This window comes from Rhamphochromis sp. 'chilingali' (assembly GCF_963969265.1).
Source record: "Rhamphochromis sp. 'chilingali' genome assembly, chromosome: 5".
NCBI classification, from domain to species: Eukaryota; Metazoa; Chordata; class Actinopteri; order Cichliformes; family Cichlidae; genus Rhamphochromis; species Rhamphochromis sp. 'chilingali'.
The window spans coordinates 37,894,132-38,038,310 of NC_137932.1; the positions used below are offsets into that span (position 1 = coordinate 37,894,132).

Consider the following 144,179-nt stretch of genomic DNA (forward strand, 5'->3'; position numbering starts at 1 on the left):
TGAAGTGGTTACAGAGATCAACTGTAATAACGCCCGCTTACTCCACATGCTATCTTTTTTTGGCTCTGTGATACACGACCAGAATGAGGAGTGGCTATTGCACCATCACATACAGCACCAATCTAATGGCAAAATGTTGAAACATTGTTATGTTGACACAAGGATGGTGTCTTCACTGGCTATTCAGCTTTACCGCATGTAATGTTTAACTGGTTGTTGCTTTTATTTTCAGGCGTCTATCGCATTGCTTCGATTGTAACTGCTGAGAGTCAGACTGCTGTTGGTTAAGTTTTTTTTTTTTTTAAATCTAGGTTGGAGCAGTGTCAGACTGCTCCAACCTAGCAGTCTGACAGTCTGATAAGGGAGAGACATTAGAGGAGTGACATGCATTAAAGTTTCAACCAGCTGGGAATCAAATGGGAGTAAGTGTTCAATGTGTACCCATTTGGTATGTAGCCTAAACACTCACTTGGAGTAGCTCCTTATGCCCCTCCAGGTGAGCTAATAGAAGGAAAAGAACATTAGCCAGTTGTCTACCAGGCTGAAAGTTGCTCAAAAAAATTATTGGTACTTTTAATATTATCTAATAAGACTGAGATATAGAATTTAGTCATTTTTTTAAACCTCCTCAGACTTTGGTCAACAGCGGGTGCATCCCTTATCTATTCTGCCAGACCTGTTGGCTGGAAGCCAGCAATGACTTATTCTTTCTTTTACAGAAGAGAGAGTCTGTTGTGACCCCTGAAAGCAGAAGCCTCAAGTTATCATCAAACATGTAGAGCTGTGTTGGTGCGAATATTGTGGCCTCATGCTCATGTGTGTATGTAACTGATGCAGTTTTGCTTTTAGTCATCATTTACAAACCTTCTTTTCAAATAAGTCGTTTAAAATGCAGAACAGCAATGGCGTGTGCAGAGGGGCCTCTGGTAGTGCCAATACAGCTTCAATTTATTATTAATTAATTCCCAGAGGAGTTTCTACTGTCCAAGTTTTCTCCACTTTAGGCCTTTAATCTCGTGAAAAAGTATTTATCTCCTTCATAATCTCTTAGTTTTTTGCATATTTGTCACATTTCTTCTTAACTGGAGAAAATACAAAATGTTTTTAATCCTGGCCTGATTTCTGTCAGACCTGTTAAATTAAGAACTAACTTAAATAGAACCTGTCTGACAAAGTGAAGCAGGCTAAAAAAGGTCAAAAATCAACACATCATGCCATGAGGCATGCAGGGGTGGGGAAACTCTCAAGGGCCGGTGTCCTGCAGGTTTCAGATGTGTCCTTGATCCAACACAGCAGATTTAAATGGCTAAGTTACCTCCTCAACATGTCTTGAAGTTCTCCAGAGGCCTGGTAATGAACTAATCATTTGATTCAGGTGTGGTGACCCAGGGTGATATCTAAAACCTGCAGGACACCAGCCCTTGAGGCCTGGAGTTCACCACCTCTGATCTAAGGAAACCCCTGAGAAACAAAGTCACTGTCATCTATCAGTCTGGAAAGAATTGCAAAGACTTAGTTAAGGTCGGAGTTCATGATTCAACAATAAGAAACAGACTGGGCAAACATGACATCCACGGGAGAGTTCAAGGAGAAAACCACTGCTGACCGAAAAGAACACAAAGTTTCATCTCACATTTGCCAGAAAACATCTGGATCATCCCCGAGACTTTTGGGAAAATGTTGTGTGGTCTGACGAGACAAAAGTTGAACTTTTTGGAAGGTTAGAGTCCCGCTACATCTGACATAAAGCTAACACAGCATTTTCTAAAAAGAACATAAAACCACCATGGTGGTGGTGACTTAAATCAGACGGAAGCGCTTTGGCAAGACCTTAAAAGACTATGGAGGATTTTCATGGTTGGAAATCGTCCAATGTGCCTGAATTTAAACAATTCTGCAAAGACGAGTGGGCCAAAATTCCTCCACAGTGATGTGAATGGTTCATTGCCAATCACTTGATTGGAGTTCTTGCTGCTGAAGATGGCACAACCAGTTATTAAGTTTAGGGGAAATTACCTTAGGTAGGTTTGGATAACCTTTTTACCCTTAAATGAAATCGTCATTTAAAGACTGCACTTTGAATGTATTCAGGTTATCTTTGTCTAATATTAAAATCTTAAGTTTGACAAATATGGAAAAAATAAGAACTCGGGAAGGGAGAAAATACTTTTCATGCAACTGTGTCCATGTATCAGTTGTTGCTTTCAGATGACTGTGGCGGCCATTTATTTGGCCTGTGACAGCAAGCAGCGCTCCTGCGGTCACAAAGGTTTTCTCCAGCACAGCAACATTCACGCTGAGCTGCTGAGGCAGCAGGCCAGAGTTCGTCTGATGCCAGGTGGATGGACAGTAAGCGCAGATAAAACAGAGCTGAAGCTACCTAAATATAAGTATTATATAAACTATAATGCGTATTTATATTGGGGGAATGGGATTTTCGCGCATAGCTCTCCCACAGACTGTAATAAATAAATTTTTTGGGCAATGTTGTGTGTGCTTATAAATGACAAATTCTTCACATTGAGAATTATCAAAACTTTGCAGGTTTTTATTTCTAAATACAAACATAATAGGCTACATACAAATACAACATCAATGTCTATAAGCAACACCGGAGAGGAACAAGGTCAGAAAGCAACACCACTCCTGCCAAGTAAATTTGGACGTTACACTTCTCCACATGTATATAAATATACTTTTATTATAAAATTGCTCGCGCAGTTTCATTTCTTAGATCTTTTCGTGCCCCATTGATGAGACGTCGCCCTCACTAGCTCGATTGATTCAGAACCAGATTTAAAAATGGGCACTTTTGTTCTGCAGGCTCTTCTGGTGGACGAGATAAGAGAACGTGCGAAGGCCTTTGAACCAAAGAGCTTCAATGACAACTTCAACTGACCTTTTATATTCCGCTCTGCATTGAAAGCTACAATTTCCTTTTTGTTTTCCCCTGTCAACCCAGCAGCCCACTCCCATTTAATGTCTTTGAGCTATATGTGTGATGTTCCGCCTTAACACGCCAGTCTGATGTTCCAGATTTTTTTCTCTAACCTGTTGCTGCACCCTCCCACTCTGTGTCTTTGCTTGGCAACCCTTTACCAGGCCAGCTGCTGCTGCCCTTTCCTTTCTTCGTGTTGAATTCTAATCATTACTTTCAAAGGAAAGCGTCTCTAAAGCTCCTTTATCGAGTGTTTGTACCGGGAGGAGGGAAGCCGTGTCCAACACCCACTCTGACTGCTCCTTTTCTTCTTAACACTTGTGTTCTGCAAATCAGGAGCACTTTCCGTCTGTAACCTGCTTCTTCAAGTCTGGAAAAAAAGTAACGTATGGAAGAAGATGGTAAGGAGCACTTGTGCACTAAGTGCTCTCCTGGAAATGACTGGCTGAAGTCATAAAGGAGGTAAAGGTAAGCTGCTGCAGATGCCTTTTGTTTATAAGTGACTATTTATTATATATTCAGAGGTTTATTTAAGGGTCTACCATTTGATTGAGTCTGTTGATGGATAGTTGGCTGGATGGATATGCACATTTTTGTATTGTGAATTTAGATTTTATTCAATTAATCAACAAAATCATATCCTTAAAAATTTGAAATGGTCTAACTTCTTCTACAACTAAAATTCAACCCTGTAAAAGGAGGAAAAAAAGAGAAAACCAAACCCTTAAAGATACTAATGTAACTCCGAATCTATATCTGTAGTTATATAGCTATAGTGTAATGTAGTGTGTGAGTCTGCTCAGTATTATTATCTGAGGCTTTCTGATTTTGATGCGCAGTAAATAAACATGAGCGGGGGTTCACATCTGCTTGTGACAGATCCTTAGAAAAAACACAAACCTGTGACTGAACATGTTTTTTTTAATCTAGTGTCAGATTGCCTTGAATAACTATTTTAAAAAGCAATAAGTTTAAAAAAAAAATCTATTAGACTGAATTTGAAGATTTATTTTTGATGAACTTTTTTTCCTTTCATGCTGAACAAATGGCCTCATTAAAGCTAAAGATTCCTAAATGACAGAAGAGTTGTGAAACATCTTATTTCTGGAGTCAGTCGGTATCGATTTCTTTGTGGAAAGTTCATCTACTTAAGTAGCCTATGGTACTTCAGGATTGATTATTTACACCTTATTACTATGCTGTAATTTTTCACAACCACTCAGTTGTATACAATGTGAAACTTGCCACATTAATTTGACAGCTTTAGTTATTTCTCCGTGATTGTAGTGCAGAACCACCTTCAGCTGAAATAATTTGAAGTAATCATTTATGAGTCTCTCACATCGCTGTGGAGGAATTGTAAACCCATAATTCTTTACATTGTTGAGTCACTTCATTGAGGTTTGCCTTCATTTGTTTTCACTGTGTTCTCTTAAGATCCCTTGACAGCATTTCAGTTGGGTTGAGGTCTGGATATTGACCGGTGCATTGCAAAATCTTGATTCTTTTATTTTTTGTAGATTTGCTGCTGTGCTTGTGATCACCGTCCTCTGAACGATGCTGTTTCTGTGAGACAGAATTTGTCCCGTTTGTCACCCCTCCACCAGCATGTTTGACAGTTGGTGTGAGGTGTTTGTGTTGGTATGCTGTATTTGTTTGTCTCCAATTGTGGTGCCGTACATTATGGCTAAACATGTCTACTTTGGTCTCGTCTGTCCAAAAGACTGAAACTTTCAAAAAAGCTACGCTTGTTCAGTTTTTTCTAATTGTGCACTCTAACGCAGGGAAACTGTCAAACTCATTTTACACTGAGGCCCACATACAGCCCACTTTGATCTTAAGTGGGCCGGATGAGAGAAACTTTCACTTTCTGTTGGTGTAAAGACGTTTAACTACACATCTTATCCCTGACATGTTTAATATAAGATAAAGACGTGCATTTTCAACAGTACATCTCAGTTTTCCTACATGATTAAATTGTAAAATTACAAAAATATTTTTAGTACATCCCTACCCAGACTGTCCTATATTTATAAAACGTACATTTTTGATTTTCCAAAGCTATCCAGTGGACCAGATTGAAGTCATTGCAAGGCTGATTCTAGCCCCCAAGCACGATGTTTGACACCTCTGCTGTAACATTTAACATGCTAAATCAGGCCTGCGCATTGCGCAGTCTGACCTTTGGCACAAGACTGTAGATTATAATGTTCTGTCAACACACACCTGAATACTCCAGACCAACAACCTGCCAAAACATCTGCTTTTATAGAGGTGCTCACACTTACTGATGAGTTAATTAACTGGATTTGATTAAAAGCATCTTTCTGTGACTTACTTTCCAATTGCTATGCAAGCAATAAGGGGGTAATTAGTTAACATGACTGTATAAGTAAGTCTGACCACTTGCAACATTCAAATCATGTTCACATTGAAATATCCCTCTTCATCTGTCCATCCACCCATACATCCATCATATCTGTCTTCCTGCATAATCAATAATGTTTGAATGTATGAACTCCTTCTGCAGTTGAGTCTTTTCACCACTTCTTGAACTTTGTGGGGGAAAATAAATAAATAAACCAAAGTGATCAGTGTAAATGTTTTCAGTTATATTTCAGGATCTTTGTTTCATTTCTTGGTGACATTTCAAAAATGATCAGTGTATGGTGTCATTTCAGCCCTGCATTGATGCCATGAGGCTGATTCTGGTTAAACCCACCAATGCAACGCGGCGCCTTGACTCAACAGGTGAAGTCTTCCACGAAGGTGGCCATGAGCATTGTACCTCAGGATGCCCATCCCCTCCCATAAAGACCCCTGAGGGGAAGCATGATCCATACAGAGGAACCTCGGTTGAGACACCTTTGACCCCACAGGAGAAAAGCCAGTGCTGTGTCTCATCTTCACCCCGTGAAACATGCAATGGACTCGGCCCTCCAAGAGGTTCAGCCCAGATGTCACCACTCAAAACTCGAAACCTAACCTTATCGCAGCTAAGCGATGAGGACTGGCTGCTCCTTTGTGGCCATGTTGGCAACGCAGGAGATGAGTCGCCCTCAGCAGAAAGAGCAGGCACCAGTGTGGGACATCCAAACCACAATGACAGATGTAGATGTCCCGGTCCTGCTGCCTCTAGTTTTCAGCCACAGTCAAAACAGGACAGGGTCCAAGACTGCCTTCCCAGGGTAACAGCTAAGAGAAGCCTTTTATGTTCACCACATGTTCAGCCTTTCTCTCCCAGCAGCCACATTTCAACTACTTGCCAGGTTTTACCACAGCAAACAAACCAAAGTGAGCTTTTGAATCCTGCAACAAACCGTCTCAAAGATCATTTCATGCCTCAGTGCACTAACCAAGAAGGTGGAAAAGAACAGCCCTGCAATCATTATAAACTGAAAGACAGCAGCCAAGCAACAAATTTGTTCAACATTCCTCTAGACTCAGTCGAGTGTAAACAAAAACTCCAAAAGCAGCCTCATCCTGCTGCTGGTGCAGATGTCAACTGGAGAGACCTTTTCGGTAAAGAGCCGCTGTTAGTTCAGCAACAGCGAAAGCAAGAGTTCCACTGCCTGATCGCAGGCGATCAAACATCTGGAGATCCGTCCACCATCTTCAAGTGCCACCACCTCCCTCACGACTCCCTGACAAGCCAAATAAAAAGATCGTCTACACCAGTCGGCAACAAAAGTGTCACATCTTTCTCCATCAGTCAGTATAGTTCCCTAGAGATTCAAGATTTAATGGATGAGAAAACAAGACAGCGACAAAGTCAGGTGCATGTTTTGATTCGGCTGCTTTAAACGTTTAGTTTTCATACTTAAATTGGAACCATCAAAAGTAGGTTTAGCTAACCTGTGTGTTTCCATACCATGCCAATTCTAACTGAACCATACACTGTAACATGCTTTCAGATATATTACATGCTTGTTGTTGACAGTCTTATTTTATTTTGCAGACAGTCTCTCAGGGGTCTAAAGTCTCCCTTCCTAAACACACTCCTCCGCCTCCCGAAGCCTTACAAAGCAGTGGCATACTTAACGGGGATGCAGTCCGACCCCTGAGCAGCCATGGCACTTTGAGATCTAGTTTTTCAGATCTTCCTTCAGGCCAGCAGCCAATCCAGCTTCTTCACAGTGCCATCCTGGAGGACGCCTTTTCCAAAGTCATCCGAGAAGACTCCAGTAAGACCAACGGTGAGGAAGGTAGCACACCACCGAAGAAGACCAAGGATATCAGCTACAGGCTGGGTCAGAGGAGAGCTCTGTTTGGGAAGCGCAAACAACTGAGCGACTACGCCTTGGTCTGTGGGATGTTTGGCATTATTGTCATGGTCATCGAGACGGAGCTGTCAAGGGGATTTTACACCAAGGTACACTCAGAGCAGAAACACCAGTGTCTCCAAATAAATGTGTTTCAACAAACAAATGAAAGCGGCGTCAACATAGTGCCATTAAAAGTTTTGACTTTGAGGGCCCCCTAAACAGTTTTACTCACAGATGGTCTTCTTTTTATTAGTTTAATAGTTTTGTGTCATTGTCTCTACCATTTACAGGAATCCATGTATTCATATGTTCTAAAAGGCCTGATCAGCATTTCTACTGCTATTCTGCTGGGACTCATTGTGATGTACCATGCAAGGGAAATCCAGGTATGAAGAAACAAACCATGACTTTGCCAACATGAGCTGCGTTATCATTTGGATCAGATAATTCACGTGAAGTAAGGAAACTAGTCTTAAAACCCCCTGAATTGGAGCATTGGTTTAGCTCAAGGGGTTGAGCAGACAACCCACATACCTGAAATCTCCCCAGAGGCCATTTACTACGTGTCTTTATCCAAGCTCTTCTCTCCACTATCCTATAACGATAAAAGTTAAAATACCCCCAAAAATATATTTAAAATTGTCTCTTTGAGAAACACCAGAAGATAAAACATTCATTTTCATCTCGTCAGAATTATCCAAATTAAGAAAACAAAACAAAAAACTGTAATCCCAACAAAACGAGTTCATCACTCATTATTCTTTCATATTCACGGTCTAGAAATGTTGCTACTTTTCTTCAACAGCTCTTCATGGTGGACAACGGGGCTGACGATTGGAGGATAGCAATGACTTTTGAGCGACTTGTCTTCATCGTGTTGGAGCTCCTCATCTGTGCCATTCATCCAATCCCAGGGAAATACGTGTTCACCTGGACGACTCGACTGGCCTTCAGCTATGCAGCATCGGTGGCATACGCCGACGTAGACATCATCCTCTCTGTGCCGATGTTCCTTCGCCTCTACCTGATTGGCCGGGTCATGCTGCTGCACAGCAAGCTGTTCACAGACGCTTCCTCTCGCAGCATCGGTGCACTCAATAAGATCAACTTTGACACTCGTTTTGTCATGAAGACCCTAATGACCATCTGTCCTGGCACAGTGCTGCTAGTCTTCAGTGTGTCCTGTTGGATCATTGCTGCGTGGACAGTGCGTGTTTGTGAAAGGTATCTTAAAGGTTTTTGGTTTTTTTTTAAAATGTGTTACTTAAAAATCATCAAGAAGATTTTCAGCGTTAAACAAATGCTGGATAAAAATGAAAGAAACTTAAATCAAGGGTAGTCTCTCCAGCTTTAACATAAACTGCTTTTACAGACAGGTGTCATGTTTAAATAGGTATCACGATGCACAGGAAGTAACCAGCACTTTCCTTGGAGCAATGTGGCTCATCTCCATTACCTTCCTGTCCATCGGCTATGGGGACATGGTCCCTCACACCTACTGTGGAAAAGGGGTTTGCCTGTTAACTGGAATTATGGTGAGTTTTATACCAACACAGTGCACATGTAGAGAAGAGGCAGATATGCAAATCACTCACAGTGATTTTTTTCTGAATAACCCCAATTAAATATCTGTTTAAAAATCCTTTAAAATCCTGGCCTACGTGAATGATTGGTGTGGTTTTTATACTAGCTAACTACTAACTAATAACACAGTCATGCTAACACTTCTCTTCTTCTCATCAGGGAGCAGGTTGTACAGCCTTAGTCGTGGCCGTTGTCGCAAGAAAATCAGAACTCACCAGAGCTGAGAAACATGTCCACAACTTTATGATGGATACCCAAATCTACAAAAAGGTGTGTTCTTACACATGCAGTGATTGGACTTTATTTTTAATATTAAGACTACATGATCAGTCTTAAAAGTAACAGCACTTTCTCTTTTTTAACCATATACACTACTGCGCAAAAGTCTTGAGCCACCCTCAATTTCCTCCAATTAGATTTTTTTTAAAGTTGCTCCAACGAGGTGATTCCCAACAATCCCAACAAGGCGATTACTGAAAATTTGTCATGTCTTAGCATGGTATGAAGTGTGAACTTAAGTTTTTGGGATAACAAAAGAACAAGTGGTAGGCCTAAAAAACAAAACTAACAGATGAAATGTATCTCAAAGCAATGTCTTTAAGAAATAGGGCAAAAATCTAGGAAAGAGCTCAGGTGATATTCATCTAGCCTATCATCTAATCATCTACTTTTAAGTGAAGCCTCAGAAATGATCTCAGTAGAAAGGGGGTTAATTGCAGCTACCCGTAGAAGTCTTTCTTGAGGAAGAGAAATGAGGAGAAAAGACTGAAGTGTAACAAATTTAACAAGAACTGGACTAAAAATCAGTGGAAACAGATTTTATGGAGTGATTAACCCAAATTTGAAATTTTTGATTTAAAGTGTCATCGATATATTCAGCAGAGGTCAGTAGAGAGATACAACAGTGAGTGTCCACAGCCATCTGTTAAGCATAGTTGAGGCTCTGTCATGGCTTGTGGCTGCAATTCAGCCAGCAGTCTTGTTAAAACTGATTGAATTATGAAAGGCAGAAAAGTACCATCCGATTTTGATACTATCTGGAAAGCATGTGATTCATTTTTCAGCATGACAATGATCCCAAACACAATACAAATGCACTAAAAAAAAGTGAACAATAGAAGTGGAACAATATCATACTTTGGCCTCCTCAGAGCCTGGACCTCAACATTATTGAAACAGTGTGGGATCATCATGATAACAAAAAGCAGCCAACATCTAAAGGAGAGGTTTAAAAGTCTGTCAAGAGGCCTGGAGAAATATTTCTAAAAGATTCTCAAAGAAGATGTGAGAAAGTTTGCCTAAAGCCAGTTTAATCTCTGTTGTAGAATTAGCATTGTCATACTAAATGTTGACTTTTCAGGTCATTAGAAATGTACAAACTCTGTTTATTCTTTAAACACTGCATTTCCGTGCAGGTTTTCACAGAAAAACATAAAGAAATGAGGGATTGCTCAAGACTTTCCTATAGTACTCAGGCTCATTTTAGTTTCTGTTTGACTTAAGCTTCATTTATGTCTCTACATTTCTGTTTTGCCTTTCCATTGACATACTTCCACAGATCAAGAACACAGCAGCAAATGTGTTGAGAGAGACATGGCTCATTTACAAAAACACAAAGCTGGTCAAGAAGATTGACCATGCCAGAGTACGCCACCATCAGCGTAAATTCTTGCAAGCCATCCACCAGTAGGTATCGTTATGCCACCATCAGGGGTTTCAGTAAATGCTGTTACAGTTTAATTTGTGGCTCTGGATTATGTGAATTAGGATTTACTGCATGTTGCATTTATATTATTGTAGCACAAATGTGACTATAGTTTTGGTTTACAACTTTAGACTGCGACGAGTGAAAATGGAGCAAAGGAAATTAACTGACCAGGCCAATACAGTTGCTGATCTTGCAAAGGTTTGTGCAAACGTTTTTATTTGCCTCAGTTTTACTAATATATAATAGGAAATTTTACCCTCTGACTGATGCTGAGAGTAATTTGACACAAGGAATTGTAATTTTTATCCAGTATGAACCACATTTTGCCTCTTTTTCATTATCTTTTCTGCATTTTATGACTTTTATAATAATCTAAACAGTGAGAAACCCTGACTTGCTTATCTCCTGATACTTGAAAGTGACCTCAGCATGTTGGTGATGATTTCAGACTCAGAACATGATGTACGATCTGGTATCAGAGCTGCAGCATCGAAGTGGTGAGCTGGACAGTAGGATTGTGGCTCTGGAAAAGAAACTGGACTCCATCCTTCAATGTGTGCAGTCGCTGCCCGTTGTGCTTTCTCAAGCAATAGCAAAGTTACAAAAGGATTTCCTGGATGACTTGGCTTGCCGTGTACACTTCCTATCATCCTCCCTGAGCTCTGAGTGCTGCTCAGTGCCGGCCAAGCAGCTTTGTCCAGGATCCACTGCACCGGAGACACCATACAACTGAATGGCCGTTCCTCAGTGCTTTTCCTTTTAGTGTGCAACCGTTTACAATACTGGGATGGACTTTTTCAACAAGAACTCTGCTACGTGTTTATGGAGTCATACACATTCACTCCTGGGAGTTGCAGCTGCACCACCAGTGTAAGGGGAAGACCCTTTGTAAGGGGACTTTAGAGGAAAAGGAAAAACATTATTCCTTCATTTCCTCTCCCAAGAGTGGGGACTGTGCAGAAGACAGAGAGATGTTCATGAACGATTAAGAAGTGAAAAAAAGTTTTTTTTTAAAAAAATGCTCATTTTGTTTATTAAAATTAAATTCTAAGACACTCAAATAATCTAAAAGAAAAAAAGCCCTGCATTTCATGGGACACTGTGGTAGTCTCTCTGTGCTTCTCATACGTGATATAGTAAACAGCTTCTGAAGATTTTTAAGTGATTATTTTCAAAAAGTGGCTCAGCATGGGTTTATTTAATGAACTAAACATTTGTAAAATGGAAATCATTACAATGAAAACCGATCAAATACCATGAATAATATTTACTCTAAAACTAATCTAATGACCTGGTTCACAAAGTTTTCTAGAAGCATGTTTGTCACACTTAAATATTTCAGATCATCAAATTTAAACACAAATAGAGACAAAATGAAGTTCCTAAATCAAGGTTTTTATTATTCAGGGGAATAAGTGTGGTGTATCATAACTTTGAAAAGCTGAGTTCAATTTCTCCTGCCAAACCCAGGCCTGATTATTGCCACACCTGTTCTCAATCAGAAAATCACTTAAATAGGATCGCCATTAGTGGGAGTGGGTGGCCAACCAAATTTACCCCAAGAGCGCATCTGTTGGATTGAGTGACGACTCGTCCAAGAGTTGACAAAAGACCACAGAACAACATCCAGAGAACATCAGGCCTCGCTTACCTAAGTTATGGTCAGAGTTCATGACTCCACCATAAGAAAGAGACTGGGCAAACATGGCCTGCATGGCAAAGTTCCAAGAAGATACCTCTGCAGAGCAAAAGGAACTTTTGCCAGAAAATATCTCGATGATCCCCAAGACTTTTGGGAAAATACTCTGTGGACTGATGAGGCAAAAGTTAAAGATTTTGGAAGGTCTGTGTCCCATTACATCTGTCTAAAAGCAACACCGCATTTATGAAAAGGAATATCATAGCAACAGTAAAATATGGTTTTAGGCCTTTTTGCTGCCTCAGGGTCTGGAAGATTTGCTGTGATAAATGAAACCAAGAATTCTGCCATCTACTAAATCATCCTGAAGCAGAATGTCCAGCCATCTTTTTGTGACCTCAAGCCTAAGCGCACTTGGGTTCTGAAGCAGGACAATTATCCAAAATGCACCAGCAAGTCCACCTCTATATGGCTTTGGAGTGGCCTAGGCAAAGTCCTGACTTGAATCTGATTGAGATGCTGTGGCACGACCTTAAAAAGGCAGTTCCTGCTCCAGTATGGTTGAATTACAACAATTTCGCAAAGATTAGTGGGCCAAAATCCTTCTATAGCACTGTAAAAATCTCATTGCCAATTACTGCAAACACTTGATGCAGTTGTTGCTACTAAGGGTGGCCCAACCAGTTACTAGGTTTAGGGGACAATAACTTTTTCACACAGGCCCATGTAGATTTGGTTTCGCTCCCTAATAATAAACACCTTCTTTTAGAAACTGCATTTTGTGTTTACTCATGTTATCTTTGTCTAATATTTAAATGTTTCAAGATCTGAAACATGACAAAAAATATTAAATCAGGAAGGGGGGAAACACTTTTGACACCACTGTAGGTATATAGACTAAATTTGATTTAAAAAGGGTAGAAAAGTTTGTTGACATTATTTTAAAATATTATTTAAAAAAAAAAGATTTTTCCTCCCTGTAATCATACTGATCCATTCCATAGATTCTCAAACTGTGTCAATAGTGGTTGCTATAGCAGTGCAACATCCCACTGAAACCAGCAACTGGTGGCAGCGCAATGTTGCTGAAGAGGGAATGGGTGCAAATGCAGAACAGAAATGAGCTATAAGAGAAAGTTTAAAACACCTGTGACTACAGTACAATTCAAGAACTAGGGTAGTAAGTAGGGTAACATTCTGACCTCTTAAATGCAAGATTTTATCTGCTTCTTTTAGAGCAGTTGGCTTTTAACTGACTGTCGTTATCACAAAGTGCAAGTAAAACTTTCACCAAAAATTCAGCTTTGTATGCTGGTGTATATCTAACACTTTTCACATTTCTGGGTCTTGTGGCAACGCATCTTAGATTTTTAAAACATCTGTCAAAATAAAGAATCTTCAAAGTAGTCAATTTTCTTGTTTTTATCACATTCAAAGGAGGAACTGGTTCCAGTTGTGTTAACTTCTGCTTTCTGTTTTTTTTTCCATGTATAGTTTCAGTTGCTTTGCTCGTGTTATTTACTTGTTCTGCTGGTTGTATTGTGTTTTCCTTATGGCTTGCTTCACTTACCACCCTTTGTTTTTTAAAAAAAATCCCCCCTCCCCCCCTTTCCCCTAGCATAGTGGGCCCTTCTCTGTATGAAGTTTGACTGCGGCTGCGTAGGTTCTCACCAAGTACTCTGGTTTCCTCCCACAGTCCAAAAACGCGTGGGTTGGGCTTTATGATTCTAAATTGTCTGTATATATAAATGTAAGACTCTGTGTCAGACTGGCAGCCTGTCCAGGATGTACCCAGCCTCTGCCTTGTGATAGCCTCATCCCCCTACAACCCTGAACTCGTTAAGTAGAAGAAACTTGATGGACAGAAATAATTATGCCCGCTACTGACTGGAATTTATTTATATTTCACATGTATTGTAGTTTATTTTGCAACCTGCACATAGTGCTTTTTTTTTTTTAATAGAAATATCTAATATGTGGTAATAAAGATATTTGTCAGCACTGCATTTTTTTCCATCTCATTTATTTAAAGTGATTAAAAGAGATTTGGGTTAGACAATAAATCGTGCCTTAACGGGAACTAGGAAAAATAAATAATCTTGAAACATTAAAATAAATACTTTTAATTGACTATTAAAGATTGACGTCATGGCCATATACACAGATCAGTTGGTCAGAAGGTGACCTCAAACGCATTACTCCATACTGAACAAACATAAACCGCGCTTTAGGACGGAGTTTATTGCACAGTGGAGGCTATTTACGTGTCAAGTTCAAAGGCAAACAAACAGCATGCCCCAAGTGTGCGCAAAAGCACATATTCCTCCCACATACACTTGTCATTTTCCATGCTTTCAGGCGCTTTAACTGAGTTGGTCTCATTAACTTTCGGCTCCCGCCAAAATGAGGGGGAGGTATCTTAATTGCACATCATTAATTAAGCTGAATCATAGGAGTCTAACGGGTGGTCTGCTTATTAAAGTCCACCAAAAGGTTCAATGCATTTAGTTGATTAGTTTGAAGACTGGAAACTATTTCTAAACACAAATACGAAGCCGTGATAGTTCAGACACAATCAAAAAGCTCTATCAGTGAAGTTGTTTACCAGAAGCACCATCTGTCTCTCCGGGATACCGGTTTTACATGGCGCCGAATAATCTCGCGATAAATACTCGGAGGGCAGTTGTACTCACGAGATTGTCGTTTCGCGCGCTGATGATAAGATCCAGTCACATTCCAGATTGACAGCTCTGTTACCCAATGGACACGATGTGGTTAGAGGAAAGTAGCCAATGGTGAACCTGAAGTGCGAGAGCAGGCGGGATATCAAAGTCTTGAAGAATAACTCATTGATCAATCTCCACCAAGGCATAGAATTGGTCGTGCCATCCCTTCTAAGGAGTTAATTGGGGAAAACGTGCACGTTTTCCCTCAAAAGTAAATTTCTTGTTTTTGCTTGGACGGACAAACAGGTAAAGTGAATTTCAGCGTTTTTTAATTACTTTTTAAAAATTGTTCTCATTGATTTAGTCACCCAGTTGCTAGCAAACTGAGGTTAGCTAACTTGGCAAAGTCCTACCTCCTTTCTTTTTGGCTTATTGCACCAAGTTACTCAACCAGTCAAGTGTAAACGTCAAAATTAGTCAAATCTGATAATCTTCGGGACAGTATTAGAGCTATTGACTGTACTCTGGCTTCCTTTTGCTAATATAGTATTTAAAAGCTCTGCAAAATAAATTGTAACGTGGTTTGCTTTAAGCACTGATATGGGTGGGCGATGAACTTGTGAACTTTTAACTTGTTATCCTTCGGAACGTCCACATAATCTGCAAAAAATGTGTAAACCGAGTTAGCTTTGCAACTTCACTGCTTCTCTTTAAGAAAAACAAATAAGCTAACGTCGGGCTGTTTATTTTCCTGTGTGGCTGGATTGGTGTGGCGTGACGTGAATCTCATTTTCGTCAGCATCGTTTAAACGTATTAATTTGCGCAGGCAAAATGGTACCCCTTGGATGGGAACAAGTAGTTTGTTTTCGAGGTTTTGACTTATGTTTTGTTGACTGCGGCTGGTTTATTTCGAGCCAGCAGAGCGAACAGGATCTCAGCTGAGAGCGCTGAAGTAAACGCGCAACCCCCGCTTAGCTGGCCCCTTGCTGTTTTGTAACAACAAAGGACGACATATGCGGATAAAAAGCCACTGTAGTATTATAATAATCGGTTTAAAAGTACATGCGAGTTGGTATTTAGGTATGTTTCATTGTCAGGGAGCGAAGGCACATTGTTGGCTAGCGCTCCCTCGCGTCCGGATGTGCTTTTAAAAGAACTGGGAGTGGCCTACAGCTTAGTTTCCCGCACTGTATTTAAATCAGCCCGTTCCCTCCCTTTTCTCATATTCTGTTGAAGTGACAGTGCTGACAGCAGTACAATGCACTGAGTAGGGAGGGGAGACGGTCATATTTCTGCTGCTGGAGACCGTTTCGTCTTAACTTGTTGTGATCACTAAACAAAAACAGCCAATCCTAGGGATGGATTTTGCAGATGTAGTGTTTTGACAATCTTCCACGCAGAGCTTTTTACGATGCAAATTCTGAATCACTGCAACTTTCTCAGTTAGATGAGAATTTGATTATCATATAAACTCGTGAAAAAAAATATTCAGCAATGCGAAAGCAAACAAAAACGTAACATACAGTAAGAAAATCAATTAATATTTAGAAATAATTATGAAACAAATTTTTATATGACTTGCGTAATCTAAAGCACAAGTGATACTGCATATATATATATATATATATATATATATATATATATATGTATATATATATATATATATATATATATGTATATATGTATATATATATATATATGTATATATATATGTATATGTGTGTGTATATATATATATATATATATATATATATATATATATATATATATATATATATGTGTGCGCGTATTTATTTATTTTAGGGGGCAATGGTCCTGATAAGGAAATACTGAATGGTAATTTCCATATATGCACAGAACATGATAAGATAAGATAAAACTTTATTAATCCCTCGGGTGGGTTCCTCTGGGAAATTCGGTTTCCAAAAGCACAGCACCGACAGAGGTTACAGAATTTTATATATATATATACACACACATATATAAATACAGAGATAGTTATATTTAAAAGGGGAAATGGTGGGGTTATTGTTTAACTTTACAGCAATGTATTTAGCAAATGAATAAGGTCCTTACTATGTAGAAAATGCCAAATTTAACAGCACCATCTGCTCCACTGTTTGTATTCTGCTACATGTGCTGCAGACAGTTGTGATCAATGTAAATAGTCTCTGGGCGCTCTCTGCTGGATAAACGAAGTAGTTGCGTTGATTCCAAAAATGAGCCCAATCATATTTTTGGTTCCTTATCTTATAACATATTTCTTGATATAATATATCTGTTATATGCTGATATCAGTCTGGCTGTTGTCTGAATAAAGCTCAAGTTGATGATAATTGTCTGTCTTCTGATATGTTATACAAATGCACATATCAACAATTTGGTTTAGAGCAAACACATTCTTTATTAATGAATGCAGCTAGCAGAGAAAATGACTGTCATAATTTTTTTTTCTCCAGTGAATGGTGAAACCGAAAGTTTGGTTCACACCTTCAGATCTTTCTAGATAAAGCTCAAATATGTACCATGTAGTACTATTCACTATGAAATGCATTTAAATACAAATGATTAGCAGATATGTTTTGGTTTTTCATTTAAACTTCACTGCAGAAAAAACGAGCATGGCACTCCTCTCACATTTCTATTTGTACTATGACAGAGTGTGTACTACTGCTGGATTAAAAGATGAAATGAAATCTTTCAGGAAAGACTTGTTATTAGTGTGCTATTGAAAATAACTAGCTATAATGGGAGTGGTGTTTGATTGTTGACACAGGGCAGCTGCAATGTGGATTCAAGTCCGCACAATGGATGGGAAGGAAACCCATCGGGTGGATTCCCTGTCCAAACTCACCAAGGTGGACGAGCTGCGTCTCAAAATCATGGAGATCTTCAAGGTGGAGCCAGAGAGACAGAGACTCTTCTACCGGGGCAAGCAGGTGAGCCAGCATGGTTGGTGTTAATAAATGACTTTATTACATTTTAGTGCAGTAGCTGAAATGATCTCAGTGATGGTTGTAGCTCAATTGTCAGCCCTGCTTTAGCATTTAGTCACAGACAAAATGTAAAATGCTATAAATGATATCTACAATTTTTTTTTTTCCTGTTTATATCAGATGGAAGATGGCCATACTATATTTGATTACAATGTAGGCCTAAATGATATAGTGCAGCTGCTTGTTAGGCAGCAGTTGCCCCCTGTTGATGTCGTCAAGAGCAAGGACAAAGAGGCAGAGCTCTCAGACTCTGATTCTGGCTGCGGCTCAACCCAGAGCGAGTGTGACAAGAGTTCGACTCATGGCGAGACAGAAGGTCAGACGGCGGGAACCTCTGCACAGACAAACGCCCCAGAACTCATCGACCCTGGATTTGGACTTTACAAGGTATGCGCTAAAGACTGTGGTCACATTGAATGTGATGTGTATTACTTCCTGTTTAAGCCAGCTGTGGTAGGGTGGCGATACAATGTAGAACTGCTACCACTGTGATGTTGATGTTTCTGGCTACAATCTTAAAAAAAAAAGTGATAGGGATTAAGAAAAAACAAACTCAAAACACAATGCAAAGAGAAATTGGATAAGATAAATTGGGAATATGTAGCCCGAAAAAGTTGTGTAAGCAATGACTACTCCAGATGTTTGTTTAAAAAATATATATATATATATATATATATATATATATATATATATATATATATATATATATATATATATATATATATATATATATATATATATATATATATATATATATATAAATAAAATCTTTTTTTTTTTTTTTTATATGCATTCTGTGCATTTATGCAATATTATATTTTACTTTATCTTATCAGTAAGAGACTTCTGGATGCAGTTTAGGATTTGCTGTCTTCACTTTCCCTCTGATGTGATTGTGATGGTCTTCCAAATTGTCTACAAAAGTAGGCAGTTTGGATGACATGTGCATGGAGTGGATGGAATGAGTTCTGTTGTCCAAGCTTCAAAAAGGGCAGCGTGCAAAGGTTTCATTTTTACAAGACATCAAATGAGCCACTTTGTAGTGAACTTAAACTATTTTTGGGTGGGGAATAGTCAAAAGACATTTTATGAATTATTCTGAAAAAGTGACTGCAGTTTTAAAGTGTCAAAAGTTTGCTAACTCTTGGTGTGTGTGTGTGTGTGTGTGTGTGTGTGTGTGTGTAGATCAATGAGCTGGTGGATGCAAGAGACTTGAACATGGGAGCATGGTTTGAGGCCCAGATTGTAAACGTTACCAAGACTACAAAGACGCCCAAAGAAGAGGCTGCAGAGGCAGAGCCAGCTGAGGATATACTGTACCATGTCAAATATGAAGAGTAAGAATCATTTTTCGTACTAATGACTAATTTTTTTTTTTCTTTCCCCCCATCACATCACTGTATCAACGCAGTATTTGTCATGTAGCAGCACAGAGCAGAGTTTCTGTACTAATGGTCATCATTCAGCAGTTTGAGCTCTGATTTTGGTTTTAGTGGGTCAGGTGTTGTAATTCTACAAACCAACTTGTTGCAGCAGTGAAAATGTTAATTGAAAGATCTAAGAAGATGCAGCTAAATATCCTAACAAATACATTGACACGATGTAAGCTACTTTAAAAGCTCTTCTCAAACACACTGGAGATGAAAACTGATGGTCCTGTTTAAATTTGATACTGCGAGCAATGCAGTTGTTACATTGAAGAATGTTTTTTAAAAAAAATTTTTACGGACTCTGAACTGTAAGTTCTCATTTTGCTCAGTGAGACTGTACAATGAAACAGGTTTTCCCATTTGTTAAATAAGTACAATATATATAAAGGGAAGGCATTGCTCTGTTGATATGTGCCCTCATTGAAAGGTGCTCTTGTTTATTAGATGGCAAGCACATTAGTGTTGGAGGGAACATTCATGTGAATGGTGTATTGGTTCAAACCTGCTGCAATGACTACTGGTCCTTACTATTCAGACGTGTTTTTTATGTTTTGGCCATGCTGCAGCACTGCTTGTCTTTGAATTGCAAAATCATTCATCGTTTTTACTTTCACAGCTATGCAGAGAATGGTGTGATTCAGCTGCTGGCAAAGGACGTTCGGCCACGTGCTCGTACTGTGTACCAGTGGCACCAGCTGGAGCCAGGAATGGTTGTCATGCTTAACTACAACCCAGATGAGCCCAAGGAACGTGGCTACTGGTATGATGCTGAGATCCAGAGGAAGCGGGAGACGCGCACCCAGCGAGAGATCTATGCTAAGATTATCCTTGGGTAAGGCTATCGTTGCATACAAGTTGGAGTTGTTGTGCTTTGTAGCATCTGTTACGACTTGTCACATATAAGAACATTTCACTGGCTGTGGTAGATGATAAACATTTTCTTTAAGGTCTGTTGTAACAGTATCTCATAGTTTGGTTTTTGAATGCCGCAGCAGCAGGTGTGTAGAAGCTAATTTCCTGCTGTGGTATCAGTGGATGCCACTGAAACAATTTTTGACAGTTTAACCAACTGTGTGTATGGTCGTTTGGAGGATAAATGGCTTTCATTAACATTACGTCTGATTATTGTATCTGATATCAAACGGGTTTAGTTTTGTGTTGATGACGACCTAAAATATAACTAACCTTTTTGTACATGCATCGGAAGCTTCCTGTTATCCTCATGTTTGTCATTTCTTTTACCTTCTGTTTAAGCTTGGACAACATGGAAAGCAGGAGGAAGTTAGATTATGTTGTTTGACTATTCTAACAGGCTCCTTTATGTTTTTTGTTTAAAATGTAGTGATGCTGGTGACTCTCTTAATGACTGCCGCATCATGTTCGTCACTGAAATCTACAAAATTGAGGAGCCTGGCTCGTTGGGTGACGCCCCTGCTGGATCTGAGAGTCCACTAAAAAGTGGGTTTAAAAACTGCATTTAAAATTGCAAAGATGTGTAGCAGTAGTCATAATCTAGAAATCTGAACTTAACCTTTCACTAAGGAATGTTGCAGAATGAAATGCATAATCAAAATGAATGCAATCTTCAGGATCAAATGGACCTGAGTGCAAGCACTGTAAAGATGATCCCAAAAAGAACTGTCGCTGGTGTAACTGCCACATCTGCGGCATCAAGCAGGATCCTGACAAACAGCTGCTGTGCGATGAATGCGACATGGCCTATCACACCTACTGTTTGAATCCTCCACTCACCACCATCCCTGAGGATGAGGACTGGTAGGTAGATTCAGAAATCCAGCATTCATTTAAAATTGAACAGAGCCACAAAATCATCAAATGTTAGAATGGAAGACTTAAAAAATTATCATCAGTGTGTCAGGCTCGGGTTTACCTTTTACTTTACATTTCGCAGGTATTGCCCAGGTTGTCGTAATGATGTCAGTGAGGTTGTGCTGGCTGGAGAGAAGCTGAAGGAGAGCAAGAAGAAAGCTAAGATGGCTTCTGCTAGCTCCTCGAGCCAAAGGGACTGGGGCAAGGTGAGTGCTAACACAATATGAATCTTAAACTTATCAGCTTTTTTTTTTCCTCATTATGGGAATGACAATTACACATCATAAATGATTTGCCTTATCTCCTATTTTAGGGTATGGCCTGTGTCGGTCGAACCAAACAGTGCACCATTGTTCCATCCAATCACTACGGCCCAATCCCTGGCATTCCTGTCGGTTCCCTATGGAAGTTCAGAGTCCAGGTCTGTTTTGTTTTTTTTGTTTGTTTTCTTTTCCTTCCTCACTTCATGGCTTATCATCGTTTGTGATGACTTATTCCTGTACCTTGGAATAATAATGGTATAATAATAATAACTGTTTAATTTCCCACCCTTAGGTCAGTGAATCTGGTGTTCATAGGCCTCATGTAGCTGGAATTCATGGCAGGAGCAATGATGGTGCCTATTCTCTGGTCCTGGCAGGAGGCTATGAGGATGATGTGGTATGTTTTTGTATGTTCTATAAAGAAAAGCAAAGTAGTGAGAACATGTTACTGGGGGGGGGGGGGAGCTTGCTGTTTGTTGTTTTGATCAAAATGGTGTCAAATAATACTGCTTTTCAAGTGTTAGCAGTTATATTTGAAAACACTATTTATTTTATGCAATAGCCTGATGAGAAACTTTGTGAAGTTTAGTGTTTTTAATATCTTTGGTGCTTCTTAAACTATAGGATGATGGTAATGAGTTCACCTACACTGGCTCTGGTGGGCGAGATCTGTCTGGAAACAAGAGGACTGCGGAGCAATCATGCGATCAGACACTTACACACATGAACCGGTATGACAAGGCTATAAAAACTTACTGGTGTTAATTTTCAATTTGTCTGCTTAGATCTTCCTTTGCATATGTAAATCATCTGTTTTTGGGCCTCATCAGGGCGCTGGCTCTCAACTGCAACATCCCTGTGAATGACAAAAATGGAGCAGAAGCCAAAAACTGGAAGGCAGGCAAACCAGTTAGAGTAGTACGCAGCTGCAAGGGACGCAAGCACAGTAAATACTGCCCCGAGGAAGGGAACAGATACGATGGAATATATAAGGTATGAAGGAAAACTAGAATTTCTTTTTTGCCTTTGGTAAAAAAATCTGCAGTGATTTCACAATATTGCAACTATTTTAGTTTTACTTGAGATCTTTGTCTTACTTTAGGTGGTGAAGTACTGGCCAGACAAAGGAAAATCAGGCTTCTTGGTCTGGCGGTACCTGCTAAAGCGTGATGATGACGAACCAGCACCATGGACCAGAGAAGGCAAGGAACGTATCAAGAAACTGGGTCTCACCATGCAGGTAGAGATCATTAGATTATATTGTCCATACAATTTTTTTTTTTTTTTTTTTTTTTTTTTTTTTAAATTTCTTTACTTTTTGTTTGTTTCTTTTCAGCAATGGTGGATATTTTTTAGTCCTGGTGCTGGATAAAATAAACATTGTGTTCTTCTGTATTTTGTTGAGAAAATGAGCTTCTGCATTACTAAAAATATTAAGTTTAATGTAATACACTTAATGTAGCCTTGTAAATAAATGCATTACATCTTAGATGTTTTCAATTCATTAATTACCTGCTGACTGTTACATATTGTTGTAGTGTAAACTAAACTACTTTTATTGTTCCAGTATCCTGCAGGCTATCAGAAAGAGAAAGAGAACAAAAATGAAGTGGAAGAGGAGGCGACACCCAGCAAGGCTAAAAGGAAGAGAAAATCTCAGGGCAGCGGTATGTTGTTTGTCTATGTGGAAGTTGCTAATATCATAACTGTGCTTTGTTTTTGGAAAATGTAAAAAACATGATATTGCTCATGTATTTGACATTGTTTTTATGTAGCAGCTTAACTAAAATTGCATCCTAGAAGCTGCTTATTAATGGAAAATGTCTTTGTTTCTCTTAGAATCCTCAAAGACCCCACCAGCCAAAACTCCTAAGAAAGTCAAGGTAGAGATGTACAAGCTGTCCCAGGAGCAAAAGGCACTCATCAAAAATGACAAGCTAAACAAGAAGCTGTGGGATGAAGCCATGGAGTCACTGTCACTTGGACCGGTAAGAATATCTGTACATTTGTTCAAATTACCACAATGTTTTAATAGTGTTTTGTTGTCGTTGTTGTTTTTTTGTAAACATTTACTGAATTTACTATTTGGGAAAGTGCTTGTATGAATGGGTGAATGTGCTTTGATGCTCAAAGTAGAAAAGTGCTTTATAAAAACCATTCACTTTACCAATATTATTGGTTTGTGTGACAGTTGGCTGCTGGGTGGAACCTCTTAGTGCAACATTTTAAAACCACACTGTGCTTTTGCAAGTGTAATCACTTGCAAATTTCAAACTTATGTGCATAGTAAATGCAACTTGAAATAAGAAGCCTGTGTTCCTCCGTAAAACAAAAACCACTGAAACTGTCTATAAAACTGATCTAATTTTTATTTTTTCTGCAGAAATTCTTGAACAAAGTTGAAGAAGTTTTCCTCTGCATTTGCTGCCAAGAAGTGGTCTATCAGCCCGTCACCACAGAGTGCCAACACAATGTCTGCAGGGTAAGAAACTATGTCCCGAATCTAGAGTTGTTGCTCTAATAAATTTACCACTTGGTAATATTTATTCTGTAGTATGTTGTAGAGATCATGTTTAAATTTTGTGTGATAGTAGATACCAGTAACAGCTAAAACTGGTTTATTTTTGCTAGAAATTGGGTCAAGGTCATTTTTAAATGTGAAAATCAGTAAACACTTTATTCATCTCAATTTTCTATCACAGTAATACAAAATCTTCAAGCTTCACAACAATATACTAGGCCATTAGGAGACATGAGTAACTAGGTTGGTTAATCATTTGACCTTAACCTTTGTTAGTGTCCAAGGTCAAAGTTGACCTTGGAAAAAATTCCAAGAAATCATGTAGAGTAATATATCAACTGCTTTACTACACACTTTATTTTTGCAATTTGATGCCCAACGATATCCGTGACTCCATAACAGGCCGACATCATCACCTTGTAATGGGGGGGAAAAAAACAGACTGACTGAAGTATGTTAGCCCTTGCCTTTCAGGGGTGCTCTTGTTACTTTAGCTTTAAACCTTTACATATTAACTTTTGTATTCCTCATAGTTGTCACGTAGTAAGCTACTTAACAGAATAATGTTGTCAAATAAAGCAGAATGCAAAGCATTTATTAGTAATGGAGTTCACAAAGTTTTGTTGCACCTAGTTGTGATATTTTATGGATTCATTCACTAATGGTACCTCCTGTAGCACCATTGCAGGTTGAATTTCTTCAGCTGCTACAGGAGGTACATCCTCTGCTGCTTTCCTGATAAGGGAGCTGATTAGGTTGTGTGTTTAGGTCCTGAGAGATAATTGTTCCCAGAATAGGAAAGTGTCCACTGGCAGCGATGCATGATGATGGGCTGGATTCTTCCTGAAGTCCTGTTATTGCCACAGTTACTTTGAGCTCCTGGTTGTTTTCTCTGCACCAGGTCACTAGATTGTCAGACTCCTCTTCATCAGAGCCTGATTAGGGTGGTGTCGTCTTTGAACATTAGAAATTTGGCAGACTGGCTGGAGGTGTAGCTGTTTGCCGTATGGAGCGAGGTATTATAATGGGGTTTGCTGAGAATGTTGAAAGGCTCTATATGGATGTTTTTAATGAGTGATGTTGTGAAAACTTATTGTATTGCAGTGATAGCATTGATTGCTTTGGTGCTTAGAGTATCTTTTTGATCTACTAACACCTCTGATAAATGCATCACAAATTGTTATTTAACAAAACCTGCTATTGTTTAACAAGAACTTGTTCTACTTTTTTTCCTTCAGGAATGCCTTCAGCGGTCCTTCAAAGCAGAGGTGTACACCTGCCCGGCCTGCAGGCACGACCTGGGCAAGAACTACTCCATGTCGGTCAACAAATCCCTGCAAGACATTCTAAATCAGTTTTTCCCAGGGTACAGCAACGGGCGGTGATCATTGGTGCTACTTACTCAGCCCTCGAGGAAATGAGACGTAAACTGTAAGGGCCGTTTTCAGTAGAGGCAATAAAGAATCAGTTTCTTTTAATATATTCTATGATTATAAAACTGCAATATTTGTGGACTTCAATAATATCATCACCTTGGATCTGCAATGATGTGGTGTTAAAAGATAAATTTAAAAATCCCTTTAACTGGCTGTACCGTTACTCCATTAATACCTTCAACCTCGACTTTTTTTTTCTTTTTCTTTTTTAAATTCCAAGTGCTTCAGTCTATTTCATTAACTAATGCTAATGTTATCCATGATGTAAATTGTATCATTTTAAACTAAATATCTGTGTTTAGCTCTTTTAAAAGAGGATGTTAAGTGGTTAAGCCATTCTGTCCAACTTGTTTGAAGATTTTTTTTTTTTTTTTTTTTTTTTTGTAATTATTCAAGGATTTTATTATCATCCAGTCTGTTCTGCTTTGCTGTGAGGTTGGCCCTCATTTTGGTGCAATTTGTCTTAATTCTGATCACGCAGTTGAGATTTTAAAAAGTTTTTCCTGGCTTGATTACATTATTAAAATCTCACTGTTTCTCTTGGATATAGATGATATCCAACATTCAAGAGCAAACTGACCCAGATCAGTTTTGTGTTCCTGCACTTGAGTCTGAGGCCAAGTAGCCTAGTCATCAGATGTTGGATTTTCTAGCTATACTAGTTCCCTGAATGTTTTGATACAGGAATGTTTCTAGCTGTATATTAAGTTTGTAAAAGTTGTTATGAATTTGATAAAACATTCAGATGCCAAACGTGATAGATTACTAAAGAAATTTTATCCTCTGGCATAGATTTGGATATCCCTTGTTTTGAAAAGATTCACTTTATTAAAGTCCAAAGAAAAAGCAGTGCTTAACCAAGAGTTTAATGTAGAACTCCCATCTATCAAGCTCTCTAGATGTCCCTGACACGTAAATGTATTTGTCTAGAAAATTGTATTTTTCTTAAAGTTTAAAAGTGTACTTTTCATCTTTTTATAATCTTATTTCTGCCATCTATGTAGGGGGTGTTCAGTCAGCCTTTTGTGTCTCCAGTGGTCACCTGTGTTATCTGACCTCATTTAAGGAAAAAACCAAACAAAAACAAAACAGAAAATGCTTGATTTACATGTTAAGGAAATTCCACATGCTGATCCTGAAATTCAACTAAACTGAATTTTACTGCCTTTTGTCTTTTTTATAAATGCAGTTCAGTGAGTTTCAGCAGCAGTGTGTTATTTATCCACGTGCCAGCACTTCGGGTTTTGATGGAGATACAAATATTTGCATAGACTGGGAAATGTATATTTTCTGAAATTGTATAATTTTTTTTTTGTTTTTTAGTCTGTAGTTTTGATATGTAGTTTTAGAATTGCACATATTTTGTGCAGAATTTTTGTCAATGCATTTTCAGTGTTATTCAATAAAGTAAAAAATTTGACACGTGTTTTTGGGGGGAAATGTTTGGGGGGGGGGGGGGCACATATTACCCTTTTCACAGTTTTTAGTTAAAGTAGGAATTTAAATGAAAAACAATGTTCGAAATTGATATGTGACTTTACATTTAATTATAATGTCATGGTGGGAAGCTGTCCTAACACTAACATTTACAATTTAGATATGAAACTTGAAAAGTGATACAAGTGTAGTCAGGACGGCTGAACGTGTTTACCCCTGCTCTGAGGGTATTTTATTTTTCTCTTGGCCAACGGAGCATAGCAACCTTGAGCAAACCCGGCAGTGTGTACGTGCGTGACGTACACATTGGTTGCGTGAGAGCCACGGAAACCATGGAATAGCAAACGTCTGATTTAATTGGTTACTCTGCGTGTCGGTAACCGAGTAAACCAATCATACGTTTCCTAGTAACCGTCCATCACGTGTTTAAACCACTCAGAAGGCAATTGGTGAAAGTAGGCGCGTCCTCAACGACAAGCCCAGCAAGCTAATGCTAGAAGGAAAATCGATCCAGGGAATCTGTTCTAAACGAAACTAAAACGACTGAACGAAACAGGGACAGGGCTATAGTTTGCCGCAGGAGGTAATATTTCCTTACTTATATTTATTTTAGTAAATTGCAGAGACCATACTCTCGTCTATTCACGGAGTGTGTTCCGTCGTTGTTGTTTTGTTTTTTTCCTTTCTAAATGCAGATATGGAAGTAGCTAAGCAGAAGCTAGCCAGCGTTGGCTAGGAATACATTTGCGTCAGGACACGATGATATGTAGCTCCTTAAAATGAAATGGTTGATATGTGCCTATGTGCTGCTGTTGCATTAAGCGATTATACAGGCAGTGCAATTTACGGACCTTAAAGAGCTTCGGCTGGCTTTCTTTTGTTCACTATGTGGGTTAAAATGCTAATAGTTATTGGCAGTTGTGCAGGGCTATGGTCGCCTTTAGCAGTAGCTGCCAATAATAAGTTGATACTATGCAACCGAGCAGCGCCGTTTTACACTTACAAAGCCGAGAAAGACCCACCTGGGTAACTGATATATTTTATGAGTTTTACCCTCTCGAGGGGGCTGCTTGCTGCACAGTTGAATTAAGTTTTAGGCCTAAATGGAGTTAAAGGCCCCTGTTTGTTGTGATGAGCCAGCTGGGGGTCATGTGGCCTCCATTCACTTTAGTAGGTCAGTCTCAGTTAGAAAGAGGGTCCCGGCGTCTAAAGCAGTTAGTCATTGGAAAGATGTAATAAATCCCTTTCCAATCAGTCAGAATTAATTTTAAAGGTAAAACTAGTTTGAAATTGTTGCTCTGGGCTTTGAAGAAATGAATGCTTTGAAATGTGTTATGAAATGTCTCGGTCACTGAGTAGTTGTATTTACGAGGATTATATGTCAGTTTCAGCAAAGCAAACTTAGTAGCTCTTATCCTTTTTTTTTTTCGTTAATTTCAAACTTGGCTGCGCTTAAGGCTACAGCACATTTCTTCATATGCACTGTGGGCTTTTGTGCTTCATGCAAACGAAGCGCAATTTGCATTATCTCGTGTCAGAAAGTCGGAGTGGGAAGTACACTACTGCTGTTTTAACCTCGTGGGCGTAAGATCTGTTTGAAGTTGTGAATGAGGATAATGCAAGGCACATTTAGCAATGCAGCAGTGTGTATCTTTTAGTGCATGTGCAGCGCTGAAAATGGTTACTGTTCCTTGACCCACCAAACAAAGCTAAAACGCTTCTATAACTGTGATTGAACAGTGAACATGCTGTCTGTAGCGCAGATGGGGACAGTCACTGCAAAGTTGTGAAGTGAACTGCACACGTGTTGTTCACAGTGCCACAGTTGATCTTCCAGCAGATATTAACTTCCTATCAACAGGGTGTTTGTTGATAGCCTTATTAGGTAGTTGTTTGGAGAAAAAGAAAAATGTTTGATTTATGCACCTTTTAAGGAACATGGATGCATTGATCACTGATATTGTCTTATGTTAATATGTATAACATGATTAGATTAATGAATACGGAGTCACATAAGTGATGGATCAATTAGGATCAGGTTATTGTTATTCTAAATGCAAAAACTCAAATCCTTATTTGTATTTCTTTATTTTGATCCTAAAACGTCACACTTGCACAATTACTGGCTGGATACAATTTTCTGCCATGAGGCAGTGATGGTATTGCATAATGAAGGCTCAACCAACCAATGAAAATATTACTTAAAGGTTTAGTTAGTCCAACAAAAGTCACAATGTCCCGTCAGTTTATCCAAAGTCTCACCCGTTAATGTTGTCTAGCCCTGCGGCAGCGACTTGCAAATTGGAGAGGTGGTTGGGGGAGGTACTGTCCACCAATACAAACTGCTTAGGTACTTTAGGCTCTGTCTATTTATCCACTGCTGCTGATGAGAGGGCAGTGAATGATTTTTATCTTATTAAAACAAGTGAATCTAAGTGGACTGCTGGCAGCTTAATAGGTAAAGCTTTTAAATGATGTTTTAAAATGGTTATAACATTAAGTTAATTAGCTAAACTGAAGGCTGTAGGTTTTGTCTTACACAGAACAAAAAAAACAACAACCCTAAATCATGGTATTAAAACTTAGCTTGAAAATGTAAACAGTGGTAATTAAAAATGCTTCTGAATATTCAAAAACACTGATATAAAGTGAAAGTGCTGATGAGAGAAGATGGTTTAGAGTGAGTTTTTTGAATGAAATTTTAGTGCTTGCTACTTTCTGGTGTTTATGTTCACATTTGGATTTTAAAAAGTCTGTGGTAAGCCTTAAGAGAATGAGAGCCATTGAATTTGTTTGACACAAAATTTGACAAGATGCAGAAGTGACACTTCTAAAATGTAGGTTAGGAAGTGCCTTCAGTAATGTTATGATCAAGGACACCCCTATTTGGTGAAGGAAGTGGACCGGTCTGCTTTTTTTGTGTTAACAGCTGTGTAGATTGCACTAAGATTGATTTTAAAAATAAACAAGACCAAACAACTCAATCTTTTAATTTTCCATATTTTTTTCAGTATTTAATTTTTTGTTTTTATTTAAATGTACAAAAATAATCACACATTGTAGTCAGAAAGTTGGATTTTTCCTTTTTAGAAAAATATTTTTAAAACATAGATTCCTTTTCTTTCACTTGCAGTTTTGTCTAATTTTCCTTTGCAAAGTTCTCAGTAATTTGAATGTATTTGAGGCAGACTGTGTGTGCCCTGAACACCACTGATTTCCTCCTCAGGTTTACCTGCAATCTTTCCAAGAGCCAATGGCTACCGACATGCCCATGGAAGATGTGTTGGGTCCTCACCCCGCCCCAGCCTCTTCCACTCCTCCTGACCCAGTGTCTCCCCCTACTCTCAGCTCAAATGAAGCCCAAAACCAGATTCCCACTCTGGAGCCAGCAATAGCTGAAAACCTGAATAAAGTGGTAATCTCTGAACACAATGCTGCTCCACACCTCAATCCAGTTCAGCCTGCAGACCCAAATGTGGCCCCAGAACTTGTTCCAGGTGCGGAGGTGTCTCCCGTACCTTTGCCGGCCCCCCTGCCGCCAGCTGCTGCCAAGAACCCCAGCTGCAAGATCATGACTTTCAGGCCCACAATGGAGGAGTTCAAAGACTTTGCCAAATACATCGCCTACATGGAGAGTCAAGGAGCTCATCGCGCTGGCCTGGCAAAGGTGATTTCAGGACACAGGCACACACACATATATGTACCCACATATCCACTTCAGTCTTCTTACTAGATGTTTTTTGTTTTGTTTTAGTGAAGTATTGCTGTAACATTTTGAATCCTGTGCATCTCTTTTAGTTTCCTACCTGTTTTTGCATAGCCAAGGTTCAATCTAACATCATTACTAATGTTTAAAATGATCAAAGCATGTTAGAAAATGCTTGTAAGAACCATTTATAGTTTTAAGCTGATATCAGCAGAATCCACCATCTAAATTTCCAAAGGTTTAATCTGCATACTTTGAATTTGAATAGATTTTGAATCTGCTGACCTTGTAAAGGTTAAGCGTCTTTTTTTTTTTCTCCAGGTGATTCCCCCTGCGGGATGGAAGCCACGCAAGTCCTATGACACAATCGAGGACATGGTGATTCCAGCTCCCATCAGCCAAGTGGTGACGGGTCAGTCGGGTCTGTTCACCCAGTACAACATTCAGAAGAAATCTATGACTGTGGGTGAATACCGCAAGCTGGCCAATAGCAAGAAGTAAGTCGGTCCCAACCTCAGGGGCTTCATTCGTAAATGATTGCATACAAATGCAGTATCTGACGTGATGTTTTGCACGATAGTGTCCTTGTAAGCTTTGATGGTGCAATTATTGCTCTTACTCAGCATGGTTTAAAACATGAATGTTACTAAATATAGTGCAACTACGATGATGGAGAACATAAATAAACAATAAAAGTGCATTCTAATATTTCACACTAAATCAGGAATTGTGTTATTTGTACCTACAATTGGCATCAGGGTGCCAGAAAGAACAGACAGGTTTTCTGTTTTAAACTAATACTGTTTAACACCAGTGCACAGTATTTTAAAAAGCTGAAGGTTTTGTTTGTCCTGATAACCATGAGTTTGAAAATAATACTGTCTTAAAATAAGTGAAATGGGTCATGGTGGGTAGTGGTAGCTGTGGTGCTAGTGACGGTAAAAAGCCAGTTCAAACTATATTATGTTGCTGTGTTGTTGTTTTTTTAAATTTTATAAACATTTTCTTTATAAATTGTCGTGTAGATGCTATAACTATTAAGGCAGAAGAATACTGTAACAAATGAAAACCTTGGCACTGTAGCAGAACTACTACAAAAGCTCAAACTCTTATATACATTGGACTTAAATTATTTTATTACAGTCTATTTGCTGATTGTAAATGTTTGCACAGTGCTTGTTTGAGGGTTTAGTTGAAGGGCACAAAACTGCTTACAATACAACCTGTCCTGTTCTGTTTGCAGGTACTGCACGCCACGACACAAAGACTTTGATGACCTCGAGAGGAAGTATTGGAAGAACCTGACGTTTGTGTCACCTCTTTATGGTGCTGATGTGAGCGGCTCCATCTATGATGAGGTGGGTGAAGTTTGTCTGGATAATGACAATTTTTATTAAGTTTTTAAAATATTCTTGAATTTGTTTTTGTTTGTTTGTTTGTTTGTTTTTAAATAAAAATAAACCACTTCTGGCCTAATAGGTTTATAGTAGTTTATTTTCCATCAATGGGCAATTTTCAGGGTTGTTTTTTCACCATTAGTAGTATTATTATTATTATTATTAGAACTTAATTAAAATGCACCATGTAATTGTGATAGAAAGCTGCTTTAGGAGTTTACAACTTTTATATTTCAAGATTTTTGCTGCTGTTGTAACTTTCAAAATCGTGCTCAGTGAGTAATATGACTACAGCACCATCTGGTGGTCATTGATGGAGATTGATGGACTGATGAAAGTGTAGCGTGCAGGTTCCCTTGTACTTGATATTCATAATTGCATGCTCTCCAGAACATTGAAGAATGGAACATCGGCCATCTAAACACACTGCTGGATATGGTGGAGCAGGAATGTGGGATCGTCATTGAGGGTGTCAACACTCCATACTTGTATTTTGGCATGTGGAAGACAACCTTTGCTTGGCACACTGAAGACATGGACCTCTACAGCATCAATTACTTGCACTTCGGGCAGTCCAAGTCCTGGTGAGTCACTTTGTTTTCCTGACCTTCTATGAATGTGACACAAATTGCCACTTGAAGTTCCAAGTTTATATTCTAATTAAAATGGGTGTACATACATACATACATACATACATACATACATACATACATACATATAAATGGATAAGGTCCCAGATCAAAAAGATGAAGCCATTTGTTGAAGTGTCTTAAAGCTGTATTCTTTCTCATGGCTAGCACAGGACGGTGACTTTGGTTTTGAAAAAAGAAGTCATATTATAGTATTTTTAGGATCAATTCTCATTTAATCTTAAGCAGAAAAGAACATAAAAAGCACAATTATAATAATTTTTTATTATTTTTTTAAAGAAAAGTGGAAATTAAAACAAGCTGCCGTAATAAGTGACCCCATCAGCGGTTAACTGTTTGTACCATCTGTCATTCTTTTTTGTTTTTTTAATCTTTAATATTGCAGCAGTTTTATTGGCCATCGAAAACAATGGCTTGTGTGTCTGTTTCACTTAATGCAGGATGAGAGGGACACATTTGTCATGCAGAAGTTTGCATTTGAAGCTACTGCTGTTTCAGATGGCTTCACTGCCAGCCAGTTAGCCTTGGCTGTATGTCACTGAGTGCACTGTTTCAGTGTAACTGGGGAAACTTGCCTCCAAACCACAGCTCCTCTACCTCAGTTAAGCTGCTGCAGGCTGTGAATGTGCTAATAGTTCTGTAGCCAGGATCACACTGTGATGGAAGCAGGGACTGAGAACATTTGTGTATTTTTATCAGGAAATGGTTAAACATAAATTAATAATAATAAAAATACAGATAACTGGAAATGCTGGATAAAAATAGAACATTTAATCCACAAAACAAAATGTATGACAGTGATCAGAATCAGAAATACTTTATTTATCCCCAAGGGGCAATTAAGATTACTATTCAGCATCACCATAAAGTGATGCTTACTAAACAGTATTTAGAGTTCAAAGTGTGTGTATAATTTCTTACAGTTTGTGTGGGGACTACAGAATCACTTTACTTCTTCGTGAGTGTACCGCCACATTACAGAGTGATGCTTCTCTCACCCCATGAATGATCTTTAAGTGCAGAATGTGCTCAGCCAAAGTCTTGTCAAAGCCCATTTTTCCACCGGCTTTCTAAAAGGCGGTGAAACAGCGAGTTTCGTTTAAGGCTTGTCACGAAATGAACATTGTATAGCGACAGCTTGTTCTTATTTAAAGTGACAACAGTGACAGCATAGGCTGAAAGTTGGATTCTGCTACCTGAATGCCTGAATTGTTTGCAGTGAGCTTTGCGAAGGACAGAGTGAGAGGGTGCTTTGCAGATTTGCAGTCATTTGCACGCTAATTTTCACCTGATTATGTAAATGCAATGCTTGTCCTGGATAGCTCAAATGTGTCTATATTTACACATGGATGCCTTATAACTTGAAATTTGTGTCAAAGTCTTCACTACATCCTGTTTATTATAAGTGTGGACAGTAATGATTGGCAAAATTTTCAACTCGTTTCACTCCTTAATCATTCTTTAGAGACACAACTTGTCTGCCTTTATCTGACCTGATTTTGGGTCCAAACTGATGTCTATGTACTAAGTCTCCAAAGCAGAACATAGCAGTAAAAACTGATGCTGGGGAGTGATTAGAATATATAGCGTAGTTTAGTTTTTTAGCTGTCCTTCCTCCCTCTTCCTCTTTGGTTCTGGTATCAGGTTAGCTGTGTGTAAAGTTAATCACAACTGCTACTGCGCTCGTTGCAAACCATTAGCCACGACCCCTAACTGGTCCCGGCAGATGGCTGCCCCTCTCTGAGCCCGGTTCTGCTGGATGTTTCTTCCTGTAAAAATGAAGTTTTTCCTTCCCACTGTCGCCAATTACAGTGTTGGGTCTTTATGTTCCTTAAGGTGACTGCTGTTTTGATTTGTTGCTATATAAGTAAAACTGAAATTAATTAAACTATGTTTTCATTTAAACATTTTTTTTGCCAAATCATTCATCTCGATGAAATTGACTAATTATGTGGTTTGGACTCAAGCAAATACAAATTGAAACTGAAGCTTGACTGATTGGTAATGCCAAACAATAACAAAGTAGTGTTTCTTTCTGTTCAATGCCGGGTAAAAAATGTTATTTGTTACATTTTGTGTCAACAGCAGGCACAAAAGTTATTTCTCTTTATAATTGCTAGTTGTCACTTTATCTTATTCACATGATTTATTTTTCAATTTCTAGTCTGATGCGGTACTTTGAAGAATGGTAAATTAAAAACAAAGATATAAATTTTTGTCTCATTGTACCTTGACATTTGGGAGTTGCTTAAACTCTTTATAGAGCCTGTTGTACAGGAGAGGTAGTGCTGTGATTCAGATTTATACTTTTCTTGCCTGCTGTCTGTATTTCCTTCTGTCACATGGTTCCTGAGGGGAAAATGTTTTTCTTCTTACCTTTTCTGCTCCTTGATTGTCTTTTGTGTGTGTGTGTGTGTGTGTGTGTGTGTGTGTGTGTGTGTGTGTGTGTGTGTGTGTGTGTGTTTCCCTCCACCTTGTTTTCCATCCATATCACTGCAGGAGGGGAGCAGTGTCATCTCAGCTTTCAGAAATACAGTATTGCTTCTGTGTATGTGTGTGTTTGTGGGTTTTTATTGTTGTTTTAAAGATTTCCTTCTCTGTTTTCTTTCTCACCTGTCTTCCTTCTTTTCACAGTATGCTTCCCCGCCACCTTTTCCCCTCTCTTGCTTGCCTCCTGAAGTGGTATACCATGTGTCTATGTGTTATAGCTCCCCCTCTCTGTGATGTCACCTCATTAAAATCATCTGTCTTGTTTTCAGACCTCCGAGTGAGCATGAGTATATTTCACTACGACTCAGTGTCAAAGTGCGTGTGGTCTGACAGATGAAATTACATTCATCGAGCTGCAGTGTTCAGTCTGGTGTTACATGTTCTGGACCTCTGGCACTGCTGCATTGCTTATGGAGGTCTGTGTATGCAGTATTCCTTTGTTTGAATACACCTCCACGGTGTTTATTAAATTGCTAAGAAGGTGTGGTGTTTCTGTCTTTCTCTTGTATCCGTGTTTAAAGATTATTATAGAAACAATTGTTGGTTACATATTTAGGGCTGTTTCATAGATTTTTTTTTTTTTTTTTTTTTTTTTTTTTTTTTTAACACACCAAAGTCGTATAAATCCTTTTACAGCCACTTGAGGGCAGTGTTATTACTGTTGTCGTCTCCCTATCTGAATTTATTAAATTTCAGTAATGTTCTTTGTGTAGCCAGAGAGGTATGCAAATCATAGCCAATGTGAGACCAGTTTTGCTCACTATAACAGAAATGAACTGGTTTTAATGTACAAGACATATTTTAGCAGAAAGAAGTTTTTTGTTTTGTTTTGTTTTTAAAAAGACTGCTTCTTCCTTTTGTGGTCTTTTTAAAAACGCTTTCTGTAACTGTTCATTATGAATCCAGCATCTGGTTGGGGTCTATTCCACCTGTCATAGGCCAAAAAGGTTACAGTCTATTACAGAGCTAATACAGAGAGACAGGCAACCTTTCACACTCACATTCACACCTATAGCCAATTTGGAACTACCAGTTGACCTAACCTAAATGTCTTTGGACTGTGGAGGAAGCTGGAGTACCCAGAGAGAACATACATAGGCACGGGGAGAATATGCAAACTCCACAGAGTCGGATGGTGGATTCAAACCCAGGACCTTCGTGCTGTGACGGATTCTGTTTTATTTTTTATTTTTTTTAACCATTATCAAATTGGGTAATCGAGAATCTTGTAATTTAAAAAAAACAAAAAACAACATTATTTTAACATCAGTCTGACTAATTGATGCCCAACTAAACAGATGTACGAGTTTTATTTCCTCTCTCTTTTTCTTCTCCCAGACTTTTTATGCTTTTGTTGAATTCTCTTGTCTAATTCTCACCAAGCCCACCCACCCGCACTCTCCCCCCACTGAAACTGAATCATTTTCACTTTTATACTTGTGTGTGGTGGGGTAATTACAGGCTGTTAAACAGAGCACGGTCCTTTAAAACACACACTCTCTTTGTCTTTCACTTCCTCTCCTCTCATAGTGCAGCCGATTGTGAAATTAACTCCGTTTCCCCATGCAACTCTGCTCCCATCAAAGTCAGACCCTACCAAAACTACTAGTGCCAATCGCACACATTCTAGTGGATGTGTGGAAGATCTCACCCTTAGCTGCCAGTCACTTTCTTCCCATCTTTATCCCTCCATCATTCTCTTTTCTCTTTTCAGTGCTGAAACCCTGTCAATCATCCATCTACCCCAACACACAACAATAGATATGCTGTCAGTTAAAAGATTAGCCTCTGAGCATGCAACTAGAAGATAGGGAAAGGCTGACGAAAGAGAATTGAAAGGGATATTTTGAAGTGTAGCCCAGCTGCAACTTCCCAGGAAGGGTGGAGTTCATTATGAATCCATCAGTTTTCAACCTCCTCTGTAGTCCGATGGTTTTGAAGCATTGTCGTTTGACAGTTCCCAGAGGAGAGGAACGGGGAGCTGAAAATCTGCATAGAAGTTGAAATGCAGCTGCAGTTCGGATGTTGAGTGGGGTGTTCTCAGCGTTGACTTGATGTTTTTAGTAGCTGAAAGTTCCTTTTTAACGGTGCCATAGTTGTTTACAGATTTTTAAAGAAGTGTGTGTGCAACATGTCTGCAGTGGCGCACTAACACATGCATTGGCACTTCTCGTGCTGTCAAGGCTCCCCCCTCTATCTCTACCTGCCTGGAAAGGTGTCCCACCTTGGGTAAATAACACTCTTCCCCAGAGAGGTGTAAAAGTTCAAGCCTTCATTTGCCGTGCGTTGTTTTGTGCGTTTCTCACCGTGCCAGCAGAGTGACATACGTGTTGTTGCCATGGAAACCTCAGCCTTCGGACGGAGGGGAACAGGAGGACTCACGCTGATCGTTTGATTTGTTTAGTTTGTCTCTGGGATGGAGTTCTCTGAAAAATGTACATATTTGCACAGAAAGCTCTGATGTGATTTTACCTCACGCAGAAAAAAAAAAACAAAAAAACCCAAACAGCTTTTAGAGGTGGACTCCAAAACTTCGGTTTAGATGTAGTTGTTTTCTGTGTTCCTGAGTTGGAGGAAAAGATCGATATCAATTTAATCTTCAGCTGAGAGGTGTGGGGATGTATTTAGCCTAGCTGAACACAGATGCTGGAATTACTCGAAGCTCATTTTGTTTTCGTTTTGCTGTTCGTTTTACAGTTTGTTTGTTTCTTTTATTTCTCCTTTTTTTTTTTTTTTTTTTTTTGGAGCTGCAGCTAAACTGCGTTACAATGCTGCACTCAGTTGTATCCGTGTGTATACCGTGTGTATACCGTGCTCGCTATATGACCCAAAACCCGAGTGATATATCTGGTCATAACTCATAAGAATGCCTGCAGAGCTTTGTGACAACATTAGCCCATAACCCAATGTCAGGTTGGAGCTAAAATCTATGCATAGCTTTTAGTGTTTACAATAAAACACTGAAGGAGGCTGCAGCTCCAGCTACGGTCTAATCTTTTGTCTACAGGTGGCAGTGTGGCGCCATGTTTCATGGCGTCTCTGACTGGAATGGACTTTCTCTTTATGCTTCCTTTTATTAATTATTTTCATTCCTTCCTCTCTGTGAGTCTTATTCTCTTGTCCATTCTTGTCTCTCATTAGGTGCGATGGCCTCTCACCGTCTCTCTCTTTGTTACTTCTTTCTCAGTTTGTTTCAAACATCTCTCTTGTTGTTAAGGCTTCTGTAAGAAAGCAGAGATGTAGGCTTTTTTTTTTTCTCCTCCCCCCACCCATCTTCATTTCTCAAGGTCTATGGAGGGTTAAACAATACCGAGGATTTAATTGCTGTAATAAAGAGTATGTAATAACTTCACAAATGAGCAGATTATAGTTTAGCTCTGCTCCCTTCCTCCCACTCTGTTTTAGAAAGAAATTTGCTTTCTAAGTTTAGCATATGACAATTGGTGTAATGCCACGTACTTTGCAGTGCCTACCTCATGTATTATCAGCACGAACACTGCCAATAGTAATACCTCGCTCTAGCACAAACACCAAGGCCAAAGGGTTACTGTTACAAAAGGATGTAAAATATTGAGGTGATTTAAGAAAAACAAAGAAACAAAAAGAAGGGCTTTTGCCAAATGCACAGATATGTCAGTTACAAAAACAAGAATTTGTTTTAGGGAGGAATAGTGACGGTTATGTCATGGGCAGTTTCATCAAACCAGTAATTGCTGAGAGGTCAGAAATAACCTAGCACTCCCAAAACACTAATATCTCCTGGTCCTGCCCTTCACCGCTCATTTGATCTTTTCCACTAACCTCTCCTTCCCTCCCAGTCTCACTATAAATATTTTTAATGATAATTGTTTTCTTTCGCTGCTACAGTGTTTAGATATTGACATTTTTTGTTCAAAGTTTTCTTCTTAATTGCACCAAGTCAATCACTAGAGTAATGCACATATAACCATGAGCCTCCGTGGTGTGTTTCTGACAGCTCTGACTCTAAATCGTATTAAAACCGTAACAGGTTGTGTGTTTTGTTGTTTCCCTCTAGCATCTTACCCTGTGTGCTCATCTGTTTGCTTTTAATACTACGGTGAATCTCAAGTCAAATTGTCACATGGCCACATGCTTGCTGTTTGACATTTTAACACATGCATTGACTTTGTATACTATAGTATAAATACCTGTTAAATATGCTTTGTGTTCATCTTAAGCAATTGATGAATGAATTAAATCATCAATGAAAATAATGTTTCTGTGATATATTTAATGCTAAGAATGCAACCCAGCTTTATCCACACATCTGCTTTATGAGAAGACCTCCTGAAGTTGCAGATTCACCTCAGCAAAACTGCAGATTCCTTTTAAGCTGTTAGTACAAGCAAAGTGTTCACACTAGAGATGTAAAAATATTCTGTACATCTTGATTTCTTTTAAGATAATTGGAAGAAAGAGAAGGTGAAAATTAGGTTAAAAAAAGTTCAACACAAGTCAGAGGTGTCTGACTTTTTGTCATCTTTTCCTCTTGTCTCCACAGGTACAGTGTCCCTCCTGAGCATGGCAAAAGACTAGAGAGGCTGGCACAAGGTGAGGAGCTAATTTCAATTAAAATCCATTTAAGTTTGTTTATTCACCACTTCAGCACGCTTTCCTGCCTATCTCTTTCACTCACATGCGTTAAGTGACAGAGCAAGTGCTTCCGCCTGTAGAGCACACGCCATTAAAATCATACACGTGCTGCACACTTAACACATCCCCTGAATACACACAAGCACACATTCAAAGCACGCTTATTGCCCCCTCTTGCATCGTTTAATAGAAAACAAAGCGGGACTTTTGAGCTACATCTCACCTTCTCCTCTCCCAACCGCAGCATGGACGTCATTGTTTAGCACTCACAATAAACAACTTTCCCGCAGCTTTTCCTCTGACAAACACAGTGGTCCTTACCATCAACAGTGTGGCGCATATGCACTGAGTTAGTGAAAAACTTTGATAATGCCACTTTGCCACAATATATAAAATTATATATTTTTGTTTTTTGGTCACTTGGTTGTGCTAAAATGGAGCAGCAGATGAAAGAGCAGCTTGAAGCACTTAACGTGTGCAGTCACTCATGCTAAAAAGATGAGGATGGATGCTGAATTTTATAGTAGAAGCTGTCTGAAGTGACACCAGCAGCACCTGTTTGTTCTGCAGAAGTAATGACGGAAAACTTGAAAAACTCACACAATCAAGGCCAGTTGTTCTGGACTATGTTTTGATGAATGTTTATTATCCCGAGGAGGAAGTGTTGGCTGTAGATGATTCATGAACGGTCTTAACGCCTGTCAGAAATCTGTGGAAAAGTGAAAACGTCAAACATATTTCAACTAGGGTGAAAAAACAAAAAGTAGAACAATTTCTCAGCATTATATTCTTTGTTGACTTTTATAGTCAGCGCTTTGACATGAGGATTTCATCTGAAATCTAGAAATCTTGTCTAAGGTGGATAAGAGGCAGTGAAGTGATACCATTCTGCCATCTTTCTTTGACACAAGATGTTTCCTTTTGTTCCCCATTCTTTTCCAGTACCCATGTTCTCCTTTTACTCTTATTCTCTGTTTTGATCAGTGAGGATTAACCTTAGTATCGAATGTTTCTTAGAGTGAGGGAAAAGATATCGAGGTGAGAAGAGAGACTTGCTTTAAATAGACACACTCTCCCAGTTATATGCTAGTTATCACTCTTGGGTGGAATTTAACTATGTACCATTGATCTATGTGCAATACATGGAGTTTGTCTCTATGCACAAAGGAAACAAAAGCATTCAGACAGTATTTCACTTCCTGTGCTTATAAGGAAAAACTGTTATTGATGAACTAAACTCAAAAAGGTTCGGTCACATAATAGTGAGGGGCTGAAAGACAGCTCGAGGAAGCTGGTTTTGCATTTCCAGGTCTAAAACCTTTTCCTGTGGGCTACACACACACGAAGTTAAACAGGTTTCCTTATAAATATGCAGAATCTGTAGGGCAAGGAGTGAGATGCTTTGGGCTTTAGAGTCGTATTGACCAGTCACATTTGAGCAGCCTGTGGAAGGAAGTCCATGTGGAGGGATAAGAGGAGCACATTTGGCAGCTGTAATTTTGAAAGCATCAGCTGTCACGCTGCAGTAATTTAGCTTTTTTTTTTTTTTTTTTTTTAAATAAGTGTATCTATATTCATATTGTAATCAGTGACTGACACACAGGGAAATGGACAGTCTTGGCCCAGATGTCCTTTATCCATACATCTGCTGGTTACACTGGTAAAATGTTAAAAATGACATTAAATGCTACTTTTAAAACCACCCGCAGAGTAGCCTGGCTTTGGACATTAAAACTGAGATCCCATTAGCGCCAGCTTTTATAGCAGGGTGTTCAGTCATACATTGCAGCTTAGCTGGCTTATCCAGCACCTGCCTCATTTGTAAAATACAGCTGCCGAGGGTGAGAGGAGAGCTCACTCCTGGAAGTCAAAAACATATCAGTGTTTATGTTCTACTTGTTCAGCAGTTTGCTAAATTGCTCTGAGGCACTTTTTGGAGAGGATTTTAATTCTTATGTTTTTATTCTCATTTCTTATCATTTCACCAGTGGATTTTCTTGTGGTGTTGGCCTTTAATTAAGCCTCGCCAAAAATTCCTCTGTGGAGGAACTCCCTGGCTATCTGCACAGTGCTGTGCCAGCGTTGGATAGGGGTTTGGTTGTAGCCGTTACTGCGCTGGTATAAAGGGAAAACACTTAACCAATCTACTTAATGTGTTTATGGAGCGTTTGCATTAAAATTTCTCCACAAAAGAAAGCTGGAGAAATAACCAAACATGTTTGACTTTGTGTTAAAGTTCTTCTTATGTACTGCTGCTTAGGGCAATGCAAACTGGAGTGTCAGGCTTATGTCTATAATGATAGCTCATTATCACGAAAGTATCACACAGGCCACCTGCACTTATTTTGTGGTTTTGGCTGTAAAATTGTAAATTGAATCCCATCTTTTAGAAACTATGTGAATTTTCTCTCTAGCCCAAAATGGTTGAGGAGTTACATTAATGTAAAATCTAGCCAGAGCTGATTTTTCTGTCTGCGTTCAGACCGTAGTACCTGAATCTTCTTTTGCTACCATGATACAGATCCCTGTAAAGCTTTTGTTCTCCTCTCCCCAAAACCACTTGAATTTTTTTTCTCTAGCACAGTTTGTAACAGAGTTACGGTCATTTAAAGAGTGTTTGTCAAATGGGCCCACCACTGGGCTTCATTCATGCAAAAACTTGCTCTTGTGGTTTGAAAACGACATGAAAAAATCCACAGAAGAATCTAAGATTAAAAAACACCTTGTAATTATTCCAAATCCTAAGTACAAATCAAAGAGAGCCTCATTCTTAAACACCCTAGTTCTGTAATCTCTCAAGTAATACTTTTACAATTAAGTATTAAAAACTAAATAAAGGGGGAAACCCTGCAAACCCTACCAGTACTAAACACAACTGCAGCTTTGGCATCATTTTATTCAGTTGTTTCAGTTTCACAGCCCTGGTGTTCACATTGACTTACTGGCCCACCTAAATAGAATGGAGTCCTAATTACTGTTATTACTTCCGTCTGTGCCTTTTCTAAAACACCAGTCAAAAAGTCTGCTGTGAGATGGGCCCATTGTATTGACGGCTTTACTCACAGACCATGTTGAAGTCTTTGCTGATAATAAAAACGCTATAAATAAATATAGCATTATACTGCAAAATGGGCATTTTGTCTTACTTTTATCTGCCTGGTTTGGCAGTTTTAGGACAATACTTGGGAATTATGCATTTCAATGTATGCAGAATTGTTTAATGTTTTATTTAAATAACCTCAACATCTCTGATCTCAAGCAACATGCTTTCTAATTACATTGTATATGTTGATGCTCTTTCCTGTCTTCCTCTCTTCTTATCTAACCAGCTGGCAGTAGGAGGACACCACTGCCACCGTTATTTAACAGGCTCTCACTGACCTATCAAAGCCATCCTCCAGGCAGCCAACTGTTTATGGGGTCCTAAAAAGACAGTTATGAGTGTTGCAGGGATGCTAAATGGGACTGGGACAATGGTTACTTAAAACCTCCTCTCCAGACATTTGACAGGGTAACAGACGTCACTCCTATCACTCCTCATTTCTGCCACGGCGGGAGACTTTTCGGTTAAGGTGAAGAGGAGGGGAGGGTGTAGGGTTCGAAGCAGGAACTTAATTTTCAAACTCTAAAGGACAGAATGAAGCCTTTAAGTTAATATTACCCCATGGAGAGCTCAGAAAGCCAGCTGCATTTTAATGGGGATTAATACGCAGGCTCTGTCGGCACATTATTCACCTTTATCAGCTCCAACGGGCAGGCAGGCACTGGGAGAGTAGAGAGTCCCCCTCTCCCTCTTTTGCTTTGTAGGGTGGAACAGAGGCTGAAACAATGCAGTGAAAATGAAGGATGAAATGGGTGCTGATTATACTGTCAGTCACATTAAAGTTTAACTGGGTGGAGGCATGGATGGACCCCCCTTTGAGGCACTGGTGGGTACATGCAGTAAAGGGGGTGGAGAGTGAGCGATGGAGGAGAAATTCATTCTTTTGATTATGCAGAGTCTGTCTTTCTGTCTCCAAGAGCAGAAGTGAGCCTTTGTTTTAGAGAGTGAGTCGGGGCTTTGAGATCATAATATACCTCTGACATTTTGGGCTCTCAAAGCGGGCGGCGTTTTTAAGGAATTGAGTTTGTTTTATAATACAAGATGGGTATGATTGGTAAATTACTCCAGCTGGAAAAGTCCACATTGATACAATAGCAAATGCAGTTTCACATTTCCTTTAGTGCAGTTTGAATCCTCTCATAAAGTACACTGACTTGCAGTAACTTTTATTAGTGACGGAAACATCGGTAATTAATGCACAGCTCATTGTATTGTTTTCGGATTAATTACACTGCAGTAAACAGATGAGACCATGGTTTAAATAATCAGTAGCCTCTGACTGTCACTGTTGTTAGTGCTGCTGCTTCTGCAAATTAATAACATGTTTTAAATAACCCCACAGGTTTTCCTTGTTTCTGTTTGCATTGGTTGCACTGAACTGGATCACAATTTTACAGAGAGACAGCACCCAGCTTCACTTTTATGCTGTTGCATCCCTTTACACACAGTGACATCCATCAGATCTCCCCAGAAATCCAACCTGGAGGCCCACAATCAGTGAATCTTCATGCACTGTGGTAATGTGATTATTCCACACTTTGGGCAGTGAATTAATTTCTGCCCATGTCAAGGGGAAACCGGATTTCCTTTTCCAGGTTGTGGGATTAACAATAACAAGATAAATGGTTGCATTTCAACTGGAGATGGCTGTTTATTTGTCAGTGTCGAAATACACTTATGGGATTATATTACACATATGAAGGGATCATAGAAATCTATTCTCCAATCACTGTTGTATAGTAATCAGGCTAATGCAGTACATTCAAATGTGTTGATTTTCTCCTTTAATTACTCTGTAATCTGTTTTTTGTACTTTACACAAAGCAGTTTGTGCAAATTAATATATTCAATCTAAATTCCAGTAAAGGCTGACAAGCTTCTTGGTAATGGTTTATGCTAGATTGTGGTCGTAATACTACTGCAACATACTGTTAGTTTCTAATTCAGACAGAGTGTGATGAAAATATTGCATCACGATCGGAGAGTGATTCCATTCATGTCTCGGACACCCGCATGCTTCACAGCATAACCTAATTTTAGGCATGCTATTAGGGTGCTGTAGTGATTGAGAACAGAATAAGAGAAATAATTAGGTTTTTTTCCTCCTAAAAATCAGAGTAAGCAATGATGCTATCAGTGTACAGTAGCTTCATCTGTAAATTTTGTCACCCATTTCCATGCAGTAGTTGATGTATTCAGTTGCCGTGTCATTTTAAGTTTTCTTCTTCTCAAAGAAGTTCACTTGTGCCAGCTGACAGGCAGGGGACCACAGGGGCATCATGATGACATCTGGGGATTGTTGTCCCAGGAAATGATTATGATAATTAATGGCTTTCAGGAACAAGTGCTGCATTGGTGTCAGCTCTTAACCGATGTCCTTGAAATTACTGTTCATGCTCAACACTTCATTGCTAGACAGTTTCTCTCATAGTCACCGCATAATTGCTTCCGTTCGTAAAATCGGTGACTCGATGATTCAGGCTTATTAAGTGGATTTAAAAGAAGTTTCTGGTGAGAACAAAATCCATTTTTAACATGTACCTGATGGCTTATGAGTGCGGTTGACATATTGTCTTTAGTGTTGGTGTACTTCAGTAGGCTGATGTTTTGGCTCATCCACCACACCAGATACCTGACGATAAACAAAACAACCAGCTGATCTAAGCAGAGTTGAGTCTAAATGAATGAAACTACACATAATCAGTTTTTTTTTTTTTTTTCTGAGCATTTATTGTTTCCTATGTATGAAAGAAAAAAGTTGCCAATCACCAAATATTGGTATATGGGTTTCGGCTTTGCTTATTAATCTTCTTCTCTCACTAACTCTGAGTTTAAATCCAGTTATTCTCCTGTTGCTACAATATACAGATTAATCGTTTACATAAACATAAACTAGCAAGAGTAAAAAAACAAAACAAAACGTGGGCTGTTTTTGAGAGGCCTGCAGCACTTTCTCAAAGTCTTTAATCTGTCTTTTGTGGTGATTGAACAAAACTCTGTCATGGATACAGATTTTGCTGAATGTGGCTCATGAAAGAAACACAAAAAGATAACATAACATTGCTTTCAGAGGTTGATGATAACATGAACATATATATACATGTATGTATGTATGTATGTTTACATATATATGTGTGTGTGTGTGTGTGTGTGTGTACCCTACGATTGTTGTAGTAAGATGATGTTGTGGTTGTCAGTAAAATGCCCTATGCTCACTCTCACCCTCTGCAGGCTTCTTTCCCGGCAGCTCCCAAGGCTGCGATGCCTTCCTTCGCCACAAAATGACACTGATATCACCATCCATCCTGAAGAAGTATGGCATTCCCTTTGACAGGGTGAGTAGCCGCTGTTTCCCTACACACACAGTATAAGGTATCCATGAGGTAATAAAGTAATGTTAACAATTTCTGTGTTAACTGTCATACAAGCTTCTTTACCAGTGCTGGCTGAAGTAGCAATAGAGTCCCTCCCACCCACTTGCCTTAAACTGGCTGACACTGTTTCACCCTTTAACACCATATAGAAGAAAGCTGTTTGCCCTGACTCTAACGTCTATCTAAAGTAGGCAACCATTATAAAATGGAATAAATCTGTACCCCAATGCTTAAGCACACATGCATCTTCAGCCTCATAATGATCAGAGTGGAAATTGTGATGCAGATATTGACATTAAAACAATGAGGAGATTTGAAATATTTAGTATCAGAAGATGGGAAGTGGTGCATTTATTCCCCCAGTTCTCCAAGTGTGTCTTGCGTCAGCTGGAGAAGAAGTGGGCTTTTATTATTAACTTATACTGGCTCTGAAAAATTAGTTTGAGTCAAGATATTGTGTCTGTCGTAGCAAATTGTTGGGGATCATTTCACCTATCGGTTATTGTTCTGTTCAGCAGTTCAGTCTTCAAATTATGGCAGATTGAGGAAGGGGGAAAAAACGCTGACATGGAGCAGGCATCTGATGTTCTCCAGAGTCAGCATAAGGGTTCCCCTCTACCCCCATTTATCTCATTTCTCACCCCTTAGGACATCATTATCACAGTGAACGTTTGACTTGTTACACACCTACAGTGTCTTTCCTGATTTGAGTGTAAAAATAAAACTTGTGTTCTTGCAGTAGAAAAAAGGGACTTTTGATATCTGAACCACTGCCTTTAGTTGAAGAAGTTTATCTCCCACTTTCAGCCCCCTACTTCCGTTTCTCCTGTCACCTTATCTGGCTTGATGTGTCTCTTGATTGCCAAGATCCATGCTTTGTAAAGAAGTTGAGATCCGCAGTCAGATATATAGGGCTTGGGTTTTAGGGCAACACACACACACACACACACACACACACACACACACACACACACACACACACACACACACACACACACGTGGTTAAAATGTGAGGACAAGTAGAGCACATTTGCAGAATAACACTGAGCTCATGGGAAGGAATTCAGTACTCGGAGCAGCAGCCATGTTTAGTCGAATTAAGTTAGAAAAACAGGGACAAGATGTTTCTAAGGATTCAAACTCAATGTTTATCCCTCAAACCTTAAGTCAGCGGTAGCCTTTGTGCAACTGGTGGTAACAATAAAATATAGCTGTAAGAAATAACTGGTAAATAGATTAATGCCTTCCTTGTGCACAGAGACAACTGATAAATTCAGCCTTCAGACATTTAAAAAAATGTGTTTTCTTGTCTGTGTGAACAGATAACTCAGAATGAAGGGGAGTTCATGATCACCTTTCCTTATGGCTACCACGCCGGCTTCAACCATGGCTTCAACTGTGCAGAGTCCACAAACTTTGCCACGCTGCGCTGGGTGGACTACGGCAAGATGGCTACACTGGTAAGATGAGACTGATTGCAGAGAGGTTAAGTCACCGTAACAGAGAAATTTCAGTCTGCTGTGTTAACGTGTCAGCAGTGATGGGAAAAAGTGATTTGGGGGATTTTGAAAACGTTTGAAATGATCTCACAAAAACATCCAAAACAAAACACTGATCTGGCTAAAAGAAAAGCAGTGATGCTCATTAATGATCATGTTAACTTTGCAAACTGGGCACTCCATCTATATAACACGTCTATCCATTTAGAAAATAGGTTTTTATCTAAATTTTGTCAGCACTTGTTTGAGACGAGGTCTGAAGGCCAGTGTAGACACTCCACTTGAATAGTTTTGATCGGATGTGTGATTCAGAGGCAGCTTTGCAGCCTTCCTGCTCTGGGTGTTTGCTTCTTTGAAGGGATGAAGTAATAGATCATATCGAAATATAAAAGCAGCGTCTGGTTCTCTGCTGCACACCATCTGTTACCGACACTAACTGTACCCTTGCATCCTTGCACTGACGCAAACTGCCTCTTTGCCCGTGGGCTGTTGAGCATGAAATTGACAGGGCATGGGTTGGTTGTGGAAGGGAGCCCAACGACAATGTCCTCTGGAAGAAACTCCCCTCTTTTCTTTTCTCTATACATTCCATTTCATGTTCAGTCCTCTGTCTCTGTCTTTGTGTGTGTGCATGCCCCTTTTCCCTGGTTTCTCTCTACTTGGCTGCATGTCAGATTTATGAGGTGCCAGTTTGCAAAAGCACATCACCCTCCCTTCTCGCTCTTTCTCATTTTCGGCCTTCCTACTGTACCCATGTGGCCACTTGTAATTTAAGAACCAGTAGTCGAGGCTCCAGCAGTCTTCCCTTCACCAGTGCTCAAGGGAGCATCTCCACTGCGCTTGTCTCAGTTTGTTAAAGAAGAGTTTTCCATTCTGCACGACATTCTGCACAGCTCGGCACGTGGAGCTGGAGGAATGTGGAAAAATACAACAGCTCGACCAACGAGCAGGGCTCTTTCTTTCTAGCCAGATTTCTCTCTCACTCAGGCGTCTGTACTCTTTGGGTGTAATGGTTATAAAGATTGTCCCAGAACTTGTGCTGTGTAATTTACAGCTCAGTAGCAGACGCCTCATAGTGAATCATTTGGACCAAGCAGATGAGTCTTTGGCTAAAATGAACCAGAGACCAGGACCTGCTGAAGGCGTTTCTTTGCCTTTTTGCTCACTGCACAGATCTTGCGCTGAGCCTTGTTAATAAGTGGATCCTAAATGCCTGAAAAAGTTGAAAGGTTTTTCTATATTTGGGTTGTCCCTCTGTATATAGAGGCGTACATCCACAGGGCCATAATTATTCGAATTTCTTTTCCTTTTATTCCCCAAATATCCTAAAAAAATTCAGTTCTTATATTCTCTATATTCTGTATCTTGATATAGATAGTAGTTTTAGATGGCTTAACTATCCCACCTTCTTCCTGAGCAATAATAAAGTCTCATTTTCTCTTAATCTTTCTCTTAACTCCGCCATCTTTCTCTGTCTTTGGCTTAAGCAGTCATCCATTAACTCATCTCCCCTCCCCTCCCCGCCTTCCCCCTGCTGAGCCCTAGTCTGTCAGCATCAAACAGGACAGTGAACGATGGGGCTCGGTATCGAATCTGTCACTGTTTTCGGGCTGGTGGCACACGACAGAGACTGAGAGAGAATTTGGGCGTGCTTCATGTCTCAGTCCTTTTTAAAGACAAGCTCCTTAACTGCTGACCCATCTGTTTGGCTTCCTAAGTGAACACATCTGCGGTCAGAGCAGGTCTATTGTCAGCATTCCTTGCATGTTCTGTGTGGGGTTGTACTTCTATTGTTTAAGACGTGACAGTTCTAATTAACCTTCTTCTCCACCTCTGGCTGTGCGTTAGGTGTTGGCCATTTAATTTTCTTTCATTTTTTTTTGCATTTAATGGATTTAGTACCTCATTCAGAGCATATCAGAAAAGCATTGAAACTCAAACAATTTCATTTGAACCATAGATCTGAGTGTGGAAATGGCTAGCTTTCTTTGAAATGACAAGAATAATAACAGCAGAAATCAAAAAGAAAGGTGTTGCATGACTAGCTACAGTAGGATTTTTCTTTTTTTCCCTTCTTTTGCACATTTAAGGGAAGACGGCAAAATGTAGACTCCACTGACGAATTGAAGTCGGTGAAAAAGATTCTTCATATTGTTATACTTACATTTGCTGCAGCATTATTTTTCTGAATGTTAAAAGTTTGTCTTCTGGGGTTGTTGTATTCTTGGTGAAAGCCTCTCTCTGCTCGTTTGGTGCTCAGTCACACTTTGCTAATGTTCCTCCAGGCTTCCAGGGTGATTTTTTTTTTTTTTTTTTTTTTTTTTGATTTTTTTTATATCCCCCCTGTCTAGGAAATGAACAAAAATCATCCTCCCAGGTCCCGGGCTAAATCACATCACTTTTTCATCTAAAGATTCAACTACAGATGACTCGCTTCATCTTTTCTGTATTTGTTTGCAGGCTTGTCTGTTTTTTTTTTTTTTTTTTTTTTCTATGAGACCAGAGAATATGTTTTTATTAGTCGTATTCATCAACTTTGTCCATGATATAGTTCAACATTTAGCATTTTTTGTGCTACATTTATTAAAGAAAGGACTGTGTCAGTGTTAATGTAGCAAACACTGCCTGAAACAAAAGAAGAAAAGAAGTGTTCATTAAGATGCAGACTAGATTCTTGACACTGAGCAACAAAATCAGGCCAGTCATTAACAAAAACAATCAGAATTTGTCCACAGAGTTTCCAAAATCAGCAGTAAATTTAGCTCATATGTAAAACACAGACATGTTACTGAGATTTTCATTATAACATTAGGAAGCTGTGTCAGTGTGGGCAAGGTGAATTAAGATGCTATAACTACAATTACCCTAATGCTGCTCATGAGAAACAACAACAAAAATCTCTTTGCCATTTTGCATTGCTGTGCTAAAGTAATTTAAAATTAGTTTAATTTTTTTCACTCTGAACAGCTTAATGAACCTTCCTGCTGCTGAGATTTCTTTCTGCCCAGATGTTGAGGAAATTTGATTAATTTAACCATAGAAAGATCATCCATTTCTAAAACTCTATAGTCATATTTGACTTTATATTTTTGCTACTTTATATATAGCTAAAAAATGCACAGCAGCCCGAGCTTCGACACTCATGCTGAATGTATATTTGCTGCAATGGCAGTTAGTACAATGTAGAAGCAACTACATGCAGGAGGACATACAAATGATTTTTTTTTTTTTTTTTTTTTTTTTGTTTATTTTTTCTGACTTTAAGGACAGTTTTTACTCTGGAGGATAATAAACCCCTGACTTACGGCCACACAGATTAGTGAAGACCATTAAATATCGCTGAGAAATACAACAACTTGCAATGTAATCATAAACCTGGCTCGTGCCACTTTACAGTTGTTTTACCACAGTTCCTAATGAACGTTTGTACTGTTTTGTTTTAAATCTTCTCGTTTTGTTCAGCATGTTAAGCAGCTGATCTCATCTGGGGATGTATGTGAGGAGATAAAGAAGGAAAGGAGGGGAAAACTGTGGGAGTGGGAGAAAAATTGGAGCAGTTTAGTCTTTAAATGTGTTCAGCATTTTTATTTCTTGCTAACTGAAGCAAACAAACAAAAGAAAACACAAAACACCAAAGTAGTGGTTTAGCTTTGTGTTGCTATACTCTGTTTTCTCAGCAGGTGGGTGATCTGCAGCCCTGTTGTACAGCACATTCAGAATTTTGCATTGAAAATGTTTTTAAATACCTTTGAAATTATTCTCCATTCCTATTAGCATCTTGAAGGTTAGTTTTGTTTCATCAGAAGAATGAACAAAATAACTGGATGCTTACATTTTCATGCAATCTCATTTTGTTTTATACTATTGGATATACTGAGAAGTATCCCTACACTGAAGAACTTTGAAAAATAAAGGAAGACTGAAGCAAGTGCTGTGCATCCACAGTGAGTCCCCGGGCTTCAGGTTTTCTGTGGCTCCTATAATTAAGCTTCATTAGGAGCCCAAGTATACTTCAGGGCTCATTGACTCCCTGCCTCAGAGTGGGTTTTTGTTTTCTGAGATCTTGTGCATCTCCAATTGAGTTTCATCTAATTAAGTTTTTAGATGACAATAAAGTGTAACTCATCCTGGCCCTTGAGGATGGCAACGATGTCCATAACCTCTTAACACCTTCCTAAAAATAAAACAAGGCGCTGACTCTTTAGCAGTGAAGAATGCACATTTTGCTAGGTACAATCAGGGTAAGAGCAATATTTATCTCGGTGGCTGTTTTTTGATGGGGTTTTTTGTTAGTCACGTCCTGTTCCCAGTAAAAGTTTCATTGTGGTAAAAATCAGGTGTTCCCATGCTTGCACTTGCACCCCCTCTTTTTTGCCCTCCCATTCCCCATTCCATCACCAACACAGTATTTTAATGTCTGTCTGTCAAGTGGTGTCTAGATGAGATGTAGGCTGGAAATTGTTTTGCTGTGGAGGTGTGGGCTGTTGTGTTTCTAGTAATTGAGCACAAGGCTGTCAATACAGATCAGGAAATAAAAGGATTTGAAAGAAACACAGCAAGCGAGGCACAAAAAATATCTTCATATGTCTCCTTCCTCTTCTTTTTTTCCCTTTCATTACACCACCCTCCATTTGTTTCCTGTATTTCAAAACTTCATTTTGATGTCCATGCCATTTTTCACTCCTGCACCACTGCAGTTTTTTAATGCAACAGTTCCCCTCTCTAGTAAGCTCAATGATTCAATAGTTCTGATGACTCAATGGTTCTGTCTCGTGCCGTATTTTAGTCATTATCACGTTTTAAGGTATCTCAGGTCAGTGGTTTATGTACAACACCACAGTGGAACAGCTGGTTGTTTACTGTATATTTAAAGCCTGTTTGTCAGGTGTGGCCTTTGTCGCACAGGCCTAGAGACCTGCCGGCAACTGTCTGGCAACCACTGGTCGACAGGGAAAAGTGTGGATCCTGTAACTGGTGAGTGGCTGCTGGAGGTTGCTCGTAGTCCCTAAGGCATTGTCCTGTACTGAAAACCTCCTGACAACTACTTTGATTGCTATCATTGCGCTTACTAGATTGCATGGGAGATATGTCTGAAAACAAAGTTGTGAAAAGTGAGGAAATGCCATTGTTTGCAGACAAATTGGCATCTTTCATGGAAATTATGAGTGCTATTAACCAAAGTTTTTTGGTACAGCACCATCTTTGTGACCGATCCTCTACACAACCACTTGCTAACAGGTTGGGGTCTATACATTTTTCCATAGAAAATAAAGGTTGCTGGGAGATGGCCACCTGCAGATCTCTAGGCCTGTGTACCTGTGACCATTAAAAGCAAGTTAGGTCATTTTGTAGCTGTATTGGTAATCCTGATGGCCCTTTTTGATGCTCGTGTGTGTAAATTAACTTTGTTTGTGGTCACTGTGACATAAAATCTGCATGCCTTTTGAGTCAACAGTCAAATTGGATATAATGTACTTAAAAGGTTTGCCGACTTCTCCCCAAAAAAAGGTTTTAACAAACTTTTTTTTCCTCCAGAAGCTAAAACTTTACAACCATCTTTGCTCTTACAGATTAGATTCAATTCAGCATTGTTTGGGTGACTTCTCTCTCTCTTAGACTGTCTCTGGTTTTAGTAATTTACAGAGATGGAAGTAAGAGATTTTTATTATCTAGATAGACTAATCCCCTTTGTAAAGTTTGATTTGTTTACTCTGAATGGTTACCTCTGCTTTTGATCACTCCTCACTTACTCTTTTGAGTTTTCAGAAATCGGATGTGTAATATAATCTGTAGTCCTACGGCTGTGGGGTAGTGGGTTCTGAAAGACCTTAATAGAGATGCTTATCTAGAATTTCACCCCCCCCCTTTATCACACAGAAGTCCCATCTTTACAAAAGGTATTCTCTACTCTAATGTAGAGCCTTGTCTTTTCTCTCCAGTGTTCCTGCCGGAAGGACATGGTGAAGATCTCCATGGATGTGTTTGTGCGCTGCCTGCAACCCGTGCGCTATGACCTGTGGAAGCAGGGTAAAGACACAACAGTGCTGGACCACCTGAAGCCCACAGAGCTCACCAGCCCTGAGCTGGAGAGCTGGAGGGAGCATCGCGTCGCCCAACGGGCAAACCTCCTGCGAAGGTTTGTATTATGAAATTCTTCATGTGTTCAAAAGTAAATATGAGGGTTTTACTTAGCTGTCTAACTATGACAGGGCCATGCAGAAGATGAAGCAATTCCGTCGTCTGAAGCTCGAGGAGGTGAAAGTCCTGGCAGAGGAAGGCATTGAGCTGAATGCTGTCGAGTATCAGCGTCAGGTTGAGGAGCGTGAGGCTCAGCGTAGGAAGGAGAAGGAAGCACGTCTTGCCCGAGAGGCCATGATAACTTTGGAAGCCCTGGAGCGCGAGGAGCAGCAGGCTGCTGAGGCCGCCGCTAAAGTAGTAGAGACTCCAGCTGCAGAGGGTGAGGCAGATATGAAAGCATTTCTTTCAGTTCTATCCTCAGTGATAGAATCTTCCACTTTAAAAAGTCATTACTCAGTCCACACGGTAGTTTTAACCTCATTGCCTCATACAGACATTTTTAATGAGCCAGTAGCACTTCTGACTTTATCTCCTCATCTGTTATTTTCCAGGACAAGAACAAGAAACCAAACCACAGAACTTGACAGACGACATTGAGAAAAAGAAGCAGAGAAAGCCGAAGAAGATCTCCAGTGGCCAAAATGCCATCACTGGATTCGAGGAAGCGTTTAAGCAGTTTGCTACATCTGACGACAAGAATTCAAAGAGGGACACGGCTCGTCATCTAGACACTTTGTCCCCGAGACACAGCGACATCTTAGCAGACAACAAGATGGATGTGAGTGCCACCCAGGTGAGTCCGATCTTGACTGAAAGTCAATAGATTTGTCCTTTACTCTGTCAGACAGGTTAGCTCTTTAAGCGTTTGTAATCCCCACTTGGTGGCAGTTTAATACTTTATTTGCTGTGAGCTTACATCACAATAGAGTAGACTCTGAATTGGCTAATAAAACACAAGCTAATTAAATCTAAAAAAAATCCACAAATATTTGCTGTAATAATCCACAAATGTAGGAAAAAATGTTTTTGCAGCTGTAGTCATTACTTGTTTTTCCATTTCCTTTTTATCCATTCTGAAAAACAGCAGTTTATTAAATTAATATCAAGTTTGAACATGTTCAAATTACTTTTTATTTGGAGATAAATATTTTAAGGTTAAACACATTGAACAAAAATAAGACACACACTTTTTAAAATTAATTTATTTTAGGCAACCTATCCCAAGAGGAAAATACCTACAGAAATAAAAAAGAGTCGCCGCCACCCCCTCAGCAAGCCACCCACGCGCTCCCCTCTGTCCATTGTCAAACAAGATCCAGCTAGCGACAAAGGTATGTGGATATCCGTCCTTCACTTCAGTTATTTATTGTAAATATTCTGCTATTAAAGTCTCAAACACTTGTTCAGAAACTTCTCTCGCAAGCTGCTAGTAGATCTACAATTTTATCTTCCTGGATGTCAGTTGAAACCTGTGCTGTGCTGTACTTGCTGTTTTCATGTAGACATGAATAAATTGTGGAGGGAAAAACAGCAAATAATACAATAATATGTTTGATGTAAAGACCAGAGGGAGCCACAGAAGAAAAGAACAAAAACTGGATTTTCAGGAAACAGATTTGTTGTAGTTACTTCAGATTTGGCACAGGTGTCGTCTCTACGGCGTCGTGGTTTACACATTCTAGTGAAAGCTCCACAGTTTGATCCCGGGAGGAGGCACATATCCCCTGCGTCAGGAAAGGCATCCGGCATAAAAATCTGCCAAATCGAACACGCAGAGCTACCTGCTGTGGTGACCCACCGTGAATAAGGGAGCAGCCCAAAGTAGTTAGCACTTCAGCTTTGCGACAGATTTGTTTACTTGGACTCAGAGATGAACTAATTAGAATTTGAAGGGTGCCGCAAACCCACAAATTTAGACGGCATCATGAAATTTCACAAATATGTCAAGCATCACAAAGAGACATGGCATGATGTTTATATATATTTTTACCTAAATGGTAATTGGCCATCGTCACTATAATGGTGTAGTGTTCTACAAAAACACCTTTTTGGCCATAACACGGGAAGCAGGGAAGGAGAAATCGGAAATATTGTGATCATTTTCAGTGTTTGAATTGAAGTTGCTAGTCTTTGGAACCCATCTAATAAATTCCTAGTAGTCACTACATAAAAAGCATTATGAGTCTGGATAGACTGCACAGCCAAAGGTTCATCCAGCTCTTGTACATAAAAACGAATAAGATACTATTGTTGTTGTTTTGTTGTTTGTTTTTCTTATTGATTCGGGGGAAGAAAAACAAGCAGGTCTGAAGCTCCCCATGGAGATAATGAAATCAAGACTACTCTCTCTTCAGTGTTTTTCCTTTCATTTTCTGACTGACACTTATTGATCAGGGGATCATGACTTCCAATTACCTGCTTTCAAAGTCACTTTGAGTTGGCAGCAGGGGACCCGACTTAGGGTTTGTTCTTTAAAAGGGTGGGTGGGGTGACAAGGAGAAAAAGAAGACTTATGGTGAAGGGTGGAAGGGGAGGGGAAAAAAACACTTAAATGGGAAGCTTGTGAAAATATCTTCCTGCCTTCGGTCCAGGTCTGACAAAGTGTTTGGATCAGTAGCTTCAAGGCATCACTTTAAAATTGATTCCTGACTCTGGACAGCATATTATTGATGTCAGTGCTGTTTGTGTTCATCAGCCAATTATATCAGGAGTGGTGTTGTTATTGTGCAGGACCAGAATGTGCTGTTCCCGTCTCTTGGCGAGAGCTCCCTTATGAAAAACATTCTGGAGCTTCTCTCAAAATGCTTGACGTGCATTTTAGAGAAAAATAAAAATCATTAGCGGTAACAAATCTCTCAACACGACTGCAGTATGTGTTATCCTCCCCAGCTCCGTCTAACAAGCACACTCATGCATTTGAATTCTTTACCCACAGATATGGCCTCCCCCATGCCAATGGATAGCGACATGAAGAAGCAGGAGCACCTGTGGCAGAATCACTCACCTAACTTCCTGGCAGAGAAAGCCTTCAATGCTGCAGTAGCTGCGCTCAAACCACACTGTGCTGTCTGCTCACTCTTCTGTCCGTACACAAAGGTAGGTACACTCCAGGCACATAGGAGTGGTTCATATAACAATGGCAGGTCAGACCAATTAGAACAGACATAAATAGTGGGCAACAAACTAACATTTAACTTGTCTTTTTTCCTGATCTTTCCAACCACAGAAAGATGTCTCCACTGATAACGAAACCCTGGGCGCTTCATTTCCCCGTCATGGCAGCTTGACTCGTCCACTGGTCCCAGAGATGTGCTTCAGCGTCGGAGCAGGAAACACGGAGCCACCACCCACCAACTATCACATTGGGGAGGATGGAACCAGCCTCCTGATCTGCTGTTCATCTTGCCAAATGCAGGTTCATGCTAGTAAGTATAAAACTGAAAAGATTTTGGCTGTGTTGGTTTAACATTGGGACACGAGCTCATTTGTTGTACCCTCTGTGTGATAGAGAGCTTACTAGTACACCTGCGGACATCTGTACTAGTTGATGTTTTATTAGATGAGCAATAAAAATAAATCTGATGGCAACACACTGCCTCTGTGCTAGTAATGAAATTTAACACTGTTGTTGCAACAGAAAGCTTTCCAGCAAAGACAATTTTAATATGGCTTTTGATTAGAGCCAGTTAGCATTTGTATGCCCGCTGAGACATCGGGTATCTAATGGACACAAGAATTTGATCTTTTGACTTTATTTTCCACGTGCACATTCAATCAGTGGGTAAAACACAAATCTGAAACTGTATAATAGATGTTAATCGTTGTAAAGTAAGGATCTGTAAGTGTGGAGACTTCTTTTCCCCCCTCAATACTTTGTAGATTTCAAATTCTTTTTCCTCTCTGTGTTGTCAAAGAGCTGAATTTGATCCAGTTCATCAGCATTTAATTCATAATGCGGAGAATGTCTGTTTTATAAATTAATGCCAACACGGACCAGCAAGTTTTACACATAAACTTCAGTCTATCTAGTGCTCACAACATTTTCTCACACCTGAGACCCCTGAGAATAGTTTCAGGAAAATGGGCAGAGGCACAGAGGATGAGACTTCAATACAGCAGTGCAATAGACTGCTCAATTCCCTGTTGCCAGACTCAGTGAAGCTTTCTAGTGTAACTCTTCTCAGCTCTGGTTAAACTGGCTAAGAGGCTGACAAAGGTCATGCAAAGGTGTCTCTAAAAACCAACACACCATACACTTCCCCAGCTCATATTTACCCTGCCTTTCCACTATATAGCCTTTCCACTATATAGTTGACTTTTAACGGCATGTTGCTTCTGTCGAAGCGAAGCATGAAAAGATGTTAAGATTCTGTAAGACTGAGTCATCCCAGGAATCTCTCTGCGCGTGGCTCTTCTTTTTATTGCCAAATGTAAGGACGTCTATCTAGACTGAACATTTTTAGTAAAGTTTTATGCTGTAAACGATGCAGATGAACGCATTGACTCATCAAGTGTGTCGCTAATCAGCCCTTCCTGGAAATGTATGCATAAATGGATGTTTTGTGCCACATCACAACATCGACCCTCCTCTCCTCGGTTCTTATTATCCAGTTCATTAGTTATCCAGGGACGAGTTTGACTCAGTCTGGGGAAACGGCGCAGATGTTCGTAAGAGAGCACGAAGCAGAACGAAATCCTGTCAAAACACCTTTGCTCCTCATTGTGCTGGAGTAGACATCTGCCTAAGAATCATTCACACATGTACAGGTGTTACATAAACCTGCATGCCCTTTTCTTCAGAAGCTTAAGCTGGAGATGGTGATGGGCTGAAAGTGTGAACAGAATGCTTAAAAACATGTTTGGTGAGAAGTAATTTGCAGAAATGTGTACAAAATCTGTTTAAAGAAATAGAAAAAAGGCGGTAATGTTGCCATGTGCTGTCATCACTGAATATCGATGCATTGAAATGACATGAAATGATGAAATGGATGAGCACAGTCAGTAGCATCTCTTCTCTAACAGGTTGTTATGGCGTGAAGCCTGACTCTGTTGGTGATTCCTGGATGTGCTCTAGGTGTGCAGCGGGAGCCTGGACAGTGGTGAGTGGTGGCTGCAAATGAGCCAATCCCATCCCACCCCCACATAAAATAAAACCACTTCAGGAATAGCAGTTATTCTCCAGAACTGCAGGTTTAGTTGAAAATGTTTATTAGATCTGACTTGAATTAGAGCCTCTGAGGACACGTTGACCCTACATCTCTTCTTCTAATGATTGCTGCTAGGCAACATGACATCAATCACAAGTCCAAACCAAGCTTTGTTTAGAAAAGACTGATTTGGCTAAGGTGTGGGAGGAACGGTGTCAATGTGTTCTCCGTTTCTATACTTAATCCTCTTTTTCTCTGTTCTCGTATTATCTTTTCTTAAGGAGTGCTGTCTTTGTAACTTGAGAGGGGGAGCTTTGAAGACTACCACAGACAACCGGTTAGTGCCACGTGTTTGAGCTGATGGAAATTCACAAATTACAAAAATAACAAATAATGGTTCATCAAGCTTATACTCAGAGCAAAATAAAGATTTTCATATAAAAAAAATCTTACAGTGAATCTATATTTCCCTGTTTTGAATTTGTTCTCGCCAAACTATTCATTGCTTCACCAGGTGGGTTCATGTCATCTGTGCTATCGCCGTGGCTGAAGCTCGTTTCATTGATGCCATTGAGAGGGGGCCAGTGGACGTCAGCGCCGTCCCAGAAACCCGCAAGAATCTAGTAAGATCAGACGGTGACAAATAAGAGAGTTACATGTCTCTTTGTGTTGTTATGTAAAGTGAAACGGGCAGAGAGCTACTTTGAAATACATCCAAGATTTTTACCTAGTTTCTTTTTGGCGAAAGTTTATGCTTCTTAGTGTACATTGTGCACTGTAGCTGTTTTGCTTATACTGTTTAGGTGAATTTCAGGCTTTTTTTTTTGTTTGAATGGATAGATATTTTTTTTCCTCCTCCTCCTTCTTTTTTGGAAGCCAGGGATGATATAGGGTAAAAACAGATGTGCTGAGGGGCATGGCTGAATAATCAGCTGTCATTTCTCGCTGTGCCAAACGAACTGCATCGATCTCGTGGGTAGCTCCCCTTCTCCATTCACCCAATCCTACTTCACAGTAAGTAGCAGTGCTTGCTGGTGCATTATCACAAATCTGCAAATAATGTCACCTCTTTCCCTCCCCGTCTCTCTGAATAATCTATCAAAGGACAAGCTGGGTGACATTTGCATCTGAGTGCTGTCTAAGTACGTTTCCTCAGTCTCTTCTTAAAAGACTGTGAGCAGAGAAGCTCTGCGGTCTAATGATTTGGATGACTGCGCTGATCAAATGTGAATACGCATGCTAGGAACCAGTTTATATTGCACTGTGATCAGCAATCAGTGTTTTCCCTCCCATCTTTGAACACTGAGTTTCCAGTGATGGAGAGATTTAAAACTCATTACTTTTGTCTTCGTTATTTTGGAATTTCTCAGGTAACACTGTTCAATTCCTCAGCTGATGCATCTTTTGCATATTGTGTGTAGAGGAACTGCGATTTTTGCTCTTGTGAGAAAACCGTTTCAAGCTTAGAGCTGCAAGTCACTTAAATAAAATGTATAAGTGTCTTTAATGACCTGCAAAACTTTAAAACAGGCATCGGCAACCAGGCTGGGATTTTTTTCACACACAACTATCACAAAGGTTTGCAAAAATATGGCCTGAAAAAATTCTTTGCAATTCTTTGTGACAATGCCTTATTGATGCAAGGGGTTGGGGGAAGAATGGCAGCAGTTGCATTGGTCGCCACTCCTGTTGGCTAAGAATGGGAAACAGAGACTACACTTTGCAGTAGGTCACTGGACAGAAGATCTGAAAAATGTTGCGTTCAGAAGCGGAGACAGGGACTGCTACAGAGAGGCCAAGTACAGGTTCACTAAAGAGGTGGACATTGCTAAACATCAGCACTCTGAGAAGATGCAGCAGCAGATCTCAGAGAATGACTCGGCCTCTGTGTGGAAAGGTTTTAGGAATATCACAAACTACAAGCCTAAAACCCCCCACTCCACTGATGACTTGCTCTTAGCCAACACCCTTAACGACTTCGACTGCCGTTTTGACGAGCCATCAGGCAGCCTTCACACCTCCAACGGCCCCAACAATAGAGACACTTTGGACACTAATTCCCCCACCTCTCCCCCCTACATAGAGCCATCACCACCTTCAAACCGTTCACCTACAACACCCCCCTCCTCACCCCACACAAAAGAGGATTTCACACCACCTCCTCCCACCACAACTCTTCATATTCATGAAGCAGATGTGAGGAAGCAGTTTAAGAAACCTGAATGCTCGGAAAGCGCCCGGCCCAGACGGTGTGTCTCCTGCCACCCTCAGACACTGTGCAAACGAGCTGGCCCCAGTGTTTTCTGGCATTTTCAACTCCTCACTGCAGGCATGTCATGTGCCTGCCTGCTTCAAGTCCTCCACCATAATCCCTGTCCCCAAGAAACCTAGGATCACTGGACTAAATGACTACAGACCCGTGGCTCTGACATCTGTGGTCATGAAGTCTTTTGAGCGCCTAGTTCTCTCCCATCTCAGGACCCTCACGGCCCCCCTCCTGGACCCCCTGCAGTTTGCATATAGAGCCAACAGGTCTGTAGACGACGCCATCAACATGGCCCTACACTTCATCCTGCAGCATCTGGACTCCCCAGGAACCTACGCCAGGATCCTGTTTGTGGACTTCAGCTCTGCCTTCAACACCATCCTTCCAGACCATCTCCGAGACAAGCTTTCCCAGATGAATGTGCCTGATCCCATCTGCCGGTGGATCACTGACTTCCTGACGGACAGGAAGCAGCATGTGAGGCTGGGAAAGAATGTCTCGGACTCCCGGACCATCAGCACCGGCTCCCCTCAGGGCTGTGTTCTTTCTCCTCTGCTCTTCTCCCTGTACACCAACTGCTGCACCTCCACCCACCAGTCTGTCAAGCTAATCAAGTTTGCAGATGACACCACCGTTATTGGACTCATCTCGGAAGGGGACGAGTCTGCCTACAGGAGGGAGGTAGAACGTCTGGTGTCCTGGTGCAGCCACAACAACCTGGTGCTGAATGCCCAGAAGACAGTGGAGATTATTGTGGACTTCAGGAAGCACACAGCCCCACTCCCCCCCATCATCCTGACTGACACCCCCATCACCTCTGTGGACTCATTCCGCTTCCTGGGTACCACCATCACCCAGGACCTGAAGTGGGAGCCCACCATCACCTCCGTCATCAAGAAAGCCCAGCAGAGGATGTACTTCCTGAGGCAGCTGAAGAAATTCAACCTGCCAACACGGACGATGATGCAGTTCTACACTGCAATCATCGAGTCCATCCTCACCTCCTCCATCACCGTGTGGTACGCTGGAGCCACTATCAGGGACAAACAGAGACTGCAGCGTGTTGTGCGCTCTGCTGAGAAGGTGATTGGTTGCAGACTCCCATCTTTGCAGGACCTGTACACCTCCAGGACATTGCGGCGTGCAGCTCGGATCTCAGCTGACCCTTCTCACCCTGGACACAGTCTGTTTGACCTGCTCCCCTCAGGCAGGAGGCTCCGGTCCATTCGCACCAGAACCTCTCGCCATAAGAACAGTTTCTTCCCCTCTGCTGTTGGACACATGAACAATAACCATATGACTGTACCCGCCACTAACACATGACCCTACGCTGTGTCACTGCATCATTCCATGTTTGGCACTGATCACCACCTGCACTCATGTATATATCTTTCAACGTAGCACTCTTAATTCTTATTCTCATGTATATATCTCATGTATATCTCATGCACATATCTTTCCACGTAGCACTTTTAATTCCTATCCCTACTTTTATTTTTTTCCATGTCTATTTAAGTGCTATTTATGACACTATGTTTGCACTGAAGCACCGCAGCAATTTCCTAATGTTGTAAACCTGCTCAACATTTGGCAATAAACCCCTTTCTGATTCTGATTCTGATTCTGATCTGGTGAGTCTTGATTTGTGCTGCCAACATTCAGATGGCAGGGTCAGAATTTGGTGCAAAGATGAAAGCATGGGTCCGTCCTCCCTTGTATCAATGGATCAGGCTGGTGGTAGTGTTGTAATGTTCGTGTGGGCCCCTTAGTCCCAGCTGAGCAGTTTAAACCCCACAGTCTGCCTGAGTATTGCCCCTTTATCACCACAGTGTACCCATCTTCTGATGGCTGCTTCCAGCAGAATAAAATACTATGTGGCAAAGCTGAGATCATCTCAAACTGGTTTCTTGAACATGACGGTGACCACTGTACTCAAATGTCCTCCACAGTCACAGATCTCACTCTAGGTGAGCATTTTTTGAATGTGACAGCAGATTCACATCATGGATGTGCAGCTGACAGATCTGCAGCAACTGTGTGATGCTGTCATTTCAGCAGGGACCAAAATCTGCAAGGATTGTTTCCAGCACCTTGTTGTATAATTATAATTTGCAAGCACCAATTTGTTCTAAAACACTGTGTGCAAAGATAATTTTGCTATGACCACATCAGAAATAAATAAATACAGTTAACAATGAGTTCATATAATTTGATCCCAAAGTCAGCTCAAAGATGGTTTTTCTTTAAAATTAATCTTCTCAATATTAATCTGCAATGCACTTTACATATAAATAAATCAAGCAGCTAATGTTTCTTGAGCTGCTGAGTTTCATCCTGTCCTCTGCTCTGGTGCCTACCTGCCTGGGGAAAACCTCACCAGCTGGCAAAGTAGCTGCCTTGCACCAGTAAAAACTGAAGTTTGACTTTTTAAATTTACTTTTTTATTGATTGGCACCACATTACAGCTGCACATAAAGGAGGAGAAACAGGAAAAAAAAGATTTTTTCCCCCTTTAAACTAGGGATTTCTTCTCTGCTGTTTGAACGATGCACGCATAAGAGCAGTCAGCACTGAGAGTTGTAAGACTTTAATTAAAATAATGGTTGTGGGTTTGCAGGGATCATGTGTTATATTAAATTGTCACAGAAAAGGCAAAGAGTTTGCAGACTGCTGGGAATTTCAGACCAGAATTAAGAGATCTGGAAGGAGAGAAGAGCAATGAGGCTAAACAAGTTATGGAAGATGCCAAAAGGGATGGAGGGAGGAAAAAATGAATTGGCATAAATGAACTGAGTGTCAGAGTGACAGTTCAGTTTTAAGACACAATTGTCACCACTGTACAGACACTCAGCCCAAAAGCGTGATAACGGGAAGACTGAAAACAGCCATTCTCTTAATGAGTGAAAACCTGTAAGAACACCAAACAGAATCAAAGATCAGACAGAAGAGAGTTCATGGTTTCATTGCTGGTTTCTCCACCATCTTTATTTCATGAGAGGTCCTACAATTACTGCAATTTCATGGCGTGCCAGGTTGTTCTGGAGGACTGGAGTAGTTGTTGCAGATGAATTGTTTTAATTGTTTTAACCTTGTTGGAATTGTGAGGGTGAAATGTTAAGAGTTCACATTTAGTTTACTTTACTTCAGTTCAAACTTTTGGACAACTCTTTCCTTTGTCAGCATCAAAGGAGGCTTATATATAAATAAGCGGAGGAAGTTATAGGGGAATGGAGACGTAACAGAAGCTTTTTATTTGCTTTTGTTGCAGAAGTGTGTGTTCTGCCATGGAAAGGTTGCTAGTCAGAACCGCGGCGCCTGCATCCAGTGCACGTATGAGAACTGTGCAACGTCCTTCCACGTCACCTGTGCCCAAATCGCCGGAGTAGTCATGACACCTGCTGATTGGCCCTACGTGGTGTCTGTCACCTGCCATAAGCATAAAAAGGTCACTCCAAAGGTAAGTGCAAAACCAGGAAAATTGGTCAGTTATTAAAGCTGCAGATTTTAAAAAAGGTTTTGTAAAATTACGGTCAAAAGTCATATATTGAAATATTTTTCTGTTAATCATTCTTCAGGAATAGCTGTTTGATTTAAAAAGGAAAAAAAAAAACCAGTATATCTTTTTGTGTTTTTCTATAAACTGAATATAACGAGTGTTGGGCTTTGTTTTTTGCTTAAAAAATGTGTCGTGGAATTTTTTTTGTTTTGGGGGGTAAAAAGAAATCACACTGATGACGTGTAGAAGTCTCAAAAACGTTCAAAGCACACGTATCAAATATGATATTATTGGCTTTTGAGGGTTAATGAGTGTAAGGGCCACACTGACTAGCATGTTGCACCATGTGGCACAGTGGGTTTTAAATGCACTGTCTGTATTTCTAAAGCACTGTTGGCATTTTTATTTCTGAAAATTCTTTGTTCAAAGGGCAAAATATATATGGAGACGTTTGCTGCCCTTTATTGCATCGATATTTAATGCTAAAAAAAAATAGCATGTCTTATTTTTTGTGCTTGGTATTGAAATTGAAAAATGTTTAGAAAACAGTGTAATGATTGTGAAACTAACCCCAGGTGTGAGCGCTGTTTGGGTGTTGCACATCATTATACCCCGTTTCCGTTTCATAAATCTGACCCTAAGTGGTTTAAAGTGACACACGAGGAGAAAAAGTCATAAAGACTTTTTCTCCTCGTGTGTCACGAGGCATGGAGTGAACTTCCACAGTTACGCTGATGACACACAGCTGTACATCTCCGTGTCTCCTGATGACACCAGACCAATGGATGCCCTTTTTAACTGTATCTTGGATATAAGATCTTGGATGGCAGAAAACTTTTTACAGCTTAACCAGGACAAAACTGAAGTTTTAATTGTCACTTTTTGGAATAATGACAGAACACGCAGTGTGTTCCTGCTGAATGAAGCCACATATTTCCAATTAAACCCCCCCTTTTTTCTTTCTTTTCTTAAGCCTCGACCAACACCCAAAGGCCCACAAGAGCCAACCCTTGGGCAAAGGGTGATAGGTCGCAACGCCAACTCCTGGTATTACCACTGCACCGTCATTGGCATGGCCAGACAGACGTTCTACGAGGTCAACTTCGACGACGGCTCATACTGTGACAACTTGTACCCGGAAAACATAATGGTGAGTTCTCTCGGAGTCAAGGCAGACACCTACATGCGTGCAATCGACACGGGTTAAAAATAATCTCCTTTTTAAATAGCTGAAAGAAATATCCTAGCAACTGTTACATGCTTTTGTAACTTGAGAATCTGAACAAATGAAAACGTAATGACTGAATGTAAACTCGCATAACCTTTAATGAGTCAGTGCTGTAAGTTATGAACAAACATGACTTTTAATAATGTGAAATCTGCTGAGAAACTTGATCAAATTTAACTTTAAAATCAATTGTGTGTAACCTACCAGAACAAGCTGTTTGAATTGCAGAGAAATGAAAAAGTCAACCCACATTTAATAACAGCAACCAGATGAAAATGTTAGCCTCAGACTTTATTAACTAAATTCTTGTTTGTAAAATGTAACACGAAGATGTTTTGAGCACTTTTTTTTTTTTCTTTCGCTCATCCTTCCCGCTTCTTCAGAGTCATGACTGTCTGCGCAGTGGCCCTCCTAAAGTGGGAGAGCTTGTTGTGGTCGGCACACACGAAGGCAAAATCCTCAACGCTTCCTTTGTCAAACCACATATCCACAAACTCTACCAGGTAAGAGAAGCACAACACGAGCCCTCACATCTGCTAGAGTTTGGAGCGTGTGTGGCTGTAGTTTGCATCATTCATAGATAAACTTGTGATGTTGTTTCTTAATAACTGAGTGCACAAGAAAATAAGTCGGATTTCTGAGATGCTGCTGTTCAAACACCTGCAAATTTTTTTTATGGTTAGGGTACATGGCTTGGGGAAAGCATTATGTCAATGAGATGCCCTCACTAAGATATGAAAACGTGTGTGTGTGTGTGTGTGTGTGTGTGTGTGTGTGTGTGTGTAAATAAATGTATGTGTAAATGTATAAACCTTTCCAAGTCAAACCAGACCGTGAAAATCATCTCTAAATAAAGCTTTAAAGCTTGGCTGCAGCGCAAAAAAAATAGAAATCGACTGTTAGGTGAGGACTGTGAGCATGGGCATCATTTTCCATATTTTATCTGATGCTCTTCTGCAGCATGACTCAAAAGTGAGTGAACATGTGAACTTTGGGATGTTCTGTGTAATTGCTTTGCCCCACCCTCTGCTTTGGCTCTCGATTCTTGGAGATTCAGTGTGCAAGAAGCCAGGCGGCCCTTCTAGATTATGGTGGAGCGTTTTGACTCGGGCATTAAAAAATAAAAGTGGAGAGATCTCAAATTACTGCTACTTTAAGGGAAATTTATAGGGCAAAACTGCAGAGCGCTTACAAAGTGGAAAATGTGGGATCGAAGAGGATTGTTGGGACAAGAGCGAGCGCATCCTGAAATGTACTTGGACACAAACACATGGGAAAGTGAGGTTGTTTGATTCGAGCCATGATGCTGATTTTGGGAGTGCATCCATGAGAGCTCATCTGAGTGACTTGCAAATAAACAGTGTTTATGGGGAATGCATCCAGTCACTTCACTTTCGGAGTTTAAGGAACTCTTAAATGGCTGATCTAGGGTGGTTTATATTTACTGCAGATGTTTGCATCAGACACATGTTTACAGGGTTATAACATCTGTTAATACACCACCACAGACATCACATCATTTATCGCCACTTTTCCAAATCCCTCTTGACAGAATCATTCAGTTTTGTATCTTTCCACGCTCTTTTCACGTCTCCATGTTAACCCGCTGGCTGCAGCACCGAGAGCCCTCTCAGAGATGAGAGTACAGCTGTGATTAGCTAAAATCACGCCTCCACTTGATCACAGAGTCGGTGCCACAACCCTGACCTTGCTGTGCCTCCCCTTCGCGCCATATAAATATATATAATTTTTTAAAAATCTACATTTACATTTAAAGTGGTTAACTGAAGCTCTTATCCAGTCAGTGAGCAGCTTTAGGGGTCAGAGTCATGGTCAAGGACATTTTGACTGAAGCACATGGTTGTTGATGGAACCATTTGTTATGCCTGAGATCCAACCGGTGACTGTCTGGGTGCAAGTTTTGAATTTTCAGTGTGCTTTATCAGTGATTTGTCCTTTTTTTACCTCCTGGTTTAGCCTCTAATAATTTGTTATATTTTATTCATTTTTTTAAAAATCTGCCTGTGTGTCCTCTGCACTTATAGGTACAAATATTGAAAGGGTGGGTTGGTTAATCCATTGTGGGTGTTATCTGTCCAGGTTGAGTTTCAGGACCAGAGTCAGTTGATGGTCAAGCACTCGGAGATCTTTCAGCTGAACCAGGAATTACCCAAAAGGGTCAGAGCTCGACTGGTGAGTGTTTTACTCAAACTTTAAAATAAAACTAAATTAGCTGTAGATGAAACAACTAGTACTTGAAAAGTGATTTCTGTGTTCCCCGTCTAAGTCTGTACCGGTCTGTTCTCAGGCGTTACCTGGAACACAGGAAGAGGTTCCCTCAGTGGACGAAGCCCGAGCAGCCAAACGGCGCCGCCTGACCGCGACTTTGCCCCCTCCAGGCCCCGCCCCTGCCAATATCCCCATGGAAACAACCAACGCAACCCCTTGCCCTCAAACTAAAGCTCCAGTAACAAAGCCAGCACCAGAAAATCACAGTATTGGTACACAGCTAACCTCACAACCTCTGTCCCAGCCCCCAATGATCCAGCAGGATGCTCCTGCCCCAGCTAGCGGTATTCAAATGGACGCTGAGACCCCAATGGACATCGGCGTTGCCCTCACCGATCCTTTAACAGGGTCACCTCTCATATCGGATCCCCTCTTGAGTTCAGAGTCTGTCCCTTTTCAGTCCACCTTAAACTCTAATCCCCTGCTGTCTGCCCCGTCCCTGCCTTCCCTTCCGGCTCAGCACATGTCCGACAGCTACATGTCCGACAGCTACACGCCCAGCAGCGGCTACGTCTCCTATATGAAGACACTCCTCCATTCTCATTTTCCTCAGGAAGATGGCCCCGAACCCTTGTATTAAAACTCCACTATATTATTACTCAGCCGGTGGAGGCTGAGCCAATAGGAAGTAAGCTAATGGTGTTGGATTTTACTGAGTGCTGTATTAATGGACAACTTATATCCTCCACTGGCTCTGAGAGCTCAGAGTAGGAGCAGGAAAAGACACGGACATACGAGCACTCTTTTAATGCATGTTACTTTTCTATTTTTGAGTTAATGTGTCTGCAGTGGTGCTTTAGCCTGCTCTGAAGCAGCAGCTAAAGAGGACAAGGCTTTTTTTAACATTAACATGTTGTCTTTTCTTTTTTTGTTTTCTTATTAAATACAGATTTCCTTTTTGTTCTCAGTCAGCTGCTGTGCTTTATTTTCCTCCATAATGGGATAAGTCTCTGGGTGGCATCAACCTCCATACCTCGTTGCATTAAATCAATAACAGCACACTCCCATTTTCTTTCTACGGGAAGCTAATTATTACGAGGGCCTCTCAGCTTTGCGGCCCCCGATGGACTTTAAACTCTCACTTCTTTTTAAAAAAAAAATAATGAAAAAAAAATCAAATAACCAGCAACAAGATATCTATTTTTCAATCCAGCCACTCATGGCTTTGAAACTGTGTGGTGGAACAAAAGTATCACACTATCCATCTGCAGGATCTTTTCACGAGGGTGTTTTCTTGTTGGATCACAAGAGGTAAATGGAGAAATGGGGTTTAAAACACAAAACACACAAAAAAAGAAGTGTATTGTAGCGGGAACTCAGTATTTAAATGTCTTAGTCAAATATTGAAAGAATTATTTGTAATAGAACAAACATGTTGAATGCAAACACTAGTAGACTTGTCTGCAGGATGCATTAAAATTTTGTGAAGATGTGTCACAGTAGTTAACAGATGTGAACTTTATGTATTGACGTCATTTGGCGGCTCCTCTTTTTACACCAAAACGTTCTCAGGGTTCCTACATGTGGGAAATAAATGATGTTTCAACATCCAAGTCTTCACGTTAAGAGCATACCCGATACACCTGCTTATTGTTATCTTTGCATTTGCTCCCGTTAAAGGTTCGTCTACTATACAGAGTGAGATCTGTTTACTGTCACACTATCGCCTTTCGGCACACCAACTAGGCAGAAGAGTTCAGTCAGTTTTAAAGAAGGAAGGTTTGAAAAAAAAGCACGTTATGTAGGAACCCTAAAATCAGGAAATATTCTACCCTTCTTGGTTTAAACTGTGTATGTATATATACAAATTAATATGGTAAAATGTTATCTGTTTTTCTATTACTGTACTGTATCTTTTCTGTGTTCATTTGCCGAACTGCATTCACGAACTTGGCCGATCTCAAATATTAATACTTTTAATTTTGGCAGGTTTATGCCAGCATATTACATGCGTTTCTACTGATAACTACGTGTTTTCTTTTGTTTGTTTTTGTTACTGTTTGTGCAACAGAGGTGCTACATATATAAAACTACTGATGAACTGACCCCCCTCCCTCCCCACTGTCACCTTGTATATATCACAGGCCTTGTATTGTGAATCATATTTGTAAATGGCACGCTTTCCTTTTTCCCTTTTTCCTGTCACACGAAACAGATGTTTCTGTATCCAAATTAACTCCATGAAGAAAATTTGAATTCCTTGGGATTAAAGTTGGTTGTGAGTCACCAGCTCTTCGTGATTTGTGCATTTGTAGAGAATTTAAAAAGTATATTGTGGGTTAGACCAACTATTAAGATTAAACTGACGAGCTGCTAACACCTTCCAGTTATCAATTGTACTGTTTAAATACTGGGGGGTCAATGTATATGCAAATATATTCACTGGTCACTTTATTAGTTACACTTGTAAATGCAAATATATAATGAGCCAGTAAGTTCAAACTGAGCATCAGAATGTGGCAGAAATGTGATTTAAGTGATTTTGAACATGGCATCTTTGGAGTATTTCAGAAACTGCTGGGCTTTTACAGATGAGGGTCAGAAAAAGAGAAAATGTCCAGTGAACGGCTGATGTCTGGGTGAAAATGACTCGGACGACAGACTATTGGAAAAAACAGTTTGATGTAAACAACATGAAAGCATGGATCCATTCTATATGAGTATTGTTGCTGACCATGTCCGTCCCTTTATGACCACACTATACCCATCTTCTGATTTTGGCTTCTAGCAGGATAACAAAGCTCACAAAGTCATCTCAGGTTTCTTGACATGACAATGAGTTCAGTGTACTCAAATGGCCTCCACAGTCACCGGGACATTCGGGACGTGGTGAAACGGGAAGATTGACATCATAGATGTGCAGCTGGCAAGGAGCAACTGTATGATGCTGTCATGTATTTAAGTGCTAAATCTCTGAGGAATGTCTGCCTGTTAAGTCTGGCACAAAGAATGAAAGCGTTCTGAAGATGAGTCCAACCCAGGACTAGGAGGGTGTACCTAATAAAACGTCCAGTGAGTGCAGTTATTAGTCGTTTTATATAATATTGGCCCTCCATATACATGCAAATATATATTTCATTGAGTATATTTATATTAGGGCAAAGTCCAAATTGACAGTAGTGCAGAGTAATAAGAATACCTCTATTATAACTCTTGTATGAGAAACGAAAAGCCTGATGGCTGTGGGTGAGAATGATTTTTGGTATCTCTGTTTTACAAGTTTAACGTACAACAAAATGGCACTCAGATAGGGAACCAAGCATAACAAGCAAATACAATTAATTAAACATACAAGATCCAGAGACTTGAAGTAAACCAATAAAGACAAAAACAAGCGAGCTCAGTGCTTGGTAATGTCGTGTATTGTGAGAGATATATTTAATTTTCTGGAAACTCAAGTCTTGGACAGATTAGGATGTGAACAATTTAAATAATTTATGTTGCTTCACTTCACTTTCACCCCCAGTTATACAACAAGCTCCAATATTTGCAATGCTGACTACAATGGCCTAATACAAGCTAAGATATGAAGGTACTGGCTTCTTCGGATTAATCTGCATCACTGTACAGGTCCAGTAATATTTTTTTGCCATATTACACCAACTGTCAGCGTCTCCAACGTTTACCAATTCACTAGCTGGGACCACATCCTCATTTTAGGTTTGACAGCATTTCTAGTAGGTAGTGGCATATGGCTTGAACATGAATTGAGGCTCCGGTTTGAGGAAGGCCTCAGAGATGACTGACGGCGGCACCCGGGCCGTGAAGATCCCCAAAGGCTTCCCCTCCAGTAATAAGTGTACGTGTTGCAAAAATATAACTTGTTTGCTTGCAATGATAAGTGACCTGTGACCTCGATTGAGTATTCAGGGATTTCACTGAGTGGAGTGGATGCGTTGGCAAGGAATGGCTGAAGAGGAGATCAGAAGAAATTCCAGATGGCAAAAGACCTTGATAGAGGAATGAGGGGAACCTCAGTCAGGTAGTGACGTAGCTTGACTGTGAACAAAAGCTCTGGTGGTGAAGCATGCTGGGATTTTTGAGGCTCTAGACAATGGCACGATGGCTCAGAAAGGCTTAAGTGTGAGTTTGTCTCAAAGTAGAAGATGGAGAGGCGGCTGCCTGGCTCGGTAAGGTAACGATAACTACTGTGTAGATTTCAGAAACAAACAAAGGTTTCTTTGGAAGCAAACATGGCTGAACCTCATAGAAGATGATGCCATTTGGGATGGCGAGGAGATGTTGCCAGAACCTCATTTCAGCTTGGAAGAGCTGTACTGAAGGAGAGAGTTTAGTTGATGGTAGCGAGAGCATGTGAGAAGTGAAGGTATGCCTTGGGGAATTATGCACACGGCGGAGTTCAGATGTCCTAAAAGGAGGCACAGCTGTTATTTGTGTGAGAGAGCAAAAAACAGAGAAACCTGTAACTGGAAAATGTTGATGGTTTGTGGAGGCATGCTGGACATATTCCTAAAGAAAGAATATTTTCGGAGACTCTGCTTGAGCAGTTTGATTTGCTTCTGGTCCAGTTGTTGCTGGCACCGATGGTCTTGTTGCTCCCAGTGACAAAGATATGTGTGAATATCCTGGTTGGACATTGCTAAGTGCATTTGTTCTGGGTGAGCTGGGTCATATGTGTTCTGAACCAGCTGATTGTGTTAAACTGGCCGCATTAATGATTGACTCTGTTCCTGAACCAGTCCCTCCAAAGACTCTGTTTAGCTGCCCAGAGCCTGCTTTGTCTTAAATTAAGTCTTGTACCAATGTGCGGGCAACTTTGAGGGACTGTTACTCTGTCTTGGACTGCTAAAGACTATTGTGCCCCCATGCCTGCACCTGTAAAGACTGTTTCTTCTCCTGTAATAATCCCTGGCCTACTCCGTCTGTTCCAGCTCTCAGGATGATGTGGACCCACGTGGTCTTTCCCTGCACCTGTTCCAGTTAAGCAGGTGAGGGTGGCTAGGGTCCAGCTGCTCCCTGCCTCTGACCTAGCAATCTCTTTCTGTGTGGTTTAACATAGCATGTCAGACTATTTCTTGGCTAGGAAACCAGTTCAGAGATCTCGTCTTCACTAGTTCTGCTAAGAGCTGCAGTGTCATATTTGTTGGAGACATCTGGTGCAGTGGTATAATTTGTCCTATACAGCTTTCAGCAAAAAGTGAGTTTTGCAAAACTGTAAGAGCGTTGAGATCAAGGCGTATTTGTAAGCTCAACACTGTCCCCTCTTATGAGTTCGCTCTGGTGTTTCAGCAGTGGATTACTTTGTGCAAACTTTGACTGTAAAGAGAAGAAAAGCTGATGCAAGATGTGACAGAGCATCAGTAAATGTAAGAAACAGGATGAGAGGGAGAAATAAAAACAGTCTGGTAAAGAGTTCATTAATTGAAAAGGGTAATTTCTCAACGTCCAGTATCTCATGTAAGTAGAGAAATGAAACCCTTAAATGAACAAAGCTTTTTGCACAGATTTGCACAAATGTTATCTCGGAAGTTTGTAATTATTTAATGTAAATTAGAATTTTACAATTATTTATTCCAGCCTTCAGAGAGTCCTCATTTAACATGACTGGAAGCCAACTAAAGAAATACACAGTGTAGACTGTAAGACTACAGGCTGAGATAGTGCCAGATTTGGCATGGCATTGGCCTTACAGCTGTGATGCGTTCCCCCCTTACAACCTCAAGAAACCCAAGTTTTTCCTGTTGATTCAATCAGTAATGGTGAAAATTTATTAAAGCCATTGGGGTTGCCCCGGCTCTGTGGTCTGTGGTCTCCTTAATCCACGACCTTCTGCCACCTCCTCAGATGAGGAGATTTTAAAAGTTCCAATAATTGGCAGTGCAAACACCAGCGCTGTTTATTCCTCACTGCAGCGGCTTGCTGGCAGGAATCCTAGCTCCTCACATTAAGCACACAGCAGGGAAACATGTTTTTGCCGCTTCCTCGCTGGGTTATTTTTAGATGATATTTGTAATTAGCAGGAATAACCATCCAGACCAGCTGAATCTACCTCTGAATAAGAATTTTGCTATTTCCCCTTCCTTTCCTTTCTTTTCTTTTTTATAAAGAAGAATATATTACTCTGTCAGGGAGCCTGAGTCATGGATAAGGCGCACTAGCTTTGTGCTTTCTTGTATTTTGGTGTGGCTGTTCATGTCTCCTTGCAGGCAGTTTTCCACCAGAAGGATGCATGCGATGGTTTGCATGTAGCAGTGTTCAATATTGAGACTTTTTTCTGCTTTTTTGCAACATCAACACGTGAAGGTCAAAAGGTAAATCAGGTAATCCTGTTTAACACGACAAAAAATGGTGAGCAAGATGGAAAAAACAAAAACAAGCTAAGACTCGGAGTAGAGAGGCCTCTGCACAAAGTGTCCTTTAATGTCATGAGCGCAAGCAGCCACTTATCAGGGAGGCTGAATGAGGCGTACACATGCTCTCAAATCCACCTTGAGGTATTCAAAATTTGTGCTTTCTTTGTGAACAGACTAGCCTTAGAAGCACACTCAGCTTGTTATGGGTTAGGTGCTAAATCTTTCCATTCCTTTTACCTGCAGATCTTTAAATCTGTTTCCAAGAGACAGAACATTTTTTTTTCAATCGATTAATGAATGAGCAAAACGAAGTGGCAGGTGGTATCCTGAAAATTTAGTAAACTGCTTCTTGTCAGTGTGTAATTTCCAAATCCATCACAGCAGAAGTGAAGAGCGGGGCTCTTACTTGTTGATTGTGCAGACCTGAAAGTTTTTTTCTTCTCACATTGACGTCAGCATAGCTTTTGTTAAAGAAAATGACATCACGCCACAAGGATAAAAATACCCCTATGACACAACGGGATCAGCACAACCTGTTTTTAAAACACTGTTGGTGCACTAACAAGATTCCCTTTGACTCTTCAGTGTTAAAAGCTTCTGAATTTCAAAGAAGCCCAAATGGTGAGAGGATAGAAGTGGGGAGAGGGAGAAGGTCACCGAAAAACAAGAAATCTGTGTCTCATGGACAAATCGTTAATGTGGGCACAAGCTCTCTCCCTTTCTTGCACACACACACAGACAGACATGCAAACTTGCTTTACCCCTGCTCGCTGTGCGAATGCCAAGTCTGCATTGCCCTCGCTGGATCAGGGTGGCCATTAACATTCTGAAGTGCCTGCCGTGTCTTTGCAGAGGAACTGGGGATGTGCCAGCTTGGCAATTACTTTAACAACTCTAGAGTTTGATTTCTTTATTCAGTTGAACCCAGCCAGGGGTAAAACTGAGGAGAACAAAAAAAAGAGGAAGAGGACTCTAAAGGACAAAAGTTTATGCCGACCCATCTGTAGTTTAGCACAAAACTTTTGGTCTTTTAACGTCGTCTAATGCTGTAACTACAAGGGTCTCGGGGACAATATGTATTGTTGAGGTGGAAAAGCCACACGTCCCTGAAAAGCTGTTTTAGTGTCCTTGAGGATGACATCGAAACCTCTAACCTGCTCAGTGACTATCAGACAGCTGAATGGCTTACATGGAAATTAAAATCCGTGAATGCACTGGGATCTAATTGCAGGTGGAAGAGGAAATTATGTTGACAAGCTGTTGATATGACAGGCTCCATTATAGCCTTAAGCTTTTATTACATCTCTGCCTAGTAAATCACATCACTGAAGCAGTATTACCATAATGACTTAGTGGAGCTCAATCTGTCAGCTCTGCCCCTTGTTTAAGGGGATATGACTGAATTATTGCAGGTGAGGTATATTTATGCACTCCTCCAGTCGCCAGAGACTTTACAGTAACATAACTGTTACTAACCCTAACCCTGTCTTGTAAACATCAAAAACTACACATCCTTCCAAATAATCTGCCTGGCAAGAAAGCGCTGTTTTAAAACAATCGGCTGAATTTAAAGGGTTAATTTGCCTGCTGTTCATGTTTAAGCATCTCTAATGCTCCACTGTTATTGACACAGTAGGTTTGCCTGCTGTGCTTCATTTATCAACAAGGAATAGCAGAAAAGCATTAACGTGTTTCAGCCTTGTAGAGAGTGATCATCAAGGCGGCTGTGCTCATGAAAGGATGGAGCAAGATTTACTATTGCTTCAGATTACAGCTCACAACTTACAGCGTAATTACTCCAGAGATATGGTGTAATATTTTGCGCTAATGGCTTAGAAGTACAACACATACTGTTAGATATAGAGATGGGCCAGTGGCTATTTAGCAGAGAGCCCAACTGGTGAAACTGCATCCCCCGTGCTCCTCCCCATCCCACTGAAACCAGTGGAAAAGACCTCATAATGGTTTGTGAACACAGTGACAAGTAAAATAGGTCTTTGGTAGGGAGTTGGGGTGTTTAAAAGAGACAAAACCCAGCCAGATATTGAATCAGTGTTGTTACACCATGCTATCTTTCACACATTGTGCTGTAACTTTTTATGGTGACATTTAACAGGACTGAATGAGTTGGTGCAGGAATCTCTGATCACAGTGACATGCTTTTGTTCGGTTATTGTGCAAGGTATAACAGCTGCAGTTGTGTTTGAATAAAAAGGGTTTTTGTTGTTGTTGTTTTTTTTTTTAATAGTTGAAGCCGATTCTCTAATTGTGACCACAGGAGTTAAAAAGTGATCATTTTTGGAGGGTGCACGCCTTTGACTCTGGGATTGGAAACTACACTTAGGAGTTCACCAGAAGTCTGAGCTTCTAAGTGTAGTTCTTCAGGTCAAGTATGATTGGCCAAAGTTGAGGGGACTGTCTCCATATTTGGGTCAATTACTTAACCTGAAGCAAATTAACAATAACAGAGAGATGATTGCCTCCTTTTAATTTAACATGGCATGCACTAGGGCTGGGCGATATGGCCTAAAATTCATATCGCGATATAATTTGAAGCATGTGCGGTAACGATATATATCGCGATATATTCTTTTCTTCTGTATAACGTATTTTCCACACTATAAGGCACACTTAAAATCCTTTCATTTTCTCAAAAATCGAGAGTGTGCCTTATGTACGAATTCTGGTTGTGCTTACTGACCTCAAATCGATTTGGGCGTGCAGAAATCTGTTTAAAAAATGTTTTAGTACAACTTTGGTAAGCCGCACTGCTTGATGGATTGTCAGAGCATTGCGGCTGCTGTAGTGAGGAGCTTCGCGGAGTACTCTGGGTCCAAAACTGAATCCACTTCAGGTCCCAAAGTCAAACGAACACTAAGAGTTACAAACAGTCTAAATTTTTTCATCTTTAATTAAATCATCAGCATCTCTGCTAGATCTGTCAAACAGATGTATTGTTTTATAAAGATTTAACAGTATGAAAGATTACCAGTGTGTTAGAGCAGGTCCTCTGGTGTTCGTCCTGTAAGTGGTGCACAGGGTAGTCAGGATTATCCATGATGGATAACAGTGTGTTCAGTGACCTCTCCATTACAGCTTCAAGTTTGCAGGTGTTTACAGAGCCAGCCTTCCTTTATTCAGTCTGTCAGAGCATCACCAGCTCTGATGCTGCTTCCTCCAGCAGACCAGCAATGCAAACTAGACTCGCCGTAGCTGAGCAAGAGAAAATTTTTGTGCACATGTTAAAAGATCTTAGCTTTCTTCACTTTGTGCATACATGCCCTTGTTCTTCTGAAGTCAATCACCACGTCACTGGTCTTATTCACATACAAACCTTTTTACAAAAACATCCACTACATTCATTGCACTTCTCCTCCTGAACATCACCCACACTTTCAGCTACTGTACAAGTACTGTACAGAGTATTTCTGTTACTTTCTATTATTTATATTATCATATTTCTGTTAAATCAGCACCTAAGGAAAAAAACACTCTTTACCACCTTTTTTTTTTTTTTTTTTCTTTTTCTAGGAGAAATAGGGATCCATCACTTCACATTAAAATCATTGCCACTGCTCAGTGAAACTTTTCAGGCACCATGTAAATGACTCAACACCTAAAGTGCTTTACTTTGGTTTTTCCGTTAATTTATTTCTCATCTGTGCATATCTGTGTAGGTGCCATAATGTATAAAGTATACATTTCATTAAAATCCAAAGTGCCACAAATTTTTTTTTATTTGATAAATGATCGTGGGGGTCTCGTTTGTCTCTGCCCTCTACAACATAAACCAATATCAGTTTACTGTATAATGGCACTTCAAACGCACTTTTCAAAAGTGTTGAAGATTTATGTATCACAGTGCAGGACTCAGGGTTTAATAGGTTTGACTTGAGAGTAAGAGAAATGGAGACCACCAATAGAAACATGCCAGGGTTCAAATAGTGTTCACACAGGAAAGGGTTGCCCAACAATATCACTACTTCACTGCCTTTAACGGGTACATTAAAGTCAATGTTTTTAAAGTTGTGTAGTTTACTAAAATAAACAAAAAAAGAAGTGATGTCTGCAAAATATTTGTCTTTTTGTAACTGGTACACAGAGAAGGGACCATTGTCACGTTCTGGTGTGTGGTGAATGGAAAGAGAGGACTCAAATGCCAGACTGCTGAGAAAGTGCATGGGGTTTATTGACTGAACTGATCATAAATGACTGAATGACGGGAAAAACACACAAGAAGTTGTCGACGACTGACAGAAACTGACGGCTTAAGTAGACTAGATAATAAGGATTGGAAACAGGTGAGAACACAGCTGGAATTAATCCAACTAGTGGAACAGTGGAAGTAAAACTATACATAATGCATACGGACTAAAGGTTCAAAATAAAACAGGAACCATACAAGGGAAAATAAACAGTGACTGTATCTACTCTGGTCAAAAAAATCCACGCTTCGTACTGATGCCCACAATTCCCTTTTATTCCTCGCACAAACATGGAGGTCTAGAAGAAAGTAAAATAATATCAATAGTAGATATGACATCCTTCTCAGACACTTATTTCTTTTAACAAAGTGCACAAATATCTAGTGATGTGTTGGTCGTGAACGAAACGGCTCTTAGAGCCGACTCATTGAAGTGAACGACGCCAGCCGGCTCCTCATTGGGAGCCCGCACTTTTTTTTTCGCTTCACTCCGCACGTGAGCCTTGTACTTGCGCTGAGCAGAGGGGGGAGGGGCGGTAGTTACACTCGCAGTAGCACAGGAACAGAGCGGGAGTAAAAGAGAGAGAAAAGCGAGCCAGGGACAACAACAAGAAACAACATCACATTAGAAAGGTATAGTAATCATCCACAACTATTTTCAGTTGCAGACGATAAAGGATTCAGAAAGTTTATTCATGTAGAGAATCCTATTTATGCAATTCCAAGCAGGAAAACACTCTCCCAAAAAAACATCCCAGGCGTATATGACAGAGATTGTGCATCTTCTTTTTGTTTTGCATATTTTAATTTATATTTTATTGTGTTGTGGTTTGCAGTGTTTTGTGTTGTTTCACTTTAAATTGGTTTAAAAGGAGAAAGCTGAAAATTGAAATAATTTTTGTATTTTAAAATTTATTTATTACATTTTATGTGGAGTGAATAAACAAAAGTATATTTATGGTGGCCCCTAGAGACAAAGCATGTACAAACTCCAAAACACATTCTTTGTGTTTATTCTGCATTTACTTCATTATAATGCATAAATTTCAGTTACAAGCATAAATATAAGGTGGAAAAAAAAGTAAGTGCAACCAGGCTATTGATCAAGTAATTGCGATTAATTACCAAAGAATTGTGAGATTAATTCGTTAATTTTTTAATTTATTGACAGCACTAATATATATATTAGGGGTGCAACGATACACAAAATTCACGGTTCGATTTGATACTTTGGTGTCACGGTTCGATATTTTTTCGATACAAAAAAATGTTCATGCCTTTTTAATTTGTCATTTATTAAAATTATAAATACATATTTTAACTCAAAAGTACAGTTTTTAAATGTAATGTTGCTGAAACAACAAAATAAAAATAAAAAAACTGTTTTACTTTTGTCCATGACGTGCTTACCATCAGGGTCATACTTCACATGAAAACCAAGATAGTTCCAAACGCCAGATCTGAATGAGGGTGGGGGAGATTCAATTTCGGCTATCGTTGAGGCAGTTGCCATGTTGCAACAAGCTTAATTTCTTCTTGCGCTGCGCTCAGTGGATCTGCGCTCGACAGTGCAGCCTAGGCAGAATAGTCGAACGCAGATCCACTGAGCTCTCAACACAGACATCGTCAGAAGAAAAGTTGATAAAATAAATTACAAATTTTGTATTGTTCGATACATATGCGTACCGAACAGAAAGCACTGTATCGAAGTGTATCGGAGTATTGTTGCACCCCTAATATATATATATATACATTCATATATATATATATATTAGAGATGTGCAAAGCAGCTGGTATTTGTATCTGTATTTGTATTTGTTGAGGGGGGAAAGTATTTGTATTTGTATTTGTATTAAAGTAAAATTCAAAATAGGCATAAAAATCAATTTTTTTGCATTACACTTCTAATTAACATTATAGTGTAAGTATTATTTAGTTATATCCATTATAATAATTATGGATATGCAATATTAGTTGTTTTCGCATAAATCCAGCAATGAACATGTAACAAGGAACATCACTGAACAGAAAATAACAACAGCCATTGCCTCAAAGCACGCACAAACTCCAAAACTCGTAAAAACTCCAAAACACGTAAAAACTCAGAAGCACGTACAAGCCCCAAAGCACATACAAACTTCAAAACACGTAAAAACTACAAAACACATAAAAACTACAAAACACGTACAAAACACAACAGAAGTGCTCCAGAATGCTAGGCGCAGTGTTGAGCTTTTGTTACCTAGTGGCTACACAAGCAAGGAAGTACCAACGATTGGATTTGGTGTGTGGTAGTAACAGGTAAATGAACATTTTTTTAAAATTATTTGAATATATATGAGTGCTTGTGTATAAATACACAAACAATACACATATGCTTTCAATTGTGTAATTTAAGTGATCTAGGTAGCACTGTTTTGGAAGTTCAGTTAACGCTAGAAATGTGTTTTGGAATTTGTACGTGTCATGGTCCTGGGTCGGTGACCCAGTGTTTTTGGTTGTGTACTTTTACTTTTGATAGTTTTTGTATTATGACTATTGTTTTGGGTTTCCTAGGGTTTAGTTGTGTTCCCTCTGTTTGGTGTCTTCCCTGCTTGTGTATCCCCTTAGTGTAGTAGGTCTCTATGTATGTGTTTCCTGTTTTACTTTGAAGGTCTCTGTCTTATGTCAGTCTGTTCTAGTTACGTTTCCCCTGCCTCGTCAGCTGTGATGTTTTCCAGGTGTGTTCCCCTCCTGTTTCCCATCCCTTGATTCCTGGTGTGTGTATTTATAGTGTGTGTTACCTTGTCCTCGTTGCTGGTTCGTCTGCGTTTCTCCCCCCCGTCATCCTTTGTGGTTTTTCCCTATGTTCTCTTCGTCTCCCTGCATCTCGGTATCTTATCTCAGATTTCAGGTTTGTTTTCCTTAGTTGTTTAAGTTTTCTTAGTTTTAAGCTCACCCTCGCCATCTCTGTTTGTATTTACTTTGTTAAATAAACTCACTTGCACCAGAGCTGCCGCATTTTGGGTCCTAATATATTCTCACACGGCTTGCCCCGGCAACCCGTGACAGTATGTGCTTTGGAATTTGTACGCGCTTTTTGGAGTATATACGTGCTTTGTCTCTATGGGCCACTGCATGTACTTATATATAAACATATATAAATAAAACCACGTTTTTTTACATTAGTAATTCCTTTTGTGCATAGTTTTATATTATTGTTAATAATAAATTAAGTAAAGCAACAAAACAACCTGAAGAGCCGGTTGGGAGCCGAAAGAGCCGGCTCTTTTTAGTGAGCCGAGCCGAAAGAGCCGGTTCACTAAAAAGAGCCGGAATTCCCATCACTACAAGTGTCAACTACAGAGCCCCGCAAAGGACAGTGGAGAAAAAAAATAAAATAAGGATGAACTTTGGCAAGATGTCGGGAGATCTCGCCAAAGTTCATCTTCATTTTTTTTCCAGTGTGCCTTGCGGGGCTCCTTAGTTAACAAATTAACCAGCATCATTTATTTTTATTTAATGTACTTTATATTATCATTAATCTTTTTTTTTATTTTTTTTTTATGCGTCCGCCTTGTAAACCAGCAGTAGAAAAGTTGAAGAACCCTAAAACTTCTGGTTCCCGCAACTCACAGAAGAGGTGACTGCTCCACAGTCACTTTAACAGAAACATTCTTTGTAAGAAAAATGTATCAAGGGACTCATAGATTATCGTTTACACTGTACACAAACATGAATAGTAAATAAAGGAAAACAATTAGAAAACAATATAACGATCTCAGACGCTGGGTTCTGGTGTGGTCATGGCAACCCACGCAAACATTTCAGCATCAGCTACAGTGACAAAAGTCCAAACTGAGAGCACTGAGTCAACGACCCAGGTACTCTGAGAAGTATATTATTCCCGTTTTATCCTCGCTATACTGGCTGCCTGTTAACTTTAGAGTTAATTTAAAAATTCTTTTATTTGTTTTTAAAACATTAAATGGTCTCGCCCCACACTTTCTCTCTGAGATTCTAAATTATTTTATGCACTTCCATTACAAATTATCACATTATAGATTAGCTGGTCTATAATGTGACATCATAGAGGTGTATATCAGATATCTGTCGCCCAGAAAACAGAAGAACCACAAATAGAAATGACAGAGAATTAGCAGTGAAAGCAAGAACATCAAGAGGTGCCTCTTCCACTGTCATGTTAAGACCTCAAGATCGTGGGAGAACATTCAAAACCACACAGAGACGAAACCAGAGGAAGACACAGCAGAGGGATACCCAAGAAAGTACCTCAGATATGGATCATTGGATCAAGTTACATAAAGCGAGGAGAATGGGTAGCATGCCAGATGTTTGGAGAAAAGTTTGGACTTGATGCAAATGTTCACTGGTATGGAAAAGGAGGGATGCGCTGGAATGACGTCCTTCCTTGTTTTTATTCAGAGATTTCCACACAGAGTCCACCTGATATTTTGGTGATTCATGCCGGCAACGACTTGGGACTTGTATACCCCCTGGAACTTTCCTCTGCAATGAAAAAAGAACTGATTGAACTGCATGCAAAGTTCCCCTCCATGACTATCATATATTCCTGCATCAATGAACGCCAAGTGTGGAGGTACGGAAATCCAAAATACACCAATATGGAAAGGAAAACTTTAAACTCAGGTATGAGAAAGGCAGTTCATTCCTTTGGAGGCTTCATCGTTGAACATCCCTCCCTGAGATATTATGATGACACCATATTTGTACCGGATGGAATTCACTTCAGCAAGAAGGGAAATGAAGTGTTTCTGACCAACATCCACTATGCCATCAAGAAGATCCTTCAGAATCCGTCTCACAGAAAAAACTTGAGAAAACACAAATTTCAAATAAATGAAAGCAAAAAAACAAAAAAAGTGCCTAGAGTCAACCTTTGCTTACAGATTATGCACAAAGATTAGACACTTCCTGTCATTGTCACGTTCCCTCCATATAAAGCTTACATGATTTACTCATGAAAGTGGCCACTTTCTCATTACTTTCATACATTGTTTTAGTAAGTATCCAAAACATACAAGTTTCATTATATAATTTTTCAAGGGATCTTATATCCGTTTTCTTTTTTCTTTTTTTGTGTCCCGTTTGGATCTTTAGCCATCAGAATTGTTGTCTTAAGGCCAAGAAAGATGCCAAGCGGATTTATTTTACCAAGTGGATCATCATGGCCTTGCCATATTGGTCCATTTGATTGACCTTTATTATAATTATGAATTTATTTTATTTTCAGTTGCTACAAACGGGACAGACATGACTGGGGGATAGGACAGGGAGAAAGAATGAAAGAAAGAGAGGGAGAGAAAGAAAACCAAAGGGGAGAAGAGACGGTGAGAAGGGGGGGAAGAAAAAAAAAAAAAAACAAACAAAAAAACAAAACACCTGGGTCACCTGTATGGAGAAAAAAAAACAGAAGAGAAAGCAAACAACAAAGAGCAACATAATAAAAAAAACAGCACCATCACAATAAACTAGCTAGCAGTAGATATCAGTAGATACTAAATAATAAACGATATTGTGCAGCACACAAGATAGACAGCGCACAATGTGCTTTGAGGCAGCAGCCAAGAAAGCTGTAGTCCGCGTCTGTGAATACCCGTGTGTACACCTGTGTGCATACCTGTGTGGATCAGCATGCTTGCATTCCAAAGGTTTCTTCATGTAACGATCTGCTAGGGAGTGTGGGGAGCCACAGCCCCGTCCTCCAGGGTATGAAGCAGGTATGGAGGAGATCAAAACTCCAGACATCCAGAGGCCCCCAGAACACAAGAGACCAAGGAAGACCAACAGAGGGGCAGCCGCGCCACTGTCCCAGTAAGAGCTGAGGAGAGTCCCAGATGAGGGCTCACTCAGCAGCCGCGGAGCAGAAGCCAGGGGGAGTTGCAGTGACGCGCCCGTGAGCTCCGCCGGCAGCCAGCTGTGCCTGAGTGACCGAGCCCCAGGCCGAGAGGCCGGGGGCACCCCACCTCCGAAGTGGCCCGAGCGAGCCCCAGGCTCCAGGCCCCGATAAGCGGCCGCCAAGGAGTGAGCCGGTGTGTACCCGGACGCCCACCCTCAGACACAAAGAACCACCAACGCACCGACACCTGAGGGAGTCCGCCACTGGCAGGGGAAGTGGTGGTGGGTGGAGATAGGCCTCCAAACCTTGGAGGGCCTGAGATGTCCCCAGAGAGGTGGCGTCTGATACCCAACCTGACATATAGACACAGACATACAGGCACACACAGACACAAACATCCATTCCCACCCTCATGCTCTCATATGCACTTACTCCACACTCAACCAACGTGGAGACAGATATAAAGAGACGCTGTACACACGATCACACTCCCCAAGCGTACTCTACGAACCGGGTCTAGGTACCCTTGCCCCTGGAGGGGGGAACTGCACCCAGACCCAGGTGGTGTTACCCTTTTCCCTGCGGTGGGGAGAGGCAGACAGACCGCCCCGACTCCGCAGCAGCAGGGAGGCCCCACACTCCAGACCGCAGTCGGATGGCCAACTCCTCCTAGCAGCAGGCCGCAGAGAATGGGGGTGAGAGAAGACTCCAAACCTCCCTCCACCCGCTCATTGTAGTGTTGATGCATGTGTGTTCTAAGGTGCAATTAAAATCCAGGAGGGCATGGAGCTACCTGCCAGAGAGCAGCAGGTAAGCGCATAGTCCCTCCTGCTAGCCCTCAATGTCTACGTGTATTTAAAATTGAGAGGTGGGCAACGACGCCAGGGGTGAGGTGTACACCCTGATGGTAATTTGGACTCCGTGTATCGTGCCCACCCCCAAGATCCTATATGTATGTGTAATGAGAGTGTGAGTAATGTGAATGTCTAAGTTGTGGGATAAAATTGAGGCAGAGGCAGCCAGAAGGGGACAGGGGGGGGGGGGAGCCTCCTCTGCACCCTGGTGACATACCCCTACTCCATGGCCCTGCATGTGTGGGTGGTTGTGGTGGAGCCGGAAGAGGGAGGCAGCTGGAGATGGGGAGGGAAGGAAGGGAGGGGCAGGTGACCCCTCCCTGGGGCCAGCTCCCCCGCTGACCCCAGTAGGCACTCCCATACTCCGCGACCCGCCAGGGAAAGGGGGCCCAGGCCCATCCAGACCGGGGCCCAGCGCAGCAGCGCCCCCCGGCCCCACAGAGCCCGGGACAGTCCACCCAACCCCACCACAGAGAAAACTGCACCCGCCCCACCATCCACTCATCTTCCACACTACATGAGACAATAGACGCCCAGGCTGAGATCTTCCTCCACCTCTCCTGTATCTCCCCCTCCTGCAGAGAGTTCCTGAGGAGAGGAAAGCTCCTGCAAGGTGTGACAATCTCCCCCACCAGTTGAAGAGCCCCCCAGGTGGCTCGACGCACCGGCGGCACCCTGCGCCAGGGATGGGCCCCCATGCACCCACCCGCCCACAACCCCGGCAACACACAAACCAGGACCCAAGGCCCCGAGGCCCGGCCAGGGCCCCAGCCCAGAGACGGAGCGCCCCCAGAACCTCACGCCCATCCCGGACCCACCCAGGGGCAGACAGGCTACCAGGTCAGTAACCCACGTCCATCGGCACAGACCCTCCCCTAGCCCCGCTGCACGCAGCCACGAGGAAACAGTCACCCGAGAGCCAAAAGAGCCGCCAACCGGACATGACCGCTACCCCAGGTTGAGCCCCCCAAGGAAGATGCCTCCGGGAAACCCCCTGACGCCCTAAGCCTGTCCCTACCCCCACACCAATCACAACAGTGAAGGCGGGACCAAACTATGACCCCCCACCCCCACTAGGTGATGGAGCTGATCAAAGGAGCCCAGAGCAATTGATCTGATGTGGTGGCAGAGGCTGTGTCAAGACTAATGTAATCTAATAGATAATTTCTATATTGGTTAGAATTAAGATTGTTTTTATTTTTCCAGTTCATGAGGACAGTTTTCTTGGCTATGCATAGGGCAGTGAAAACCATATGGGCTATATTCTTTTCTGAAGTGACATTATCTAAGCTGCCCAACAAACACACTAAGGGGGAAGTTGGAATGTTACATTTCAGACACTTCGATAAGTCTTCACATATCTCGCGTCAAAACTTCTGAACTGGTGGACAGAACCAAAGAGCGTGAATGTAATTGTCTGGTGTATTGCCTTGACAGTTATTATCTTATACTTATATCCGTTTTCACTCTTATATGCTTTTCATACAAGTTTCACACAAGACAGATACAAACTTTATAAGATTTATATATATCTTTTCCATATGGGTGTGCAGGGGCGGATCTAGCAAAGTTTTGCCAGGGGGGCCAGGTAGGGCATTAACAGGGAAAGGGGGGCACAAAGAAATACTTATTCTCATTTCAAATGTCTACCTTTTAATAAATAATTATCTGAATCTTACAACCAAAATGGTCATCTGATGTACAAGGAATAGAAATCATACATCTATACCAACAAGACGGTGTACATCACTGTCACAACACCATTTGTTTTCATTCAAACGCTTTTCCTATAATACCTGGTGGGCCAGTCTCGACCCCTGACAGTGACATCTGCAAACACACGAAACAAGGTTGAAAGTCAGTATTTGGTATGACCATCTTTATTCTCCAACACATCCTCAACTCTCGTAGGAAAGCTTTCTTTAGGTAATCTTCAGGAAAAGGAACAATCAGAGCTCTTCTTTGGATGTTGGCTGCCTTTTGTTCCATTCTTTGCCCACACTGCTTTAATCATTTTGAGGTCGAGGCTCCGGGGAGGCCTATCCATGACTGATGGTGTTTATTTGTGTGTTTTTGTCCAATCTATGACAATCAGATGCTTTCCATGGTGCATCAGAGTTTTTAAGAACATACACATCATACTAAGATAAGTTTTTTTGATTAGTTGCTCTTTGGGAATCACCTTCTTGGTGCAAAAACACTAAACAATACTAATAATGCATAATAATAATAATAATAATAATAATACAAAAATACTGATGCCTTCAGACTGTGTTATTTTTGGTTTTCTCTTTCTTCTTTTCTTTTTATTAGACTCAACTAAAGAAATAGGAATAAATGATGTGTTTTTGAGAACAAAGGTCAGCATTAAGTAGCTTAACAAACAAGCTACAGAATTGCAAATTATGAGTCTGAACTCATGGAAACTAAATATAAAGAAATGCGGGTTAACTCAAAATGTTTGCACAGTGTTGTAAGAAAAATATTCCTCAAATGTGTGAACCAGGGGATAACATTTGACTTGAACCCAAGATGCCAAAAGATGCTGTGCTCATGTTCTTTAATTTTAATCAATAGGTGAAATTCTAGTACTAGTTAAATTGCGATGTTAGCATTAAAGGTTTCTTTTACTGTCTGCATACATGTAGTCTATGGATCCACTTTACTAACACAGAAGGCATAATAAATCAGTGGAGCCCCCAGGTTTGTCCATGTCCCCCTTTATTAGAGCCTTGACTTGTGAATTTGGGCCACAAAAGGAAAAGGGTGGCTCTGACTGCGACCCAGCCTAAAGAGAACCCTGCTTTATTATCCTATTTGAACTGGACCGAGGAGCATAATTCACCAAACAAAGTTATATTCTGAAAGCATTAAAACAAGCAGTTGATATAATAAACTAAGGAAAGTGCTTCCGCGGTCTGAAGCGTGTGACACAATTGTTTAGGTCTTCGGCTGCATCTCTGTCACACAAGTGTGCATTTTATTTCTTACTCTAGACACAATTAACTGAAAAGGAGAAGGAGGTTTGTTGGAGAGCAAGAGGGGGAAAAAAAAAACAATGTTCGTGAGTGCCTGGCCTTATTAATGAAGCGAATCTTCATCTAGTCACACACAACAAATAAATGGCCGCCCCTCGAAGCTCTTAATCGGCCCATTAGTCTTCGAGCGACCACAGCCTCGTCTTCCCTCCACCCTCGCTGGCTCGTTCCCTTTAGACCTGAGCAGATACATCCATCATCTCATATTTGCATGCCGACCACACGCGCTGACAGAGCTGAGTGCGCAGCTGGAGATGCTACATCATATTTACTCCCTTACTTGAGCAATAAACACTGTTCTCCACATCTCAGGCCTGCCTTCCTCCTCTCCTTCCACATCTGACCTGAAAACTCATTTGTTCAAGAATCCGTTACATCTCCTTCACTTCCACCTCTTGCGCTTGTACAACTTGAGACTTCTCGTATCTTCTCTTTTGCACTCCTTCACCCTAAATGCCAGTTTCTAGGGAACCTTTTGTTTCACCCGCTGCATCAGGTTGCGGTGACTTTTATTTGCAGACGCATGAATTCAATCGTGAGCTTCTCGGCAGAAGAGAATGACTAAATGAATGAAATGAAAGATGAATACGCCGCGTAATGACAGGGTTTGCTCTTCTAAGTCAGCCTAATTAATCACCAGACGGCATCCTGTGTGGCTTAAAGAGCTGCACAAACACAGAGTCAGACTCTCCGAGAGCTGACGTGCTTATCTGTATGTGACCTGCGCTTATTTTCCCTCCATTTCACAGCTGCCGTGCGCTGCACCCTCTGCTAATTCAAATGCTTAAAATCTCATTTCAGACACAATTAGCCTTTAGCCCATCCAAGTGCCGTCGCCTGTGGCGTTTTTTCCCCCTCCCTTTCATCCTTTGTGAACATTTTCTCTTTCATTGCCTGATAAAGATCATTATTGAGGTTACTGAAAAAGGAGTTTTGATCATTTACAGGAGAAAACATATTAAAGGGCCTTTAAGCAGGCCCATTAGGAGACTGTTAAAACCCTTGCTTGTTGCCATGCTGGGGTTATCAGTGCTACGGGGCGGCTTTAATTCATTCCTTTGCCAGAAGTTTTTTTTTTAATTACACTTGAAGGGGGAGATTTTCACTACAGCAGAGCCTGGCCCTGCTGCTGTTATTTACTTTTTGTGAAACTCTTAACTGCAGAGCCTGCTAAACGAAGCTCATCATTTTTACTTTGTGGGTAAGTCAAAACAGATTTTACTCTGGCTGCTCCGAAGCTGCCTCTAAATTGTTTTATTTTTGTCGCACATTTGGTAATTTTTTGTTTGGCTAAGTGCTTAAAATGCATGTGCCTCCTCAGATTTGTTTCAAAAGTTTGTTAGAAGAGACTCGTGCAGATAGGAGATGTACTGTGTTTTATACCTTTCAGCAGAGCACTTTGCAACGAGACTGCCATTTTGTTTCAGTGATAAGATGATTCCAACTTCAGCTGAGGCTAAAAGTGAGTTTCAAAAAAGACTCTTTACTGAGTTGCTTAATAGTCCATCAAATTCAATGCAATTATTTATTTAGCCCCAAGGTGCTTTATAATGTAAGTTAAAGGCTCTTCAATATTAGAAGGAAACCCCACCAGTCCGATGACATCCTATGAGCAAGTACTTGGTGACTGTGAGAAAGAAAAACTCCCATTTAACAGGAAGAAAGAAGTGTGAGTGGAAAGAGAAGGGACAGAAGGCACTCTGTAAGGGGAAATGACAATAACAACAATTTAATGATTAAATGAAATACCTGCATAGCAGTGTTGGGACTAACGCGTTATTAAGTGACGCGTTACAGTAACTACGTTATTATTGTGGTAACGAGCACAGTAACTAGTTATTATGCCAAAACCTGGAACGCGTTACTCGTTACTGGGATTTAGATAGGCTCGTTATTCGTTACTTCGTGTGGTGGCTATCGCTGAGCTTCCACAGATTCAGTAACATTAGCAAGTGGTGGAGGCCAGCAGGTGGATGAGAGAAAGGGGACGCAGGAGGAGGAGAGACCCGAAACGGCTGCCCGTCCGAGTCTCAGGTGGACTGAACTTCAGGTAAGAAGTTATGACCTGCAGTCTATCTGGGTCAGATATAAACCAAGTTTAGTTGGAGTTTATTTTCGTTGTGCTGACTTTTTCGTACTGCGTGCTAGCTAGCATGACGGGGTTTCTATACAGCTGGGTGGGTGCTATGATGTTAATGATGTTGAACTTTATTTTGTTCATACGGTTAATTATTAGAGTTGCCAACCATTCCCTAAAAAACGGAATCGTCTCATATTCAGAGAGATTATTACGCGTTTCGTATTGAGGTGAAAAGGAACAGTTTGTCCCGGACTTCAGCTACAATGAAAAAGACACAAAGCTGGAGTTATTCTTTGTCTTTGCTGCACAGCTGCCTCTTCTTCTCTCATTCTCTCCCCTCCCTCCCCTGTTGCTACTTTAATCATGAAACTGATCAATGATCAGCTGATCGGCTTTTCCCTCTTGTTTATTTATCGTCCACTTTGCGCCAGAAAGAGGAAACCACCGGATGTCGCGTTAAACAACAGCAGCACGTTTGATCAGCTGTTGTTAGAATTTATTTAATATTAATTTCTAGTATCAGCTGATGTTTGCTGGAGCCACAGCTGTAAAGCTGCTGGTCATGATATCGGTTTGTATATCTGGTGAGTGGGAAACCAGATGAAACCAGATGTCCTTACTGAATCATCAGAGCTGAACAGGTGATGGAGAAACAGGTTTACCTTTTAGGTGACATGAATGAGTTGAAGGGAAGTTATGAACTGTTTCTGAGAGATAAATAACACCAGGATCCTTTTCTATGTAGCTGACAGCTGGTAACTGTGTAGCAAAGTGTTGCCAGGGGGCCAGGTAGGGCATTAACAGGGAAAGGGGGGCACAAAGAAATACTTTCTTATTCTCATTTCAAATGTCTAGCTTTTAATAAATAATTATCTGAGTCTTACAACAAACGATTGATAGATTGATATATATATACCATCAAGACAGTGTACATCACTGTCACAACAGTGTTTGTTTTCAGGCTTTATCATATTTGCTATAATGGCGGGCCGGTCAAAGCTCTAGTCAAAATGCCCGGGCTGATTTTTTGTCCCAGTCCAGCCCTGTATGCAGCTCATCTGCAGTCTGGTGTTACCTACATCTTCCTATTCGGAAGGCAGAATTTCAGAGTTCTGAGTACAATCGAAAGCACCACGACTGAAGTTTTTGTGTTGGATGTAAAAAGCGCACATGACGCTGTGACATAGGCTAGAATCATGGCCGCGGTCAACGACGGTCCAGGCGTGGGATTTCTCTCGTGGAAATATACACATTATTTTTTCCTTTGGTAGGTGGCACAGTGCACTTGTGGCAAGTAAGCAAGAAGAAGACTGGCAGTCTTGCTGGGTATCCAGTTAGCAACACATTAACAAGAGAAGTCTGAATAAAACCAAAGTTACTTTTCCTAGTAACTAGTTACTTTGAAAGTAACGAGTAACTTGAAGTAACTGAGTTACTTTTGATGGAAGTAACTAGTAATGTAACTAAGTTACTAATTTAAAGTAACTTAACCAACACTGCTGCATAGTGAAAATGGTTGAAACTAGAAATAAAAGGCTCTGTGTATTACGGGAAGATCCCCTCCCCCCAACCAGCAGCTCTATGAATAAGATTAATTACACCTCTTTGTCGTCCTTTCAAACGTAACAACAACATTAATAGTATTTCTCGAAAGGAGCGCTGCAAGTCACCAGTATTTTATGCTAATCCAACCTTTTAAATTAGCATATAATTACACTAAAGCACATCTGTGGGTCACATTTCTTTTTACACAAGTTTGTAATTGAAAACGTGTGAAGAAAAGTGTAGATACCTCAAAATGCAAGCATTTGCTCAGTGCATGCTGATTTCTTTATGAATTACTGCAGAAAGCCACAGGGTTTGTCATACATTGCTAAGGGAGAAGTAAACTAAATAACTGTTGAAGGTTATAAAGAAAAATCCTAGAGGAAGAGTTAAAAGTCAATCAACTCAAGGTGTGAGGACTGAAAGTTGCTGCATTGTGTGTCCTACCTCCTCCACCCTTCTAATGACTGCCATTTCCCGTTGCAACTGGCAATGTCAGGTGTTGAGCACACCGGGAGAATCCCTGTACGCTGCAGGGAGGAGACAGGGAGGCGCGTGATTGCAACGCTGAGGGTAATTATACACCGAGAGCTCAGCTGCCTAGAAGCTGAGGCATCAGGAATCCACCATGAAAGACAAAGAGAAAGGAGAAGGTTGTGTAGGTGCACAAAAGTGAGAAAGGAGCTTTTGAAAAAGAAGAAGGAAACAGAAATAGCACTGCAGTGAGTTTGGTTGTTTCTGTTAGTGGTGACACATATCATGGAAAAATAATAGAGTTTTTACTATATTATACTCAGTTATACATTGAGGTCAGATTTTATCATTTTATCCTCACCGGTTTTAGTAGTCCTTCAACATAAAGAAAGGAGCTACAATATCGTCACATTTTGGTTTGTGAAAGAAACGAATTGATCAAAGGGTTAGTTCTGGCAGGACAATCGCATATAAGACATGCCATTTAAGCTTGTTTAGCCTACCTATAGTTACTTTGGGTCTTCAAGACTCTTTGCAATCCCTCTTCACCCAGTTGCTCTCTTTTTTGCCTCTGAGTTTCCATTTATGGATATTACAGAGTAGGGAGGTCCCAGTGTAGATTGTGCCAAGATCTTATGTCATGAGATCATGCCACAACTTCATGTACAGTACACAGACATTCCCTAACAACACTTCATATTTCTGCAATCAAATCCACAGACGGATAACTGTGTTGGTAAAGTGGGCACATGCCCAGTGAACTGGAGCCAATGGGAACCCTGTGTGACCTGGATGTTAAAGCTGTTAGTCTAGATACACAGGAGGACTGAAAATTTGAGATATGTTATAGTTGCGGTGCAGGAGTGTGAAGAGACTTCCTGACAGCTACTGACAATGAGATAATCTTATTTGCTAGTGCTTGTGAAAATAACTAGGGATAACATAGAAATAAACAAACATCCTGTCATGTTTGGGTAATCAATCGAAACAGTCTGGCACTTTGACTTTAACAATTTCAAATACTTTCCAGCAAAGAATGACACAGAAAAGTCAGTAATGTAGGTAGGATGTCTTTCACTGTTATTGGCTTGTATATACTTTCCTGTATGTGGGATATACATATAGAACTTGGCACAATAATAGAACACTTAAAAATGTAGCTCCTGATTGCTTGACCTGTCTCTCTTCCTTTTTAGCCTAATGTTTCTTCTTCTGTCTTCATCTGTTCACCTGCCTGCATTCCTGCCTCACTCATCATGCATTTTGTTTATTTTTCCCCTTTAGAGTAATCTGTTTTCTTTTCCACTATTGGACTATTTTTGTCTGACCAGAACTGGACTTTATCTGTCTAAGCCTGCAGCACCTTTTGTGATTCATCCCCTCACTAAATTTAATTAGAAATTTTACCTTGTTTTGCCTTAATTCCCTGTTTCAGTGTTTGCTTTTGAGGCTACACATCACGGTCGCCTTGTCTTCCTCATGAATTGCGCTGTTGCACTTGCCGTGGGTTAAATTCTTATTTTAATATCCTTGTTTCACAGCTGCTGGAATCTTTATTACACAAACATTCTCACACATCAGCTAACTCATGCTGTTGATGTCTAATGTGTCAAAGGTTCCCAAAGGAGACACCGTTCTGTGCAGGAGTGCAATGGTTTTCTAGAATGGAGACCTGCATGTGTGTTGCTGTTATAGCACGTCTCTCTGTGTGTTTTATGTCTGTGATTCTGTATATCTGAGCTTATTCGTGCAGGTGCATAAGCCTTCATTTGTGGACTGGTGGATTTACTATTGCGTCCACCCCTTTGGGAACGCATAGTGAATGTGTGAATGACTGCATGATTCTGTGCACATTTGCGAAAGAGGCTGCATTTTTCTCATAATGCAAGAAAGGAAGAATTTGAAGCTTTTAATTACACTCTTCCATCACTTGCTACATGTGCACCTTCATTGTAGGAATTTCACATGTGAAAAAACTGGATAAAATCAGGGAAATCTTAAATGTGGTTTGCATTTGTGCTTTTTGTCAACGCTTCTTGGGGCCAACTAGGAAATGAATGGAGGGTAAGTTAATGCAATATATACAGAGAAGCCAGTAAATATCACAGGGAGAAAAATTAGATGACTCCAAAGGGGAAACTAAAAGAAAATGCTGTCCAGCAGTGAATGAGTCTGGAATGCAGGGAGGTGAAGTATTAATTTGATTAATTAATAAGGGAAAATTTGCCTTCACACAGGCTGCCAAACCAGTGGAGGTCACCTGAGCATGAGCTTGTGCTCTGGGAAAAACATTTATATGATCACAATAAATAAATGGATCTGGCCAGCTTAAAAACGAATAGTTATGTCTATAACTTCTGTTCCCTGAAGGAGAGGAATGAGGTACAACACATAAGTACGGAATATCACGCCCTCGCGTGTCCTGGCTTAAGAAACCTTTATTCACACCTTTAAGGCAGATGACGTGTGATGACATGCACACAGCCCCGCCTGCACATATAGCCGCTGTCATCACAGTCATCCCTCAGTTCAATAGCCGCTCTTCACCGAGCCAAACTGCTCAGTGGGGTCGCCTTGTGTTGTAGGTCGTTACTCTCCTTCAGGGAACAGAAGTTATAGACATTACTATTTGTTCCCTTTGGGACATGGGACATATATACACACCCCGCAAAGCAACCACCCAACCGGAATCAGACCACCACATCCTTAGTGAACGGTAGACCCAGCAGAAAGGACAGTATGAGCCACCGAAGGGGCTGTAATGTCCAACCGATAAAACCGCACAAAAGTGTGCGGTGATGCCCAACTAGCTGCTGCACAAATATCAGCTACAGGCACCCCTTTAAAAAGAGCCCATGAGGTTGCTATCCTCCTAGTGGAATGAGCTCTCACCCCCCGAAGCCAAAGCGAGAAGTAATGCAGTCTTATATGAAAGAAATTTCATATCCACAGACTCAATGGGTTCAAACGGGGGGCTACAAAGGGCCTCCAGTACCAAAGACAAGTCCCAAGCAGGGACACTGGACTTAAGCACGGGTCTCAGCCCGCGAACCCCTTTCAGAAAACGTATGGTGAGGGGATGTGCACCTAGTGTCACCCCGTCAAAGCCAATATGACAAGCAGATATAGCTGCTAAATAAACCTTAATTGTCGAAAATGAAAGGCCCTTATCCAGCAGCTCCTGCAGGAATGTCAAAACATCCACAATAGAGCACTGAAATGGGAGAGTGTGGCGGTCCTGGCACCATTGCTCAAAGGCTCGCCATTTGCAACCGTACAAGCCTCTAGTAGATGAGGCCCTAGCGCTCTGATTTGTCGCTATCACACTAGGTGGCAAACCCTTAGCAATCAAGTTTAACCTCTGAGCAGGTAAGCATGAAGGCGCCACAGATCTGGGCGCGGATGAACCACTTCTCTTCCTCCCTGAGAGAGGGGGTCCCTGCGTAGAGGAAGCTACCAAGGACTCGCTGCTAGCAGCCTGATTATCTCTGCATACCACGACCTTGTGGGCCACCAAGGGGCCACTAAAATCAGAGTGAGGGAATGCCGACGCACTCTCTCTAGAACTGGAGATATCATTTCCACTGGGGGAAATGCATACAGGAGCACGTCTGGCCATTGGTGCGCTAGCGCGTCCATTCCCAAGGGTGCATCATGGTCGATTATGGAGAAGAACAGGGGGCAGTGAGTATTTACCCTTGAAGGAAAAAGATCTATTTGAGCCTTGCCAAATAGATCCCAAATCTGAGCCACTATTAAAGGATGTAACCTCCATTCTCTCACCAGAGGACCCCCCCTGGAGAGAAGGTCCAGCCCCAGGTTCAGGTGGCCCGGGACATGGGTGGCTCTTAGAGACAGAAAATGAACACTGCACCATAACAGCAGAGAGTGAGACAGCTTCAACAGGGGGAGAGAGCGTGTTCCTCCCTGCCTGTTTATGTAAGACACCACTGTTGAATTGTCCGTCCTGACTAAGACATGCTGGCCCTCCAGGACTGGACGGAAATGTCTGAGAGCTAAGAACACTGCTAACAGCTCTAAGTGGTTGATGTGCAGCTTGCGCTGGGCTGCGGTCCAGATCCCTCTCACTGATGCACCCTCGCACAGCGCTCCCCACCCTCTTAGGGAATTATCTGTGGACACCACCTTGCAAAACAACACTCTCCCAATCCGAGAGCCCTGATGCAGCAGCCTGGGCTCCCGCCAAGGATGGAGAGCTAGCATGCAAGACGTGGTTACCGCCAGCCTCCTCCGGAGGTGACGCGATGCACACAGGCGGTGAGAGAGAGTCCAGGATTGAAACGCTCTTATTTTTAACAGTCCAAGTGGCGCTATGGCGATCATAGATGCCATCATGCCCAACAAACGTAATATCGTCTGGAAATGCAATCTGCGTCCCAGCTGAAACTGAGCGAGGCAGTGATGAAACATGGCCACTCTGTCCTCCGACAAACGTGTGTGGCAGGAAAGCGAGCATATTTCCAAACCGAGGAAAGAAATCTGCTGACTCTGGATTAGCGAGCTCTTTTGAAAGTTCACAGAGAACCCCAGTGTCTGAATGTGTGACAGAACCAGTGACAGTTGTGTCTCCGCCTGCTCTCTGGAGCAAGCTATGAGAGCCTAGTCGTCTTAGTCTAGGTAGGCTAAGATGCCTCTCTCTCTGAGGGGCACTAGTGCTTTCTCGGCACATTTCGGAAAGGTGCGAGGAGCGAGTGACAGCCCGAAACGGCAGCACCAGGTATTCGTTGGCTACGCCCTCGAATGCAGAAACCTCAGAAACTGTCTGTTTTTCAGGTGTATAGCCACATGAAAATAAGCATCTGTTAGATCGATTGTTGCAAACCAATCTCCCGGGCTGACTGCACTCAAGAGCTCTCTGAGTTGTACCAACCTTTATTTCCTCCCTGAGTATCATGGCCGCCTTGGTGCCGATAGTCGTGTTTACGACTCTCTGGAAACGAGGTGGCTTGACCCGGAACTGCAACCGGTAACCCATGGCAATGGTTCGTAGCACCCACTGAGAGGGGGCGCAAGCGCGCCACTGAGGGAAGTGAGCAGCCAGCCGGCTGACCTGCAGCACCGTCTGCGGGGCGTTGACACCCCCCAGTGTGTCTGTAGGGGAATGCATCACCTGCCTGACCTGGCTCATTCTGCCTGCAGGATGAGCATTTGTGATTGTTTGAGAATAAACAACACTTTTTATTGATTGTAACATGGGAACATGTACATTCATACATTTTGTTGGAGGCACCTTTCCTGGGGCACAACAATGAAAAACAGCAGTAACACGTGATGTGGCCACCTGAACATTTAACACACCTGAACAGGGAGTTACAACCTGAGACATTTTGTGTGCAGGGGGTTTGTGCTTGGGAGACAGTGTTAGGAGAGTTCAGCGCCTTCTGGGGCTGACAACCTGAACAGAACTTAAGCAACTTGGGCGGCAACAGAGGGGTAAAAGCAGCGTTTCCCTGCTGCTGGACCCCTTCTCCACTCAAAACCACAGGAGGCTTCTTCCTCCTGGGCGTCGGGTCCCGCCGGGGGCCTGAGGGTGGGCCTTTGCTCCAGGCCGATTGGTGTGGAGCTTGGGCCGTAGGATGTGCTTTCGCTGGCAGCACACCCACTTCAGCAGTGGTCTCTTGCCAGTCAGCAGAGGAACGGCGAGGCCTGTGAGAGCTAGCTGCGGGCTTGGGTTTCGCCTGACGTCTGGGGATGATGCTTCTTCTTCAGATCAAATCTAGCCTGAATGGCTTCAAGTGAATGTCCGAATAACCCAGCCGCAGACACTGGTGCGTCCAGATATACAGCTCTGTCCCTATCCGGGACGTCAGAGAGGGTCACCCACAGGTGTCTCTGCGCCACTACTGTCGAAGCCATCCCTCTGCCCAGGGAGAGCGCTGCACAGCGAGACGCACGGAGGATGTAATCTGTGGCGACTCTGACCTCGTTAAAAGAGGTGTCAGCGGGATGTCATCAGGAACCAGCAATCCGAGCTCCGCCAGGCACATCGCCTGGTACGTCTGGAGCATGGTGACGGAGCTCATGGCGTGAGCAGTGCCGGCCTGAGCCCGATAAATCTTCTCCAGCTGCGAAGCTGAGACTCTGCAGTGCTTGGACGGCAGGGTTGCAGGGCTGCCGACACCATGGTCATGGGACGGGGCCAGATAAGCAGCCAGAGACGGCTCCATAGGGGGTGAGTTAGCTAAGCCAGCCTTCTCGGCGCCGTCTATTTCCATGTACTGTAAATAGCCGGGCACAGTGACGCGGGTAGACAGAGGTTTGTCCCATGATGAAGTCTGGGAACATGGGAAGGCAGTTTTTGGCCATTGTGGGCTCCGGTGGGAGGAAAAAACCCGCGAACCGTGACAGCTTCTGAGCTGGCAGAGAAGAGGGCCAGTCCACCTGCAGCTTCTCAGCGAAACAGGGAGAAAAGAGAGGTGTCATCGTGGCCGACCGGCACTGCAGCAGCGGCACATTGGGCTGACAATGAGCTCTCCTGCTCATGCTCCGACAAACCATGGATGTCCAGGCCGATGTCCAACACATCATTGTCTTCCTGGGGAGCGCTGGCGGGCTTCAACCCAGGCTGAAGCCCGACAGCGCTCCTGCATGGTTCCGGCTTGTCACTGGCTAACCCGTCAACATATTCCATGTGGTCAGCCCAGTTAATTAGGGAGGACATCGACCGGATCATCCTCGTCTTCGGACTCTGACGAAGCCGGGGCTCCAGACTCAGAAAGGAGAGGGTCATGCACTTTTTCCACAAATGTTACCCGTCTTTCCAGGGTCGAGCACCGGAGCTGGCGACAAAACGCATAGGCTTCGGGCTCCGTCAATGCTCTCCTAGCCTGGACGATCCCCAGGCAGACAGGGCAGGCATCGTGCTGGTCGCTGTCGTGCAAAGAGAGACCGCAACCCTGAGGACAGGGGCGAACAGAAGATTTCTGCTTTGCTCGTTTTGGTTTGGAGTCCATTCTAAAACGCAAAGCAAAACACTGCACAGGAAAACTTGAAATTAGCGCTCTGTGGGCAGCCTACGCACCAACTGCGCGGTGGAGGCTAACACCGGCAGGGGCAGTTAAGCTAAGTTCAAGTTGGCAGACAACGGAGCTAACTACCAGCAGCAGAGGTGTTCTCAGCAAGGTGAAGAGCGTAAGAACTGAGGGATGACTGTGATGACAGCGGCCGTGCGCGTGTCATCACACATCATCTGCCTTAAAGGCATGAATAAAGGTTTCTTCAGCCAGGACACGCCAGGGCGTGACATCCCATACTTATGTGTTGTACCAAAAGGGAACTTTAATGTTATAGTCCCTTACTAGGTTTATGCAATACCCTGAGAAAATACTTCCCCCCTTCCCTTTCCCCCCGATTCACTTGACACACTTAAATATTTCAAATCATCAAACAAATTTTAATATTAGATAAAAACAAGTAAATAAAAAAAAAATCCACATTTAAAAATGCTATCCAAACCTGAATCTGAATCTATGTGAAAAGTAACCAATTAACCATATTTGTTGGAAAGCTGTCCAATTTCATTAGCCACAGCCAGGCCTGATTACTAGCAAACCTGTTGAATCAATTAAACAGAACTTGTCTGACAAAGTAGGCTAATAGATCTCAAAATGCAACACGATCTAATGTGATCTAGGAAGAGCTGAGAAACAAAATCTATAACATCTGTCAGTTTGGAAAGGGTTATAAAGCTATTCCTAAAGCTTTGACACTCCTTGAACTATGTCAGAGCCATTATCCACAAATGGAGAAAACTCAGAACAGTGGTGAACCTTCACAGGAGTGGCCGGCCAAGTGAAGATCTCACTTGCCTCAGTTAAAGTCAGAGTTTATGATTCAACAATAAGAAAGAGACTGGGAAAAATACCATAAATGGGAGAGTTTGACCCTTTAAGACCTACCATAGAACCAAGTCCGCCAGAGCTTATATTATATTTTTTACATGTTGTGGAGCCATTTTTGGGAGCATTTCAAGTTGATATACATCAATACAACCATTATAGCCCAAATTTTAATAAACGAAAATAAATATTATAATGAAAATTTGCAAAAAAACAGCATATGCATTAAAATAAACTATTTCCAGCAGTGCAATATGAGTCCTAAGCATCCCAGAAACGACACAGAAAGTCATGAAGTCAAACACAACTTTTAAAAACACCAGTATAGGCTCACAAGGCCCTGATGGTAAAAAACTACATTTCCGCAAAACGACATCACTTCCAGTTTCGGGCAGGTCATGGCGCACATGACCTGCCACATGTGACACGCTGATGGACGTAGGAAGTGTTACAAACAGCTGATCGGATCGGCAAAGCATGTTTCTGGAATATTATGTTTTTGTTGCTGCAAGTGCTTTTTATGCAGTTTTTGCAAAGCTATATGTGGAAGGAAACTGTGACTTAGGAAAAGCTGATGGCATAAGATGTAAGTACAACTTCTCCGGTTTCATATGCAAAAAAAATTATTGCGCTAGCTTACGTGGTTGCAGTGCTACCGGGATTTTAAAATTAGTTACACAAAACGGAGCGTGCCCGCTCTGACCGGCTTTAAAGGGTTAGGGAGAAAAGCATCGCTGACATCCGGTGTGAACCTATCACAGCATCTTACCAACAGTCAAACACGGTGGTGGCAGTGAGGTGGTCTGGGGCTGCTTTGCTGCTTCTGGACCTGGACGACTTCTTGATCTAACCATGAATTCTATGCTCTACCAAAAAAATTCCTAAAGAGATTGTCCGGCCATGAGATTGGGCCCGTGAAATTAAACGCACTTAGGTTAGGCAGCAGGAAAATTATCCAAAACACACCGGCAAGTCCGCCTCTGAATGGCTCAACAAAAACAACATGAAGGTTTTGGAGTTTGGTCAATTCAAAGTCTAGACTTAAATCAGACTATTTTGACAAAATCTTAAACCAACTGTTTAATAATAATAATGGATTGGATTTATATAGCGCTTTTCAAGGCACCCAAAGCGCTTTACAATGCCACTATTCATTCACTCTCGCATTCACACACTGGTGGAGGCAAGCTACGGTGTAGCCACAGCTGCCCTGGGGCAGACTGACAGAAGCGAGGCTGCCATATCGCGCCATCGGCCCCTCTGGCCAACACCAGTAGGCGGTAGGGTAAAGTGTCTTGCCCAAGGACACAACGACCAGAACAGAGAGCCCGGGGATCGAACCGGCAACCTTCCGGTTACAGATACGCTTCCCAACCCCCTGAGCCACGGTCGCCCCAAACAATTAGACAATTAGAGTACTAAATTTCATAGTAATATCAATTTTACACCCAGTCTGTTTACAGGACTACTGTTGTACATTTAAAAAACACCACCACCATTAAAAGGTAAGCGGTAACGCTGTGGGTAACCTTGTAACAGTTACCAGAAACATGTTCCTTATTAAAGAAATGCATCGTCTTGCACTTGATCAAGAGTTATCTCTTTGATTTTATCCATTAATACCTGCCAGCCTTGTTTCATAGACATTCACTCTATATTCAAAATGAGCAGCTTTCTTATTTACGATTTGGATATTCTACCAGACAATAAAAATGACTACTGGCTAATTGAGTATTTCAGAAAAGTTAAAGATTTTCCTCCCATTATGTCTTATTATGCTCGCCTCTGTCAGTGCGCCCCAGGGTGGCTGTGGCTACAATGTAGCTTGCCATCACCAGTGTGTGAATGGGTGGATGACTGGTTGTGTAAAGCACTTTGGGGTCCTTAGGGACTAGAAAAGCCCTATACAAATACAGGCCATTTACCATATTTGTTAGAGCAGGTGCCCCATTTTCAGAAAGACAAATTACCATTTATTTTCCTTTAATGTGCACACAGACACAAAAACAATAGGACTAACATCATGTCTGATGTATTAACAGCATAAAATGGGCCCAAATTGATTATTTTGAAAGCATAGCTGACATCTTAGTCAAATAGCAGATCTCATTTTACAGAGAGAAACATCTGATCCATACACAAATCGATTTACAATTTGACTCCAGCTGTTATCAGAGCCGCCCCGTTCATCAATCTGCTCAGAGAGCTGCATCTGCAGCGTTGATGCAACAGATGATGTGCCTGTGGCAGGAAAATGAGAACGGAGACATCAAACTTAATCATATCTGATTGTCAGATATTTAAGGTGGGACAGCCAGAGTGCACCCTGCCAGAAACCGCCTCTTGCTGTGCTGACATTTCCTTGATGGCACCCCTTCCCGTCTCATCCCACGTCAAACCCCAGATCATTATCACATCCAACACTCCGACCTCCGCCCCCTTCAGTGAGGAGCCTTGTGTTTTTCTTGTTAATTGAAAGCAACAAAAACACTTCCTCTTCTGTGTTTCAAACTCACTTCACACCGTGTGTAAAGAGTTCCTTGGGTGTGTTCTTCTAACGCTCCAAACCGAAACACGACGCTTTGTCCTGTCTTCCGTCTCGTCTGCAGTAAGGAACTCTGAAGTTTAAGAGAGATTTATGTGCAGTAAGCAACACAGGACTTCATTATTCTTTTATGTGAAGGAACTTCAAGAGACTGTAATCATCTCTGTGGAAATTGAGGACTGTCGCACACGATTCACTCTTTCAGTTGGATTCCTATTAGTTTTCAGTCCCCTCAGATTGAGTTTTATAAATAGACAGCCATTAGTCACAATCCCAATTTCTGCCAACAAAGCCAGAAGATAAAACTGAAACACTGAGCAAAAACAGAGAACTATAACTACAATAACCCAAATATCCAATCGTTTCTGTAAGTTCCTAGTAATTACCAGCTTTGACATTAGTCTTGAGCCAAACCTCAAAATACAACGGTGAAGCACTTCATCATTAAAAAAACACCACCTGTATGATGAGTAAAATCAGTAGCACATTAGTTCAGAGGTTTTATATTAAATCAATAGTATAATAACAAAGTACAGCTGTTATCAGAGTGACATACTTTAAATCCATTATGTGTACAACACCGTCTTTCTGTGTCACAGAGTCTTTTACTTTTTGCTGCATTAGACCAAAGGTAGAAAAATCACCAGGCCCTTGTGATTAATGGTTGAAATATTGTTTTCAAAAGGATGTGATGAAAAGGTTTCAGTTTGAACCAGAACAAAATCTTCTCTATGACCTCCAATTTATATGACACAAAAACATCAACTACTTTGCCAAAAACTAACAAAGTTATAAATTTTTTGAGTAAACATCAAATGCAGGAATTACAAAAAATGATCTGACCCAGAATTATGGACCTAAATTTTATTACTCTTTGTGGTATATTTTGTATTCAGCCATCACTCATTTCTTTACATTTTGCTTCCAAGGAGTTCACTTTCCGTTTTCTTCTAGTTTAAAAAACAAAACAAAAAATCAACTTGAGAGATGAACCAGTGTAGTGACAAACAACTTACCAAAAAACCTATTGTGATTTTAGACAGGTACCTTTCACAAAAACACATCATTTCTCCCTATTTTTTAGTTGAATTTATGAAAAACACCAAAGACAACAGTTTGACAGACATAAAACACCATTTTTGCAATAACAAGGTGATTCCCAAAGAGCTATTGAAAATTTGGCCTATCTCAGCATGGTGTGCAGTGTGTTCTTAACATTTTGAGGAAACTGGATAAGTGGAGGACAAAAGAAGAAGTGGCAACAGTAAGCCATGTCCTTAAGAAATAGGAAAAAAACCCAGCAAAGACAGCTCTATCTAGCCTTCAAATTGATTCGTCTACTGTTCACTGAAGCCTCATCATGGATTGGCCTCCCTGGACTTCAGCATATTAAGCAGTGCGGATCATCTTGACAGAGAGGCAGCCAACATTCAAGGACAAGCTTTGAATTCATTCAAGAAGCCTGGAGAAGTATTCCTGGAGAGTAAATGACAAAAAAAAGCCTGCCCATGAGAGTTTAGGCTGTGTTGTATAATAAAGGTGGTCATACGAATTAGAGCTGCTCAATTAGTCGAATTTTAATCACGATTACGATCTGGGTTTTCAACGATCATTAAAAATGACTGAGCCGATTATTAGCCCCTCCCTCATGCTTTACTCTCGCGCTGCTCCGTGTGGCAAATCGAGCGCACCGCTCTGCATTTCGAACACGCGTCACAACAATTAAGAGGACCCGAGGGAAGCTCGGAAAGCTCGGAAAGCTAAGCAGAAGTTATTTGGAGAGGAGAGTGACTGCCGTTGGTTGAAAAGAGGTAAAAAAAACTTCAGTGGTGTGGAAACATTATGGGTTCGCGGAGTCAGACGTGGATCAAGTAGACACAGTGTGTAAACTTTGCTATGGTGTAGTAGCTGCACCACAGAGCAACACTGCAAAGTTCACTAAACATAGATGTTTACATTTTTCATTTATTTCTTATATTGCAAACATTTGCACTGTTATCAGTATTTGCACACTATTTTATATTATTTTTTAAAGTCATTATTCAATACATTGTTATTGTTAACCCATTAAAGCTGGTCAGAGCAGCAAGCTCCGTTTTGTGTAACTATTTTTAAATCCCGCTAAGCTAGCGCAATAAATTTTTTTCCATATGAAACCAGAGGAGTTGTACTTACATCTTATGCCATCAGCTTGTCCTCGGTCACGGTTTCCTTCCACATATAGCTTTGCAAAAATTGCATAAAAAGCGCTTGCAGGAACAAAAACATAATATTCCAGAAACACGCTTTGCCGATCCGATCAGCTGTTCATAACACTTCCTACGTTGAAAAAGACGTCAATGCAAACTATCGCATTTCCTGCCCAAAACCGTAAGTGACGTTATTTTCGCTGAAAATGTAGTTTTTTTTACTTGTAGGCCTTAAAAGCCTATACTGGTGTTTTTATAAGTCATGTTTGACTTTTCTGAATAGTTTCTGGGATGCTTAGAACTCGAATTGCGCTGCTGGAAATAGTTTATTTTGATGCACATGCTGTTTTCTTTGCAAATTTGCATCATAGGATTGTTTTTTTTGTTTTTCCTGCAGTATATAAAAATTGCTGTATCTCCAAAATAAAACTATGAAGACACTCAAAATAAATTTCCTGTTGTTGTAAACTATTTTTTGCAACTTTTTTGTATTTAAAGTTTTGAGGGATAAAGCTCTTAAATATCTCCAAGTAGAAATATATGTAAAAAAAACAAAAACGATTTTCAATTTTTTTCTAGTTTATTGCACTTTTTTGCAATTAATGTAGTTACTATGGACTTAATACATACATATTATTAAAATATGGGCTATAACAGTCGTATTGATGTATAGCAACTTGAAATGCTCCCACAAATGGCATTACAACATGTAAAAAAAATAATATAAGCTCTGGCCGACTTGGTTCTATGGTAGGTCTTAAAGGGTTAAATAAATATCGTCAAATAATCGTGATCTCAATTTCAGTGAAAATAATCGTGATTATCATTTTTGCCATAATCGAGCAGCCCTAATACGAATTCAGTTCAATTCAATTTTATATATACAGCACCAAATCACAACAACAGTTGTGTAAAGGTCTTTTATATTGCAAGGTAGACCCTACAATAATGCATACAGAGAAAACCCCAGCAATCATATGGCCCCCTATGAGCCAGCACTTTGGCGACAGTGGGAAGGAAAAACTCCTTTTTAACAGGAAGAAACCTTTGGCAGAACCAGGCTCAGGGAGGGGCGGCCAAATGCCAAATATTTCAAGCTAGTTTCATGTGTGTTTGCACATTCAAACCTTAAATTCAAGATTTTGAATCACCAATTAACCTAACCCCTCTCACTTAAACACAATGTTTAGATTTGAGTAAAATATACTTTTAACGTTATCCAGCCATTATTTGTCCTTTGTTCACAAAGAGGCAAGAAGAGGAACTGCTCTCATTGGACCACAACTGTAAACTGTAAATACTGTAAAAACTGAAGAAGTTATTTGTCAGCTTATTGATGCTGCTTTATCCCTGTCTTCACTCACAGTCAGTATTTATTTGAGTTTGTGTTGCATGGGAAACAAATATCAGTAGGAGGAGTTAAAGGGCTAAACTCTACTAACAAAGACACAGAAGCCTCATCAGCTCCTCTGTGAATAACGGCGCTTATCCACCTCCTTTCAAAACAAACACACTGAAGCAGCGACCAACATCCTCTTTGCAGCAATCCTTTTATCATGTTGATAGAATCGCAGCTCCCACTCGCGGATCTGCATTCAACTTTGGTCTTGTGAGTGACGTGCACGCTTTACAGCTCCCTTTTACTTTTTAGTGCATCAGTGTTCACTCTTTTAAATAAGCCGACATTGCCTGGAGGCTCTGTCCCGTGTTCCTTCACCATTAAAACTAAATTCATTACTTCAGCAAAAGGCCACAGCCTGTTTTCCCTCCGTGTCTTTCCTGCAGTGGTTGCTGCTGCTGCATGTCACCACACAGTTGCTTTACAAATGGAGCCAGGCATTCACATAATTAAAACCTAGATGCTCGGACATAATTCTTAATTAAGCACTAATGTGATAAAGTGTGATAGAAGGACAAAACTCTCCTTTAAGGGAAGAGAGGCCTTTGTAATGAGGTGATTAATGGACTTAAGAGGGGAAGAAGCTGTAATTGGCTGGTTGTCCCTCCCAGCTGAAAAGGAGGATACTGCTCCCCGTCTGCTGCAGAGGGCTGCTTAAAGTGATGCCGTCTGGCTATAACGGAAAGCTTCTTTCCATTCTATTGGTTTGCACAAGACATAACTTTAATATCAGAGGAGATTATAGTTCTTTTAGTCATCTTCTTGTCTGTTTAATCAGACTTGAGGTCTTCAGGGGTTCAGCAGCTTGTTTGAGGACACAATGTGCGGCACGGCAGGGTAACCCATTCAATATAGTCAAATCAAATCACTTTTATTGTCACATCACATGTGCAGGTACATTGGTACAGCACATGCGAGGGAAATTCTTGTGTGCGAGCTTCACAAGCAACAGAGTTGTGCAAAATACAATAACATAAACAGGCAAAATATACGAATGGCTAAATCTGAAACTAATAAATATATGTACAATATATAATAGTATATGCAAAAAAAAAATAATTTCTGGATGTGTATACTAAATGTTTTTCTACGTGTGTGTGTATACACATATTTTACAAATTAAATTGCAAAGAAGGATGTTTAAAACCCACATTCATTGTGTTCACGAACGTAGCAAAGATTTGAACAAATGGTATGTTCTCCACCACCAGAGTATACTTTTGCATCATTACAGAAACAGCTGAAGTGGGGGGGAAGCCCCCAGCAGATGCATCTTTATGAAAAAAAATAAGAAACCTTAACCATCCTTTTTCAGTTTCCAAAAGCTTCTGGCCGTCATTCATGGTAATCTTGTTTGTGAAGGTAGAATTGGTTACACATTTGGAAAAAATTGCTTCACAGCACCTACTGGTCCAAAACTCCACAGGGTGCCACTGAATTTCGAGCCTTAGGGAGATCTGTGTTACTTAACCTGATGAACCAGATGGTTTGTTACATGGAACCATCTGGGAAGCTTTCCTTGGGAAGTGTTGGTAAATGTGCAGGCACTTTCAAAAAATACTTGGCAGATAACTGGATGAACCATCTGTCTGTCACTGTGTATCACGGGTGAGCTTCAATCTGGTCAGTAGACGACTCAATACCACCAAAGCCACTTTGGGTAAAGAGCGGAAAGCATTTTCCACAGGGAAAAGCCCTCAGTGCTCTCTTCATATTGTTTTCTATTATTTCCATATCTAAAGCACACCTACACTTACCGTACTTGTGTAGCACCATAACTACAGCTTATAAAGTCTGGGAAGATGTACTCAGTAAAACTTAGTGTTAACACTAATTTACACAATTTGCTAAACTGTCATAGTTTTAATACTACACATGAAGCTGGATTTAAGAAAAAAAAGTATTTGAAGGTTCAGTTTTTAGAGCATGTGTTGCACCATGGTACCGATTAACACAATCAGAATCAATAACTTAGTCTTCTGGATTCTGTCACTAGTTATCTAACATAGAGTCTATTACCAGCAACCAACCAAACCAGTGACATCACACTCTGCACTCCCACAAGATGGCGCTAGACATGCTCTAAAATGAACTTCAAACAGTTATTTATTAAATATGGCTTACCATACAGCATTAAATCTAAGACAGTTTTTTAAAGTACAGTAAATACATTTCATACATTTACGTTTCATTTGCACTTTAATCAGCAAATTCTCATGTAGAGTCAAACCTCCAGACAAGAGGCAACATGATGTATTTTATCTTTAATGTGCACAGTACGCTTGTTAACTTTCCTTCCTCACACCACGGTGCTTTCAGTGCCATTGTTGAAGGTGAGAGAGTGCTTTTAAAAATGTGTCACCAAAATCAATATCAAGTTAGTTATTATTTTCATACAATGTATTAAATACACTCAGGAAGCAGCTGCGCAACTACAGGACTCAGCTATAAATATGTAAAGATGGTGGGCGGCCATAATTGTTACCTCTTCCCACTCCTTTTCGAGCACCCGTTGTACTAGAGGACAGTATTTTCCTTCCTGTATATATGCTTTATTTTGTATACATATATACATATGCTTGAAATAAATGATCAATCAATGAATCAAAGTTCTATGAAACGGAGACCAACGAGCATAATCTGATGCTCACACAGGGTTTTGATTTGGGAAATGAAATTGCTGGTTTTCTAAAACCATCAGTTGATCTATTGTAAAACCAACCACTTCCCTTGTCACATAATAACTGCACAGTAACTAATCACCTCACACGCAAATGTGGCCTGAGAGAAAAATCTGACTCCTCGTTATTTGGCTTTTCAGATGTGGTGAAAGACATCTCGTTTGACTTCAGTCTTTCTGGCTCTTTTATTCATCTTGAAGAATCTAATGAGCCAAAGCTGCAGGAACACATTGTCACCATAAGGCAGAAAGTGCATTAATACCTCCTCTTGCTCACTCCAGCTGCAATGTTCTCACCCACTTTTCACTTATTTTGTGCCATCCCGAGGCTGTGTGTCTTAACAGGCATCTTGGAAATCTCCTAATGGCAGCTGATCAAAAAAAAGAAGTTTCTTTTGGTCCTAATTTCACATTGAGAATAATCAACTGTTTACACTTACATAGTGTGGCATTAGATTTAATTCTTCACTGGTTCATACAGAAAGCTTGACTATACAATCCTAATTACCATCTTCATTAGGGTTGTAAATAATGCAGGGATGGAATCAGGAAGCGCATCTCTTTAACTGCATACAACAGCTGCTGCTTTAATTGCAAGATGTAGACTTGTTCGAGAAGTATCTGAACTGTTTTATCAAGCATCATATCAGAAGCAGATTCATAACCGTGACTGAACTGGAGAAAATCTGGGGGAAAATGAGGAACACCTTATGAGCTGTTAAAACTACACAGGTGATTTTTATAATGTAATTACCCACCACTGGAGCAGTATACATGGACTGAACTTCTAATTAGTGCTGACATCACATTACTTGATTGGCAAATAATTGATTGCAGGAACTGGAAAAGTCAATGGTTTGATTTGGTGATATGTTGCTGCTTCTGTCAGTTTCAGTGTTGGGTTTTGCATTGTTGGGCAGATATTTTGAAGACGCCACCATGGCCCATCGCCAGTGATGAAAGCTAATTAGTCAACAGCCGAAAGCTCTGTGGTGGAGTCAGACAAGTGAAATACATGACACCACATCAGCGAAACAATCAAAATTCCACTAATGAGATGAATTTCTTTAGCATTTAAATCATTAAATAACCCATCCTTGTAATGCTCCTTTGGACATTATACTGTAAAACAGCGGTCCCCAACGTTTTTTGCGCCACGGACCGGTTTATGCCCGACAATATTTTCATGGACCGGCCTTTAAGGTGTCGCGGATAAATACAACGAAATGAAACTGGTACCGGTACTGAAAAAAAGAAAATTTATTCATAACACACGTGAAAAGACCAAGGAAAACCGAGTAAACTATAAAAACGATAACAAAATAACGCTGAAAACCGATAAAAACCCTGAAAACGATACATTTCACACCTGAGCCTCAACTCTCGCGGCCCGGTACCAAACGACTCACGGACCGGTACCGGTCCGAGGCCCGCTGTTGTAAAACAAAACCAACAGGCGCAGTACTGTGCAAAAGTCTTGTGCCAACCTTCATGTATTTATATTTTGCTAGTAAAATGGCAACTACGCTCAGCGATTTGTTGAAACATATAAACACAGGGTACATAACATAAGTATATAAAAAACATGGGCTGTATAATTCTAATAGAAAGCCAATATTGGTATCTATTAAAAACAGCCTGAACTCTGTAAGACAAGCTTTCATTTAATTTCTTTAAGTTGTTTTCAGCAATAGTTTTCCAAGATGCTTAAAGGACATTTAAAGCTCTTCTTTTGTTCCATTATCTGTCAAAATGATCCCACACTGCTTTAGTAAAGTTGAGGTTCAGGCTCCGTGGAGGCCAATCCATGACTGATAGTGCTCCATTTTGTGTTTTTACAGCATTAGCATAGTGGTTTAGGTAAAAAAGCCTTTACCACTCAGATGCATCTAATCCAGTGGTACTTTCTGACTCACTGTTGCAGCGCTCTCCTGACCTCCTCTGTATATACTGGTGACGATTTGAACCAGAAATTTCAAATTGGGATCACTGTTGTCACTGATTCTTGTGTAGTTTGGCATACCTCACCCTTTTCCTCCCAGTTTCCCTTCCTTATAAATGGCTTCATCCAACCAACCTTCCACCTTTCCACTGAGTCTTCAGTAAACAGTGTATGGATCAAATGAAGGACCAGGCAGCTCTCTCAGGTCCTGTGTGAAGTCTTTGTTCTTTGTAGGATTCTTTTCACTATTTTATAAGGACATTACTTCAGGCACTGTTGTAGATTCTTCTTCGTATTTTCTTTTTTGCTTGACTTGTCCAGCTTCCTCAAATTTTTAAGAACTCACTGCACATTGTGCTGAGACATGCCAAGTATTTAATAGATCATTGGGAACGAGCTTATTGTTGCAAAAATTATTATGTGAAACAAATTCTGCTCGTAATAATAAAGACACAATTACATTTTTTCTTTGTGCTACATTGTCTGTTATTTGTAGACAAAATACTGACTTTGGTGCCTTCATGGCTTAATTCAATTCAATTCAATTTATACAGCACCAAATCACAACAACAATAGCCTCAAAGCGCTTTATATTGTAAGGTAGACCCTACAATAATACATACAGAGAAAAGCCCAGCAATCATGACCCTCTATGTGGAGACAGTGGGAAGGAAAAACTCCCTTTTAACAGGAAGAAACCTCCAGCAGAACCAGGCTTAGGGAGGGGCGGCCATCTGCTGCGACTGGTTGGGGAGAGAAAAGGAAGACACGCTGTAGAACAGACACAGAGATTAATAATAGTGAGTGAGAATGGTGGCTGAAAAAGAAATACTCAATGCATCATGGGAATCCCTCAGCAGACTACACCTATTGTAGCATAACTAAGGGAGGATTCAGGGTCACCTGATCCAGCCCTAACTATATGCTTTAGCAAAAAGGAAAGTTTGAAGCCGAATCTTAAAAGTAGAGATAGTGTCTGTCTCCCGAATCCAAACTGGAAGCTGGTTCCGTAAAAGAGGGGCCTGAAAACTGAAGGCACAGCCTACTTTTAAATAATTATAGATAAATTAAAAAAAAGAAAAGAAAAGCTTAGCTCAAGGCTTTTGTTTTCAGTCCCTGGTGATGACTGTATAACTTTCATGTTCCGGATCAATACATATGGTGTTGTTTTAGATCTGTAGAATACAAGACACAGCACTTTTGTGCACCTGCCTGAACGACCCTGCATTTTTCTGGAGTTCAATACAGCATGAGCACTCCGGTCACAGAAGCCCCACCGTTTCCAACAGTTTAGAAATGCCAGTCACACCTCTTGTCCTCTCTGCTCTAATGAAAATGTTATTTAACATCCCACAGGAAAGAAATTTATAGCTTTCATAGAAAATCCAACAGCAACCCTCCCAAATCCAGTCTCATGAAAGAACAAAGCAGCTTAATGTTGCTGCTGTTTCTTCCCAAATATTCTGATGTTTAAAAGAAAAAAAAGGAGCCACACAATAGCTGTGATAAGCTACAGGATTTGCTGAATTTCTGCTTGCCTTCAGAGCTGCTTTGATAGGGTTATATCTGAAAAGAACTCTCACCTGTAAGCATCTTTAAAGTGAACCAGCAGAGGCCAATGTTAAGGCAAAACTCAACATTCCTGTCTAAATATTCTACCAGTGCACCAAAATATCTCTGATACTTTTTGATCTCAATAATGTACCAATTTAAAATCTCCAATTAACTGTCTTTGAACTGCGAGAGCAACTCTGAGTACCCAGAACAGGCACAGGAAGTTCAAACCAGGAGACTTCTTGCTGTGAAGTGACTGTGCTAAACACCGCAACACTTTGCCATCCTTGTTATATGTAATTTTTGTTAAATTACATTTATGTCCACTGCACTATAAAGACAGCACAACTTAGAGAGACTTGGAATAGAAAATGTTTATGAGATTTTGCACATCAAAGAGTTTCTATGTTACTTCTCTGTGATGCTCATCAAGCTGAACAAGTTCAGTTACATTTGAAATGACAGGTATTCATGCATAATTTGCAAATTAATTCTTTTTTTTTTACATTTGCAAAAAAAAAAAAAAAAAGTAGGAAAGAAAGAAAAAAAGGAAAAAGTGAAACTCCTATTTGCCTGTGTGAGGCTAACTGGACTGCAGACATATTCATATATGCAGATTATGGGCACTCTAGAGCAGTAGCTGCTCTTTATATTTGACCTGCAAACCTCAGCACTGAATCAGGTACCACGCCACCCGGTCCCACCTAGAGGGAGGGACTGAGAAATGGCAGAAAGCCCCGATGGAAAGAAAGGGTTAGGTTAACACAACAGCGGATGCCTTGCATGCTTATGTAAAAGGAATTTGTGTTTGTAGTGGCGTTGAAAAACAATCCAGAAGTGCAGAACAGTACCTAAAAAGATCCTACATGTGAGGTCAGTAATTTACTACTGAGCATACACATTAGTCTTTAATCAACATAAATTTTTTATTTGATCTGAAATAAAGTATTTGATCATGTTTGTACTGGTGACACCCAACAGCTTAAAAACATTACCTGGAAACACCTCCTGAGCACATCACACCTTAAAGGAGACATCATTAAATTAACATTGTTCTAAATAAATTAGCATTTAGTGAAATAAGTCAGCAAACGCTCATGATGTAGCATGAATGCATAACAAAGGTTACTTTTACCACTCACTGATATATTGCGTTGACACACTACTTTGCACCATTTAATGACCAATTAAAAAAAGAGAATGGCAAAAATATCAGTTACACTTGCAGTTACATCACAACTTGTTTTTAAGCCATCACAAATCCCATGAATCAGAGAACTTGCCTCATTTAATTGCTCTAATGCACTAATGTCTTTGCAGCTATGCAGAAATGCATCCTGTCAGGTTACACATGTTAGATTTAACTTAGAGTTCTCAGGCAGAAATGTTCCATGGACTCACATCAGTCAAGTGGACACTCGCTACTGTATCTGTGTAATTGCTGCAGACTCTCCAAATTTGCATAAAGATGAGTTCAGCTCCTCTTTTGGCACCTCACCACTTCACTTGGAATTTTTTGACACCCCCCTTCACCTTACCATAAGCCCCTGCAAAACATTTGCACCTGCTCTCATTTAGTTAACAAGTGTGAGTAGAGTTGATGAATGAATTTCACACAACAGGAAATACAAATAACCAGTGTAAAAGAATAAATGAATGAATGAACTGAAGAAATGGTTGAATTATTGTGTGAGTGTATATGCAGCTCAGCCTCATCTGAGTTAATCCCTTAAGTGTAAAGTCTACATGGCATCCCTGTTCATGTGCTCAGTCAAAAAATAAAGATTATATATTTGCATGGTCTCACATCACATTTTTGTATTTCCTTTTCTTGTTCCATTAACCAAAAAAGTGGAAAATTTAGCCATTTGGGGCTCAACCTGTCTTGTTCTACCACTCTTATTTTTTCCCTCTTGGTCAGAAACTATTTATAGCAGCTGCACAAAAAGAAAGAAAGCTGGCAGGGAAGGAGCTAACAAGGGTGGAGAACATAATACACTTTACAAAGCATTTTCATTGTCTATCATCTCTCTGATGCTGTATGGCGCTCACGTCCACCCATACAGCGTCTCTTTTACCTTTTGCAGTTATATAAAGAAAATTAACAATCAGTGCAAGATCACGATCTGTAATTCTGCTCTGCATCTTCAACACTCATTCACACACACATTGCCACTCCTTATTTTGCATGCCCTGTTTCTATATGTTGTCGCTAGGGGGCAGTAAAACTCCACATGTTTCCACATGATAGCTCTGTGAGTTGTCTGCCCACCTTCTGTCTCGCTCTCTCTCAAACATACACGTGCACGCACATGCATGCATTTATTATAGTGCCCAATTATTTACAAATGTCTATGTCAAAAGCAATGAAGTTATTTTCAACATATCAGTCTTTGATGGTGTTTCCAATGTAGGTGATGTTATTTTAATTTACAAACTGATTTGAATCAGTTTATCCCAGCTGTCACTGGGGGAGAACAATACAAACAGGAATATGTGGGGAAATTATATTACAAGAAAAATATGAGTCGAGCCTAAATTTGAAAGAAAAAAAAGAAAGATTTCGTCGGTTCTTTATACTCGCTATTGGATCTAAAACATATTCATATTCATACGGGAGAGATTCTTGGTTTGTGTGTGTGTGTTTGTGAGGGCAGTAAGCAGCCTTCTCTTTGGCTACGGCATGGATCTCATTTCAGGAGGTGGAATTAAAGCCGGCTGAGACCTAATCCCAGCGTAATACCACCCACCCACCCCCCGCCCCATTTTATAAAGCAGGAAAAGAGTGTCGAGGAGTGTGAGAGAAATTAGAAACAGAAGAGGTGATTTGAGGGGTAGAGGTGAGTAAAGACACAGGGTAGGGTAAGATGAAACGGAGATGAGAAAAGCTACACGAGGTTCATGGAGTGCAGTACTACCAGAGATGGGATTTTCAAAAATGGTCAAGTGTGCAGCTGGAAAATATTAGGTATCTCTGATAATGTTTGAATTGTAACTAAATGAAGTGTATTTATGTGTCAAGAGGATAACAACAGGAGAGGTCATTTATAAATCCTGTAAAATTTAACGTGTCCATTTCAAATAACCGAGGCAGGCAGGACAGACAAGCAGGAGAGGTGGATAACAAAACATCTTTATTGACCAGAAAGCAAAACCAGAAAACACAGAGTGAGTTTGGGGCAGAAGGGAGAAATTGGGGACAACAATGAAGCACAAGAAGCTGGAGCATAAACAGATGCCTTAACAAAGGAAAAGATAGGACAAAAAATACACAGTGGATTGATTGCATAGTGAGACACAGGTGAAGACAATAAGGTGAGAACAATGAGGGTGGGGCAGACGATCACAAAGGACCTTGGGTCAATTAAGGTCATCTGGTGGTGGAGATAATCTCTTGTCTTGATGATCACAAATTCAACTTTACCCTAAAAAGTAATGCACTAATAGGAATGCTGTAATACGCTTGTGTGTGTCTAAGCGCACTGCAGCAGGATTGATGTCACGTTCAACGTTTTTATCCAATGGCTGTGCAGCGGTTTTTTGTTTTTGTTTTTTTGCAAAAGCCTCTTGCACTGAGGCCCCTTCCCCAAATCAAGGGACGCGAGTTTGTCTGAAACAGACCTGAGGATCGTTAACCGTGATCCAAAATATGTGTGACCTAAACAGATCCAATTAGAGAGAGAGAGAATACCAACATAGCAACAGCTTGATGCACCACCAATTACTGTAATGAGCAGCTGCAGTGCAAGCAGTAGCAACACTGTTTTGCGTCAGTAAGTAGCCCCCCCCCCCCCCCCCCCCCCCCCTCCCCCCGACTTCTATGACGATTACACCCCACCTCAGTCCGTGATGCGATTGCAAGTTCGTTCTGGACGTTTGACGGTACAGTTGGAGCCTGATGTCGGTTCAGGTGATATTGTGTAGTAATGCACATAGTAGAGTAACAAAATTGGCTTTTTCCAGGGAGTAACTGTTCTATTATTGTATGTAAAAAGCCATTGTCACAAAGGCCAGGCAAAAGAATGTCAATGTCTGTGGGTGTTTTAGATGACAGAGAGGTGCTTTGTGAAGGTCACCGATGTTGGGCTCCTCTGTTATTTAGGCTTTCGTGGACGAGATCCAATCAGATCGCTCTAAAGCCGTTTCCCCCCCGAAATCCTCATCACATTATGTCGCAGCATAAGCCCTGTTGAATCAGCGGCTATTGGACTAGCAGTAATCAGCTTAGCTTAGCCCCACTGTAAATATGCAAATAGTATTTGATGATTAATTGACCCCAGTTGGCGGTGCAGCCAAGCAGATGGAGGAAGGGAGAGCGCGTATGAGGGCGAGGGAGAGGCAGACAGTCAGTTTAGAAGAAGAGTACACGCGGCAATATAGAGGGATATCCGAGAAATCCGTGTCACTTAATTGATTTTTCTGAGCATGCCAGAGACTCGAGTTGTTTTCTTGATCGCATCAGTGTAATTATATCAAGTCACATTTTCGATGTAAATCAGCGTTTGCTGCTTTACAGCGTTTTCTCTGACTAACCTCCCACTTGTCACATTTTTCTGCATTCAAAAATACATTTGGTGTTGCGCTCAATAATTGCTGTTCTGCAACCAAGCCACTTGGAATTAAAAATAGGGATGTCACCCCACCAACTCCCCCCGTGCCACAGCAACAGTAATGGCAACATGGATCAGTGCAGCCATACAGACTGTCGCACAAATAATCCTTCTCGATCACCCCTCTGAACCGCACAGGCAAATAGTAACTGTTCTTAGCAAAGGCTGAATAAAAATGATGTCAGCAGAGAAGACAGTACGGTACAGAGTGACAGCCTCTCTTCTGCAGGCTTACTTGTTGTTCCTAGAGTATTTAAAAGTAGAATGGGAGGCAGAGCCTTCAGTTTTCAGGCCCCTTTTCTATAGCACCAACTTCCAGTTTGGATTCAGGAGACAGACACTATCTCTACTTTTAAGATTCGGCTTCCAACTTTCCTTTTTGCTAAAGCATATAGTTAGGGCTGGACCAGGTGACCCTGAATCCTTCCTTAGTTATGCTGCAATTGGTGTAGGCTGCTGGGAGATTCCCATGATGCATTGAGTATTTTTTCTTCAGTCACCATTCTCACTCACTATGTGTAATTAGACCTCTCTGCACTGAATCCTACTTGTTATTAATCTCTGTCTCTCTTCCACAGCATGTCTTTTATCCCATCTTCCTTCTCTCGCCCCAACCGGTCGCAGCAGATGGCCCCGTCCCTCCCTGAGCCTGGTTCTGCCGGAGGTTTCTTCCTGTTAAAAGGGAGTTTTTCCTTCCCACTGTCGCCAAAGTGCTTGCTGATAGGGGGTCATATGATTGTTGGGATTTTCTCTGTATCTATTATTGCAAGGTCTACCTTAAATATAAAGTGCCTTGAGGTGATTGCTGTTTTGATTTGGTATTGTTTAAATAAAATAGAACAGAATTGAATTGAAAGACAGTTAACATGACTCAAAACTGAAGATACAGTTCAGTCTCGTTATAAAGTTAGCAAAAAGACTGTAACGGCAAGTGAAAAACAAATGAAAAATACCAGCTGAGTCTGGCCAGTGTATGAATTTACCTTCTTATTTTCATGTGATTTGTTGGGTCTGAAGTGAGAATGAAAACACATTTCTCACTCTGACTGGAAAAGAAGAATATTTTGGCAATGCACACATGCATACATTCCTGTTCTTTTCTTTTAAAATTTTAAATATCAGCCCTTAAGAAAAAGAAGCCACTTGCAAAAAACCCAACAAAACTAGACCAAGTTAAATCTTAAAGTTGAAGCCCTAGTTTGAAGTTGGTGCAAAGCTGAGATTCTGTCATGGATTTTGATTGTTTTGCATCGTCTGCACTGGAGCCAAACCACACTGATGCTGCTGTGTAGTGGATTACAGTGGACAAAGAAAGGGAAAGACGAAATGTGTTGTAGAAGAAATGATGGGATATCTCAGAGGGAGTAAGTAGGGGGAAGAAACACTGTGGGGCAATAGTCACACACCAACCTCCCTGCTGACACACACACACACACACACACACACACACACACACACACACACACACACACACACACACACACATCCAAGCAAACAAACAGTGCCCCCACCCCTGCGGCTCAAATGTCAACAAGGAAAATTGGAAATGAGTAATTCTTTCAGAGTGTGAAATAGATTGCTTCTCATATACGTACGTCTCTGAATATGACAAATTGATTCTTGGGGAGAGGCGAGCGGCAAATCCAGCAGACAACTTTTATTGTATATTTTTTTGAATTATGATTATTAATTTATTTTGCTTTTTGCCAAACACAACTCTCCATTGTAATTGAAGTCCCCTCGCCCGCAGGGGATGTGTTCCTTCCCCAACCCTCTAATTTGTTCTTTTAGCAGCCTTGATTATCATTCCGTTGATAAATCTGGGAGTTGGAGAGAGGGAGGGTCGGGAGAGAGCAGCAAAGAGAGAAATGAGGGAGTGATTATTCAATATTAACATGCTGGAGCCATCTGAGATGTTTCCTTCGATTACAGTATTCATAATGTACCCTGCTGTCATTCCCATGGTGTGTGTGTATGTGAGGTGAATCAAATCGATTAGACGTCTGTACAACCCTCTGAAATTGTCTGCTTTCTGGTTGTGCATGTGTGTTTGATTGCCCAATTTTCCATCTTCTCATTTTCTGTCATGTTTCCATACACCCAACCTCCTCCCGGACACGCGATCAATTCCTTCTGTTATTCCTTCTGCTGTCGGCCTCCACCTCTCCTCTGCTGTGTCTCTGGAGGATCAGTGTTTTATGAAGTTGGAAGCTTGTTGCTCTGTGGATAGAAAATTGGTTTGCTAAAATTGCTGCTCACATACACATCAATTGTTTAGTCTTCTTATGCATAGTTTCTTATACCTACTGGTCATTCTCCAAGGTGATCAAAATGTGTTAAAGAACAAACGCTATTGATTAACCTGGCACTTTTCACTCTTTTCTCTCAGAAAGTGTCCCTGAGGAAACCCAGCAACTCCCCACATAAGCTCACACTTTCTTTCATTTCATATATACTGTCTTTAAGTAACTATATATACAGTGGGGCAAAAAGGTATTTAGTCAGCCAACGATTGTGCAAGTTCCCCCACTTAAAATGATGACAGAGGTCAGTAATTTGCACCAGAGGTACACTTCAACTGTGAGAGACAGAATGTGAAAAAAAAATCCATGAATTCACATGGTAGGATTTGTAAAGAATTTATTCGTAAATCAGGGCAGCTGTAATTAAAACGTTGATCGCAGAGAGTGAAGGCTTTAAGAAGGCCTGGAGACATGATGGAGGAATGGAGTGGAAGCTTACTATTGTTGGAGTTCATGAGCTTTTTGGGTAGGTGCCAAGAAATGGTGAAAGTTTGATATAAAAAAAAATGACAGATGTAATGTGGATGAAAGATGTAAAAAGTTGTGACCACCTCCAATTAACTAAAATGCTTTCTTTTAGGACTTTGATCTTACTAGAAGCTTTTACAGTACCTATCAGATTTTACTCTGTCTTAAAGTTATATTTTGAGTTGAATAGTTAGTTTGAAGAATCTTACTGTACACAAAATCTGACTGTGTGTGTGCGTGTGTGCTTCTGTGACCACCACCTCCTGCTGTACAATTGGGAATAGAGCATACAAACCTAGCCCAATCTTTGGCCCCTGAAGGTTTTCATCTATATCAGATTTTTTTATGTTGTCGTGTTGCATAGCAGTCATCTAACAATGGGCTAAAATGATCTGCTTTTAGCATTTATGCACCTATAGTGCTGTTTAAAAACATAATTTTTCAAAATCACATATAATATATATCTATAAAACTATGATATACAATGATACTTCAGGTTGCCTGGCAACAAACTAGCAATAGGCTACATGATCTGTTTATAGCACAAATAACACCTTATGAAAGCCCTCAATTTTTTTGCTTTTCTAAATATGATTAAGTCTATGAGTTTGCCAGCAGCACAAACAGAAGGCAAACAGTACTGTAGCATAGGTATATAGTGGTACAATGTATACAAAACATTTAGACTTTAATCCTACCAAACATTATAGACATACCTCACAGCCACATCCTTACTTACTGTATCACTGAGGAGCTTTTTCTCAGTTGGAGCACTTATCCTTTTACTACCCAACAATTGTTATCTCTTAAATTTTGAGTTGATTTGCAGTATCACAACAAACATTTTTTTCTGTGCTGTCTGCATTTTATAGTTTTATTTTTCACACAATTTATTCTCTGGTCCATCTGCATGATGAACCAGACATAGTTGAGATTTGTGTCGCAGCTGCACAGCCTCTGTTTCTGACTGAACAAAGCTAATGAAAGTCCTGAAAGTACAAATCAGCAGCATAAGACAAAGGACAACAGCAGAATAAATGTTTGCGAACATCGTGTCCAGCTGTGTTTGCTACAGCACGTGCAATGAAAACAAAATATGGCAGGCATGTTGCATTCTTGTTGTCTGCTGTACAAGCCTAGTTGTGCATTCTGGTGAAAATACACCAGTATCAGAAAAAATACATTGAGTAAAATATGTATATAGCATAAAATGAGGGATAATTACTGTATATATTAGTGTTATTATTATTGCTACTTTAATTTCCTCTGGGATTAATAAAGTATTTTGGCTTCTGATTGTGAAAAACTGAAAAGTGCTTTTTGTCACTTTTCTGAAAACCTGAAATGTAGCCTATTTATAGGCAAGCTTCTATAAAAACTTAATACTAAAACTTGAACAAAACATAATAATAATAATAATGCAGTTTGCACCCACATTTTCAAAGCAGCTGCACACACAGATGTGTTTTTGCATTTTAAGTAAGGACAGGACCGTCAGTGAGATGCCTTAAATGTAAAGGGAACAGGCATAAAAATAAAACCACAGGTGCATGTTTACTGCCAACCACGCATGCATTCATTTCATACAAATCACTATCTTGACACCCCACTCTTTTCACAGTTCTTCTTGCCAGAGTTCCAGATGGTGACAGGGTCGTATTTGGAGCTAAAACATTATCTTTCTGCTCATTAACCTTCGACAGGGTTTCCATTCCGCCCGACTGATTCCCCCTCCTTAGCCACCTCTGTCTTCACCTCCATCTCTTTCCCCTGTCGTTCCTCTCCTCCCTATTTGTCGAGGCACTCACCCGAATGAGACGGGAGCCTTTTAAAATGTCTGGCAATGCTTCATGGTACCTCTCCTCGGCATTGGGGATCGACTTATCTGGACAATTTGCCAAGACACTAATGAGATCATCTGCAGCAAAGTTTTAGGGGGCTGAAGTTACAGCCGGAGAAAAAGGCTTTCTCTTACCATTTTGGTGCTCTGAGCAGTGGTGAGCCCCTCTGCCTGAAATAATGAGGCAGAGCCCCCCCCCCCCAACTTTAATTATTAACTATTATTAACAATTCAATCAAATCAAAGCGAAGGTTAGAAACTATGGAACGCCAGGACTGCCATAATGAATTAATTAAATACACCATTAAATAATTAATTAAATGTGGCAATAATTAATTAAAATTGGAATTAATTAATTAAATAAATAGTTATGACACATGTAATTAATTAATTATTGACACATTTAATTAATTATTTATGTATTTCACATTTTAATTAATTATTGACACATTTCATTAATTATTGACACATTTAATTAATTATTGACACATTTAATTAATTATTTATGTATTTCACATTTTAATTAATTATTGACACATTTCATTAATTATTGACACATTTAATTAATTATTTAATGATATATTTATTTATTTCATTTTGGCAGTCCTGGCGCCTGGCTCTCATCATGAAATAATTTTATCTGTCAGCCTCACCCATCAAACTCAGGGGGCGGGGTTAACGCTGCCCATGCAGCTTCTCTAACATTTGATTGGTTGCCGTGCAAAGTAAGTCAAAACAGGTCGATCCTAGAAAATCGATTGCTTGTGTAGACTTGGGGCAGCCAGGTATCCCAGAATGCAGATCAAATCACAGGCAGCAATGGTGGTGGTGTAGTTTTAAAATACCCCGTTTTTCTGTCACCAGCTACACTTTTAACAGTGTTTTAGCCGCGGATGTCGCGCCGTATGTCTGGTCAGGTTGTCAACATAGAACATGTTTGCAAAAGTGCTCAGATGTTTTCAGAGATTTCACTAGCTCTGCTAACAGTTAGCATGCAGAGTGCACCGAGGGGGTACGTTAACCGGTTTGTTTACATATTCCACTCTCCTTGTTCCACATGTTGCATTCGCAGATTCTCATTTTCACCGAACGATCGTCTCTTTCCGCCTGGTCTTGTGTCTCTGTGCTTCTGTAACATAAAGAACGAGCTGACATTTTTCTCACGAAACCAGCGATCAGCTTAACAGACCCTCAGTTTACCTGCATGCATCCTCCTCCTCATCTGTCAGCTGTTTAACACCTGCTGCTAATTCAAGAAACACGCCTAGTTACCTGGTGATAGTCACAGTTTAACTGGGCAGCCGGTGCTCGATATAACGCAATGTCAGCGCATTTTTCTGCACAAGATAAGTAAATATAGTGTTTTCCCCGAGCGCAGAGCTGCTGGAGCTTGTTTCCTTACAGAGCACTTTATAGGCGAGCCAGCTTTATCAGCGGCTGATGTCCAATCACCGGCACACAGCTTTGAAACCTCAGCTGAGTTTTAGCTCTCAGTGGTTAAACGCTGGACTTCATTCACTCAGGTTCTGTCTGTCGGGTCACGTTTACTTCGCTGTTTTATTTACAACTGAGCAAATCGGTTTGGCTGAGGTTAAAGTTACGTTTCATAACTGCATAGTTTCACAGACGTTTAATGGTTCACTGGCACATGTGTTAGACTGAACTATCATCTAAATATCATCTGTTTTTTAATAGTTATTCAACTGTATTCTAAGCACCAGCTGTCTGTTAGAATGTGATTTTTTTTTCTCTCTCTGTTGGCAGAGGTATAAAAATGCGCAGGAAAATCTGACATGCATGGCGAACTTCACCGACGATATTTAGGGAGGAATAAACACACATCAAACATAAATGAACCATTTGCCTGTCTCCATAATTGAGAGCATTTTCTCTTCTTATGTCAACACTCTCTCTCTCTTTTTTTTTTTTTTGCTTTTTCGGTCATGTTATGTTTACCTGTCAAAGGCTTGTTACAAACTATGAAACACATCGTGCAGACTTCTGGATGTTAGAAGAAAACTAATACTGCTCATGAATGAGACTAAAGGCAGGAAGGTGTCCTTTAAGACTAAACATGTTAATAGGACCTCCCTATTTATATCATAGTTTATGATATAGCACGTGTATTTCAGTAATAGCCTGCTGAGGCCACTATACGTGCTGGCCTCATATCAAATGTGAAGGCAGACTGAATCTATGTTTGACGTTTTTTATATCTAATCTTCCTTTTCAAACATTTAAACAGCAGCGAGTCTGCAGCTGAGGGAATACAAATTCAAATTGTCGGAACAGGTTTGCTCGTTTCTTGGATTCATTTGGTGATTTATTAAATGTATAACTGTTATTCTAATCTGCTGCTGAGTCTCTTACACTTTTCTTTATGCTGTATATTTTCACGTCTCTGGAATAGTTGGCAGTTAGATAGTCAGCTGGGAAACTTTGTGTTAACTCATGGAGCTGAGGATATCGTGGATATGCTGACCTCGCTGCGTGGTGTACAGAGCGAGGTCAGCATGATTAATATTCACAATAAAAATATTAGCCGAACATCATGAAGTCTGTATGTGTTTCATAGTGTCGAACAACCTTTGTACAGTTAAAGCCAGCAGTTACTACATGACGGAAACACCAACGTTATCGCTTTTATGTGTTTATACACAGGTCACGCTGATTACTGAACAAAAACCCAAAGATCAGATGTTAAACAGATTTATTTGCTCTCTCTCCTCCTTAAACATGTTTTTAATGTTAGTTATAATTCAGAATTGGCGACTGAAACACGTAGGACACATAAGAACATCAGGAAATAAAACACCGATAAATATAACCTCAGTAAAAGAAGTCAGCGGGGGTTACTACAGCTGTGTACCGGGGCCTGCGCTTTGTCGGTGGGATTGCTTGCGAGGCGAGCGGGTCTATCCCACGCTTTGCCGTGAGACTGGGCAGACATCTCCGAAATTATCGAAACACTTTTGCAAAGAGGCTGTATCTTGACAAACCGACCAGACACATGAAGATTAAACCACTACATTCTCGGCTAAAAAAATATTAAAACGGTATTTGGTAACACACAAACAGGGTTTTTCAAAGCTCAGTTCTGTTAGCTTCCACATGCCGGTTGTTGTGTGCTAGAAACAATGGCCACCAGGCCAAAGCAATGGTTTTGACTCGATCAGCGTTAACCCCGCCCCCTGAGTTTGATGGGTGAGGCTGACAGATAAAATTATTTCATGATGAGAGCCAGGCGTCAGGACTGCCAAAATGAAATAAATAAATATATCATTAAATAATTAATTAAATGTGTCAATAATTAATTAAATGTGTCAATAATTAATTAAAATGTGAAATACATAAATAATTAATTAAATGTGTCAATAATTAATTAATTACATATATCATAACTATTTATTTAATTAATTAATTCCAATTTTAATTAATTATTGCCACATTTAATTAATTATTTAAAGGTGTATTAAATTAATTCATTATGGCAGTCCTGGCGTTCCATAAGAAACAACTCGTGAAACACCAAAATGCACCATGCAAGTTAATCTTTATATTTCAGTCCCCCTTTCCTCCTCTGCAGAGCTTTTATTGTTTAAATATTTTCATGCCTAAATAATGTATTCAGCAATATTTTAAAGGCCCAAAAGTCACACCAGGTAATGCACTCTGACAATGCCAAACCAGAGTGACCCAACTATACAGGTGTCGTCCGCTACCTGGCAGCTTCACAGGTCACCAGGCAACCAAAAGTTCACACCGGTTTTCTGGTATTTTGTTTCATGTAAGAAGAGGTTTCAAATTTTCAGCTCAACCTGCTTTGACCCACTGTGAACCTTGCACTTTCTGATAAAAAAATAAATTCTTTGCTTCTGCTCCCAAAGTACACCACTACTTACACCCTCATTGCATGATACTGCAAACACACACAGCACAAATCTTCACAGTTTTAACTGCTTTCCCACCAGACAAATTCTGGTTCTTGAGTCGGTTGTGCCCGTAGAATCGGGGGAAAATTCAACCAGCATTTCCACCAGTTTTTGTGAACTTAAATGAGCCCCAGCGTGGCTAATGCTCCAAGATAAGTATGTGCAAGATTATGTAAAACATAAAAATATTATTTTCAGGTCCGACTACTGCCAAATCAAACAACCTTCTCTGGTTCCTTTTTTTCTTTTGATAGAAACGTAACTGTTCAACTCTGAATTTCTCTTTTGGAAGAAATATAAGAGAATAAAATGTTCCCCATCTTTCCATGTGAGGACAGTCAAAGGGCACGAACACACACAATATTTTTTGCAGCAGTTGAGGACATTGAATACACTGGTTGAAAAACTCATACAACAAGCAAACACCATTAATGGCTGTCCATGCTGCTTTGGCATGATGTGAACATTATCCTCAGTTTACCTTGTACTGAATGTGTTTGTGTCACCACAAGTTTGTTCTCATCTGCGTCTTCTGCGGGTTACTCAACAGCAGAGACCAGCTCCTTTTCCATCTCTCCACAAACAACATCATTACACTAATACCTGAGGGTGATCTAATGTAGGCGCTTTGGTGTCACGTTGGGTCAAATCTGGACCTACACTGGGAAAATTATTCCTTTTAACACATAATGAGTTATTACTTGATAATGAAAGCTTGAATTATTTAGGGAAACAAAGTCTGTCATTAGGCTTAGCAGTGTGAGATGGCAAGATGAGGGACCAACTGTTTTATATAAATTTGGGGTATTATCTCCACAACGGTGATGGTCATTTCTTTATTTTTATTGTAACTGTGTATACCAAAATGTCAAAACACTAAAAAACACCACCATACATTTTCTTTTCTACTTATGTCCATTTAGTTTGGATTTCAGTATCAACTCTGAAAGTCTGGCCTTGCTTTTCTGTACCTTGATGTTCATAGTTGTAGATGTGGATGTCAAAATGTTGCACAACCTACCTTTTCCCCCCATATTATGTTGGTAATATTTTTTCCCCAACTGTTACATATTTAATACAGCTCCAGTAGGAGGCATGACCAATCCATCCACATTTAACTGCACAGCAAGCCACATTACCTGTCAATGATCCAACAGGGACCAAGACCACGAGTCTTGTGAGTTACATTTACTTTATTACGGTAAATGTAATTATTCATCATCAAATACTCGACACTCTGGACAGTTTCACTGTTAAATCTTTTATTGGAGATTATGTATCGGAATTTCAGGAGCAGGACCACGCCTCCAAACATGCTCCTTCCTGTTGTCATCTATATAGGTTCCCCCCGTTCTGCAAGCTGTTGATTCTCGTTTACGTGCCCCACCCTCCCTCCCTCCTTGTTCTCAATTCTTTAACTTCTTCACTCCTTTTAGTACACGGGCATCTGCCAGGCCCGGGAGCTGTCGCCAGTCCCCTTCGAGGCCTTCCCCAAACCGCAGCTCAGTTCATGTTCAAGCATTCACCGTTACCCACTGAAACGCAGTCAAACCTAAAATGAGGTCGTGGGCCCAGCTAGTGAACTGCGCTCACATATGTAAAATGACTTAATCACACTTGATGTATTTTTGAAATACCTACAGACAGCTTCTTGTTTTTTCTCACCGTCAGTCCTGAAATAGCACCTGGTGTCGTGCCTGCAGCTCTTACCTTAATCCTGGATGTCTTGTAAACTTGCAAAGAGATATGAGTTTGTACATTTAAGCTTCTTCACAACAATGGCAAGTTCTTTTAAAAAACAAACGTGAGAAAATGTTTTACTTGTCCCTACAGTACCCTCTGAATATACACAAAGTATTTTCCTCTATTAGTACTCTATTAGTACCTTCAAGTGATTGATATGGCTGCAAGTAGATTGCCATGGTTGCATGCAGGTTTTCATGCTTGTAAGCAAATATTTGCTAACTACTAGCCAACCTGAAAAATTTCAAAGCAAACTGGAGAAAGTTCGCTTTCAAAATAAGAGCATTGTGTTTCACTTTTGTGTCACAATTTTCAGCTTCTCTGCAGCTCAGAGTTAGCTGGGCAGTGTTTAGTGGCTAGTCATTATCTCCATTGAAACTACAACCAAAATAATAATAAGGAGTGTTTTCCCAACCATTCCTTTTGGGGAATAGACATTTTTCCATAGCAACAAATGGTTGCCATGGGGTCTCTGACTCGTCTCTATACCCGTGTGACTGGAGTTGGGGTATAATCTTTTTTTCTCTCATTGTCACCATGATTGTCATACATCCAAAATATGGACAAGTAAAAAACCTGAATAGGCTAATATAAACCGTTTATAAAGGATGCTTATAATCAACATGATGGTTATTCAGAGTATATAGGTGCAGGTTACACACAAACGACTGTTAGTTGCAAATTAATGCTGAGTAACAAAAGAAGAAAAAAATACTAGACTTTAATGCTCTATATATGCGGAGATTGATGAACTAACTAGATAAGTTGAGAAATGATCACTAATTCTTCGGCTGAGAAAAGACCACTCTAAGCACAGTTTTGACCCACTTGAATTGCTCATGATATTATTATGATTGTGATTATTTTTTGATCATTTTAATATGAAAAATTAATCTGCCTGCGATATGACCTCAAGAAAATTAGACATATTGTTCTAAGTCTCAACCATCCAGACGAAATATGATCCAATATCTCATTTAGGAAGCTGTGGTACTCTGGTGAAATGCTGATTTGTGATTTATACCAAAGCAGAGTCTCTCAATCAGCTGATTAATGAATTAATCTATCCCTTCATGTTGAAATAGTTTAAACTTCTTTCACTCGAGGCGCAAGCTGCTGGAGAAGAGGAGCGTATTGACAACCTGGAGGATGCGGTATTGATGTGTGATCACTCCCACTTAGTGAGGGAGCCAGTGAAGTGTGACTGTGAATAATCAGCCTTAGCAGTACATCACCACCACATTTTCCACCAGCGGGGCACACATGCCCTCTGGGATGGTTGTAAGCAAAACAAGAAACGGTAATGTTTTATCTGCTGGCCACAGCGACTGGTGGAGTTCAGGCTTAAAATCCTACCAGAGAAACAGCAAAATGGACTCTGATTCACTTGTAATCATGTAGTAAAAAGCTTTGACTACAAATCAAAGGGGAAAAAGGAGCCTGCATGGAATATTTTAGCAATTAAAGAATAAAAAAAATGTACAAACTGTGTGTAATAAGTACCACAGTAAAAAAAAAAAAAAAAACTACTGTAGCAGGAAGACGGATGTTAAGGTCAGACCATAATGTGTATCTGTAAGGTGGGTTTCTTTTGCCACATTCAGTACTTGTGATGTGCTTAATGGAAAGGATTTTACATTTGATTTAACAGCAGGCTGAGTCACATTTCTTAACCTTGACTGACACGTTGCTCATGTGAATGCACTGACACGTACAGATCCACGTGCATCACCTGTGAAAAAGCAATTCACATTTCTGTCATCCTTTTCTTCTTGTTTTCGAGCGGCGTCAGAAACTATGTTGCTGAATAAAGATTTTGCTTTAAAAAAAAGGCATCTTTTTTAATATTTGTCTGCTGTTACTTTGGGAAATACATTCAATTTTATGCCTTTGACAAGGTGGGTGTTGACGAGCAACTCAAACGAACAAACAAAACACAGCCCTTTTTAAAAAAACTGCTTTCGTTCTTATTAGTTTTATAATATGCCATCACGGCTGCTATTTGTCACAGTCTTATCTTCGTGACTGTTGAGAAAAAGTGCTGTGTAACTCTAAAATGTATTACTTTTACTCATATTTTTGTGTTTGCCGAGTTTCCCCTCAGCTTTGTTCCCATTGTCACATTTAATGAGAAGATTGCAAAGCTCAATAAACTATTAAATCCCTTGTAACTCAGACATTATTGCTGTTGGCTAAATAAAGGGAACACTGCTGGAGTCAATTTATATTTCAAGTGTTTCTCCTATTGTGAGGTGAGAGCTGTAATAGTGGAAAGCGAGAGCTATATCAGTGCCTACTTGTGATACTGAGTTGTAATTCTCGTCTCAGTGGGGATCTCTCTTTACTGTTTGGATCATTATTTTCTTCATAAGTGTTTGCATTATACTGATTTGTATTTTCACGGTTCCAATTTTCACATGTCAAGTAACGGTTTGCTCAGAAAAGTGCATACTGGTGCATTTCTGGAATGCAGATATTCTTTATACTGGGTTCATATCTCTATGTGCATACCTTCTTTCTGTCAAGAATACATGGATGTTTTGTTTTTTAATCTACTGCCCTACCCGACACTCATGCAATTCAGCTGATTTGAATGGGCAATGCTCCCTCTTCCCATTTAATAATGTGCTTGTATGTCTCTGAAAGCTTATGAAAAACAAAACTTTCAGCAAAATGCTAACGGGCTCACAATAATTGATGTTTTGCAAGCATAATTATTATAATAGTTGGTCTCTTAGTTTAGCTAATGTTACCACTAATTGCCACTGATATCATTAGTTAATTTCAGACCCCTTTCCAAAAAAAGTTGGGGTGCTGTGTAATGGCAGAGAGTGTTGTTGCATTTCTGGATCTTTCTGTGTTTTATTTTATTTCTTCTATTCTGGCAGAGTTTTCACTTTTTTGGAACAGCAACAAACTGTGTTCACTGACAGTAGTTTTCAGCAGTGTTCCTGAGGCCATGCAATGATTTGCACTGTGTAATTTCCACATTCAGTGGTGGAGTTTGCCCTTTTAACTAGCATTCACTCAGTCATTTAATTGTTTTATTTATTGTAGATCATAAAATCCCCCAATTTTTTACAACTTCTTGTAAAGAAACATTTTTCCTAAATTGCCGTGGAATTCATTCACAAGCTGAACAACCAATTTTTTGCTAGTTAACATAATAAGTTGTGAGATATTCCACCAAAAACAGCTGCACAACCTTTTTGGCCTTTTTTTGCTCCCTCCCTGGGACAAACCATTTTTTTAAACATGTTGTTAGAATTTAAAAGAATTAAAAAAGCAATATTTTGTTGGGAAAGCTTGGCTCTTTCATGTGGTTCTTTTTTTTTTTTTTTTTTTCAGCCTGTCCCGTTTGGATCTTTAGCCATCAGAATTGTTGTCTGAAGGCCAAAAAAAGATGCCTAGTGGATTTACTTTACCAAGTGGATCATCATGGACCATTTGATTGACATTTATCATAATTATGTATTTATTTTATTTTATTTTCAGTTGTTACAGACGGGACAGACATTACTGGGGGATAGGACAGGGAGAAAGAAAGAATGAAAGAAAGAGAGGGAAAAAAGACAAAATAGAAGGGGGAGAGAAAAAAAGAAAGCAAATGTGGCAAAACAAACAAACAAACAAACAAACAAACAAACAAACAAACAAACAAACAAACAAACAAACAAACAAACAAACAAACACCTGGATCACCTTTCAAGAGAAGAAAAAACAGAAGAGAAAACAAACAAAAAAGAGCAACATAATAAATACAACATCATCACGATAAACTAGCTAACAGTAGATAACAGTAGATACTAGATATTAAATGTTATTGTGCAGCACGCAAGATTGACAGTGCACAATGTGCTTTGAGGTAGCAGCCAAGAGAGGTGTAGTTTGTGTCTGTGAACACATGTGTGTACACCTGTGTGCACAACTGTGTGGATCAGTATGCTTGTATTCAAAAGGTTTCTCCATGCAACGATCTGCTAGGGAGTGTGGGGAGCCATAGCCCCGTCGGGCCACAGGTGCCAGGCCCCGCCAAGCTGCAACCAGGAGTGAGCTGCATACATGAGCTCCCAGCCCCAGCCCCAGACACCAAGAACCACCAACGCACCGATGTCTGAGGGCATCAGCCACCAGCAGGGAGTGTGGTGAGGGTTCAGGTACCCTCACCCCCAGAGGGGCAAACCATACCTAGACCCAGGAGATGCCATTCATTTTGAACCATTTTTTTTTATGTGTGAACATGAAACAAATAAAATAAAAAGTAAGTGACAACTGTGATGTCCTGGTGGCACTAGATCAAAATCAGGAAAATTCATTCATAATTTGAATAGACTTTATTGCACATCATCCTAATGGAGACATTTCACTATAAACAATACAAACATCCTATGAGGAACCATAAGTATCTGTACAAACAAAACAAAACAAAGAAACACTGAAATGCTTGGTGACTGGCGTTGCTTTCTATTGCCCAAAACCATTTTTCTATCTTTAACAATTCTCTCTATGTTGCCTCGGTTTCTTGTTTCAGCAGACGCATGAGTCATAGGAGGTTGGCACCACAATCAAGGGAACAACCAAGGCTATGGCTGTGGCAGACACAAATTACTCCAGCAATAGAGCTCAGGCGCCCCGTGTGTGCAAGGAAATGGAGGGCAGCAGCCTGAGAGTTAAAGGAGCAGAGGGAAGACATGAACTTCCCAGAGGTCTATTTCTCTCCTTTTTTCTCTTTTACTCCTTCCACCACTGCTCAGAGAAGTAACCAGTCAGCAGAAAGTGAGTGCTTTGTGGCACTGCAAGGTGATGTGAACAAAGAAAAGGAGGCATCTTGTCAGGCATGGCTTCCTGTTCTTTGATTGTGGTGACAAATAGATGGTAGACAGGGAGCGAACGGGGCCTACTGTATATCTTGAGACGGTGAGGTACAAGCAGTATGTCTGCACTTAAAGCAGAAACAGTAGCGAGCACATGTACTAGAAATATGCTTATGTTAATAACAGTAGCACAGTGTGGCCACAACACATGAATACGCTCCTTACAATGCCTTGTAAGTGGAAGGCAATTGATTTTTACCCCCTAGGTATTTCAAAAGGAATTTGTGAGTAGCTGTTTTTCTGTGAACCAGAAGAAAATTGGAGGGAAAAAAACCACACAATTAAAACAGCTTTTGATGGAGGCCACGGCCTTGCATTATTCAGGGCTCAGCTGCTGGCCTTAAGGATGCTGTCCAAGTTTTACTGACAAGCTCCTTTTTTTAGGCTTTGCTCAGCTTTAATTGGTTTGAAGGAGTTTCTTGGAAGAAGAAACATCCATAGCTGACCTCTGCTAAGCAGATTCCACTGGCAAAAATAAATACAAAATAAAAGCAAAAGCATTTCTTTTTAGCACTTTTGTTCTGCTGGAACCTTTGGAGAAACACTACGTAGTAATGTATGTATATAATCATGGTTTATGCTGTGAAGAATGTTTTCCAACCAATGTGAAAGCAAGAGGAAGAAGAATGACATTAAAAATTCAACACGAAATTGGCTTTTATAACAGTAAGCCAAATGCAAAATTGCTACTGATTTCTCAAGGTTATTCAATAATGTATAATACATGTTAAATATTACATGTCAATGTTACAATGTTATAAAAAAATGACTACAAATATGTGGTCTTTATTTAAATTATTTATCACAATGTTGCGCATGAAATACGATAAGACTTTCATCAAAACGTTCCAGGAAAACCTCAAAAGAATAACACACACCCACACTTATCAGACTAACACTCTGACTGCACCACCTAATCCAGAACCTTTTACACGGAGCTAAATGTTTACTATCAACATTATCCTTGTCTTGTTTGCAAAATTTATAAAAAAAGCTTTTATTTGCAGTGGCTGTAAAAAGCCATTTTCTCGATTGATGAGGTTTTGTTTGTGAGCCTACTTGCTGAAATTGAATCCCCCCCCCCCCCCCCCCCCCCTCTATTTTGCGGTTCAGTATGACACCTCAGCAAATGTTAGAAAAATTACTTCAATGTGACACTTCACTTACCTTTGGATCTAATGTCAAAAATATTATCTACAATTGGTTTGAAATATATTAAAGGGGCTAAGTGTGCAGACCTGATTCTGCCCGGTGCTCTGTAATATGTGGAGGTCCGTGCTGTCATCCCAAAAGCCACAACTTTTATGTGGGTATTCCAGCCAGCAGCAGTCCATAAGTTTATAGAGACAAAAACAAAGGGATGTTTTTGTAGGTGGACCTATGAAGCAATCAGATGATTCTGATTTATATTTTCTCATAAAGTGCTGCACAATAAACATTAGAAATATCATGACAGGCTGAAAAATGATCAGTGGTAATCATTTTATCAGTCACTGTACTCAACAGTAGAAATGCTGCAATCTTATTACAAAGAAATATACAGCCAGTGTGTGACTATATAGTGCTAAAACAGTTTTTTCTTGACATACATTGTGTAACTTAAAAAAACACTTAAGTTTTTGAGAGGCACTATCTCCCAGACGGTATTTTAAAAAAGTAAATATTTTGCTTGAATGACACCTGGGCTAAAACCAGAGCGTTACCAGATCAAACATTGGAAACTGTAAAACTGTACCAGTGGTGGTTTCTACCAGCGAGGGAACACTTGCAGAATAAAGATTTACAGTTTGGTCTGTAATTTGCTGGATAAAGACACAATTTGTAGTTTTTGTCCTCTCTACACTACCACAGTGCATTTTTAATCCAACAATCAATATGATTAAAGTAAAGACTTTTAATTTTAATTCAAGGGTTTTTAAAATGTGCTAATTACAGTCATTTTTATAAATATTCTCATTTTTCTGTGGCTTGACATTAATCGTCACCTTGCTATTTCATGACAAATTAAGCAGACAACACAAAGTTGATTCAAAGTGTTGGGTTGGTATTTTAGAGCTTTTCACTATTAATTTTACATATAAGGTCCAAAGAGATGTGAAGGGGGGTATTATCCATCCATTCGCTTCCGCTGATCCTTTTCAGGGTTGTGGGGGGTGCTGGAGTCTATCCCAGCTGTCTTAGGGCAAGAGGCAGGGTACACCCTGGAGAGGTCGCCAGTCTGTCACAGGGCTAACACATAGACAGAGTCAATTATTCGCATTGTATTGTTTCCAATTAACCTAACCCCACTAAATGCATATCTTTGGACTATGGGAGGAAGCCGGAGTAACCGGAGAGAACCCATGCAACACAGGGAGAACATGCAAACTCCACATAGAAAGACCCTGGCCTGAGGGTGGAATTGAACTCAGGACCTTCTTGCTGTGAGGCAACAGTGCTAACCACCGTGCCACCATGTAGAAAAAGAATGTGCTTATCGGCTCAGTAACACTAAAAGGCCAAAACCTACAACAACCATTAAAGTGGATGATCACAGAATTATTTCTATGGTTAAGAAAAATAAGTTCACAACATCTAGATAAATAAAGAACTGTTAAAGAAAAAGGTAAGTCATTGTCATGGTCTACAATCAAGTGAAGCCTTCTAGAATAGAAATACAGAGGACTGGTGCAAACCTCTGGTTACACGCAACAACAGGAAGGGGAGAACATTGCTAGAAAAGATCTAAACGAGCCTGCACAGTTCTGACAATCATGTCTGTCAAGTCTTTTTGGACTGATGAACTTGTAACCAGGATGATAGGAAGACAAAAGTAACAGTGAATCAGAAACATACCAAACTATCTGTCAAACATGCTGCAGAGATAGTGTTTAGAAATGATATGACTGCTGATGGAGGCAGCAGGTGGTGCACAAAAGCTACATTAAAAAAAAATTGTGGTTTCATCTAATGAATCATGGAGCAAACTGTACCTGCCAAATTACTGAACACCAAGTACTGTTACCTTTTAACTCGTGGAATACTGAATGCTGCTTTAGAGCTACAGCAATTAGCTGTACTTCTTTTATACTTAAGACTGTATAATTTATATGAGTGTTGAAAGATTTTGAGTTTTGTGTTATGTTTATTTGTAGCTTCATTTAAAGGAAGAAGAGCTTGTGAATTGGACAATTGCAGGAAAAGGGAGTGAGACATTGTGTGCAGAAAAAATGCGCTGTGACAGCCAAAAAGCTACCTCCTGTTTCAACAGATAAGCTCCTGTTTCAACAGATAAGTTAACGGTCTCTCCTTTTAAGGAGTTGTTATTGAGTTCTGTACATGCCACACCTATTGCTGTGAAAGCTTGTTTGAGTATAAATAAAGGATGCACTGAGAGCCCCGTGCGATCCCCTCTGGGTCACATCTGTTGTGCACACGTTAGTGCAGAACAGATCGGACCGGGTCGGGGCGTCGCCCATGTACATGTAAAATCTTTGAGTCTGTGTTTCTTGCCTCCTAAGAGTTTTCTCCTCACAATGAGTATATGGTACTTGTGGAAAGTACCAAAGTACTAGATTTTGACTCACATTTATTGTGATTAAAAACGTAATCCTGTGACAGGTATTGGTATCTGCTGCAAAGTGATATATGTATGAATTCCATGTATTTTGAATAAAACATGATGCAAAATCTTTTCAGCAGGTAATATTGGTCAAAGGCTAAAAACCCTGTTTTTTCTATTTATATGTGATGATGTGCTCTGTTCTCACATGCTAACACACTGATTATAAGAAGAGCTTCTTGAATACATTTTTTTCAAAGCCTGAGTTAGAGAAACTATCAATGACACTTCTACATTCCCTTTTATGAGCCTTCATAAATAGTTGATATTGTGTTGCATGACACACAGATCGGTTACATCACTCTGACATGCAGCCAAGGCCCCAGGAAAACGTGTCTCATAAGTAAGCTTGTATTTTATGCCACTGAGTTCCACACTAAGCGAATATTCATCTGTGCAAGTCTTATTTTGAATCGTTGCACAAGGTAGAAAAGGTTTTCCAGCGGGACCTAATAACGTGTCGGGGTGAATCAAATCATGTTTTAAAATACGGTAGAACACTTTAATGTAATTTAAATAATATTGCTTATGAAAAGTTTTACAAATATGAAACATCACATTCAGGCTAAATCTAATAAAGAATGATTTAGCTCGCTTGTTCTGGTCAAGTCCAGTCCCACGGGCTCATTTAAGCTATAGTAATGTGATAGTTTATTGATCACTGCGGGGAAATAATTTTATACACCCACAAAGCCCACACTCTCCAGGGAAAACGGAAGCTGGGTTCAGCTCCACAACCGCATTCCTCAGCAGACCGGGATTAATTACATACTTGAAGGTTATCCGGTGTTGATTGCAATGATTTTACACAAAATAATTTATCTTAGCAGCAACACTCACAGATATGTTTGAGCCAAATTTATATCATATCCTGTGTAGCTGAATGGATACATTTTTTAAAAAGTGTGCACTCATGCTACCATGGGACATTTGGAATTAAACTGTCTAGCAAATGGCAGCTTCAGCAGTGCAGTGCAGCTTGACACTGGAGAAAGATACCACACAACATGATGTGGCCTAAATGCAATAATGATGAGACTGAACATTTTTTAAACATGGATCCACCATGCATAATTAATACTTGATGTTGTGAAATCCATTTTCTTGCCTCAACTGAATTGATCAAATTCAGAAATAACAACTTCCCTCTACAGAGCTGATGCTGGACTCATCTGCATTTTCTGTTTTTAAGTAAGCGTCTATCGGAACAGCTAATATGCTAAGTCATGATATACTGTAATAAAGTACATTTTTATAAAAATCACCTTTTTTATTCATTGTGTCTTTAACTTACATAAACTTTGAAACTATCTCTATCTCTACTTTTAATATTAGGCTTCAAACTTTCCTTTCTGCTAAAGAATATAGTTAGGGTTAGGTCAGGTGACCCTGAACCCTCCCTTAGTTATGCTGCAATATGCTGCTGGGGGATTCCCAGTCACCTTTCTCACTCACTATATGGTAATAGACCTCTCTGCACTGAATCATACTTGTTATTAATCTCTGGCTCTCTTCCACAGCATGTCTTTTATCCTCTCTTCCTTCTCGCTCCCCAACCAGTCGCAGCAGATGGCCCCGCCCCTCCCTAAGCCTGGTTCTGCTGGAGGTTTCTTCCTGTTAAAAAGGAGTTTTTCCTTCCCACTGTCTCCACAAAGAGCTTGCTCATAGGGGATCATATGATTCTTGGGTTTTTCTCTGTATGTATTATTATAGGGTCTACCTTAAATATAAAGCACCTTGAAGCGACTGTTGTTGTGATTTGGCGCTGTAAAAATAAATTGAATTGAAATTAATTGAAATATTAATCATCAGAACCTGGTGCTGAAGTGCCTTATCCAATTCAGGGAGACAAAGCAGGTGGAGGTATCCTGGTGTCACGGGGGCAGAGACAAAGTAAACCCTGGACAACTAACTATTCACATTACATCCACAGTCATTTAGAATCATCACCTAGTGTAACATACATGTCTTTGGACTGTAGGAGAAAGCTGGAGGACATGGAGGACATGCAAACTCCATGCAGAAAGGAACTAGTCAGTCACTGGATTCAAACCCAGTGCTAACCACTGCACCACCATGTTTTAAGAGTCTTTTATAAAAATATTTTCCATTCACCCTTTGCTTTTCATACAGGCCACCTGGACTTGTTTAGTAATTTTTTGTTGTAAAATTACAAAATAATTCTGATCTTCGAGGAACCCTTTAGATTCATGCTACCAAACATTCCCGTAAACCTTGTTGTCTCTTTTTTCTGAAACCATCTGAATTTTGTCTCTAGCACAAAACGGAACATAATTACTGTCATTTGAAGGGCGCTTGTAAAATGGTAAACGGCATGTATTTGTATAGCGCTTTTCTAGTCCCTAAGGACCCCAAAGCACTTTACACAACCAGTCATCCACCCATTCACACACTGGTGACGGCAAGCTACATTGTAGCCACAGCCACCCTGGGGCGCACTGACAGAGGCGAGGCTCACTGACAGAGCCTCGCCTCTGTCAGTGTCGAGGCTCTGTCAGTGCTGCCGGACACCACCAGCGAAGTTTCTTGCCCAAGGACTCAACGACCGAGACTGTCCAAGCCGTGACTGACTATTAATCAAAGTAAGAATAGACCTCACAGTGACTCCTGTGCTGTGAATACGGAAGACCTGACTTATGACATTAGGCTGATAAGAACCAAAAGTACTGCCAGTATTAATTAAAGTAAGAAAGACTGACTTGGAATAAGCGTTGAGTACAGCACCACCACACCAACACTCATTCCCAGCCTTCACTGTTTACATGACTAGAATCATTACTGTTCATTAAACAATTACTTAACTTTAGCTTTCTGTAAATATTTGGGAAGCGTTTGTGTTGAAAACTGCCATCACAGTATGCTGTAGGAGCAAATAACAGAGCCTGCATCTAGTATTTTTCTACATATATTAGTGGTGTGGACTGGGATTGCCTATTCCTATTAGTTCCATTCATTACCCACTGGAGGGAGGCCTAATGTATCTTCTCCCCTGCTACCGTCATAAGCCTCAGATTGGTTCTAGGTGGTTGGTGGACTGCAGCCTGCTGCAGAGGAAACATATTGAGCTTCTCCACAACTTTACTTGGGGTCATTTCATCAAAGGAGAGGCCTTCTGATTAACTTTCTCTCAGCCTCATTGCTTTGAGTGCCCAACAGATAGTTTTCACGCGGGCCCTACTGTCCCCTGATTCTGTACATTAACATTACTCTGCTTGATGAGACGTTCACTGAAGTTCCAGCCAAAGCAAATTATGTGAGCAGTCATTATGTATGTTTTTTCTAAAAGTGGCTTTACTGAAAAGCATCACAAAATACAGTTAAAGTCTAAAGGTTGATCAATGTAATGTGACATCCTACTTGTGTGCAATAGGTTTTAGAGTGGTTTTATTTTTGTTTCTTTTAAATCAAACTTTCTGAGGGCCAAACTTGTCTAATGCAAATTATATTTCTACGCAACGAAAAGTCCTTTTACACATGCAAGTACATCGGTTCAGTGCAGGATCTGTTGCTATACTTTATGTTTTTGGAGCAGAGAAAAGTACAAAAGGGTTAGTGAGTGTTAAATTGCCTCTTAGCTGGAAAAACAACACCTTTCCATCTGAAACAGGTGCGCCAATCACAGTTATGATAACAACACTGTATTACTGTCTTGTTCATGCTCCTCAAATCTGCAGCCAGAGGCAGATGGCATGGATTTTTGTAAACTTGTACAGTGATGACGGAAATAAATAATACAAGCCAGGAAGCGCACAGATGTGCAAAGTTAATTTCAAGGTCAGGAGACCTGTCGGAGCTTTGTTTGTGCGAGTTGCTGCTGAATCATAAATATTGGGCCTGTACCCTGCAACGGCAAATGCATCCTGCAGGAAATGTACACGCGACACAGTTACGTTTGCTGTAAGAGGACTCGAGTCAACTCGGTTATATATATATATATAACCAATATTTCCCTTATGAACTACAATTTGAAGAATTCCAACACAATAACAATTCCAACACCATGTAAAAAACAGAACATCCCATGGGGTGTCTATACATATATATATATATATATATATATATATATATATATATATATATATATATATATATATATATATATATATATATATATATATATATATATAACATACATACTTATAATTTCAAATTGAACTTCTGTTATTACTGCAGCCCACCTGCAGTACCATCACAGCCAGGGAGTCAGTGAGTTAGACAACCATTTTGCATGCATAGCCACATAAAAAAATCACCATAACTCTGATGCTTGAGTCATGACTGACGATTTACACTATATACATGTTTTTCTGGTCCCACATTGTCGGACATACTGATGTGAAATTTAATAGAAATCTGTAGTTTTACATTTTGCAGTTTTTCACAACATATTTCTTGGTTATTTGATATTAAAGTGGTAATCACTTTCAATTTCTAAAGTATTACCATCGCTTTTTCTCATTATAACCCCAATATTACCACCTTTTTACCTTTCGATAATAGAAAGCACAACCAGCATTACGAAGGGTGATATCAGTTTTCTTTAAATTACTATCTTAAAATGACAATGTTGTGGTGCAAAGTAACAAAAGCTGACCTTTTGTGTAACAGCTAACTAAGAAAGAAAAAAAGCTTCAAATTGTAGAACACTATATTCATGTTCAGGGCATCATGTGGGAGGAAAGCTAGTGAGGGTTCGATGCAAATGGTAAGGGCCATTCCAGATTTAGAGAAAAATCCCTTGATGGATGCTGATATTTCTGGCTTTCTCTGAAAAGCAAGTTAATTTTCTTTTATTTTTAATTTACTGTGGGCTGAAATTCTTATAATTCATTTTAATGAAATGGTTTAGCAGAAAATGGTATCACCCACACTTTTCCACTCATATTTTTTGCAGTATGTGGCCTTTTAATGGTTTCTCACTTTTTGACTAAAACTTGCCGTGCATGCGTTATCTGGCAGAGTGAACTTTGGACATTCAACTTTTGGATGGCCGTCTGACAATACAGATCTTCTTGTAATAACATAATATACATCGAGAAACAGTGAAACCCCCCGGGGAAGTGGGTGCAGTAGGGTTGGGTTACCTTTCTGCAGGGTATCACTATGCTCCTGACAGCAAATGGTGTCAGGTTTAATTGGAACAAGCATAAAGTAATGGAGCGTGTCAGATGGCTTCCACTGAGCCTGAGAGGAGGTATGGCTTCTAGGTTTCTCCATGGTTGGAAGGTCAGTGAGAGAGGGAGAAACACAAGCGTCAGATGCGAGCAGACATAAAATGGAGAAGAAGAAAAAGAAATCATAATATTTGTTTTACTTTATTTAGTGCAAATCAAAGATGACGAGTGGAACATTTGTATTCCTCTAAAGGATTATGAAAAATTTCCACTTGCAACAACTGTGAAAAATGTAAAAGGTAAGGGTGAAAATTATTTTTTTGATATTTTATATTATCCAATGAAACAACTGTGGACAGCAGCACCTAAGTACTAAATAATTATGACAAATAATAACCATAAAAAAGGCACAGCTGTGGGTCAAGAGATGCACAAACATGTAAGGAATCAAGGAGGTGAGGGAAAACACAATGAAACACAAAGGTGTTGTAGGGCGAAAGGCTTGTGTTACCGTGGCAAAAATCAATTTAAATGGAAAAAAACAATGTGGGGTAGCCTAACAGAGTAAGCCAGCAATCATATAAATAAAGAGGGAATATGTGAAGGCAAAAAGTTGACATAAATCTCTCTTTAAAATCAAATTGAAGACACTGTAGTACCTGTAACTGCTCCAAAGGTGCATGGGCAATGTTAGTGTAAAGCTGTGCTCCAGGTGTCACGTTGTTATTCGCCTTCACCTAATTCACAAAATGCTCCTGAAGTAACGACAGTTGATGCATATTGAGCAAGGGTGTCAAATATGAGGCTCTGGGGACAGAATCAGGACTCCAATCCGGCCCAATGGATATCTTTGGAAAATATGAAGGAGGGTATACATTTTGGAAAAACTGTATTTTCATTTATAGTCTTTTATAATACGTACAATAAAAGTGATAGATGACATAAAAATTCCTGGTACTGCTAATTTCAATTTTCTTTTGTCCCTCAAAACCTTTAATTACAGGACAGTTTGGGAAATTCTACACATCTATTTACACATCTATTTGTTTTTTAATTATTATTATTAATTTATTTATTTTTTACAATTTAAGCCCAAAGAGTCATGCTGACAGATTTATTTCATTAAATAGAGCAGCATTTCTTTATCATGAAGTAAAACTAAGACATGCTGTTGAAATCACAGAGATTAAACTTGCAGCTAAACTTATTTAGGGGGATGTTTACTGGTCTGGCCAGGCCATAAGTGCTATATGTGGCCCCCAATTTATAATGTGTTTCACATCCCTGACATAGAGAAATAAGCAATTAAAATGAACGAGCATTTCCTTAGACATTTTTTATAAACGTGCTGCTCTAAGCTATTCTTTTGTTTCAGCCCAACCTCCTCCCACCATCCATGCAGCCCCGAGTCACAGCGCCTCCCACATTAAATGAATTATTGTATGCTTCTATAGAATGACAGACAGATTACTTTCAAAATGCCAAATAAAAACAATTCAAGCATTGTTTTACCACTTAATCAGAGTGTCACAAAGCAGGGCGACACAAAACAGATGTGTTCACAAACGAGAAAGAGAAAAACAGTGCAGTTGTTTGCTCACGGTCTTACCTTTTGTAAATGATTTCTTGATATCAGTCACTCCCAGATATTTCCCCTGACAGACTGGATCCTTCAATTGATTTTGGGTTTATTGCTGAACAGTTAGCAGCCCAGCGGAAACATGAAACAGGTTTCTGTTAAATCAGTTCTCATATTGTTGACAAAATGTCTTTAAATGTGGATACATACTGTGGAAGTAGCCACGCCACCATCAGGTGCTGTACACCATCATTAGCCATAGTGCTAATAGTATTTGCTGTGATTAAGCTCCTCTTAGCACAGTTGCACTCATCTTGCTATTGTCGCTTCCTTTTTTTCTCCTTATCTGTGTCTTCCGTTACTTGAAAACCAGATTGCTGCCGTTCTGTCATCTTTCTGGCAGCTGGTAAACCCGCTATAAATAAAGCTCAAAAGTTCTCCACTGCTTTAACAGCTGTTTAGATTTTATTCCAATTTGATATACATTTACTGATACAAAAAGTCTGGCTCCCTCATCTTTTTAAATATAGCGTGCACTTTCAACCACTTAAGTTAAGATTCCCCCCACATGCAACATATATAAATGATCTTAAGTAATGTGAGCTCGGCTTAAGGTTAGAAATAATAGATCAAAGCAAGAAATTCGACTGCATCGATTTTGATTCGTGTGTTACTTGTGATGGTAATATCTGATGAGACGGATGCTGTGCTGTTGCATCAGAGGGGTAGTGATGAAAATAGATGGCAAACAGCGGAATGAGCAAAGAGGGATTCTAGCATGACTAAATCATAAAAAACACGAGGGCACAGACAGTTTCCAGAGCTGCTGCCGGAATGATCAGACTTCGAAAATAATCTCACTTATTAATGCATCTCTGAACAATCGCTCTACCTTGACATATGCAAACCTTCGGGGGCAGAGAGTTCTATAGCTCTCCACTGGGTGTTGCTCGTCAGTCTGAGTTTGAGAGCACTGAGACCCCCTCTTAGATGTATGGGGATTTCGTGTAGCTGTACCTACAGCATCTCCATTATGGACTTCTTTCCTGTAAAGCACGGGCAGTCTGCTGACAGCTACCTGCACATCAGGAACATTGTTCTACAAATGTTACACATGCAGGGAGTTCCTGTTTTTAATAAAGCTGAAATAGTACTTTCACACTTTGCACAAGGTGAGGAAACAAATCACAGGAATAATTAGTTTTCTCTGAATTTGGAAGGGAGAGCAGTGAACCAACAGAGCAGCTGACACTGACGGCAATTTAGTCCTAAGCATAAAAATATTTAAATAAATCAGCTAAAGCATTTATACTGCGCCGATGATGGCGATGTGGTGTGTACACTATTGAGGCAGGACGCATGTTTCTTAAAGCAGAGTACTACAAAGCTCCTTTTTCCCTGCTTGAACTTCAATAGAAGCTGTTTGCTCTCATCCATTGTTCCTCCTCTCCGCTTCTTGCTCCCTTGGCAGGAACAGGCATTTAGCCTCTGTGCCTCCTGTTTGCT

General features: G+C 40.5%; 3 protein-coding genes across 3 annotated transcripts; all 3 read left to right on the plus strand.

Annotated features, from left to right (window-relative positions):
* The first annotated feature begins 3,269 nt into the window (after nucleotides 1–3,269).
* On the plus strand, nucleotides 3,270–13,568 carry kcnn1b (potassium intermediate/small conductance calcium-activated channel, subfamily N, member 1b). The gene is made up of 10 exons (XM_080882530.1): nucleotides 3,270–3,406; nucleotides 5,620–6,714; nucleotides 6,897–7,310; nucleotides 7,494–7,589; nucleotides 8,009–8,427; nucleotides 8,597–8,738; nucleotides 8,947–9,057; nucleotides 10,346–10,473; nucleotides 10,624–10,693; nucleotides 10,944–13,568. The coding sequence occupies exons 2-10, from the start codon at nucleotides 5,635–5,637 to the stop codon at nucleotides 11,226–11,228; spliced, it is 2,745 nt and encodes a 914-aa protein (XP_080738656.1). The 5' UTR covers nucleotides 3,270–3,406; nucleotides 5,620–5,634; the 3' UTR covers nucleotides 11,229–13,568.
* A 1,391-nt stretch (nucleotides 13,569–14,959) lies between these two features.
* On the plus strand, nucleotides 14,960–26,697 carry uhrf1 (ubiquitin-like with PHD and ring finger domains 1). Its single transcript, XM_080883753.1, has 17 exons — nucleotides 14,960–15,106; nucleotides 17,578–17,740; nucleotides 17,918–18,184; nucleotides 18,983–19,134; nucleotides 19,844–20,059; nucleotides 20,570–20,685; nucleotides 20,817–21,003; nucleotides 21,140–21,263; nucleotides 21,371–21,478; nucleotides 21,613–21,717; nucleotides 21,945–22,051; nucleotides 22,151–22,313; nucleotides 22,423–22,560; nucleotides 22,888–22,987; nucleotides 23,160–23,308; nucleotides 23,704–23,802; nucleotides 25,080–26,697. The coding sequence occupies exons 2-17, from the start codon at nucleotides 17,588–17,590 to the stop codon at nucleotides 25,224–25,226; spliced, it is 2,331 nt and encodes a 776-aa protein (XP_080739879.1). The 5' UTR covers nucleotides 14,960–15,106; nucleotides 17,578–17,587; the 3' UTR covers nucleotides 25,227–26,697.
* Nucleotides 26,698–27,162: 465 nt separating this feature from the next.
* kdm4b (lysine (K)-specific demethylase 4B) lies at nucleotides 27,163–70,280 on the plus strand. Its single transcript, XM_080883629.1, has 22 exons — nucleotides 27,163–27,297; nucleotides 29,941–30,381; nucleotides 30,742–30,917; nucleotides 31,664–31,778; nucleotides 32,208–32,401; nucleotides 39,480–39,529; nucleotides 45,906–46,009; nucleotides 47,371–47,508; nucleotides 53,487–53,683; nucleotides 53,757–54,004; nucleotides 54,177–54,418; nucleotides 54,836–54,956; nucleotides 56,561–56,721; nucleotides 56,852–57,050; nucleotides 58,648–58,724; nucleotides 59,054–59,109; nucleotides 59,287–59,395; nucleotides 64,307–64,495; nucleotides 65,508–65,684; nucleotides 66,146–66,265; nucleotides 67,863–67,955; nucleotides 68,071–70,280. Exons 2-22 carry the CDS (start codon nucleotides 29,968–29,970, stop codon nucleotides 68,629–68,631), a joined length of 3,741 nt encoding a protein of 1,246 aa, XP_080739755.1. The 5' UTR covers nucleotides 27,163–27,297; nucleotides 29,941–29,967; the 3' UTR covers nucleotides 68,632–70,280.
* The last annotated feature ends 73,899 nt before the right edge of the window (nucleotides 70,281–144,179 follow it).

Bases quoted from the DNA above. Each gene is read 5' to 3' on its own strand.
- uhrf1 (XM_080883753.1), top strand. From the start codon at position 17,588: ATGTGGATTCAAGTCCGCACAATGGATGGGAAGGAAACCCATCGGGTG. The intron at 22,052-22,150 runs GTATGACAAGGC...GGGCCTCATCAG, and splicing joins ACACTTACACACATGAACCG to GGCGCTGGCTCTCAACTGCA. The intron at 22,988-23,159 runs GTATGTTGTTTG...TGTTTCTCTTAG, and splicing joins GAGAAAATCTCAGGGCAGCG to AATCCTCAAAGACCCCACCA.
- kcnn1b (XM_080882530.1), top strand. From the start codon at position 5,635: ATGAGGCTGATTCTGGTTAAACCCACCAATGCAACGCGGCGCCTTGAC. The intron at 6,715-6,896 runs GTGCATGTTTTG...TTTATTTTGCAG, and splicing joins CAAGACAGCGACAAAGTCAG to ACAGTCTCTCAGGGGTCTAA. The intron at 8,739-8,946 runs GTGAGTTTTATA...TCTTCTCATCAG, and splicing joins GCCTGTTAACTGGAATTATG to GGAGCAGGTTGTACAGCCTT.
- kdm4b (XM_080883629.1), top strand. From the start codon at position 29,968: ATGGCTACCGACATGCCCATGGAAGATGTGTTGGGTCCTCACCCCGCC. The intron at 58,725-59,053 runs GTGAGTGGTGGC...TCTTTTCTTAAG, and splicing joins CAGCGGGAGCCTGGACAGTG to GAGTGCTGTCTTTGTAACTT. The intron at 59,396-64,306 runs GTAAGATCAGAC...CTTTTGTTGCAG, and splicing joins CAGAAACCCGCAAGAATCTA to AAGTGTGTGTTCTGCCATGG.